Source organism: Pelophylax lessonae (assembly GCF_965119305.1).
Source record: "Pelophylax lessonae genome assembly, chromosome: 3".
NCBI classification, from domain to species: Eukaryota; Metazoa; Chordata; class Amphibia; order Anura; family Ranidae; genus Pelophylax; species Pelophylax lessonae.
Genome location: NC_138770.1, coordinates 179,200,170 through 179,344,348, shown reverse-complemented (window position 1 = coordinate 179,344,348; position 144,179 = coordinate 179,200,170).

The following is a 144,179-nucleotide window of genomic DNA, read 5'->3' as shown; positions in this document are numbered from 1 at the left end:
GCAGGCCCAGAGTCCATAAATCCAAACCCACAGGGTTCAAATGCACCCCATCCTCAGCAAGATACAATCCCGGTTCCTGCTCTAGCTCCAAATGACGAACCACCAGTCTCCCGTTTCGCACAACAAATTTTGGCACCACCCTGTTAACCTTGATCCTGGCCTTATTAAGCCGAACCACAGACCGAGCCATACGCCAGCTAGACCTGGACACAATGTTCGACCAGACTATCACCATGGCAGGGAAAAACAACCAAAGTCGTAAAAAATCAAATTTAATGTCCCTAACCAATTCCCTGCCCGAACGAAGACCCAAATCATTCCCCCCAGCATGTAACAGAAGTACGTCAGGGGGCCTGTCAAGCCTGACATACTGGTGGACCTCAGGAAGTACCCCAGACCAGAGCATACCAGGGACACCTAGCCAGTGCACCCTGGCCTCCTGACACGGCAAGCCCAACTGCATGCCTTCAGGCCTCACCGCCGCCCTCCTAGCACCCCGAGCCACATAAGAATGGCCAAGGATCCAGACCAAGCAGCCTTGGGAGCCTGAAACGACAATAAACAAACGTGCAACCAAATGTATTCGCCCCAACGTGCAACACCCACAGACATGGAACAAACACAAAATGACAGGAAAACCCCCACCCAGCCCTGAACACTCCTCACCAGCAGAAGACGGCCAGGCTCACCCCTTATAACAAATGAGGACGAACATAAAGACGAAAACGTTGAGACTCCCAACGCCCAATCCTCTGCAAAGCCCGCTCACCCAGGCCCCACCGTGCCGCCTCAGTAGCTGCACCAATCCTAAAGGAATAAGATGAGTAGTCCCATTCCCCCAGACCGGCCAACCACAGGCATCTGCAAAAAAATTGCTGTAAACTGATACCTAGACAAAGCCAATCCATCGCCATGGATCAAAGAAGGTCCAGCCCGGGGCGGTCGTACCGTCAACCACACACGCACCGAAGCCACCGGGCAGGTCGATGCCTGGGGCACCGTACCTAGGACAACCCGGGAACTGCACCCCAACTGGTCGGTCTTAGACCTCCTAACCCAGACATGGAGTAAATAAATAAGAGGATCAATGCGCTACCCAGAGGGGTTTGATAGGAGTAAATCAATTCCAAAATATCAAATAAATAAAGAAAAAAAAAAAAAAAATGTAGAAAAAGCTGCCAATCTAAATCGGTGTCCCCAGACATGAACTTGATCGTCCTGGACACTCACATCCCCAAACGCCAAACCCCCCTCACCACGCCTGGACTTACTTACCATTGTGGAGGGCGCCAAAGAAAGCCAGGACAAACGCCGTTCTAAAAAGCACCACTTCGAAAGCAGACGAGCGCACGCTCGGCAAAAGACCCACAATGCGCGCCAGAAAAGCAAACGAGACCGGACGCCTGGAATCCGGCACCCGGCCACCCTTCCCATAACCCCGCAGAGCCCGTCAGACCAAGAAGTGTTTGGTCACATCAGGGACTCCTGACAACTGAAACAAGAAGGCCAAGTCCGACATCTGCCGGTGCAATGCGGAAACAGAAAACCCCCTCCTCAAATTTGAGGCCTATGAAGTACAGCAACAGATGTAGCCGATCGTTCCCACCCAAACAGCCCCCGACCTCACTCACCAACTGCTGCCAGTCCCGCCAAACCTTCTCGTATGCTGTCCAGGTAAAGGATCAAATCAAACCAGACACTAAGGCAAAGAGATGCTCCATAAGTTCTCTGGGCAGGGGATGCAGTGCTGCGGCGCCTCCGGTGCCAATCGACGAAACCTGTCCCACTGAAAGCGAGAAAGAGCATCAGCCACTTCGTTGTTAACCCCCAGAACATGAACCGCATAGAAAAAATAATTCAACTGTAAACATCGTAACACCAAATGTCTAAGCAATCTAACAACCGGAGGTGAAGATGTGTTATTGATAGCCTGAACAACCCCCAAATTGTCGCAGTTAAACCTGACCCTCTTATATGGAAACTCTCGACCCCACAGCTCAACTGCCAAAACTATTGGGAACAATTCCAACAATGGAGGTGAAGATGTGGTAATGTTATTGATAGCCTGAACAACCCCCGAATTGTCACAGTTAAACCTGACCCTCCTATTCCGAAACTCCCGACCCCACAGCTCAATAGTGATGTCGTGAACCTAAAATTTGCCGTTCGCGAACGGCAAACATCGGCGAATGTTTGTGAACCGGCGAACCGGGCGAACTGCCATAGAGTTCAATAGGCAGCCGAATTTTAAAACCCACAGGGACTCTTTCTGGCCACAATAGTGATGGAAAAGTTGTTTCAAGGGGACTAACACCTGGACTGTGGCATGCCGGAGGGGGATCCATGGCAAAACTCCCATGGAAAATTACGTAGTTGACGCAGAGTCGTGTTTTAATCCATAAAGAGCATAAATCACCTAACATTCCTAAATTGTTTGGAATAACGTGCTTTAAAACATCCAGTGTGTGAATACGATCAGGTAGGATGTTGTATCAATCAAGTAGTGTAAGGGTTACGCCTGCTTCAGTGACAGACCAAACTCTGACAGACCAAAATCCCCGTTTAACAGTCAGTCAGTCAGTCCGTCCATTTGCACAACCGCAAACTCCCCATTTGCACAAGGTTGGATACCAAGCTAGCCATGTCCCGTTCCTTGTCCTCACTGACATCATTGAAGGTCTCTTCCTCCACCCAGCCAGCCACGTACAACACCAAGGGTCCCCGAAAGGTGACAACAAGCCCCCTGGTACGCCTGCTGTGGTTGGTCTTCCACCTCCTCAAAGCCACCTTCCTCCTCTGACTTCTCTTCTTCAGACTTCTCTCTCTGTGTTGCCACAGGTCCAGCAATCGACAACGACAAGGCTGCTTCTGGTGGTGATGGGGACCACAACTCTTCCTCTTAATGCTCATCTACGGCCTGATCCAATACTCTTCGCAGGGCACGCTCCAGAAAAAATGCATATGGGATGAGGTCGATGATGTTGCCTTGGGTTTGACTGACCAGGTTTGTCACATCCGCAAAAGGACGCATGAGCCTACAGCCATTGTGCATGAGCATTCAGTGGCCAAAAAATACCCAGCTCCGCAGAGGCTGTCCTCTTTTTTTTAAATTAAAGAAAATTAATGTTTTTTCTATGAAAAATTATCCCGCGGATCGCTTTTGGTCTGTTCACAATGAAGCAACGACCTTATCATCTGGGGTGTGCCAACACACTCCTAGAGGTTATCGCTTCATTGTGATACACAAGCCCCTTCACCACAACAAAGTAACGATCACGAAGGGGAATTGACACGCGTATGTGCCTTTTTTTTGTTTTTTTGCAGCCACAGTGTAGCACCAGAGGCCAGAAAAATTAGGCATGTACACATGCATGAAAAAGCAGGTACTGTTGCAGCCGCTGCTGTAGCAGCGGCCGGAAAAATTTAGGTTTTCAAGGCAGAAAGTGCACTAAAACATTGCGGCTTGACCCGTAGTTGGTGGCGGAGACGTCACGTAAGTCATCCGGCATGCAGAGATTAAATACAGCAGCGTGTGGACCATTTTTAGCCCAAGGCATCTCATCAGGCCTTTTTTAGTCAAATGCATCCCCCACTGTCAGTCCCTTCGGGATCCATGCCTCATTCATCTTAATAAAGGTGAGGTAATCAAGACTTTTTTGACCTAGGCGACTTCTCTTCTCAGTGATAATACCTCCTACTGCGCTGAAGGTCCTTTCTGACAGGACACTTGAAGCGGGGCAGGCCAGAAGTTCAATGGAAAATTGGGATAGCTCAGGCCACAGGTCAAGCCTGCACACCCAGTAGTCAAGGGGTTCATCGCTCCTCAGAGTGTCGATATCTGCAGTTAAGGCAAGGTAGTCTGCTACCTGTCGGTCGAGTCGTTCTCTGAGGGTGGACCCCGAAGGGCTGTGGCGATGCGTAGGACTAAAAAAGCTCTGCATGTCCTCCATCAACAAGACGTCTGTAAAGCATCCTGTCCTTACCGGCGTGGTTGTGGTAGGAGGAGGATTACTTTCACCTCTTCCCCTGTTGGATTCCCGTTGTGCTGTGACATCACCTTTATATGCTGTGTAAAGCATACTTTTCAACTTATTTTGTAGCTGCTGCATCCTTTGCGACTGCCGGTAATTCGGTAACATATCAGAGACTTTCTGCTTATACCGGGGGTCTAGTAGCGTGGCCACCCAGTACAGTACAGCCTTTTTATACGAGGGTCCCTCAACAGGCATGACAACATGAAAGACCCCATTTGCACAAGGTTGGATGCCGAGCTACTCATGTCCAATTCCTCGTCCTCACTGATGTCATTGAAGGTGTGTTCTTCCCCCCAGCCACGTACAACACCACGGGTACCAGATAGGTGACAACGAGCACCCTGGGATGCCTGCTGTGGTTGGTGTTCCTCCTCCTCAAAGCTACATTCCTCCTCTGACTCCTCTTCCTCAGACTCCTCTTCCAGTGTTGCCGCAGGTCCAGCAAGCGATGGTAAGGCTCTTTCTGGTGGTGATGGTGACCACAACTCTTCCTCTTCCTCTTCACGCTCATCTACGGCCTGATCCAGCACTCTTCCCAGGGCACGCTCCAGGAAGAAAACATATGGGATGATGTCGCTGATGGTGCCTTCGGTGCGACTAACTAGGTCTGTCACCTCCTCAAAAGGATGCATGAGCCTACAGGCATTGCGCATGAGCGTCCAGTAACGTGGCAAAAAAATACCCAGCTCCGCAGAGGCTGTCCTAGCACCCCGGTCATACAAATACTCGTTGACCGCTTTTTCTTGTTTTCTTTTTCTTGCAGGCGGTCGAACATTAGCAGTGTTGAATTCCAACGTGTCGGGCTGTCGCAAATCAAGCGCCTCACTGGCATGTTGTTTCGCCGTTGAATATCTGAAAAGTGCGCCATGGCCGTGTAGGAACGCCTGAAATGGCCACACACCTTCCTGGCCTGCTTGAGGACGTCCTGTAAGCCTGGGTACTTCTGCACAAAGCGTTGTACAATCAGATTCAACACATGTGCCATGCACGGCACATGTGTCAACTTGCCCAAATTCAATGCCGCCAACAAATTGCTTCCGTTGTCACACACCACTTTGCCGATCTCCAGTTGGTGCGGGGTCAGCCACTGATCCACCTGTGCGTTCAGGGCGGACAGTAGTGCTGGTCCAGTGTGACTCTCTGCTTTCAGGCAAGTCAACCCCAAGACAGCGTGACACTGTTGTATCCGGCATGTGGAATAGCCCCTGGGGAGCTGGGGGGGTGCAGTTGGTGTGGAGCAAGACGCAACAGCAGAAGAGGACTCAGCTGAGGAGGATAGCAAAGAGGATGGAGTAGGAGGAGTAGAGGAGGTGGCAGCAGGCCTGCCTGAAAGTCGTGGCGGTGTCACCAACTCCTCTGCAGCAGAGCCACGCATTCCATGCTTGGCACCCGCCAGCAGGTTTACCCAATGCGCAGTGTAAGTGATATACCTGCCCTGACCGTGCTTTGCAGACCAGCTATCAGTGGTCAGATGGACCCTTGCCCCAACACTGTGTGCCAGACATGACATGACTTCCTTTTCCACAATAGAGTACAGGTTGGGGATTGCCTTTTGTGAAAAATAATTTCGGCCGGGTACCTTCCACTGCGGTGTCCCAATAGCGACAAATTTTTTGAAGGCCTCAGACTCCACCAGCTTGTATGGTAAAAGCTGGCGGGCTAAGAGTTCCGACAAGCCAGCTGTCAGACACCGGGCAAGGGGGTGACTCTGTGACATTGGCTTCTTACGCTCAAACATTTCCTTGACAGACACCTGACTGTGGGCAGATGAGCAGGAACTGCTGAAGGTGAGAGGCGGAGGGGCGGGTTGTTGATAGGGGGCAAGGAGGACAGCAGTGGTTGACGTGGCTGAAGATGCTGGACCAGGAGGAGGATGGTGGCTTTCAGTTTGTGTGCTGCTTTTACTCATGTGTTGATCCCATAGGCATTTGTGATGTGAGATCATGTGCCTTCGCAAAGCAGTTGTACCTAGGTCGGTGTTGGACTTCCCACGACTCAGTTTCTTTTGGCACAGGTTACAAATGGCATCGCTGATATCAGAGGCAGACACACAAAAAAAATGCCACACTGCTGAGCTTTGCAATGACGGCATTCTGGTGGTGGCAACAGCTTGCGTTGATTGGCGTGCTATCTGGCTGACCCCGGGTGCCGAATCTACATGCTGTCTGACTGTGCCACTAGCTTCTTGCGATGACCTCCCCCTGCTTCCAACTCGTCTCCTCCTCCTCTCTGTCTCCCCATCTGAACTTTCCCCCTCTTCTTCTGCTCTTCGAGCAGGCACCCAGGTGACATCCACGGACACATCGTCATCATCAGCCGCTTCACTTGACAACTCAGCAAAGGCAGCAGCAGCAGGTACAACATCATCATCATCATCATCACAATGTACGTCCATGTGTATAATGCTGCCTGACTGAGACATATCCCCGTTATCTACATCCTCTGGCACTAATGGTTGCGCATCGTCACTTATTTCTTCCAACTGATGTGTAAATAACTCCTCTGACAGATCAAGTGAAGCGGCTGTGGTGCTAGTGTTGGTGGTGGTGCCGGTGGGCGAGTGGTAAATTGAGAGGTGCCCGAAGCTGAGCTGGAGGAGGATGGTGCATTAAGGTTCCGAGCGGTAGCTGTAGACGATTGGGTGTCCTGTGTAAGCCAGTCAACTATGTCCTCAGAATTTTTTTGAGTTCAGGGTCTGTGGCTTCTGAACACTGGGCATTATTCTAGGGCCAAAGGAAATCACAGCACCACGACCACGACGGCCCTTGCGAGGTGGCCTGCCTCTGCCTGTCATTTTTTTTTAGATTTGTGGTACTATGAGTGCAAGGTGCTGTGCCACCCTATAGGAGTGTTGGGCAGTGGGTACAGTACACTCTGTGGACCTGACAGTCACTGGCAGCCCAGGCAACGGTAATTATAAAAAAATATATATATATTTTTAATTTGCAAGCTGCTGTGCCACCGTATATATCAGTGGTGGGTGGGCAGTGGCACTGCAGTGGGCACAGTACACTCTCTGTGGACCTGACAGTCACTGGCAGCCCAGGCAATGGCAATTATAAAAAAATATATATATTTTTAATTTGCAAGCTGCTGTGCCACCGTATATATCAGTGGTGGGTGGGCAGTGGCACTGCCGTGGGCACAGTACACTCTCTGTGGACCTGACAGTCACTGACAGCCCAGGCAAAGGCAATTATAAAAAAATATATATATTTTTAATTTGCAAGCTGCTGTGCCACCGTATATATCAGTGGTGGGTGGGCAGTGGCACTGCAGTGGGCACAGTACACTCTCTGTGGACCTGACAGTCACTGGCAGCCCAGGCAACGGCAATTATAAAAAAATATATATATTTTTAATTTGCAAGCTGCTGTGCCACCGTATATATCAGTGGTGGGTGGGCAGTGGCACTGCAGTGGGCACAGTACACTCTCTGTGGACCTGACAGTCACTGGCAGCCCAGGCAACGGCAATTATAAAAAAATATATATATTTTTAATTTGCAAGCTGCTGTGCCACCGTATATATCAGTGGTGGGTGGGCAGTGGCACTGCAGTGGGCACAGTACACTCTCTGTGGACCTGACAGTCACTGGCAGCCCAGGCAACGGCAATTATAAAAAATACTTTTTTTTTCAATTTGCAACAAGATGCTGTGCCACCGTATATATATCAGTGGTGGGCACTGCAGTGGGTACAGTACACTCTGTGGATCTGACACTCACTGCAATTATGACAGAGGAAAAAAAAATATTTTTTAAAATGCAAGGTACTGTGCCTGTGCCACCCGGAATGAGTGTGGTGTGCACACAGTACAGTCTGTGGTGGGCCTCTCACACACAGCGGGCAGGCAACTGCAATGCACAATAGATATATATATATATATATATATATATATATACTGTATATATATATATATATATATATAAAATACTCAAATACCAGCCCTAAAAAGGGCTTTGGGGACAATATATATATATATATATATATAAAAGAACAAAAAAGATTACACAAATATCAGCCCTAAAAAGGGCTTTTTGGGGACAATAGATATATATATATATCCAAAAAAAAAAACTCAAATACCAGCCCTAAGAAGGGCTTTTTGGGGTGCTGTCCTTACAGCAGGAGTGTACCAAGAACATTGACTAACAAGATCGGGAACACTGACTAACAACTGTCCCTAGCTATTAACAGCAGCAGCAGCAGCACTTTCCCTGCTCTCACTAACACACTGCTTCATAAATGATCTAAGATGGATGCTGCCCTTGCTTATTTATAGGAGGTGGGAGGGTGTGGGAGGGAGGTGTGCTGATTGGTTGGAATGTGTCTGCTGACTGTGAGGTTCAGGGTCAAAGTTTGCCTCAATGATGTATTATAGGGGGCGGACCGAACATCGCATATGTTCGCCCGCAGCGGCGGACGCGAACAAGCGATGTTCGCCGGGAACTGTCCGCCGGCGAACAGTTCGGTACATCTCTACAGCTCAACTGCCAAAACTATGGGGAACAATTCCAACAATGCCAGATTCCGAATAAAACAAAAGTCCCTCCAAGAGTCCGGCCATACCCCCGCACTCCAACGACCCTTAAAATAGGCCGCAAAGCCCGCCGACCCAGCCACATCTGTGAACAGCTTCAGATCACGGTTGGACACCGGCGGCTCTAACCACAGAAAACGCCCGTTAAACTCCCGCAAGAACATCTCCCAGACCCTCAAATCATCCCGATGAGCTGCGACTAAATGCACATAGTGATGCGGGGACTTCACGCCCGCCATTGTCGCAGCCAATCGGCGACAGAAAACCCGACCCATGGGCATAATGCGACAGGCAAAATTCAATTTGCCCAGCAATGACTGCAGAACCCGCAGCTGCATTTTCTTACAACCTACAGCCCTGGCAACCTCCCCTCGCAAATCCGACAACTTGTCATCCGGCAAGCAGCATTCCATGGCCATCGTATCAATGATGATGCCCAAGAAACGCAGCTCCGTACAAGGCCCCTCGGTCTTGTCCTGCGCCAACGGCACCCCAAAGCCGTATCCACAGGCTGATGTCATTGTGATCCCAGCGCAAAGCCGGCCTCACCGCCTTGTGTTGACGAAATTGCTTGTCATACCGCAACCACGCCAGTCCCCCATAAACCCGATGCGCCTCCCCAATAGAGTCAAGGTAGCAAAAGAGCACTGAGCACTGCTCCGGCTACTTCTCCCCTATCACACTGGCCAAAATACTGAACGCCTGCAACCAGTTCACAAAAGTCCGCGGGATCTACCGATAACACCACTAGGGATGATCGAACGGTTCGGGTCGACCATCGGTTCGGCCCGAACATTGGATGTTCGAGGTTCGGCCGAATTTAGAACTTTTTGCCCAAAAAGTTCGGAATTCGGCAACCAGAACCGCCCAAAATGCAATGCTTCAGGAAATGGGCTTTAAAAGCCCGTGATTGGACCAGAACCATTAGCAAAAGCCAAAGGAGGGGGCAGGAGAATGCTAGGAATGTGATTGGAGTGACTAGGGGGTCCCTAGACCAATCATTAGTGAATACGCCCCCCAGTATATAAGATCGCCCCCGCCATATTCCTAGCATTGTTATACTGGACACGGAAGAGAGTGGAAGCAGTTCTATTAATTTTACTTTAAAAGTGTCATTTAGCATTTATTAGTGTGATGAAAAGGGATATCTAGTGTAGTTAGAGTGCTCCTTTACACTTAAGTTAGCTTCAAAAATTCAGTTTCTGTAGGGAAAGTATGAAGTGTCAGGGTGACCGTAATGTAGTGTAGGGTTAACTGACAGTGACTGCTATGGAAGGGTGACAAAACCCTTCCATAGCAGGGTGACCGCTATAGAGAAATGATCATTTCTCTGAATTGCTTCGGCACAGGTATATGGCTTCTCACCGGCCAAGCATTTTTTATGCTGCAGGGGCTGCCACTGTCAGTGCTTTTTTGAGGACATGTTTGATGTCAGACATGACATCTGAACATGTGTATAGGGGGTATATATACACATATATGTCTGTATATACACCCCCTAGACATATATAGGTGTGATAGTAGCAGAAATATATGCTTGCGTTAATATAATCATTTACAGGAATATATTTCTGCTACTATCACACCTATATATGGCTAGGTGTGTATATAAATATATGTATGTGTGTATATATACCACTATACACAAGTTCAGATGTTTTGCCTGCCTCAAAAGAACCCAAAAAAATGCCCAAAAAACGCTAGCGTCATAAAAAAAAATGTCCTGGTGTGTTTTTGCTGGCATTTTTTGGGGGGTTTTGGAGGCAGGCAAAACATCTGAACTTGTGTATAGTGGTGTATATACACACATACATATATTTATATACACACCTAGACATATATAGGTGTGATAGTAGCAGAAATATATGCTTGCGCTAATGAAATCATTTACACAGATATATTTCTGCTACTATCACACCTATATATGTCTAGGTGTGTATATAAATATATGTATGTGTGTATATATACCACTATACACAAGTTCAGATGTTTTGCCTGCCTCAAAAGAACCCCAAAAAATGCCAAAAAAATCTCTTTTTTTTTTTTAATTTTTTCAATAATTGGCTTTTTTATCAAAAATGACAATTTTTAAGAACTTTTTTTGTGTGATTTTGTGTCTGGGGGGTCTAAAAGGTGTACCTGTGAAGTTTCAGCTCTGTAGCATGTCCAGAACCAGAAAAAAAAGATCATATAGGTGTAAAAGGAGGGTCCCACATCCCTGTTCTACTGAAAAATTATCTTTTTTTTTTCATGGTTCTGGACATGCTACAGAGCTGAAACTTCACATGCACACCTTTTAGACCCCCCAGATACTAAATCCAAAGTCAAAATCAAAAAATCTCTCTTTTTTTTTTTAAATGTTTTCAATAATTGGCTTTTTTTTTTATCAAAAATGACAATTTTTAAGAACTTTTTTTGTGTGATTAATAGTTAATGGGGCATGACCCAGAACCCTAGGCACTTTTTAGGGGCATTTATTGGGTTTTAGGGCTTAAAAATGGTGTTGTTTGATTCCAGAAGTTCGGGTCCCATTGATTTCAATGGGGTTCTGGAATCCGAACCGAACTTTCCTGAAATTCGGGTGTTCTGGTCGAACCGAACTTTTCAAAAGTTCGATCATCCTTAAACACCACTTCTCTTCCTCTTCCTTCTTGGACTCATCCGGCTTAACCTGATCCAAGTTGAACTTTTCCAAAGGCAACAACGAGAAGATCTCCACATACTCACCTTTCCAAATCTTCTCCCGAACCTCCACCTTGAGATGAGCCCCCAAAGGACCCTCGAAAGAAACGTATACCTCGCATTTGGCCGCATCAGCCAAATGCACCACGTCCTTGTCCACTTCTGCCTGTTTCTTGCCTGGCCCCGATGTGGACACCTCCTCCACAGCAACCTGCAAGCGCCACCGCCGCAGCAGCGGCCGTACTTACCTTCCCCCGCACCGGCGGACTCTGCCGCTACCAGCTGTGAGCCAACCCACACCCACCCCTGGTACCAACTGGGCAGGGACCACTGTGGGCCGAGAAACCTCACCAGCATGCTCCGGTGCAATCCAGGCGGACATCGGAGACCCCCCAGGTGCAGCCGTCAAGCCGGGCTCACACCGCGACAACACTTCCCTGAAACCAGCCAGCAACGTCTGCAATACAGCAGACATGGCCCCCCTGGGCCTACACTCCCACCCAGGGGTGCACCCCAGCCCCCGAACTACCCCACCCCCGGACAACCCAGGGGAACATAGGGGGAATGCAGGGACAGACACACCAGACACAGACTGCAGCACAGGCACATGGACAAAGAAAACCCCAGGGACAGACAGGTACTCACCAGGCTGCCTCAAGGGGACCCTCCGATCAGCCGTACGTCCGGATCCTGCCAGCATGGAAGGGGTTAACTCCGGCATCTCTTCCTCCTCAGACTGCAGCTCGCCCTCTGATCACTCTCGGCCGTCCTCCCCAGCTTCGACCTGTATTGGCACTGGAGAGCAGCCATACTGCCGGTGCCCGCCGATGACGTCATCCACCAGAGCCGCCCTGTCTGCGAAGGCGCCTGCTCTGCTCCGTCCCCGCCGATTACACCACTGCAGACCACCACCAGCAGTACCCGCATCCTGGTCCCGAGATGGCGCAGGAACAGCGATGGGGGTCCAGTCACCTCGTCTTCTCCCTCCGGAAGTCTCGGCCGCCCCAGGGACACAGCCTGCACTTGCAGGTAGGTCATCACTCCCCCACAGAGCCGCACTCACACCGGGCAGAGAACCCGGGGAGCCAGCCACATGGTCCAGATGATCCGTAGGCTGGGCACAGGAGTGGGTACAGACAGAAGAGCTCCGGCCTGGGTCCCGCCTCAGACGGGGATTCCTCACAGCCCCCGCAGCACGTGAGGAAGTCTTCCTCTTGGTCGCTGGAGCCGAAGGGTCCCTTACTGGGCTCCCAGAACGGCAGCTGACCCTAGGGTTCACATCAGGGCTTAAGCGCTCAGGAGGCCGTGGCCTCCTAGCTTGTGGTCTGGAGCACACCTGTCAGCTGTGCCTGGAGCCACTGGGGGCCATTGGCCACAGCTGCTGCCCAGAGTTACGCAAGCATACCGTCCAGGGCCTCCATAACGTACACCAGCAAAAGTTATTTCTCCGCCATCCTGCTCAGAATGACTCCCTGGACCCCCCAGCACCACCCTTTCTCCCCCAAGGGCTCCACCCTGCCCCACCCTACCCATCTCCAATCAAAACTGACCTTGTGTCCCATACAAAATTTTGTTTATTTAACCCCATACAGTACCCCAGCCTACTGCTAACCTAGTCATGCCCAGCCTTCTGCTTACTGTTCCATTCAACTCCAGGCCCTTCCTGGAGAGAGGAGCAGAACAATCAGTGCTGACTTAGGCCCCTTTCTTTTTTAACAAATACATTTTTATAAATTTTTCACAAATAAACATGTCAAAATGTACAAACAATAGTACAAACATACATACAAGCATGGGTATATCATCCGATATGTAACAAAATCGTAATGAACCAAACAAAGCTGTTGTACGAGGGTGCAAAAGGGAAACAGAGGAGCCCCTCTGTATGACCTTAGAAACGTAAGTTACATATCAAACAGAGAACAGTATACAATTTTAAAGACAAAGCAACAGTGCACTCTAGTGGACAATGCAGGGAGGACAGGGATTATGTATCATTTAAATAATCATGCCATGGTTTCCAAAATTGGTGTATCCTAAGTGAAGAACCTTCCTTCAAGGCCATGGTTTGCTCATATATGTGAACTTCCTTGAGGAGCCTAATCACTTCATGATCATCACTTAATTCAGGGACCTCAGTCGACTTCCAGTGTCTCATTAACACAGCCCTGGCTGCAAACAAAATTTGCATGGTAATGGGTCTAATAAAGCTATGTACCATTTCACTACCTATGCTCAATAATGCAAGTGCCGGATTTTTTTTAAGCAGGTTACCTGTAACACTTGCAATCAATCGGAATACTGCCGACCAGAAACTTTTAACATGCAGGCACCATCATGCCATGTGGAGGAGCGTGCCTACTTGGGCACCACAGCGCCAGCAGTGGGCTGTATTATGGCTGGAGAATTTTGCAATCAGATGTGGGGTAAGGTACCACCTCTGGTGGAATTTTTGAGCAGATTCCCAATAGTTTGCACACCTGGTGTATTTTAGATTGTTACGGATGGTCTTGCTCCATTGCTCTTCAGTGAATGTTGAGTTTAAGTCCCTTTCCCATTTAATCATCTGTGGGGTTTTTACAAAAATCGTTTTCAATTGCAGTAAATTGTAGAAGATCGATATACCCCTTACTTTGGGATGTGTGTTATTCCAAAAGTCCCACGCTACAGTAGGCACTTGAGTGTGAGTACTTGGAATTGAGTTTGAAATGTGACGAAGTCTCATATATGTAAATAATTCTGACTGGGGCAAACTGAATCGGGATGTAAGGGAATGGAATGGGGTGAAAGTGTCCTGTGTAGTTATGTCTTCTATTAAGGAGATACCTTTGTGAGTCCATGTGTTAAGATTAACATCTTGTGTCAGGAATTGTAACGACTCTAAAGGGATCGGTAACTGTGTACATTCCTGAGGGCTTGTGGGTTGCGTAAGTAAGGTTTTCCATGCCTCCAGAGAGGGATGGATGAGTGGGTGTGGTGCAATATGTAGGGTACCTAAGTTGGCACTAATCAGGAGTACGTTTCTTCGATTATTTGGGGAAACATGGGCGGATTCTAGGTTGGCCCAATGTTTAGTAATTGGAGATAGGAACTAGTGTTGAGCGAACACGGACTGTATTATTCGTGTTCGTACCGAATAATTGGATTTTTGTTACCCGAACACGAACACGGACACTTTACTGTATATTCGGGTAAAAATCCGTGTTCGGTCATTTTATTTCCGGGTTTTGCATGCTTTGGCGCTCTTTTCATGGCGGGCTTTCAACAGCCAATCAACAATCGTTTAACTGGTGTGCCTTAAGCCATCCCAGCCATGCCTGCAAATGTCTCAGTAGCTGTGATTGGCCGTCTGAAGCATGTGACCAAGTCTTTATAAGTTCGAGGCAGCCGCAGCGGCGTCATTATGCTGCTTAGATCAGGGACAGAGCACACATCAACGTGCTGGCTGCTGATTAGGGAAAGATAGGCAGGAAAAAAACATTTGTGTCCGGATAGAATTGAGGGACAGGTCGGATTGTTTAGGCAGGGCGAGTTGTAGGCATTTTAGGGATAGAGTCTGCTGAATTATAGGGTCAGTGTGTTCTACAAACTACAATCGATATTGCTGTGTGGGGTGGGGTCTGCACTTAGTTCTCCTGATCTACGATCTCTTCTCAATCCTGTTAGGGACAGAGTCTGCTGAATTTTAGGGAAAGTGTGTTCTACAAACTACAATCGATATTGCTGTGTGGTGTGGGATAGGAGATAGGCAGGTGTCAGTGATCCACATCCATTTTTCTGTGTGTGGGCTGCAGTGAACACAATCTTTTTGGGGTGCAGTGAACACAATCCTTTTGGAGTGCAGTGAACAAAATCTTTGTGGGGTGCAGTGAACAAAACCTTTGTGGGGGTACAGTGAACACAATCTTTGTGGGGTGCAGTGAAGACAATCCTTGTGGGGTGCAGTGAAGACAATCCTTGTGGGGTGCAGTGAAGACAATCCTTGTGGGGTGCAGTGAACAAAATCTTTGGGGGGTACAGTGAACACAATCTTTGTGGGGTGCAGAGAAGACAATCCTTGTGGGGTGCAGTGAACAAAATCTTTGGGGGGGTACAGTGAACACAATCTTTGTGGGGTGCAGTGAACAAAACCTTTGTGGGGTGCAGTGAACACAATCTTTGTGGGGTGCAGTGAAGACAATCCTTGTGGGGTGCAGTGAAGACAATCCTTGTGGGGTGCAGTGAAGACAATCCTTGTGGGGTACAGTGAACAAAATCTTTGGGGGGTACAGTGAACAAAATCTTTGTGGGGTGCAGTGAACAAAACCTTTGTGGGGTACAGTGAACACAATCTTTGTGGGGTGCAGTGAACAAAACCTTTGTGGGGTACAGTGAACACAATCTTTGTGGGGTGCAGTGAAGACAATCCTTTTGGAGTGCAGTGAACACAATCTTTGTGGGGTACAGTGAACACAATCTTTGTGGGGTGCAGTGAACAAAACCTTTGTGGGGTACAGTTGGAACAAGGGGGGGAGGAAGGCGGGACTTTAAATGAGACGCATGGTGGGACTGGCCATGCGACTCCATCCCTAAATTCATATAGAAAAATATGGAGGGGTTGGGACTTTAATTGAGAGACATGACCATGACAGGGTTGATGGAGTAAAATATACATTTATTGCATACATAATAATATACAAATAGCATGAAAATGCTGTACAAAGTAAGACATATGGTATAAACACAGCTGGAGTAGTATAAAAGAGTACATAATCCCCAGAACAGCCTCAAAGGAACCAACATAACAATTGACAACCCTAGGAGTATTTGAGTAAAGTCATAACATCCATAAACTGACGCGTTTCGTGGCCTAATGCCGCCACTTCTTCAGAGTAGATGTATGATCCATATCTAAAAGTAAAAAGTATACATGTAAAGTGTTGCAAAAAATGATGGTAAATGGAAGCTGAAAGGGGGAAGAGAAGGGAGGAATAGCCCCTATAATCCCAGCTTACATGATAGCCATGGCGTCGACTGGTAATGGAGGCGGAGAGGACCCAGGTGTCTCCCCCGGGAGCTGAGGACGCTATAGGTCCGCGGCAAGAGCAGAAGTAGACACACACAGGAAAATTTGTGAAGTAGAGGGGACTGGAAAATTCTTGATGGTATCATGTATCTGTATCGAGTAAATAGAGATGAGTAGTAAAAAAGTATATATTATATGTAGAATCGTAATATAATTTACATGTAAATGTTAATTTTACATCAATTTTAACCATCTTCCCTGTCCCTGCTGAAGAAAAGCAGGCCAAAACCATGATGCTGCCACCACCATGTTTGACAGTGGGGATGATGTGTTCAGGGTGATGAGCTGTGTTGCTTTTACGCAAAACATAACGTTTTGCATTGTTGCCAAAAAGTTTGATTTTGGTTTCATCTGACCAGAGCACCTTCTTCCACATGTTTGGTGTGTCTCCCAGGTGGCTTGTGGCAAACTTTAAACTACACTTTTATGGATATCTTTAAGAAATGGCTTTCTTCTTGCCACTCTTCTATAAAGGCCAGATTTGTGCAGTATACGATTGTTGTCCTATGGACAGAGTCTCCCACCTCAGCTGTAGATCTCTGCAGTTTATCCAGAGTGATCATGGGCCTATTGGCTGCATCTCTGATCAGTCTTCTCCTTGTATGAGCTGAAAGTTTAGAGGGACGGCCAGGTCTTCGTAGATTTGCAGTGGTCTAATACTCCTTCCATTTCAATATTATCACTTGCATAGTGCTCCTTGGGATGTTTAAAGCTTGGGAAACCTTTTTGTATCCAAATCCGGCTTTAAACTTCTCCACAACAGTATCTCGGACCTGCCTGGTGTGTTCCTTGTTCTTCATGATGCTCTCTGCGCTTTAAACGGACCTCTGAGACTATCACAGTACAGGTGCATTTATACGGAGACTCGATTACACACAGGTGGATTCTATTTATCATCATTAGTCATTTAGGTCAACAGTGGATCATTCAGAGATCCTCACTGAACTTCTGGAGAGAGTTTGCTGAACTGAAAGTAAAGGGGCTGAATAATTTTGCACGCCCAATTTTTCAGTTTTTTATTTGTTAACAGAGTTTGAAATATCCAATAAATTTCGTTCCACTTAATGATTGTGTCCCACTTGTTGTTGATTCTTCATAAAAAATTACAGTTTTATATCTTTATGTTTGAAGCCTGAAATGTGGAAAAAGGTCGCAAAGCTCAAGGGGGCCGAATATTTTCGCAAGGCACTGTAAATGTTAGTACCTGACCACCGGGAGAACTGCGGTATATGCGCAAAAACTAGGCAAGTAAGGCAGTGATAACGTGGAGTCAAGATGAATACTCAGGCAATGACCTTTCGCAGGAACGATATGTAGAGGATCCGGTGCACTGTAAGAAAGAATAAAAAAAGAACAACAACAAAATAATAACACAACTTGTCTCAATATTTCTGTAATAGAGAGACAGAGAATAAAAAGAGGCGATTCCTAGGAATCTGGGCGGATCTAAGCCGCTGAAGTATGGGGGTTATAGGAACAACGGCATGGAGCCAGAGGCTCACCGGAGAGATATGATTCTCCATAGATTTGGGGGACACAGGATCAACCAGAGTCAGAGTCACATCCTCAATCCCCTGACGGTCTCACAGGGGAGGGTCGAGAGGGGGGGTCTGGATCCAAAATTTTCCATTCACGTAGGTATCGAAGACCTTCTCGCAGGGAAGAGATGACAAAGGTGGAGTTATCCCTTGTAACCAGCAGCCTCGCGGGGTAGAGCCATCGGTATGTGATATGGTGGTTATAAAACGGTTTTGTGATGGAGGCCAGTTGACGCCTTTGATTCATCGTAAAGGCAGATAGGTCTGCAAAGAATGACAGTTCCATCATACATTCCGGGAGCAAATCCTTGTTTCTAGCAATGGCCAACAACTTCTCCTTGATATGGAAGTAGTGAATCCTGGCGATAGTATCTCTGGGAGCGGTTTCAGGAACATGTTGTGGCTTGGGCAGCCTATGAATTCTGTCGATTGTAAGCTCTTCAAGCGGAGCATCAGGTAAAGCTTCCTTGAGAATATTCACCAAGTATGGTTTCAGGTCATGAGCTTTAATGGACTCAGGAATTCCTCTGATCTTCACATTATTTCTGCGGGACCTGTCCTCGAGGTCCGCCAACTTGGATTTAATCCAATTTATCTCGTCATCTCTTTTATTATGAGAGTCCACCATTTCATTGAATGTTGATGCGAATTCTTCCATTTTGTCCTCAATATGTGTGACCCTTTGAGAAACCGCATTTACTTCTGAGCGAAAATTGCTGGCCAGGGAGAGGATGTCAGCATGCATGGTGGTTCGTAGGGACACGAGCATGTCCTTTAAAGTAGTATCCATTACCGGTTGATTGAGCGTGGGGAATTCTGTTATGGAATCCTGTAAGTCCCTGGTCAGTTCAAGTGTAGAAGCAGTATTCTCTCCGTTCCTCTCAGTACCATCGTGTTGTAGCTTTGGTTTTGATTTAGCCGGGCTGGAAGATACTGAAGAGGCACCGGATTTAGGGCCCGATAAAGTTGAGTGGAGTTGAGGATTTTGAGGGGGATTGGTGGTGGGAGATGACCATGTTTGTGGCGAGTTGTTGGGGGTAGAGGAGGAATCTCCATGTTTTTGGAAGTTGAAGTGGCGCGGGGTGTGGAAGAAGTCCTTCACTTTCCCACGGCTACGGGATCCTTTCCGTTTTGTGGAGGCCATGGGTGAGGAAATCCAGAAGGAGGGTGTAGTTAGTAGGGATGATCGAACGGTTTGGGTCGACCATCGGTTCGGCCCGAACATTGGGTGTTCGAGGTTCGGCCGAATTTAAAACTTTTTGCCCAAAAAGTTCGGAATTCGGCAACCAGAACCGCCCAAAATGCAATGCTTCAGGAAATGGGCTTTAAAAGCCCGTGATTGGACCAGAACCATTAGAAAAAGCCAATTGAGGGGGCAGGAGAATGCTAGGAATGTGATTGGAGTGACTAGGGGGTCCCTAGACCAATCATTAGTGAATACGCCCCCCAGTATATAAGATCGCCCCCGCCATATTCCTAGCATTCTTATACTGGACATGGAAGAGAGTGGAAGCAGTTCTGTTAATTATACTTTAAAAGTGTCATTTAGCATTTATTAGTGTGAGGAAAGGGATATCTAGTGTAGTTAGAGTGCTCCTTTTACACTTTAGTTAGCTTCAAAAATTTAGTTTCTGTAGGGAGAGTATGAAGTGTCAGGGGACCGTAGTGTAGTGTAGGGTTAACTGACAGTGACTGCTATGGAAGGGTGACAAAACCCCTCCATAGCAGGGTGACCGCTATAGAGAAATGATCATTTCTCTGAATTGCTTCGGCACAGGCATATGGCTTCTCACCAGCCAAGCATTTTTTATGCTGCAGGGGCTGCCACTGCCAGTGCTTTTTTGAGGACATGTTTGATGTCAGACATGACATCTGAACATGTGTATAGGGGGTATATATACACATGTATATATACCCCTAGACATATATAGGTGTGATAGTAGCAGAAATATATGCTTGCGCTAATTAAATCATTTACACTGATATATTTCTGCTACTATCACACCTATATATGGCTAGGTGTCTATATACATATAATTATGTGTGTATATATACCACTATACACATGTTCAGATGTTTTGCCTGCCTCAAAAGAACCCAAAAAAATGCCAAAAAAAACGCTAGCATCAAAAAAAAAAAAAATGCCCAGGTGTGTTTTTGCTGGCATTTTTTGGGGGTTTTTGGAGGCAGGCAAAACATCTGAACTTGTGTATAGTGGTGTATATACACACATACATATATTTATATACACACCTAGACATATATAGGTGTGATAGTAGCAGAAATATATGCTTGCGCTAATGAAATCATTTACACTAATATATTTCTGCTACTATCACACCTATATATGTCTAGGTGTGTATAAACATATAAGTATGTGTGTATATATACCACTATAGACAAGTTCAGATATTTTGCCTGCCTCAAAAGAACCCAAAAAAATGCTAAAAAAAACGCTAGCGTCAAAAAAAAAATGCCCAGGTGTGTTTTTGCTGGCATTTTTTGGGGTTTTTTGGAGGCAGGCAAAACATCTGAACTTGTGCACAGTACCACTATACACAAGTTCAGATGTTTTTCCTGACTGCAAAGAACCCAAAAAAATGCCAAAAAAAACGCTAGCGTAAAAAAAAAATGCCCAGGTGTGTTTGTGCTGGCATTTTTTGGGGGTTTTTGGAGGCAGGCAAAACATCAGAACTTGTGCACAGTACCACTATACACAAGTTCAGATGTTTTTCCTGACTGCAAAGAACCCCAAAAAAATGCCTGCTTTTAAACCGGCAAGGTGTTACAGCAGCGAAGCCATTCTCCTGTGTTGAAAGTGTTCTAATACAAACGATCTTTTTTATGGTTCTGGACATGCTACAGAGCTGAAACTTCACATGTACACTTTTTAGACCCCCCAGATACGAAATCCAAAGTAAAAATCTCTTTTTTAAAAAATTTTTTTTTCAATAATTGGCTTTTTTTATCAAAAATGACAATTTTTAAGAACTTTTTTTGTGTGATTTTGTGTCTGGGGGGTCTAAAAGGTGTACCTGTGAAGTTTCAGCTCTGTAGCATGTCCAGAACCATAAAAAAAAAGGATTGTTTGTATTAGAACACTTTCAGCACAGGAGGTTGGCTTCGCTGCTGTAACACCTTGCCGGTTTAATAGCAGGCATTTTTTGGGGTTCTTTGCAGTCAGGAAAAACATCTGAACTTGTGTATAGTGGTACTGTGCACAAGTTCTGATGTTTTGCCTGCCTCCAAAAACCCCCAAAAAATGCCAGCAAAAACACACCTGGGCATTTTTTTTTTGACGCTAGCGTTTTTTTTGGCATTTTTTTGGGTTCTTTGCAGTCAGGAAAAACATCTGAACTTGTGTATCCAAATCTCTTTTTTTTTTTTTTAATTTTTTCAATAATTGGCTTTTTTATCAAAAATGACAATTTCTAAGAACTTTTTTGTGTGATTTTGTGTCTGGGGGGTCTAAAAGGTGTACCTGTGAAGTTTCAGCTCTGTAGCATGTCCAGAACCAGAAAAAAAAGATCATATAGGTGTAAAAGGAGGGTCCCACATCCCTGTTCTACTGAAAAATTATCTTTTTTTTTTTCATGGTTCTGAACATGCTACAGAGCTGAAACTTCACATGCACACCCTTTAGACCCCCCAGATACTAAATCCAAAGTCAAAATCAAAAAATCTCTCTCTTTTTTTTTTTTACTTTTTTCAATAATTGGCTTTTTTATCAAAAATGAAAATTTTTAAGAACTTTTTTTTGTGTGATTAATAGTTAATGGGGCATGACCCAGAACCCTGGGCACTTTTTAGGGGCGTTTATTGGGTTTTAGGGCTTAAAAATGGTGTTTTTTGATTACCGAAGTTCGGGTCCCATTGATTTCAAAGGGGTTCTGAAATCCGGGCCGAACTTTCGGGAAGTTCGGATGTTCTGGCCGAACCGAACTTTTCAAAAGTTCGATCATCCCTAGTACTAGTTAGAAAACGTTGTAAAGAATATTTATGTTATGCTGTATAAAATCCGGTGAGCCTATCTATGAGGTTATCACATCATTTGTTAGAACTCACTCGACAATAATGTAAAAAGAGGCAGTATAGAAAGTAAGGCACGTGTTGTAATTAACTGTCCATCCAGCAGGGGGCAACTGCAGCCTGAAAATGGGTGAACGATTAGCTCTCACAGCAAACTGTAAGAATAAAGTGAGGTGCAACGTTCTGTAGGTATTGCAATGTAGATATCAATATTCAGCAAAAACTTGCAGAAGTGAGACGAGGCACTATACGGTGAATAAAACGTCTTTATCACAAGTTACAGCTGTGTGTGCTGTGTCACGGTCTCAGGCTGGGAGGCAGGCAGGAAGGAATACTCTGCACTGCAGCTGCTTGCAAGGTGGGAGAGATCTGCCCTAGGTCAGAGGCTTGGGGCACTACAAGTCCAGCAGTGACCACAGGTGGGCAGTGAGTGAGGAGTTCGGCCGTAGGATGGCGCCGGGCCTGTGGCAAGATGGCGGCCGTGACAGGGAGGGAGATGCCAGATAACAGCTTGCGGGGCCCCAGGAAAGGAAGGGATCTGTAGCGGCGATGCCTGGCTGCTGTCAGGGGTATTCCAGGATGGGACGATTGCCGAAGCCTACCTCATCCGTGATGTTAGTCCCGGGATGGAAGTCGCTGAGCTCCGGCGGGCGGCGGGGCTGCGAGTAGGCCTCAGATGGATTGAGTGGCGAATCCGTTCCCTGTGTCCGCCACGAAAGGTATGTGGCGACTCCACTAGAGGAGGGCAACTTTGTGGTGGTATTGTGGGTGAAATTTCTTCAATAGGGAGAAGGATGTCGAAGGATGGTAGTCTTCTTAGTAGGAGCTCCTTCAGTAAGCGTCCGGCGCGGCTGACGTCCGGACACGCCCCGACTTAGGCCCCCTTTCACACTGGCTTTCCGCCCTTCGGACTCAGTTTTGCTCAGCGGGGATCGATCCACTGATCCCCGCTGAGCAGGCAAATGACAGCTGCGTCTTTGCTTACTTTGCAGAGACGGAGCTGTCAGAGCCCTGCTCTCCTCTATGGGAGATTGGATGAAAACGGACCGCCTGTCCGTTTTCATCTGATCTTATCAGATCCTCCAGACAGATGGAAAATAGGGTTTCCATCCGTCCGGATTTCACGGACAGGATCGGATCGGATAGCAGCGGGTGTCAGCGGAGATGTCTGCCCCATAGGGCTGCATGGAGCCTCCAATCAGGTCCGCCTGAAAAATTGACAGGGGGACCTGTACGGAAAGCCTGTGTGAAAGGGGCCTTAAGATTGTGCAGGCAAGGAAAAGAGAAGTGCTGGAAGTGAGATAAGCTGGAGAAAGTGAAAGTGACCAACAAGAAAGACTGAAATTACCTGGCAAAGAAGGAGAACAAGCCAACAGGGGGAGGGGAGCTTGGAAGGAGAGGAGTGATTAACCACTTGCCGACCAGCCGCCATTGATATACGTCGGCAGGTTGGCAGGTTCCTGCAAATCGCTGTACCTGTGCGGCGGTTCGCTGGAGCGATCCTCGGGGGGGCGCCCACTCGCCAGCGGGGAAGCTGATCCATGGGGCCGGCAGCTGCGATTGCCGCCAGCCACTCACAATCGCTCCCTGTGAAGAGAGAACAGCGGTCTGCTGTTGCAAACACAGTTAACCGTTGTTCTCTCAGCTATCAACACAGAACTCCTGTGTTCCTCCTATTTAGGAACACAGGTCTCTGTGATGATTTCACAAGCCCACCCCGCCCCCCCCTGCACACAGTTAGAAAACACTCCCCTAGGCTCAAATTTAACCCTTTGATCACCCCTGGGTTAACCCCTTCCCTGCCAGTGCAATTAATACAGTAACAGTGCATATTTTTAGCACTAGATAAATAATATAAAGAGCCTGCCTATTGCACACTCCCACCAGCGCTTGCTACACAATTGCAATGTTAATAATATTAACTGTAATCAAATATGATTCCTACAATTCCTATCCAATACATTCCTAAAATACATATCCAATAAATAATTGTCATCTACTCAGTGATTATATACATTTAAAAAGGTGCATCATAAATAGTACATGTGTGCCAATCCAAAATGTCCATAGAAAAGTGATCTATATAGTTCAGAAAAGGTGAGAAATGGGTAGACCATCCGCCAGAACTCCTTCCCTGTAGATGTTGTAAAGTATAAAATAAAGCACCCCGTGCTATCAGAAGAATGAATACATTGCCAACTCAACAGATACAGTTGATCCTACTTGTTATATAGCAATAAGATCAAATCAAGCTTGTGTGGTTGCTATATAGCAAGTAAGATCAACTTTATCTGGTGAGTTGGCAATTTATTCATTCTTCTGATAGTATGGGGTGCTTTATTTTATACTTCACAACATCTACAGGGAAGGAGTTCTGGCGGATGGTCTACCCACTTCTCACCTTTTCTGAACTATATTGATCACTTTTCTATGGACATTTTGGATTGGCACATGTACTATTTATGATGCACCTTTTGAAATGTATATAATCACTGGGTAGATGATAATTATTTATTGGATATGTATTTTAGAAATCACATTTGATCATGGTTATTATTATTAACATTGCAAAATAAGTAGCAAGCGCTGGTGGGAGCGTGCAATAGGCAGGCTCTTTGAATTATTCATCTAGTCTTTTGTCCACAGCAGCTGCTTTTTAAGACATGTAAACACTTCATCACTATTGTTATTAATTATTATTCATTGTTTATTCTGGTTAATTTATTTAATTACAATTGTGTAGCAAGCGCTGGTGGGAGCGTGCAATAGGCAGGCTCTTTTTAATATTTTTAGCACTGATTACTGTAGCAATGTCACTGGTCCCCCCCAAAAGTTTCAAAAATGTCAGTTAGTGGTCCGATCTGTCCGCCGCAATGTCGCAGTCCCACTAAAAATTGCTGATCGCCGCCATTACTAGTAAAAAAAATAAAATAAAAAAATAAAAATGACATAAATCTTTCCTCTAGTTTGTAGACATGATAACTTTTGGGCAAACCAATCAAAATACGCTTATTGGGATTTTTTTTTACCAAAGATATGTGGCAGAATACAAATTGGCCTAAACTGATGAAAAAAATTAGATTTATAATTTTTTTTTTTTTTTGGGAATGTTACATAGCAGAAAGTGGAAAATATTTTTTTTTTTTTTCAGAATTGTTGTTCTTTTTTTGTTTATAGCGCAAAAAAAAAATAAAAACCGCAAAGGTGATTAAATACCACCAAAAGAAATCTCTATTTGTGGGAAAAAAGGACAATCATTTTTTTGGGGTACAGCATTGCACGATCATGCAATTGTCTGCTAAAGTAACATAGCGTCGAATTGCAAAAAATGGCCTGGTCATTAAGGGGGAAACTCTTCCAGTCCAGAAGTGGTTAATGGCTGCAGGAGAGATAAGGCAGAGTTGAAGTCTGGGAATCATACTGTATCAGTTGTGGATATTTTTTAACTGAATCATGACAATTGTCCCCATACATGTGTAATACTATCTCTCACCCACAGGTGGGTTAGTGAGTCTCTTATGTCGTGTATATAAAATGGCTCCCGCATATATGTGGATGTGGGGGGGGGGTGTGCAGCCATGTGTTGATGACCTCACTCACAAAATTACCTGAGTGGTCAAGTGGAATGGTTACATCCTGTGGGTGTTTTTTGTATACAGGACTATAAAAAGAGTAATTAGCATGAGAAAAGGCCTCCTGGGTTTGAGCTGTGGAGAAGCCATCATGTGCCTTGCTTCTCCAGATATCCATATGAAGCTGTTGAATTTCAACTACCAGAGCTAAGTATTTATTTGATATTTTTGGGAAAAGGATTGTATGTTTAAGACGTGGTATTTTGTGTATTTGTTTATGGTAACTTTTATGTGTAAGGAATAGTGTTGAGCGAACACGGACTGTATTATTCGTGTTCGTACCGAATAATTGGATTTTTTGTACCCGAACACGGACACGGACACTTTACTGTATGTTCGGGTAAAAATCCGTGTTCGGTCGTTTTATTTCCGGGTTTTGCATGCTTTGGCGCTCTTTTCATGGCGGGCTTTCAACAGCCAATCAACAATCGTTTAACTGGTGTGCCTTAAGCCATCCCAGCCATGCCTGCAAATGTCTCAGTAGCTGTGATTGGCCGTCTGAAGCATGTGACCAAGTCTTTATAAGTTCCAGGCAGCCGCAGCGGCGTCATTATGCTGCTTAGATCAGGGACAGAGCACACATCAATGTGCTGGCTGCTGATTAGGGAAAGACAGGCAGGAAAAAAAACATTTGTGTCCGGATAGAATTGAGGGACAGGTCGGAGTGTTTAGGCAGGGCGAGTTGTAGGCATTTTAGGGATAGAGTCTGCTGAATTATAGGGTCAGTGTCTTCTACAAAGTACAATCGATATTGCTGTGTGGGGGGTGGGGTGACTCTGCACTCAATCCTGATCTTCGATCTCTTCTCAATCCTGTTAGGGAGAGGCTGCTGCTGCTGAATTTTAGGGAAAGTGTGTTCTACAAACTACAATCGATATTGCTGTGTGGTGTGGGATAGGAGATAGGCAGGTGTCAGTGATCCACATCCATTTTTCTGTGTGTGAGCTGCAGTGAACACAATCTTTTTGGGCTGCAGTGAACACAATCTTTTTGGGCTGCAGTGAACACAATCTTTTTGGGGTGCAGTGAACAACGTCCTTTTTGGGGTGCAGTGAACAAAATCCTTTTTGGGGTGCAGTGAACAAAATCCTTTTTGGGGTGCAGTGAACAACATTCTTTTTGGGGTGCAGTGAACACAATCTTTTTGGGGTGCAGTGAACAAAATCCTTTGTGGGGTGCCGTGAACACAATCTTTGTGGAGTGCAGTGAACACAATCTTTTTGGGGTGCAGTGAACAACATCCTTTTTGGGGTGCAGTGAACACAATCTTTTTGGGGTGCAGTGAACAAAATACTTTGTGGGGTGCAGTGAACACAATCTTTGTGGGGTGCAGTGAACACAATCTTTTTGGGGTGCAGTGAACATCCTTTTTGGGGTGCAGTGAACAAAATCCTTTTTGGGGTGCAGTGAACACAATCTTTTTGGGGTGCAGTGAACAAAATCCTTTGTGGGGTGCAGTGAACACAATCTTTTTGGGGTGCAGTGAACAAAATCCTTTTTGGGGTGCAGTGAACAACATCCTTTTTGGGGTGCAGTGAACAAAATCCTTTTAGGGTGCAGTGAACACAATCTTTGGGGGGTACAGTGAACACAATCTTTTTGGGGTGCAGTGAACAAAATCCTTTGTGGGGTGCAGTGAACACAATCTTTGTGGGGTGCAGTGAACACAATCTTTTTGGGGTGGAGTGAACAAAATCCTTTTTGGGGTGCAGTGAACAACATCCTTTTTGGGATGCAGTGAACAAAATCCTTTTTGGGGTGCAGTGAACACAATCTTTTTGGGGTGCAGTGAACAAAATCCTTTGTGGGGTGCAGTGAACACAATCTTTGTGGGGTGCAGTGAACACAATCTTTTTGGGGTGCAGTGAACAAAATCCTTTTTGGGGTGCAGTGAACACAATCTTTTTGGGGTGCAGTGAACAAAATCCTTTGTGGGGTGCAGTGAACACAATCTTTGTGGGGTACAGGGAACAGAATCTTTGTGGGGTGCAGTGAACACAATCTTTGGGGGGTACAGTGAACACAATCTTTTTGGGGTGCAGTGAACAAAATCCTTTGTGGGGTGCAGTGAACACAATCTTTGTGGGGTGCAGTGAACACAATCTTTTTGGGGTGGAGTGAACAAAATCCTTTTTGGGGTGCAGTGAACAACATCCTTTTTGGGGTGCAGTGAACAAAATCCTTTGTGGGGTGCAGTGAACACAATCTTTGTGGGGTACAGTGAACAGAATCTTTGTGGGGTGCAGTGAACACAATCTTTTTGGGGTGCAGTGAACAACATCCTTTTTGGGGTGCAGTGAACAAAATCTTTTTGGGGTGCAGTGAACAAAATCCTTTTTGGGGTGCAGTGAACAACATCCTTTTTGGGGTGCAGTGAACAAAATCCTTTTTGGGGTGCAGTGAACAACATCCTTTTTGGGGTGCAGTGAACAAAATCCTTTTAGGGTGCAGTGAACACAATCTTTGGGGGGTACAGTGAACACAATCTTTTTGGGGTGCAGTGAACCAAATCCTTTGTGGGGTGCAGTGAACACAATCTTTGTGGGGTGCAGTGAACACAATCTTTTTGGGGTGGAGTGAACAAAATCCTTTTTGGGGTGCAGTGAACAACATCATTTTTGGGGTGCAGTGAACACAATCTTTTTGGGGTGCAGTGAACAAAATCCTTTGTGGGGTGCAGTGAACACAATCTTTGTGGGGTACAGGGAACAGAATCTTTGTGGGGTGCAGTGAACACAATCTTTGGGGGGTACAGTGAACACAATCTTTTTGGGGTGCAGTGAACAAAATCCTTTGTGGGGTGCAGTGAACACAATCTTTGTGGGGTGCAGTGAACACAATCTTTTTGGGGTGGAGTGAACAAAATCCTTTTTGGGGTGCAGTGAACAAAATCCTTTTTGGGGTGCAGTGAACAACATCCTTTTTGGGGTGCAGTGAACACAATCTTTTTGGGGTGCAGTGAACAAAATCCTTTGTGGGGTGCCGTGAACACAATCTTTGTGGGGTGCAGTGAACACAATCTTTTTGGGGTGGAGTGAACAAAATCCTTTTTGGGGTGCAGTGAACAACATCATTTTTGGGGTGCAGTGAACACAATCTTTTTGGGGTGCAGTGAACAAAATCCTTTGTGGGGTGCAGTGAACACAATCTTTGTGGGGTACAGGGAACAGAATCTTTGTGGGGTGCAGTGAACACAATCTTTGGGGGGTACAGTGAACACAATCTTTTTGGGGTGCAGTGAACAACATCCTTTGTGGGGTGCAGTGAACACAATCTTTGTGGGGTGCAGTGAACACAATCTTTTTGGGGTGGAGTGAACAAAATCCTTTTTGGGATGCAGTGAACAACATCCTTTTTGGGGTGCAGTGAACAAAATCCTTTGTGGGGTGCAGTGAACACAATCTTTGTGGGGTGGAGTGAACAAAATCTTTTTGGGGTGCAGTGAACAAAATCCTTTTTGGGGTGCAGTGAACAACATCCTTTTTGGGGTGCAGTGAACACAATCTTTTTGGGGTGCAGTGAACAAAGTCCTTTGTGGGGTGCCGTGAACACAATCTTTGTGGGGTGCAGTGAACACAATCTTTTTGGGGTGCAGTGAACAACATCCTTTTTGGGGTGCAGTGAACACAATCTTTTTGGGGTGCAGTGAACAAAATACTTTGTGGGGTGCAGTGAACACAATCTTTGTGGGGTGCAGTGAACACAATCTTTTTGGGGTGCAGTGAACAACATCCTTTTTGGGGTGCAGTGAACAAAATCCTTTTTGGGGTGCAGTGAACACAATCTTTTTGGGGTGCAGTGAACAAAATCCTTTGTGGGGTGCAGTGAACACAATCTTTGTGGGGTGCAGTGAACACAATCTTTTTGGGGTGCAGTGAACAACATCCTTTTTGGGGTGCAGTGAACAAAATCCTTTTAGGGTGCAGTGAACACAATCTTTGGGGGGTACAGTGAACACAATCTTTTTGGGGTGCAGTGAACAAAATCCTTTGTGGGGTGCAGTGAACACAATCTTTGTGGGGTGCAGTGAACACAATCTTTTTGGGGTGGAGTGAACAAAATCCTTTTTGGGGTGCAGTGAACAACATCCTTTTTGGGATGCAGTGAACAAAATCCTTTTTGGGGTGCAGTGAACACAATCTTTTTGGGGTGCAGTGAACAAAATCCTTTGTGGGGTGCAGTGAACACAATCTTTGTGGGGTGCAGTGAACACAATCTTTTTGGGGTGCAGTGAACAAAATCCTTTTTGGGGTACAGTGAACACAATCTTTTTGGGGTGCAGTGAACAAAATCCTTTGTGGGGTGCAGTGAACACAATCTTTGGGGGGTACAGTGAACACAATCTTTTTGGGGTGCAGTGAACAAAATCCTTTGTGGGGTGCAGTGAACACAATCTTTGTGGGGTACAGTGAACAGAATCTTTGTGGGGTGCAGTGAACACAATCATTGGGGGGTGGAGTGAACAAAATATTTTTGGGGTGCAGTGAACAAAATCCTTTTTGGGGTGCAGTGAACAACATCCTTTTTGGGGTGCAGTGAACACAATCTTTTTGGGGTGCAGTGAACAAAATCCTTTGTGGGGTGCCGTGAACACAATCTTTGTGGGGTGCAGTGAACACAATCTTTTTGGGGTGGAGTGAACAAAATCCTTTTTGGGGTGCAGTGAACAACATCATTTTTGGGGTGCAGTGAACACAATCTTTTTGGGGTGCAGTGAACAAAATCCTTTGTGGGGTGCAGTGAACACAATCTTTGTGGGGTACAGGGAACAGAATCTTTGTGGGGTGCAGTGAACACAATCTTTGGGGGGTACAGTGAACACAATCTTTTTGGGGTGCAGTGAACAAAATCCTTTGTGGGGTGCAGTGAACACAATCTTTGTGGGGTGCAGTGAACACAATCTTTTTGGGGTGGAGTGAACAAAATCCTTTTTGGGATGCAGTGAACAACATCCTTTTTGGGGTGCAGTGAACAAAATCCTTTGTGGGGTGCAGTGAACACAATCTTTGTGGGGTACAGTGAACAGAATCTTTGTGGGGTGCAGTGAACACAATCTTTTTGGGGTGCAGTGAACAACATCCTTTTTGGGGTGCAGTGAACAAAATCCTTTTTGGGGTGCAGTGAACACAATCTTTTTGGGGTGCAGTGAACAAAATCCTTTGTGGGGTGCAGTGAACACAATCTTTGTGGGGTACAGTGAACAGAATCTTTGTGGGGTGCAGTGAACACAATCTTTGGGGGGTGGAGTGAACAAAATCTTTTTGGGGTGCAGTGAACAAAATCCTTTTTGGGGTGCAGTGAACAACATCCTTTTTGGGGTGCAGTGAACACAATCTTTTTGGGGTGCAGTGAACAAAGTCCTTTGTGGGGTGCCGTGAACACAATCTTTGTGGGGTGCAGTGAACACAATCTTTTTGGGGTGCAGTGAACAACATCCTTTTTGGGGTGCAGTGAACACAATCTTTTTGGGGTGCAGTGAACAAAATACTTTGTGGGGTGCAGTGAACACAATCTTTGTGGGGTGCAGTGAACACAATCTTTTTGGGGTGCAGTGAACATCCTTTTTGGGGTGCAGTGAACAAAATCCTTTTTGGGGTGCAGTGAACACAATCTTTTTGGGGTGCAGTGAACAAAATCCTTTGTGGGGTGCAGTGAACACAATCTTTGTGGGGTGCAGTGAACACAATCTTTTTGGGGTGCAGTGAACAACATCCTTTTTGGGGTGCAGTGAACAAAATCCTTTTAGGGTGCAGTGAACACAATCTTTGGGGGGTACAGTGAACACAATCTTTTTGGGGTGCAGTGAACAAAATCCTTTGTGGGGTGCAGTGAACACAATCTTTGTGGGGTGCAGTGAACACAATCTTTTTGGGGTGGAGTGAACAAAATCCTTTTTGGGGTGCAGTGAACAACATCCTTTTTGGGATGCAGTGAACAAAATCCTTTTTGGGGTGCAGTGAACACAATCTTTTTGGGGTGCAGTGAACAAAATCCTTTGTGGGGTGCAGTGAACACAATCTTTGTGGGGTGCAGTGAACACAATCTTTTTGGGGTGCAGTGAACAAAATCCTTTTTGGGGTACAGTGAACACAATCTTTTTGGGGTGCAGTGAACAAAATCCTTTGTGGGGTGCAGTGAACACAATCTTTGGGGGGTACAGTGAACACAATCTTTTTGGGGTGCAGTGAACAAAATCCTTTGTGGGGTGCAGTGAACACAATCTTTGTGGGGTACAGTGAACAGAATCTTTGTGGGGTGCAGTGAACACAATCTTTGGGGGGTGGAGTGAACAAAATATTTTTGGGGTGCAGTGAACAAAATCCTTTTTGGGGTGCAGTGAACAACATCCTTTTTGGGGTGCAGTGAACACAATCTTTTTGGGGTGCAGTGAACAAAATCCTTTGTGGGGTGCCGTGAACACAATCTTTGTGGGGTGCAGTGAACACAATCTTTTTGGGGTGGAGTGAACAAAATCCTTTTTGGGGTGCAGTGAACAACATCATTTTTGGGGTGCAGTGAACACAATCTTTTTGGGGTGCAGTGAACAAAATCCTTTGTGGGGTGCAGTGAACACAATCTTTGTGGGGTACAGGGAACAGAATCTTTGTGGGGTGCAGTGAACACAATCTTTGGGGGGTACAGTGAACACAATCTTTTTGGGGTGCAGTGAACAAAATCCTTTGTGGGGTGCAGTGAACACAATCTTTGTGGGGTGCAGTGAACACAATCTTTTTGGGTGGAGTGAACAAAATCCTTTTTGGGATGCAGTGAACAACATCCTTTTTGGGGTGCAGTGAACAAAATCCTTTGTGGGGTGCAGTGAACACAATCTTTGTGGGGTACAGTGAACAGAATCTTTGTGGGGTGCAGTGAACACAATCTTTTTGGGGTGCAGTGAACATCCTTTTTGGGGTGCAGTGAACAAAATCCTTTTTGGGGTGCAGTGAACACAATCTTTTTGGGGTGCAGTGAACAAAATCCTTTGTGGGGTGCAGTGAACACAATCTTTGTGGGGTACAGTGAACAGAATCTTTGTGGGGTGCAGTGAACACAATCTTTGGGGGGTGGAGTGAACAAAATCTTTTTGGGGTGCAGTGAACAAAATCCTTTTTGGGGTGCAGTGAACAACATCCTTTTTGGGGTGCAGTGAACACAATCTTTTTGGGGTGCAGTGAACAAAGTCCTTTGTGGGGTGCCGTGAACACAATCTTTGTGGGGTGCAGTGAACACAATCTTTTTGGGGTGCAGTGAACAACATCCTTTTTGGGGTGCAGTGAACACAATCTTTTTGGGGTGCAGTGAACAAAATACTTTGTGGGGTGCAGTGAACACAATCTTTGTGGGGTGCAGTGAACACAATCTTTTTGGGGTGCAGTGAACAACATCCTTTTTGGGGTGCAGTGAACAAAATCCTTTTTGGGGTGCAGTGAACACAATCTTTTTGGGGTGCAGTGAACAAAATCCTTTGTGGGGTGCAGTGAACACAATCTTTGTGGGGTGCAGTGAACACAATCTTTTTGGGGTGCAGTGAACAACATCCTTTTTGGGGTGCAGTGAACTAAATCCTTTTAGGGTGCAGTGAACACAATCTTTGGGGGGTACAGTGAACACAATCTTTTTGGGGTGCAGTGAACAAAATCCTTTGTGGGGTGCAGTGAACACAATCTTTGTGGGGTGCAGTGAACACAATCTTTTTGGGGTGGAGTGAACAAAATCTTTTTTGGGGTGCAGTGAACAACATCCTTTTTGGGATGCAGTGAACAAAATCCTTTTTGGGGTGCAGTGAACACAATCTTTTTGGGGTGCAGTGAACAAAATCCTTTGTGGGGTGCAGTGAACACAATCTTTGTGGGGTGCAGTGAACACAATCTTTTTGGGGTGCAGTGAACAAAATCCTTTTTGGGGTACAGTGAACACAATCTTTTTGGGGTGCAGTGAACAAAATCCTTTGTGGGGTGCAGTGAACACAATCTTTGGGGGGTACAGTAAACACAATCTTTTTGGGGTGCAGTGAACAAAATCCTTTGTGGGGTGCAGTGAACACAATCTTTGTGGGGTGCAGTGAACACAATCTTTTTGGGGTGCAGTGAACAAAATCCTTTTTGGGGTGCAGTGAACAACATCATTTTTGGGGTGCAGTGAACACAATCTTTTTGGGGTGCAGTGAACAAAATCCTTTGTGGGGTGCAGTGAACACAATCTTTGTGGGGTACAGGGAACAGAATCTTTGTGGGGTGCAGTGAACAAAATCCTTTTAGGGTGCAGTGAACACAATCTTTGGGGGGTACAGTGAACACAATCTTTTTGGGGTGCAGTGAACAAAATCCTTTGTGGGGTGCAGTGAACACAATCTTTGTGGGGTGCAGTGAACACAATCTTTTTGGGGTGGAGTGAACAAAATCCTTTTTGGGGTGCAGTGAACAACATCCTTTTTGGGATGCAGTGAACAAAATCCTTTTTGGGGTGCAGTGAACACAATCTTTTTGGGGTGCAGTGAACAAAATCCTTTGTGGGGTGCAGTGAACACAATCTTTGTGGGGTGCAGTGAACACAATCTTTTTGGGGTGCAGTGAACAAAATCCTTTTTGGGGTACAGTGAACACAATCTTTTTGGGGTGCAGTGAACAAAATCCTTTGTGGGGTGCAGTGAACACAATCTTTGGGGGGTACAGTGAACACAATCTTTTTGGGGTGCAGTGAACAAAATCCTTTGTGGGGTGCAGTGAACACAATCTTTGTGGGGTACAGTGAACAGAATCTTTGTGGGGTGCAGTGAACACAATCTTTGGGGGGTGGAGTGAACAAAATCTTTTTGGGGTGCAGTGAACAAAATCCTTTTTATGGTGCAGTGAACAACATCCTTTTTGGGGTGCAGTGAACACAATCTTTTTGGGGTGCAGTGAACAAAATCCTTTGTGGGGTGCCGTGAACACAATCTTTGTGGGGTGCAGTGAACACAATCTTTTTGGGGTGGAGTGAACAAAATCCTTTTTGGGGTGCAGTGAACAACATCATTTTTGGGGTGCAGTGAACACAATCTTTTTGGGGTGCAGTGAACAAAATCCTTTGTGGGGTGCAGTGAACACAATCTTTGTGGGGTACAGGGAACAGAATCTTTGTGGGGTGCAGTGAACACAATCTTTGGGGGGTACAGTGAACACAATCTTTTTGGGGTGCAGTGAACAAAATCCTTTGTGGGGTGCAGTGAACACAATCTTTGTGGGGTGCAGTGAACACAATCTTTTTGGGGTGGAGTGAACAAAATCCTTTTTGGGATGCAGTGAACAACATCCTTTTTGGGGTGCAGTGAACAAAATCCTTTGTGGGGTGCAGTGAACACAATCTTTGTGGGGTACAGTGAACAGAATCTTTGTGGGGTGCAGTGAACACAATCTTTTTGGGGTGCAGTGAACAACATCCTTTTTGGGGTGCAGTGAACAAAATCCTTTTTGGGGTGCAGTGAACACAATCTTTTTGGGGTGCAGTGAACACAATCCTTTGTGGGGTGCAGTGAACACAATCTTTGTGGGGTACAGTGAACACAATCTTTGGGGGGTGGAGTGAACAAAATCTTTTTGGGGTGCAGTGAACAAAATCCTTTTTGGGGTGCAGTGAACAACATCCTTTTTGGGGTGCAGTGAACACAATCTTTTTGGGGTGCAGTGAACAAAATCCTTTGTGGGGTGCCGTGAACACAATCTTTGTGGGGTGCAGTGAACACAATCTTTTTGGGGTGCAGTGAACAACATCCTTTTTGGGGTGCAGTGAACACAATCTTTTTGGGGTGCAGTGAACAAAATACTTTGTGGGGTGCAGTGAACACAATCTTTGTGGGGTGCAGTGAACACAATCTTTTTGGGGTGCAGTGAACAACATCCTTTTTGGGGTGCAGTGAACAAAATCCTTTTTGGGGTGCAGTGAACACAATCTTTTTGGGGTGCAGTGAACAAAATCCTTTGTGGGGTGCAGTGAACACAATCTTTGTGGGGTGCAGTGAACACAATCTTTTTGGGGTGCAGTGAACAACATCCTTTTTGGGGTGCAGTGAACAAAATCCTTTTAGGGTGCAGTGAACACAATCTTTGGGGGGGTACAGTGAACACAATCTTTTTGGGGTGCAGTGAACAAAATCCTTTGTGGGGTGCAGTGAACACAATCTTTGTGGGGTGCAGTGAACACAATCTTTTTGGGGTGGAGTGAACAAAATCCTTTTTGGGGTGCAGTGAACAACATCCTTTTTGGGATGCAGTGAACAAAATCCTTTTTGGGGTGCAGTGAACACAATCTTTTTGGGGTGCAGTGAACAAAATCCTTTGTGGGGTGCAGTGAACACAATCTTTGTGGGGTGCAGTGAACACAATCTTTTTGGGGTGCAGTGAACAAAATCCTTTTTGGGGTACAGTGAACACAATCTTTTTGGGGTGCAGTGAACAAAATCCTTTGTGGGGTGCAGTGAACACAATCTTTGGGGGGTACAGTAAACACAATCTTTTTGGGGTGCAGTGAACAAAATCCTTTGTGGGGTGCAGTGAACACAATCTTTGTGGGGTGCAGTGGACACAATCTTTTTGGGGTGCAGTGAACAAAATCCTTTTTGGGGTGCAGTGAACAACATCATTTTTGGGGTGCAGTGAACACAATCTTTTTGGGGTGCAGTGAACAAAATCGTTTGTGGGGTGCAGTGAACACAATCTTTGTGGGGTACAGGGAACAGAATCTTTGTGGGGTGCAGTGAACAAAATCCTTTTAGGGTGCAGTGAACACAATCTTTGGGGGGTACAGTGAACACAATCTTTTTGGGGTGCAGTGAACAAAATCCTTTGTGGGGTGCAGTGAACACAATCTTTGTGGGGTGCAGTGAACACAATCTTTTTGGGGTGGAGTGAACAAAATCCTTTTTGGGGTGCAGTGAACAGCATCCTTTTTGGGATGCAGTGAACAAAATCCTTTTTGGGGTGCAGTGAACACAATCTTTTTGGGGTGCAGTGAACAAAATCCTTTGTGGGGTGCAGTGAACACAATCTTTGTGGGGTGCAGTGAACACAATCTTTTTGGGGTGCAGTGAACAAAATCCTTTTTGGGGTACAGTGAACACAATCTTTTTGGGGTGCAGTGAACAAAATCCTTTGTGGGGTGCAGTGAACACAATCTTTGGGGGGTACAGTAAACACAATCTTTTTGGGGTGCAGTGAACAAAATCCTTTGTGGGGTGCAGTGAACACAATCTTTGTGGGGTGCAGTGAACAAAATCCTTTTTGGGGTGCAGTGAACAACATTTTTGGGGTGCAGTGAACACAATCTTTTTGGGGTGCAGTGAACAAAATCCTTTGTGGGGTGCAGTGAACACAATCTTTGTGGGGTACAGGGAACAGAATCTTTGTGGGGTGCAGTGAACACAATCTTTGGGGGGTACAGTGAACACAATCTTTTTGGGGTGCAGTGAACAAAATCCTTTGTGGGGTGCAGTGAACACAATCTTTGTGGGGTGCAGTGAACACAATCTTTTTGGGGTGCAGTGAACAAAATCCTTTTTGGGGTACAGTGAACACAATCTTTTTGGGGTGCAGTGAACAAAATCCTTTGTGGGGTGCAGTGAACACAATCTTTGGGGGGTACAGTAAACACAATCTTTTTGGGGTGCAGTGAACAAAATCCTTTGTGGGGTGCAGTGAACACAATCTTTGTGGGGTGCAGTGAACACAATCTTTTTGGGGTGCAGTGAACAAAATCCTTTTTGGGGTGCAGTGAACAACATCATTTTTGGGGTGCAGTGAACACAATCTTTTTGGGGTGCAGTGAACAAAATCCTTTGTGGGGTGCAGTGAACACAATCTTTGTGGGGTACAGGGAACAGAATCTTTGTGGGGTGCAGTGAACACAATCTTTGGGGGGTACAGTGAACACAATCTTTTTGGGGTGCAGTGAACAAAATCCTTTGTGGGGTGCAGTGAACACAATCTTTGTGGGGTGCAGTGAACACAATCTTTTTGGGGTGGAGTGAACAAAATCCTTTTTGGGGTGCAGTGAACAACATCCTTTTTGGGGTGCAGTAACAAAATCCTTTGTGGGGTGCAGTGAACACAATCTTTGTGGGGTACAGTGAACAGAATCTTTGTGGGGTGCAGTGAACACAATCTTTTTGGGGTGCAGTGAACAACATCCTTTTTGGGGTGCAGTGAACAAAATCCTTTTTGGGGTGCAGTGAACACAATCTTTTTGGGGTGCAGTGAACAAAATCCTTTGTGGGGTGCAGTGAACACAATCTTTGTGGGGTACAGTGAACAGAATCTTTGTGGGGTGCAGTGAACACAATCTTTGGGGGGTACAGTGAACACAATCTTTTTGGGGTGCAGTGAACAAAATCCTTTGTGGGGTGCAGTGAACAAAATCTTTGGGGGGTACAGTGAACACAATCTTTTTGGGGTGCAGTGAACAAAATCCTTTGTGGGGTGCAGTGAACACAATCTTTGTGGGGTGCAGTGAACACAATCTTTTTGGGGTGCAGTGAACAAAATCCTTTTTGGGGTGCAGTGAACAACATCCTTTTTGGGGTGCAGTGAACACAATCTTTTTGGGGTGCAGTGAACAAAATCCTTTGTGGGGTGCAGTGAACACAATCTTTGTGGGGTACAGGGAACAGAATCTTTGTGGGGTGCAGTGAACACAATCTTTGGGGGGTACAGTGAACACAATCTTTTTGGGGTGCAGTGAACAAAATCCTTTTAGGGTGCAGTGAACACAATCTTTGTGGGGTGCAGTGAACAAAATCCTTTTTGAGGTGCAGTGAACACAATCTTTGTGGGGTGCAGTGAACACAATCTTTGTGGGGTACAGTGAACACAATCTCATACTTCTGAAGATTTGAGGGTGCTGCCTGTTCCATACTCCTCCTCCTACTGCTCAACCATCCTTTTAGGGGTACAAACAATAGTAATTGGGGCCTAGTGTGGTGGTGTACGTGTGAGATACATACACTTTCTTTTTGATCATATTTTCTATTCCGCTATTCAATAAAATCCTTTGGGGATCAATTAAATTGCGTGATACTCTGTGTCGGTACGTGTGAGATCCACCTTTCCAAGTTTTTGGGGTTCATCTCATACTTCTGAAGATTTGAGGGTGCTGCCTGTTCCATACTCCTGCTCCTACTGCTCAACCATCCTTTTAGGGGTACAAACAATAGTAATTGGGGCCTAGTGTGGTGGTGTACGTGTGAGATACATACACTTTCTTTTTGATCATATTTTCTATTCCGCTATTCAATTAAATCCTTTGGGGATCAATTAAATTGCGTGATAGTCTGTGTCGGTACGTGTGAGATCCACCTTTCCAAGTTTTTGGGGTTCATCTCATACTTCTGAAGATTTGAGGGCGCTGCCTGTTCCATACTCCTCCTCCTACTGCTCAACCATCCTTTTAGGGGTACAAATAATAGTAATTGGGGCCTAGTGTGGTGGTGTACGTGTGAGATACATACACTTTCTTTTTGATCATATTTTCTATTCCGCTATTCAATTAAAACCTTTGGGGATCAATTAAATTGCGTGATAGTCTGTGTCGGTACGTGTGAGATCCACCTTTCCAAGTTTTTGGGGTTCATCTCATACTTCTGAAGATTTGAGGGTGCTGCCTGTTCCATACTCCTCCTCCTACTGCTCAACCATCCTTTTAGGGGTACAAACAATAGTAATTGGGGCCTAGTGTGGTGGTGTACGTGTGAGATACATACACTTTCTTTTTGATCATATTTTCTATTCCGCTATTCAATTAAATCCTTTGGCGATCAATTAAATTGCGTGATAGTCTGTGTCGGTACGTGTGAGATCCACCTTTCCAAGTTTTTGGGGTTCATCTCATACTTCTGAAGATTTGAGGGTGCTGCCTGTTCCATACTCCTTCTCCTACTGCTCAACCATCCTTTTAGGGGTACAAACAATAGTAATTGGGGCCTAGTGTGGTGGTGTACGTGTGAGATACATACACTTTCTTTTTGATCATATTTTCTATTCCGCTATTCAATTAAATCCTTTGGGGATCAATTAAATTGCGTGATAGTCTGTGTCGGTACGTGTGAGATCCACCTTTCCAAGTTTTTGGGGTTCATCTCATACTTCTGAAGATTTGAGGGTGCTGCCTGTTCCATACTCCTCCTCCTACTGCTCAACCATCCTTTTAGGGGTACAAACAATAGTAATTGGGGCCTAGTGTGGTGGTGTACGTGTGAGATACATACACTTTCTTTTTGATCATATTTTCTATTCCGCTATTCAATTAAAACCTTTGGGGATCAATTAAATTGCGTGATAATCTGTGTCGGTACGTGTGAGATCCACCTTTCCAAGTTTTTGGGGTTCATCTCATACTTCTGAAGATTTGAGGGTGCTGCCTGTTCCATACTCCTCCTCCTACTGCTCAACCATCCTTTTAGGGGTACAAACAATAGTAATTGGGGCCTAGTGTGGTGGTGTACGTGTGAGATACATACACTTTCTTTTTGATCATATTTTCTATTCCGCTATTCAATTAAATACTTTGGGGATCAATTAAATTGCGTGATAGTCTGTGTCGGTACGTGTGAGATCCACCTTTCCAAGTTTTTGGGGTTCATCTCATACTTCTGAAGATTTGAGGGTGCTGCCTGTTCCATACTCCTCCTCCTACTCCTCAACCATCCTTTTAGGGGTACAAACAATAGTAATTGGGGCCTAGTGTGGTGGTGTACGTGTGAGATACATACACTTTCTTTTTGATCATATTTTCTATTCCGCTATTCAATTAAATCCTTTGGGGATCAATTAAATTGCGTGATAGTCTGTGTCGGTACGTGTGAGATCCACCTTTCCAAGTTTTTGGGGTTCATGTCATACTTCTGAAGATTTGAGGGTGCTGCCTGTTCCATACTCCTCCTCCTACTCCTCAACCATCCTTTTAGGGGTACAAACAATAGTAATTGGGGCCTAGTGTGGTGGTGTACGTGTGAGATACATACACTTTCTTTTTGATCATATTTTCTATTCCGCTATTCAATTAAAACCTTTGGGGATCAATTAAATTGCGTGATAGTCTGTGTCGGTACGTGTGAGATCCACCTTTCCAAGTTTTTGGGGTTCATCTCATACTTCTGAAGATTTGAGGGTGCTGCCTGTTCCATACTCCTCCTCCTACTGCTCAACCATCCTTTTAGGGGTACAAACAATAGTAATTGGGGCCTAGTGTGGTGGTGTACGTGTGAGATACATACACTTTCTTTTTGATCATATTTTCTATTCCGCTATTCAATTAAAACCTTTGGGGATCAATTAAATTGCGTGATAGTCTGTGTCGGTACGTGTGAGATCCACCTTTCCAAGTTTTTGGGGTTCATGTCATACTTCTGAAGATTTGAGGGTGCTGCCTGTTCCATACTCCTGCTCCTACTGCTCAACCATCCTTTTAGGGGTACAAACAATAGTAATTGGGGCCTAGTGTGGTGGTGTACGTGTGAGATACATACACTTTCTTTTTGATCATATTTTCTATTCCGCTATTCAATTAAATCCTTTGGGGATCAATTAAATTGCGTGATAGTCTGTGTCGGTTCGTGTGAGATCCACCTTTCCAAGTTTTTGGGGTTCATCTCATACTTCTGAAGATTTGAGGGTGCTGCCTGTTCCATACTCCTCCTCCTACTGCTCAACCATCCTTTTAGGGGTACAAACAATAGTAATTGGGGCCTAGTGTGGTGGTGTACGTGTGAGATACATACACTTTCTTTTTGATCATATTTTCTATTCCGCTATTCAATTAAATCCTTTGGGGATCAATTAAATTGCGTGATAGTCTGTGTCGGTACGTGTGAGATCCACCTTTCCAAGTTTTTGGGGTTCATGTCATACTTCTGAAGATTTGAGGGTGCTGCCTGTTCCATACTCCTCCTCCTACTCCTCAACCATCCTTTTAGGGGTACAAACAATAGTAATTGGGGCCTAGTGTGGTGGTGTACGTGTGAGATACATACACTTTCTTTTTGATCATATTTTCTATTCCGCTATTCAATTAAATCCTTTGGGGATCAATTAAATTGCGTGATAGTCTGTGTCGGTACGTGTGAGATCCACCTTTCCAAGTTTTTGGGGTTCATCTCATACTTCTGAAGATTTGAGGGTGCTGCCTGTTCCATACTCCTGCTCCTACTGCTCAACCATCCTTTTAGGGGTACAAACAATAGTAATTGGGGCCTAGTGTGGTGGTGTACGTGTGAGATACATACACTTTCTTTTTGATCATATTTTCTATTCCGCTATTCAATTAAATCCTTTGGGGATCAATTAAATTGCGTGATAGTCTGTGTCGGTTCGTGTGAGATCCACATTTCCAAGTTTTTGGGGTTCATCTCATACTTCTGAAGATTTGAGGGTGCTGCCTGTTCCATACTCCTCCTCCTACTCCTCAACCATCCTTTTAGGGGTACAAACAATAGTAATTGGGGCCTAGTGTGGTGGTGTACGTGTGAGATACATACACTTTCTTTTTGATTATATTTTCTATTCCGCTATTCAATTAAATCCTTTGGGGATCAATTAAATTGCGTGATAGTCTGTGTCGGTTCGTGTGAGATCCACCTTTCCAAGTTTTTGGGGTTCATCTCATACTTCTGAAGATTTGAGGGTGCTGTCTGTTCCATACTCCTCCTACTCCTCATCCATCCTTTTAGGGGTAGAAACAATAGTAATTGGGGCCTAGTGTGGTTTTGTACGTGCGAGATACATACACTTTTTTGGATCATATTTCCTATTCCGCTATTCAATAAAAACCTTTCTAGGGCTAGATCTTAAATTACAGAAATATGAGGAGACCGTCAAATAAGGGCCGTGGCCTGGGTCATGGTGCTGCTGGTAGAGCTCCTGTTGCAAGGAGAGGACGTGGTCGATCTGTGCCAGCTACACGCACAAGTGAAACACCTTCCTCAAGTGTGAGTAGGCGACAGAACCTGCATCAGTATTTGGTAGGGCATCATACGCCCCTAGAAGTGATGAGGCCAGAACAAGTGGAGGCGATAGTAGATTGGTTTGCTGCTGACAGTGCCTCCAGTTCCTTCACATTGTCTCCCACCCAGTCTACTGCAGAAAGGTCACAGTTGGCACCTGCAGCCGATGTCCAACCGTCTTTCACCTCACCCCCTTGCAAATCAGGTATCAGTCTGAGCCCCAAGCCATGCAGCAGTCTCTTCTTCTTTTTGATGACTCTGTCAGCAGGGTTTCCCAGGGCCATCCACCTAGCCCTGCCCCAGAAGTGGAAGAGATTGAGTGCAGCGATGCCCAACCACTTATTTCTCAAGATGAGTACATGCAAGGATCATCGCAGCACGTCTCCGATGATGACGAAACGCAGGTGCCAACTGCTGCGGCGTTCAGCATTGTGGAGACCGACAAGGAGGGCAGGGGTGAAGACTGGGTGGAAGATGATGTGGAGGACGATGAGGTCCTCGACCCCACATGGAATGAATGTCATGCAGGTGACCTGAGTAGTTTGGAGGAAGAGGCGGTGGTCGCACAGAGCCACCAGCACAGCAGAAGAGGGAGCAGGGTGCAGAAGCGGAGCGGCCGTGCCCTAGACACTACGCCCGCTACTGCCCAACGCAGCAAGGGAACGAGCGCACCAAAGTCAGCTCAAAGGAGTTCTCTAGCGTGGAAGTTCTTTAGAAAATGTGCTGATGACAGGACACGAGTGGTTTGCACCCTGTGCAATCAGAGCTTGAAGCGAGGCATAAACCTTCTCAACCTGAGCACAACCTGCATGATCAGGCATCTAAGTGCAAAGCACGAGCTGCAGTGGAGTAGACACCTTCAAAACCAAGAAACGTCTCTGGCTCATCCTGCTTCCTCTTCTGCTGCAGTCTCGGCCGCTCCAGCCACATCTGTAGTGATACCGGCACCTGCCACCCCGCAAACAGACGATCTGTCAGCAACACCACCACCTGGGTCACCAACAACCATCTCCACAATGTCCCGTGGAAGCGTTCAGCTTTCCATCTCCCAAACACTTGAGAGGAAGAGGAAGTACCCCCCTACCCACGCGCGATCCCTGGCCCTGAATGCCAGCATTTCAAAATTATTGGCCTTTGAAATGCTGTCATTCCGTCTGGTGGAGATGCACAGTTTTAAAAACCTTATGTCGGTGGCTGTCCCACAGTACGTCGTGCCCAGCCGCCACTACTTTTCCAGGCAAGCCATCCCTTCCCTGCACAACCAAGTGGGGGAAAAAATCAGGTGTGCACTGCGCAACGCCATCTGTGCCAAGGTCCACCTAACTACCGATACGTGGACCAGTAAGCACGGTCAGGGGCGTTATATCTCCCTAACGGCACACTGGGTAAATGCAGTGGCCGATGGGCCTGAGGCGGATAGCAATTTGGCGCATGTCCTTCCACCACCGAGGATTGCAGGGCGCTTCAGTTTGCCTCCTGTTCCTAACTCCTCCTACTCCGCTTCCTCATCCTCTACCGCCTCCTCATCCGGACAGCGTAACACCTTCACCACCAACTTCAGCACGGCCAGGGGTAAACGACAGCAGGCAGTTTTTCAACTTGCCTGTTTGGGGGACAAACCACACACCGCGCAGGAGTTGTGGAGGAGCATGGAACAGCAGACAAATGAGTGGTTGCTGCCAGCGAGCCTCAAGCCCGGCCTGGTGGTGTGCGATAACGGGCGAAATCTCATAGCAGCTCTGGGCCTAGCCGGTTTGACGTATATCCCTTTCCTGGCGCATGTGCTGAATTTGGTGGTGCAGAGGTTCCTTAAAAACTACCCCGATATGTCAGAGCTGCTGCAGAAAGTGCGGGCCGTTTGTGCGCACTTTCGGCATTCTCACCCTGCTGCTGCTCGCCTGGCAGCGCTGCAGCGTAACTTCGGCCTTCCGCCTCATATGTGACGTGCCCACAAGGTGGAACTCCACCTTGCACATGCTGGAAAGACTGTGCGAGCAGCAGCAGGCCATAGTGGAGTTTCAGCTGCAGCACGCACGCGTGAGTCGCTCTGCGGAACAGCACCACTTCACCACCAATAACTGGGCCTCCATGCGAGACCTGTGTGCCTTGTTGCGCTGTTTTGAGTACTCCACCAACATGGCCAGTGGCAATGACGCCGTTCTCAGCTTAACTATCCCACTTCTATGCCTCCTTGAAAAAGCAATTCAGGCGATGATGGAAGAGGATGTGGCACAGGATGAGGAGGAGGAGGAGGATGAAGAGGTAACATTTCCAAGGCTTTCAGGGCAGTCATTCGCAAGGGGCTCCGAGGGTGGGTTCCTGCACACACAAACGCCAGGGACACAATTGTCCAGCAGGGGCACAGTTCTGGAGGATGAGGAGGATGAGGAGGAGGAGGAGCTGGAGGAGGAGATGGAACCATGTTCACAGCAGGGTAGCACCCAGGCCAGCTCATGGCCATCACTGGTGCGTGGCTGGGGGGATACAGAGGACACGGACGATACACCTCCCACAGAGGACAGCCTTTCGTTGCCTCTGGGCAGCCTGGCACACATGAGCGATTACATGCTGCAGTGTCTCCACAACGACCGCCGAGTTGCCCACATTCTAACTTGTGCTGATTACTGGGTGGCCACGCTGCTGGATCCCCGTTACAAGGACAACGTACCGTCCTTAATTCACTCACTGGAGCGCGATCGCAAGATGCGCGAGTACAAGCGCACGCTGGTAGACGCCATGCTGCTGGCATTCCCATCTGACAGCGGGGCCGCAGTGGAAGCACAAGGCAGAGGAGGAGGAGGAGGAGGTCGCCAACGCAACCAGGGCACCGCCAGCACCTCAGAAGGCAGGGTTAGCATGGCCGAAATGTGGAAAAGCTTTGTCAGCACGCCACAACAAACAACAGCACCAGCAGCTCAGATGGAACGTCTTAGCAGGAGGCAGCATTTTACCAACATGGTGGAGCAGTATGTGTGCACACGCCTACATGTAGTGAATGAGGGGTCTGCCCCCTTCAACTTCTGGGTCTCCAAATTGGGCACATGGCCTGAGCTTGCCCTTTACGCCTTGGAGGTGCTGGCGTGCCCTGCAGCCAGTGTATTATCTGAACGGGTATTTAGCATGGCTGGGGGCGTTATAACAGACAAGCGCAGCCGCCTGTCCAGAGACAATGTGGACAAGCTCACGTTCATTAAAATGAACCAGGCATGGATCCCACGGGACTTTTCCGTACCTTATGCAGAATAGCAATGGATACCGACCTTACCCACCCATTGTTCCATTTTTGCTCTTTCTCACTCTTTTGGGGTGTACCCTCATTTAAAATTTGTGAAAAGAAGCAGTGTTGGCTACCTCGTCCTCCTCCTCAGGGCCAGATTAACGTAGGGGCTATTGGAGCTGCAGCTCCAGGCCCCTACCTTTTATATAGGCCCCGGGTTGGCCATATTCACTGTTACCGCTCTTCTGTCACTTGTAAACACAGAAGTCTGGCTTCTATGCTCGCTTCCCCAGGCAGCACCCTCAGAACCTCCCCACACAGCGCGAAGGCCGGACAAGGAGGGACAGTTGCCGATGCATGGATGTGTTTATGGGCTTCAGAGACAGCATCCCATGTTGAATTAGGCATGCATGGCTGCACCCTTCCTCCTCTGGGTGCATGCCAAGGCACGGCCCTTAAGGCCCTTAAAAATCCTCAGCACCAAGCCCATGATGCTCTTAATCCGGCCCTGGTCCTCCTCCACCGCCGCTTCCACCTACACCGCCCATAGGTGTGCGCAGCCTATTGCATTAAGGTGTGCACCCCAAAGTTGAAATACACATGCACGTGTTTGCCAGCAGGGAGAGTAATGTATCGGGGCCATGTACCTGTAGGCAAAGAGAAATAGAGCAGAGCAGGTCCGAGGGAGATCTTTCCCATCTCCTCACTGGCAATGCTATGTGCCCTAGGTGATTAGGGTGTGCCCAGGCACACCCGGCACACCCTGTGCGCATGCCTATGTCACCGCCTCATCCACCACCACCTCAACCTCCCTCCTACTCCATATGGGCCTCGTCCTTCAGAGATGAAGAAGAACATTGTTTTATTTTTCTGTTTTTTTTTTGTTGTTTTAAGTTATTTCCCTATCCACATTTGTTTGCAGAGCACTTGCCATGCTCTTAATTACGTTTTGCTGCCATTTGCAGCACTCTAGCCCTTTCCTTTGGTGTTTTAGAGCCATTTTAGTGCCTTAAAGTTCGGGTCCCCATTGACTTCAATGGGGTTCGGTGTCCGGGAAAAGTTCGGTAAAAGTCCGGGACACGGACCCGGACTTTTTTTTAAAGTTCGGCCGAACCCGTCGAACACGGACATCTAGGTGTCCGCTCAACCCTAATGCTGAGCGCAAACACTGTTTGTGTCAGAATATATAAAATCAATGTCATGGTAGCCGACGAGTACCTGCAAGAGAAACAGGTCACAAAAGAATGAAAAAACAAACAAAGTACATTAAAAGTACATAGGAAGTGTAGAAGAACATAAAAAATGACTGAGACGACAACTATTTTTGGCTTTTATGTATTTTTTTTTTTCTTCAAACGTCGAGTTCCAGGTTCCAGGTTTGGGTCTCTCAAAATGACGATAGCCATCGAACATCTTTTGAGACCCTGTGTAAATGTGTCCTAAACTGTGCCGTGCTGTACCCTACGCTAATAATCCACTAGTGTGTGGTAGCGACGGAAACACCTTGGCAAAGACCAGGTCGGTCAGGACAGTCGGGACAATAATTCCAGGTGTCACGCTTAAATCCGCGCTTGCTGCAGACACGGCATCTTTTTTGGGGGTATCGTTGGGTAGGGGTACTCGGCAGGTATTGCGGAAAATGCCTCTCATACAGCCGGCTCACTGCATCTGGTTGGGGAATTGGGGCAGGAGCACCACCTGGATACTGGAGGGCTCTGATTATCTCTTCTTGGAATTGAAAGAAGGATAATGTTCCGGCAGACGCTTTGTATAAGACAAAAGCGTTGTAAATAGCCAATTGAAATAGGTATACAGACACTTTTTTGTACCAGCGTCTGGCCTTACGGGCAATTAAGTACGGTCCCATCATCTGGTCATTGAAGTCCACCCCTCCCATTTTACGGTTATAGTCGTGGACACAGAGGGGCTTCTCAACAACAACACCGGTGACCATAGTAATTTGGACTGCCGTGTCTGGGTGAATGGAGGACAGCACGTAAACGTTTCGTTTGTCCCTCCACTTCACTGCAAGCAATTCCTCGCACCTCAAGCAGGCTCTCTCCCCCGAGCTCAGTGGGGCATTTACTAGCCGTTGGGGGAAGCCCCGGCGATTAGATCGCATGGTGCCACAAGCGCAAATTTGCAATTGAAAGAGGTGTCTTAAAAGTGGCACGCTTGAATAGAAATTGTCCACGTACAAGTGGTACCCCTTTCAGAATAAGGGTGACACCAAGTCCCAAACTATCTTGCCGCTGCTCCCTATGTAGTCTGGGCAATCGGGGGCTCCACAGTCCATCTTTTCCCTCATAGACACGGAAATTAACTGTATAGCCTGTGGCCCTGTCACACAGCTTATACAACTTGACCCCGTATCTGGCATGCTTGCTGGGGAGGTACTGTTTGATAGCAAGGCGACCAGTAAACTTAATCAGGGACTCGTCAACGCAGACATCTTGTTGGGGGGTAAACAAGGCTGCAAACCGCTGATTGAAGTGGTCTATGAGGGGCCAAATTTTGTGGAGCCGATCATATTCAGGGTCTCCCCGAGGACGACAGAGTTCATTGTCGTTGAAATGCATGAACCGAAATATTTGTTCGTATCGAATCCTGGACATAACAGCAGAGAACACGTGCATTTGATGAATTGGGTCAGTGGACCAATATAACCGCATTTCATTCTTTCTTGTAATGCCCGTGTTGAAGGAAAGGCCCAGAAACTTTTTAAAATCGGGAATCGTAATAGGATTCCAGGCGAATGGTCTGGCAAGGGGTGAATTTGGGTTGGCGGCGATGAATTGTTGAGCATATAAATTTGATAGGTCCACAATAGATCTGAAAAGATCTTCCGTGAAGAACAGCTCAAAAAAGTTAATGGGATTAAAACCAGCTGTCTCCACATGGATTCCAGGTTGGGCTGTGAATGGGGGAAGTACTGGCGCTGTGGAATCTGTGGGCTGCCAATTAGGAAATGCCAGCGCTTCAGGGAGGGCACTATGGGCTCTACGGGCCTGTCTTCGGATACGCGGTGGCTGCAGGCCACTACTCGTGCTAGCCACCGCACCAGCTTCAACTGCCCTTAGGTGACTCGCCACGTCACCAGGTGATACTGCAGTGCTGGTTGAAGGTCCAGGATGTACTAGGCCGCTCGTGCTTGCCAGATCACGAGAAGCGTGAGCGGCACTAGTACTGGCACTCTGCTGCATACGAGAAACTCCCAGTTCTTGCAAATCAGCAACTCCAGAATGGGGTCGGGTACGCCTGACCTTAGCAGGGACCCCTCTGTCGGAGCTATCTGTCAGGGAGCAGCTGCTGTCATCTGGTTCGTATATTGACCCCGATTCTGACAGTGAGGCTTCCCCATCGCTCTCACGTGCTGTGGTCAGTATATCGTAGACCTCTTCACCACTGTACCAACGTTTGGTCATTTTAGTACCTAAATTTACCGGTACAGTAGTGTGACTACTAGGTAATAAAAGCACCTGGTTGTCAAGGACTATTTGGTCGCAACAAAAAAAAAACTGCTAGTGCTAACAGAGATCAGGCCTGACTGCTAACGCAGCGGTTTTGTGTGATTTGTGTTTTTTGGAAGTGTCAGTAATCTATTGATTACTACACTTGCCTGGGTAAGGTGGTCTGGGCAAGGGGGCTAAACGCAGGTGCTAGCAGGAATCAGTGCTGATTGTGCAAACATTGCGTTTTGGGAACACTAAATTATAAGGACGCTAGTATAGTTCTGATCAGATCAGATATTGATCTGTTCAAACACTATACTAGTAATGGAGGTGTGTGTGTATGTGTGTTAGTGTACTTGACTCTAACTGACGCTAAGTAACGGTGGTGTAGTGGGACCCTGACACTAACTAGCTAGCCTAAGTTGTGTCACCCGTGACGCTAATACAGTGATCGGTAATCACTGTATATAGTGAACACTGTGACAGGGCAGTGAAGGGGTTAACTGGGAAAGATCAAGGGGTTGAACCTTTATAGGGGATAGATGGCGGGTGGCCTAAACCTATTTGGGCTTAGCGCAAGCGCAAATTAGGGTCACAAGTGACACTAAATACAGTGATCAGTAGTTATCTGATATACTGTATATATTAGTGCACTGTGTGATAGGTAGTGAAGGAGTTAACGGGGGAGATCAAGGGGTTAAACCTTTATAAGGGATAGATGGCGGGTGGCCTAAACCTATTTGGGCTTAGCGCAAGCGCAAATTAGGGTCACTAGTGACACTAAATACAGTGATCAGTATTTACCTATATACTGTATTTAGTGCACAGAGTAATAGGGTGTAAAGGGGTTAACTGGGGCTGATCAAGGGGTTAAAACTTTATTAGGGGATAGGTGGCGGGTGCCCTAACCCTATTTGGGCCTAACGCAGGCGCAAACTAGGCTCACAAATGACACTTATACAGTGATCAGTAAAATATCTGTATACCACTGTATATAGTGTTCACTGTGAGGGGTTTGGGGGTGATCAGGGGGTGATCAGAGGTGATCAAGGGGTTAAATGTGCCTATGTGAGGTGTGTCAGTGTAGTGTTGGTGGAACTCACATTTTTGATGTCTCTCTGTCTTCTCCTGGAACCGAAAGGACTCCAGGAGGGACATTGACATCACTTCCCCTGCCTGTGTTTACATTACACAGACAGGGGACAGATTTCTATTGGCTGGGAACGATCGCCAGACACTGACCAAAAATCATTGGTCAGTATCTGGTGACTGATCGGTTCCCTACCGAATCCGATCGGAATAGGGACCCGCGGCGCGCGGGAGCGCGCTCTGAAAGCCGGGATCGCGCCCGACGTAGGTCTACGTGGTCAGACCTACAAGAGCCACTTTGCCGCAGTAGTATCAATGTGAGCAGCGGTAAAGTGGTTAAAGACACGAGGCATTCAACCAAAAGCCTCTACATGGAGACTTAATGCATATCTTTTAGTAAACCCTGAAATACAACTTCACATTCAAAACTCGCTGACAGAATATTTTACCATTAACGATGATGCAGATCTGTCACCTATGATGATATGGAACGCCCATAAATGTGTGATAAGGGGGGAATTGATAAAACTCAGAGCTCATAAAAAGAAAGAAAGGGAGAAACACATCCATGATCTAACCGATAAAATTGCACGACTAGAACTATCACACAAACAATCTATGGCCACACACATAGACCCCGAATTACAAAAAAACTCAACAAGAGTTACGAGACTTATTGGATAACAAAATGAAAGTAAACCTTTTTTTCAAAAAAATGTATATACAGTATTTCGAACATGGAGACAAAAGCGGCAAACTTTTATCAAAAGCCCTTAAAGAAACAACATTAGCTGGAAACATCTATGGTTTACGCAAACCTGATGGCACCATGGAACATGATTCTACTAAAATTGCAGATATGTTTCATAAATACTACACTAAGGCCCCATGCACACGGGGCGTTTTTACAGCCGCTGTAAGCAGCGTCAGGCGTTTTTTTTTTTTTGCAGCTTAAAAACGCCCCTCCATGTTATTCTATGGATAACATAGCTGTTTTTTCGGCGTGGGGCTACCCTCAAATTCCATACCAGACCCAAAGGGCCTGGTTTGGAACCTGGGGGGACCCCCACGCCGTTTTTTCCCATTTTGGCGTGGAGTTCCCCCTCAAGATTCTCACAGCGCAAGTCTCGCCGCAAGTCGGATCATCCTGAACTGACTTGGGGCGCGCCTTCCATTCAAATCAATAGGCTCCCATAGGGAACCATTGATTTTGAATGGAGGCAGAAAAAAATGCTGCTAAAAGCGACGTGGCAAAACGTGCAATAACGCAAATGGTAAAAGCTACTGAAAGCACGTTTTTACAGCTGCTTTTTCCCGGCGTCAGAACTAGCTTTGCAGGGCGTTTTTTCAAACGCCCCATGTGCATGAGGCCTAAGTTGTATAATATTCCGCAAACAAACAAAACCTCCTGATATTCAAACAGACAGATATAGCTCTATCTTGGAGTATTTGCAGCGTAGTCAATTGCCCACATTGCAACAAACAGACATACGTAATCTAGAAGCTGGAATATCTGAAGCCGAAATCAAACAAGCCATTAAAGATCTGAAACCGGGCAAAAGCCCAGGACCCGACGGATTCTCCTCCTAATATTACAAGATGTTTGAAACAACACTAAACCCCCCACTCACACGCGCCTTGAACCATATCACTAAAAATCCAGACATACCCAAAGACTTTCTGATGGCGACATATAACTGTCATACCCAAACATGACAAGGACTATACCGTTTGCTCCAATTATAGACCGATCTCCCTATTTAATGTAGATTTAAAATTGTTAGCTAAGGTGATAGCCAATAGGCTCAGGCCACTTCTCTACAAAATTATAGGACAAGAACAAGTTGGATTTATGCATGGAAGAGAGGCAAGAGACAACATTATCAAAACCCTGAACCTCATTCATATGGCGAATCAAAATTCGGTTGAAGGCCTCCTGCCATCTACAGGCACAGAAAAGACCTTTAACAGGGTGGCCTGGGACTATTGGTTTGCTACATGTAGATATGTAGGTTTGGGAGATAAATTGATGGCCTGGATTTCCTCACTGTACTCAAAGTCTGGAACACAAATTAAAATCAACAGCCTTTTGTCTGATGTTGTCAACATACAAAATGGTATGAGACAGGGGTGCCCACTGCCTCCCCCCCCCCCCCTGCTCTTTATCATTTCCCTGGAACCCTTGATCATAACAATTAACTTAGATAATGATATAATGGGCTTCTCTGCTTATGGTGATCAATTCAAAGTGGCGGCATATGCTGATGACCTATTATTTTATATCTCCCAACCACACATCACGATTCCCATCCTTAACAAAAAATTTCAGGTATTTAGATACATATCAAATTTTAAAGTAAACCATAGCAAGTCTGAATCTTTAAACTTAACCATCCCCAAAGAGTTAGAAGAATTAGCAATCACCAACTGCCCTTATAAGTGGGAAAAAAACTTGCTAAAATATTTAGGTATACACTTGACAGCTAATCTAAAGGACCTATTTGACACAAATTTCACCCGAGTCCTCAAAAAAATCAGATCTGATTTGACGCAATGGAACTCCAAACAATTTTCCTGGTTTGGAAGAGCGACCATATTAAAAATGACAATACTCCCCAGACTTTTGTATCTTTTTTTGGCTCTCCCTATAGAAATTGCGAGAAGTTTTTTTACTACAATAATATCATTACAAAGAGACTTCCTGTGGGCTACCAGAAAACCTAGAATCAAGTTGTCTTATTTACAATTACCCAAAAATAAGGGGGGGGATGGGTCTGCCAGACTATAAGAAATACTATGTCGCGACTCACATTACCAGAATCTTGGACTGGCACTGTCGCTCAGAATCCAAAGACTGGGTCAACTTGGAAAGACGATTGTACCATGATCACACCCATTTTCTGCTCTGGACCAATCAAAATAACCACCCACTTATTAGTACTACAATAAAACTCTTTCACTCTGTGGCCAGTTTTCATGGTCTTTCTTCCAACCCTAGCCCGTTAACATCTTTGTCCAACAACCCGGACTTCCCACCTGGTTTAAAAAACTTGCTCTTTCAACTGAAAGATGATGATAACCACAAGCCACTCCTGGTCACTCACTGTGTGGATGGACCAAAAATTAAATCTTTATCAGCCATCTCTGCAGAATTCCCTACTATACGACTATCGGCTTGGTCTTACCTTCAACGACACGATTTTATAACGAAACATAAACACAAACACTCTATCCTCAGACCTCCCACTGAATTTGAAAGACTGCGCCTTAAACGAGAACCATCAGAGGGGGAACTTCCTTGGCTTATAACATTCTTGCACAACCAACAACAGATGCTGTAGATAAGTACAAATTGATTTGGGAATCTGCACAGGGAAAGCCAATCCAGGAGCATGAATGGGAAAAGGCATGTGTTCTTTCCCACAAATGTTCCATTAGCACCACACTTCCAGAAACTTCCTACAATGTTAGGACTGAGTGGTATATCACCCCTGTGAAACGTAAGACCTGGTCAGACCTGAATTCTGATGTTTGCTGGAGGTGCAATAAAAGCAAGGGTACATTCTTGCATGTTTGGTGGGAATGTGAGGACTTCAAAAAATTTTGGTCAGCAATCACTGATCTAATCATGCAAATCACTGATACCAAACTTAAATTAGAACATCTAAATGACTTTCCATACAAGACATACAAAAATTCACCAGACATATGCTGAAAGCAGCTAAGGTTTTGATAGCAAGTAACTGGCACACCACACATGTCCCTTCTATTCAAAACTGGCTCCTGAAAGTCAAATCTATATATGACATGGAAGAGACTCTAGCCATTAAGAAAGAAAATGAATCCATCATTCATGCGATCTGGAATCCGTGGACAGTATTTACTCTATCAACTAAATACAATTCACTAATAAACACCTAATAAGCTTTACACAACCATGTCAAAATAACTGCATCTGACATACAGTAACAATAGTCTATTTTCAGCCTACATTAACCCCTCACCTCTTTTTTTTCCATTTCTTTCCCCACCCCCTTTCCCTACCACTCTCTTTACTCCTATTGCTTCACACTTTCTGATATTTCTTTCTCATGCTCCGAAAATTACTATGTTATACATTCTCTTCTGCCTTCACAACTACTTAATTGACTCTTTATTGACATTCTACCCGACCATTACGCAAATTTACAGTTTATGACTATCCGAGTCTTCAGGATAGATTATACATCACTGCAACTCATACTTTATGTACAAGATTTGACATTCTTGCAATTATTTTTTCTCACACGCATGGGATGTCTTCATGATTTACTCGCTTAATAACACTAATTATGAGTAGCAAGAATTTTGAACTTCGGTTTATACTTGTTGTACATGTTGGATATTCACCTAATTCAAATGTGAATTTTTACCTGTTTACCACTTCAATGTACATTTTCATTAATGTGTATTTAAGTTCATGTATTTTTTTGTTCATCAATAAACTCTTTATTGAGGAAAAAAAAAAGAAAGAAAGCTCTAGTTGTGAGAACAAAATGGTAAAAATTGAATTTGGGTACAGTGTTGCATGACGGTGCAATTGTCATTCAAAGTGCAACAGCACTGAAAGCTGAAATTGGCCTGGGCAGGGAGAGGGTAAAAGTGCACAGTAGTGGTTAGGCCATAAAGCTGAGCTTTCATTTACAAATGTAAAGTGTGTGTAATAATTAAAATAAAAACGTGGACTTGCTTAGATCTTAGATTTTAACAATGAGGTGTGCAGGGCCGGATTAAGAGCATCCTGGGCCTGGTGCTGAAGATTTTGGTGGGCCTTTTTATGGAAATAAATAAAATAAAAAAGCAAACAATTTTTTGCTAAGGAAGTGAGAGTGGGTACCTGTCAAATCTAGGTACCCGTTTCCTCCAAAAAAAGGACATGCCAAATGTGGCATATCAGGGGGTCAGGAGGCCTTAAAGCAGAAGTTCCACTTTTGGGTGGAACTCCACTTTAAACAGAATCTTAGGCTCGCCATACACGATACAATTTTCTGTCCAATTTTCTTGAAATTTACCTTCAAGTATGTAGTACAAAGGCCTACCTAATTAGATACAGGTGAAAGTGTTGTTTAGCTTTGACCTCACATTATGTGGTTTGTGGTAAATCTAACAGAAAATTGTACAACAAAAGTTGAACATGTATGGCCAGCCCAAGTCACTATATACACTGGACACTCATGCCAAAGTCGTTGTACCCACATAATACTCATTATTATTGTGCCATAAGGGAGAAGATGGGAGAGAGACAGGGAGGAGGAAGGGAGGGGGGAGGGGAGATGTAAACCCTAATAAAAAGGACATTTTAAATCCTGTGTATCAAACAATAATGCAATATAGTGTGGCACCTAAAAGAAAATATTACTCCACCCAAAACTGAAGTTCTGTATACCTGATATTATGTGCAATACTAGTCCTACTAATATTAAAAGGCCACCAGTCTCTGGGCTTAAAGTGTAACAAAAGAGAAAGCTTTTATTTATTTTTATTTTTTTTGGATAGAGTAAGGAGAGGTTAGCCTGGGTTCACACTACTGTGATACGGGAGCCACCGCCATTCCTGTGCAGGTTCCCGCATCACATCTCCCCGCAGGCAGTTCACACCCCACTCTGCGAACAGCTGCCGGTTTTAAAACAAAGGTAATGACACCCCCAGATTGGTTTGCAGATCGCAGTGCAAACTGTGAATTCGGACAGGAATTAGATCGCATGGGATCCGATTTCAGTGCGGGGAAAAAAAAGGTTCCTGCAGCATTTTCTTGGGAATGCAATGGGAGTTTAGCCATACAAAATGTATGGCTGAATTCGCATTGCACAGACATCCCATGTAATCTGTATAGCAATGAGGTGCAAATCGCATGCGATGTCTGTGTTTGCAATAGTCTGAAACAAGGCTCATACCCCTGTCAGCTTTTTTTTCCAATCAGTGTCCCATTGAGGAGATTTCTCTTCACTTCCTGTCCCATAGCCAAACAGGAAGTGAGAGAAAATCCCTCCAAAGTAAGGGAATCCCTGGTTGTCACCATAACTAGTGTCACCTTTGGATGATTTCCCCTCTATTCCTGCTCTGGGGACACCCAAAAATTAGGGCTTTCATTTACTTCCACATTTGATGATAACAGTAAACAGGACAAATAGAGACAAACAGAGAGGGTAAATCTCCCTAACAGGGACATAGGCAGTGATGGAAACCTGACAGAGGATCTAATCCCTCTCCACTCTATCAACAAACTAGAAGTGATGGAAACCTGACAGAGGATCTAATCCCTCTCCACTCTATCAACAAACTAGAAAAAAAATTGCATTTAGTTATACTTTAACAATGTCTTAAGCGGAGCACTTCACAGAACATTTTAAGTGTAGAAATTCACTTTGCACCTTATTTCAATTTCTTTTTTTTTTTAAGGTATTGCATGTATAGAAAATAAGATGAGAGCAGATTGAATACCTAAAGAGAGCGACAGAAATAAGGTGGAGTTCAAAGTGAACCATTCTATTACCTGCATGAATTTGGGGGGTAAAAACATGCAGTGAAGAGGTATGATATCACCTCCTCACTGCCTGTCACTTTTCAGTTTAGTGACAGTGCCTGCTGCAAGTGTGTACAAGCCTTTGGGTTCACACTAGTGTGCTGCAGTTTGGCCGCATTGATTGTGTATCCGTAGTTTCCTGCGTTTTACCTGCAGTTTTAGCTGCAATCCTATTGATTTCTATTAGGTTGCACGTTATTGCTGCATTTTCTGAAAGTGTACCAAAGATGCAGCATGCAGGAATTTTGTTGTGCTTTCAGAAAATACAGAAAAAACATGCAACCTAATAGGAATCAATAAGACTGTGGCTTAAACACAGGAAAACTGCGGATACACACGCAATGGGGCAAACAGTGTGAACCCACTTATAAGCACAAATGACCAAGTACTACCATAGGCTGATGACACATGTCTAAACACTTTGGCTGCAGTTTTAACATCTAAAGCTGGAGAAAAAAGTTAAAAAAGAGGGGGAGGAAGAGAAGAAAGGAGGCAGGAGGAAGAGTCCAGTCACTGAGCTCACATATGGATGGTTCCTGGAGGCTTATCACTCACACATATCATGCTCATGTTGTATCTGTCGGCTGCTCTGTGTATAAATTCCCGCCCACAAAGCTCCTTCACTTCACCTGGTGTGGGCTGGCACAGAGGGAGAGAGGGGGGAGAAGGCAGAGCCAATCCAGCCTCTCTCCTCTTCCATTTGTGCAGGGGGGAACTGTGCTCTGTTACACTGTAATATTCACACTGAGCCAACACAGGTGCAGCCAGCCACCCCTACATTTACAAACAGCTTCTCCTGTCCCATAGACGTTTATGTTGCAGGAGAAATCAGGCTCGTGCTGCTGGCTGGGTGGGCCTATCTCAAGGGAGGGGGCCTGGTGCTGCAGCTCCAATAGCCCCTATGTTAATCCGGCCCTGGAGGTGTGGGCTCCCAGGCCCTCTGGCATCATCTACTCTGTACAATACATCTGGCATAATCAAACTCTGCTCCTGAGCTTCTCTTTAGGCCTCTTGCCACTGTACCTTGAAAAGGCTCAGTACAGATTTTTTTACTGAGCTAAAATACAGCCCATTAATTGTAATGTGCCTATGCACACAGGTGTGTAAACAAGTCAGTGTTGGGGTAGTTACTCAAAAAATGTAACTAGTTACTAGTTACTAGTTACTTCTGTAAATTGTAATGAGATTACTTTACTAGTTACTGCATTTGAAAAGTAACTTCACTACTTATTACTTTACTTTCCTCTTTCTTAACTGACCGTGTAGAAGAAGATACATGACACTCTTTCTGCATAGAGTTTATTGTATAAACACAGACTTTGGGAAACATGAGAACAAAAGCTGAAAAAACAGAATAAAACATAAAGTGCAACAAAAAGTCATAAACTTCATCCCTCTCTATTCTTCGAAATAACGATTGTATCGCACGGCTTGGGTAACGCAGGAAAGCGCGTTCCTATAGCCTAGTAAAGTAGTGTAGTTACCTCCTATAGCCTAGTAAAGTAGTGTAGTTACCAATATTAGTATTGTAACTAGTTACTTTACTTAGTTACCAAAAAAAGTAATGTAGTTACTGTAATCAGTTACTTTGTAACTAGTTACCCCCAACACTGAAACAAGTGCTGTGCATTCTTCAGTAAAAAAAAAAATGCATGAATGCGTGCAAAAATGTACGTACGCATATACGCGAAAATGAACGTAAATATGCACAAACACATACAAAAAAACACGCCTGAACTTACGTCTGAAAAAGAAGATGCTCAAACAAGAGTTTCATATTCAAGAAGCCCTATTGTTTTACCCAAATCACCTATTTTGTACCTTGTGAAAAAAGGGTCATGTTGGTAAATGCTTCCTCTGGGTGACTTTGAGGTAAAAACATTTAGAATTCCTGTTCTAGTGTGCAATAAAGATTCTAGTAAAGTCAGTAGGGTGCAAACAATGTTAACCTATGCAGCAATTTGCAGTAGTTTTATTTGGTCTGCTACCTGTTTTTGTGGTGTATTTATTTAGTTTGGTCAGTAAATGGAGGATCATTTTACAAAAAGATTAAAAAGGAATGACTGATAAATATTAGGCTAAAGCAAAGGTCACATTTAAGCATGTTGAAGTCTAGGTCAGTGGCTTCTTTCCCACACACCTGCACACACATTTCCATTTGACATCCTGTCACAGAGATCCCTGCCAGGTGATGCTTGTTTGAGTAGCAGCAATACAAACAAATGATCAAAGGTCATTACAGATTTCTGATCTACTTAACTATTCATTTTACTATAGCATAGACAGCTTTTTCATTGTGTATAATATTATTATTTAGTCTGTGCATTGCAAGCTTACAACATCTTATAGGGACTATATATCTGACATTGTGGTGAGATATTTTTTAAATATGTTTCAATTTAGACAGATCAATTCTGCACACTTGATTCTCAAATTTGCGTATTGTGTATACATATTTGCGTATTCTGTATTATAAATATGTAAGACTTTTTTCTATGGAGCAAACAGCCAATGCCTCGGTACTTGCCCAAGAGTGTCTTTGTCAATCTGCTGCACCCTACATACACTCACAGACTTATTCAATGAGGCAAAGTGTATGTTAACCCTAACAAAGTATTTGTCTTTAGTCAATTTTCGGTCTGTCAACTATACTGTTGAAAGCATTTTGTTATAGTTATTTGATAAGTCAAAACAATACCAGATTATCTTGACAGAAATCTTGTGAGCAGATAGAAACATAAACATAGAAACATAGAAAAGTTACGACAAAAAAAAAAAAAAACGAGTAGTCCATTGAGTACTCCATTGGTCCCTTTTTTTTTTTCCTTTTTATTGTTTTTTTTCCTGTTAACTTTGTTTGCTAACTATAGATCTGTTTGTCCCAAACATGTTTGAAGCCATTTACTGATGACTTGCTCACTACCTCTGCTGGAAGTTTATTCCAAGCATCAACTACCCTTTGAGTAAAATAATACTTTCTAAGATTAGTTTTGAACTTCATTCCAGTCAGTTTGAGGTCATGTCCTCGTGTTTTTGATTTTGGTTTCATATGGAAAAAACTGCCTTCCTGAACCTTATTCACCCCCTTGATGTATTTAAAGGTTTCAATCATGTCTCCCCTTTCCCTGCTTTCCTCGAGACTGTACATATTAAGTTCCTGAAGTCGCTCTCGATATGTTTTATCCCCCAAACCTTTCACCATTTTTGTTACCCATCTCTGGACTCGTTCTATCTTATCAATATCTTTATGTAAGTGAGGTCTCCAGAAATGGAACAGTATTCTAAAGGAGGTCTCACTAAAGATCTATATAGAGGATTTTTATCAGTTATATTTGAGTACTACAGAAACACATTCCTTTATGCAGTTGCATATCTTCCATGTATGCAGGAAGGATGGGGTCCACTGTGCACTGACTCTCTGCATTTCATCCTGACGTATTTCTGAGCTGTAGTCGCACATGATTTAAAAGGATATCTTGAATGGTCGGGAGCCGTTCAGCCCAGTCATAGTAGCTGCCAAACTGAATCCCCCTCCTCTTTACAGCTCGAAAGTGTAGGGATCTGCTTCTCTTCCTGGAAACCTCCCCACTTTGGATTGGACCACCCAGGCCACATTCTGCCCCTCCAGACAGACACTGTCAGCTCGGCTGAGACCTGCTCTGCTATAAGCTGTTGTCATCCATGAGTTTTCATGGTTGGGCTTCCTTCCACCAGGCTTGATATGAACCGTTTTTCCTTGACTTCAATACAAGTTCTTTCAATTGCATCTGGACATTCTCTCCTATTTTTGTTATTATTAGTCAGGGGTATGGGCCAAATATCACGGTAATTTGCTATCTGCATCTGGACTGAGTGTGTGTTATTGCCGCCACACCACACTCTACCAGCTCACAAAGTGTCCTTCTCTTTATTGCCTGTCCTCACCATCAACTGCTACACTTTGTACTACTTGCCCACACCTTCTACTGCCTCCTTTGTACAGCCTGTTCTCCTCATCAACTGCTCCCCTCAGTATTGCCTCTCCCTACCATTACCATCCCCATTTGTGCTGCATGTCCCATCATCAACTTCTCCCTTCTGAAATGCTAAAACATAATTGCTAAAGAGAAAGCAACATCAAAATAGTATAAAAACAGGTGAAACAGTAAGAGAGTCTGCCTGGGATCAAATAGGTTGACATTTTTAGATTCTGTCCCTTACAAAGTATTGCTCATCTGATATGAGCCCTATGCAGATCAACCAGTTGCTTTGACACAGTACTGTACAGCTTCTCTCACTAGGTGTCTCAAATAGAGTTGAGCGGACACCTGGATGTCCGTGTTCGGCGGGTTCGGCTGAACTTGAAAAAAGAAGTCCGGGTCCGTGTCCCGGACTTTTGCCGAACTTTTCCCGGACACCGAACCCCATTGAAGTCAATGTGGACCCGAACTTTCAGGCACTAAAATGGCTTTAAATCACCAATGGAAAGGGCAAGAGTGCTGCAAATGGTAGCAAACGTAGTTAAGAGCATGGCAAGTGCTCTGCAAACAAATGTGGATAGGGAAATAACTTAAAACAACAAAAAAAAAAACAGAAAAATAAAACAATGTTCTTCATCTGTGAAGGACGAGGCCCATATGGAGTAGGAGGGAGGTTGAGGTGGTGGTGGATGTGGCGGTGTCATAGGCGTGCGCACAGGGTGTGCCGGGTGTACCTGGGCACACCCTAATCACCTAGGGCACATTAGCATTATCGCTCTGTTTGCCAGTGAGGAGATGGGAAAGATCTCCCTCGGACCTGCTCTGCTCTATTTCACTTTGCCAGCAAGGAGAGTAATGTATCGGGGCCATGTACACGTAGGCAAACACATGCATGTGTATTTAAACTTTGGGGTGCACACCCTAATGCAATAGGCTGCGCACACCTATGGGCAATGTAGGTGGAAGCGGCGGTGGAGGAGGACCAGGGCCGGATAAAGAGCATCATGGGCTTGGTGCTGAGGATTTTGAAGGGCCTTAAGGGCCGTGCCTTGGCATGCACCCAGAGGAGGAAGGGTGCAGCCATGCATGCCTAATTCAACATGGGATGCGGTCTCTGAAGCCCATAAACACATCCATGCATCGGCAACTGTCCCTCCTTGTCCAGCCTTCGTGCTGTGTGGGGAGGTTCTGAGGGAGCTGCCTTGGGAAGCGAGCATAGAAGCCAGACTTCTGTGTTTACAAGTGACAGAAGAGCGGTAACAGTGAATATGGCCAACCCGGGGCCTATATTAAGGTAGGGGCCTGGAGCTGCAGCTCCAATAGCCCCTACGTTAATCTGGCCCTGAGGAGGATGAGGTAGCCAACACTGCTTTTTTTCACAAATTTTAAATGAGGGTACACCCCAAAAGAGTGAGAAAGAGCAAAAATAGAACAATGGCTGGGTAAGGTCGGTATCCATCGCTATTCTGCACAAGGTACGGAAAAGTCCCGTGGGATCCATGCCTGGTTCATTTTAATGAACGTGAGCTTGTCCACATTGTCTCTGGACAGGCGGCTGCGCTTGTCTGTGATAACGCCCCCAGCCGTGCTAAATACCCGTTCAGATAATACACTGGCTGCAGGGCACGCCAGCACCTCCAAGGCGTAAAGGGCAAGCTCAGGCCATGTGCCCAATTTGGAGACCCAGAAGTTGAAGGGGGCAGACCCGTCATTCACTACATGTAGGCGTGTGCACACCTACTGCTCCACCATGTTGGTGAAATGCTGCCTCCTGCTAAGACGTTCCATATGAGCTGCTGGTGCTGCTGTTTGTTGTGGCGTGCTGACAAAGCTTTTCCACATTTCGGCCATGCTAACCCTGCCTTCTGAGGTGCTGGCGGTGCCCTGGTTGCGTTGGCGACCTCTTCCTCCCCCTCCTCTGCCTTGTGCTTCCACTGTGGCCCCGCTTTCAGGTGGGAATGCCAGCAGCATCGCGTCTACCAGCGTGCGCTTGTACTCGCGCATCTTGCGGTCGTTGTGGAGACACTGCAGCATGTAATTGCTCATGTGTGCCAGGCTGCCCAGAGGCAACGAAAGGCTGTCCTCTGTGGGAGGTGTATCGTCTGTGTCCTCTGTATCCCCCCAGCCACGCACCAGTGATGGCCATGAGCTGGCCTGGGTGCCACCCTGCTGTGAACATGGTTCCATCTCCTCCTCCAGAACTGTGCCCCTGCTGGACAATTGTGTCCCTAGCGTTTGTGTGTGCAGGAAACCACCCTCGGAGCCCCTTGCGAATTACTGCCCTGAAAGCCTTGGAAATGTTACCTTTTCATCCTCCTCCTCCTCATCCTGTGCCACATCCTCTTCCATCATTGCCCGAATTGTTTTTTCAAGGAGGCATAGAAGTGGGATAGTTAAGCTGATAACGGCGTCATCTGCACTGGCCATGTTGGTGGAGTACTCAAAACAGCGCAACAAGGCACACAGGTCTCGCATGGAGGCCCAGTTATTGGTGATGAAGTGGTGCTGTTCCGCAGAGCAACTCACACGTGCGTGTTGCAGCTGAAACTCCACTATGGCCTGCTGCTGCTCGCACAGTCTTTCCAGCATGTGCAAGGTGGAGTTCCACCTTGTGGGCACGTCACATATGAGGCGGTGAGCGGGAAGGCCGAAGTTACGCTGCAGCGCTGACAGGCGAGCAGCAGCAGGGTGAGAACGCCGAAAGTGCGCACAGACGGCAAGGACTTTCTGCAGCAGCTCTGACATATCGGGATAATTTTTAAGGAACCTCTGCACCACCAAATTCAGCACCTGCACCAGGCAAGGGATGTGCGTCAAACCGGCTAGGCCCAGAGCTGCTATGAGATTTCGCCCGTTATAGCACACCACCAGGCCGGGCTTGAGGCTCGCTGGCAGCAACCACTCATTTGTCTGCTGTTCCATGCTCCTCCACAACTCCTGCGTGGTGTGTGGTTTTTCCCCCAAACAGGCAAGTTTTAAAACTGCCTGCTGTCGTTTACCCCTGGCCGTGCTGAAGTTGGTGGTGAAGGTGTTACGCTGACCGGATGAGGAGGCGCTAGAGGATGAGGAAGTGGAGTAGGAGGAGTTAGGAACAGGAGGCAAACTGAAGCGCCCTGCAATCCTCAGTGGTGGAAGGACATGCGCCAAATTGCTATCCGCCTCAGGCCCATCCGCCACTGCATTTACCCAGTGTGCCGAGATATAACGCCCCTGACTGTGCTTACTGGTCCACGTATCGGTAGTTAGGTGGACCTTGCCACAGATGGCGTTGCGCAGTGCACACCTGATTTTTTCCCCCACTTGGTTGTGCAGGGAAGGGATGGCTTGCCTGGAAAAGTAGTGGCGGCTTGGCACGACGTACTGTGGGACAGCCACCGACATAAGGTTTTTAAAACTGTGCGTCTCCACCAGACGGAATGACAGCACTTCAAAGGCCAAGAATTTTGGAATGCTGGCATTCAGGGCCAGGGATCGCGGGTGGGTAGGGAGATGGAAAGCTGAACGCTTCCACGGGACATTGTGGAGATGGATGGTGACCCAGGTGGTGGTGTTGCTGACAGATCGTCTGTTTGCGGGGTGGCAGGTGCCGGTATCACTACAGATGTGGATGGAGCGGCCGAGACTGCAGCAGAAGAGGAAGCAGGATGAGCCAGAGACGTTTCTTGGTTTTGAAGGTGTCTACTCCACTGCAGCTCGTGCTTTGCACTTAGATGCCTGATCATGCAGGTTGTGCTCAGGTTGAGAAGGTTTATGCCTCGCTTCAGGCTATGATTGCACAGGGTGCAAACCACTAGTGTCCTGTCATCAGCACATTTTCTAAAGAACTTCCACGCTAGAGAACTCCTTTGAGCTGGCTTTGCTGCGCTCGTTCCCTTGCTGCGTTGGGCAGTAGCAGGCGTAGTGTCTAGGGCACGGCCGCTCCACTTCTGCACCCTGCTCCCTCTTCTGCTGTGCTGGTGGCTCTGTGCGACCACCGCCTCTTCCTCCAAACTACTCAGGTCACCTGCATGACCTTCATTCCATGTGGGGTCGAGGACCTCATCGTCCTCCACATCATCTTCCACCCAGTCTTCACCCCTGCCCTCCTTATCGGTCTCCACAATTCTGAACGCCGCAGCAGTTGGCACCTGCGTTTCGTCATCATCGGAGACGTGCTGCGATGGTCCTTGCATGTACTCATCTTGAGAAATAAGTGGTTGGGCATCGCTGCACTCAATCTCTTCCACTTCTGGGGCAGGGCTAGGTGGATGGCCCTGGGAAACCCTGCTGACAGAGTCCTCAAAAAGAAGAAGAGACTGCTGCATGACTTGGGGCTCAGACTGCTTGCCTGATTTGCAAGGGGGTGAGGTGAAAGACGTTTGGACATTGGCTGCAGGTGCCAACTCTGACCTTTCTGCAGTAGACTGGGTGGGAGACAATGTGAAGGAACTGGAGGCACTGTCAGCAGCAAACCAATCTACTATCGCCTCTACTTCTTCTGGCCTCATCACTTCTAGAGGCGTATGATGCCCTACCAAATACTGCTGCAGGTTCTGTCGCCTACTCACACTTGAGGAAGGTGTTTCACTTGTGCCTGTAGCTGGCACAGATCGACCACGTCCTCTCCTTGCAACAGGAGCTCTACCAACAGCACCATGACCCAGGCCACGGCCCCTATTTGACGGTCTCCTCATATTTCTGTAATTTATGATCTTGCCCTAGAAAGTAGGGATGATCGAACTTTTGAAAAGTTCGGTTCGGCCAGAACATCCGAACTTACCGAAAGTTCGGCCCGGATTTCAGAACCCCATTGAAATCAATGGGACCTGAACTCCGGTAATCAAAAAACACAATTTTTAAGCCCTAAAACCCAATAAATGCCCCTAAAAAGTGCCTAGGGTTCTGGGACATGCCCCATTAACTATTAATCACACAAAAAAACATTTTTGATAAAAAAGCCAATTATTGAAAAAATAAAAAAAAAAAAAAGAGATTTTTTGATTTTGACTTTGGATTTAGTATCTGGGGGGTCTAAAAGATGTGCATGTGAAGTTTCAGCTCTGTAGCATGTCCAGAACCATGAAAAAAAAAAAGAGAATTTTTCAGTAGAACAGGGATGTGGGACCCTCCTTTTACACCTATATGATCTTTTTTTTCTGGTTCTGGACATGCTATAGAGCTGAAACTTCACAGGTACACCTTTTAGACCCCCCAGACACAAAATCACACAAAAAAAAGTTCTTAAAAATTGTAATTTTTGATAAAAAAGCCAATTATTGAAAAAAAAAAGAGATTTTTTGATTTTTACTTTGGATTTCGTATCTGGGGGGTCTAAAAAGTGTACATGTGAAGTTTCAGCTCTGTAGCATGTCCAGAACCATAAAAAGAAGATTGTTTGTATTAGAACACTTTCAGCACAGGATGTTGGCTTCGCTGCTGTAAGTAACACCTTGCCGGTTTAAAAGCAGGCATTTTTTTGGGTTCTTTGCAGTCAGGAAAAACATCTGAACTTGTGTATAGTGGTACTGTGCACAAGTTCAGATGTTTTGCCTGCCTCCAAAAACCCCCAAAAAATGGCAGCAAAAACACACCTGGGCATTTTTTTTTTTGACGCTAGCATTTTTTTGATCAGATCGCCGCCATTACTAGTAAAAAAATAAATAAACAATAAAAATGACAAATCTTTCCCGTAGTTAGTAAATGTGATAACTTTTGCGCAAACCAATCAAAATACGCTTATTGTGATTTTTTTTACCCAAAAATATGTAGCAGAAAACAAATTGGCCTAAAATGTTAAAACAAATTTGATTTGTAATTTTTTTGGGGGGAATGTTATATATCAGAATATGAAAAACAGGTAATTTTTCAACTTCGCTGATGTGCACTGATGAGGCAACACTGATAAGCACTGATAGGTTGCACTGATGGGCACTGATGAAGAGGCACTGATGAGGCTGCACTGATGGGCACTAATAGGTGGCACCGATGGACAGCACTGATGGGCATTGATAGGTGGCACAGATGGGCACTGGTAGCTGGCACTGATGGGCACTGATAGGTGACACTGATGGGCATTGATTGGCATTGTTGGGACTGCACTGATAATTAGGACACTAATAATCAGTGTAGATGTCCATTTAACACAAGCTGGTTATTGCCTCTCCTCGCCTCATGCTGTCAGCGTGACGAAAGGAATGCAGATCACCTGGCATTCACATTGTGATAAGCTGTCATTGGACACAGCGTGATCACGTGGTAAAGGGCCACTGTGATTGTGACTTGGTAAAGGGCCACTGTGACTTTAGATCAGCTGTGTACTAAGGACACAGCAATCACAGAGCACACTGCCCGTGCGACACAGGGGTCTTTCGGCTATAGCGCGGATGGGAACTGGTTAATACCGCTTTCAAGGCACATTAACTGCTTTGTAAATCTCTAGGAGATAGGTATAGGTTACAGTAAGCACTTTGATATTATGACACATTGGAGTTGATTTACTAAAAGTGGAGAGTGCAAAATCTGGTACAGCTGTGCATAGTATCCAATCAGCTTCTAACCAGCATGCTCATTTAAACTTTGACGATAAAACATGGAAGCCGATTGCTTTTTATGAATAGCTGCACCAGATTTTTCACTCTCCCATTATGTCATTGTTAGGGAAGCAATTAGGCCAGTACTGAGGGACCATTATTGGACAATATCCAAATATTAACCCCTTCCATACCGCGCCATAGTAAAATGACGGCAGCAGGAATCCCCTCTCCATCCGGGCGGACGTCATATGACGGCGCCCGGATCTCCCCGCTACTGCGCGCCCCCGGGGGCGCGCAGCGCGGCAATCGGGGGTGAGGCTTGTCCCTTGGACTGAGCCCAACCCCGATCACGGTAAACAGCCAATGAAATTGGCTGTTTACCACGTGATCGGCTGTGTCAATCACAGCCGATCCCATGAGCGGCTCCAGCGCGAGCCACTCGTTCCCTCCTCAATGCGCGCTCCCCCGGGGGCACGCAGCGTGCCGATCGGGGACAAGGCTCGTCCCTCGGACAGAGCCCATCCCCGATCTAGGTAAAGAGCCAATGAAATTGGCTTTTTACCACGTGACCGGCTGTGTCCAATCACAGCCGGTCACAAATGTCAAATGAGAACACGGTAACTAGCTGTCACCGTGTTCTCCTCCTCACACACTGATCCTGTGTGAGGAGAAGATTGTGGTAACAGCTAGTTACCAAGTACAGTGCACCCCAACCACACTGATTGCCCCCCCCCAATAAAAAGCACCTGTCACTAGCCCATCAAAATACCCGAGTACCTGTCACCAGCCCATCAGGTACTCTGATGACAGGTACTCGGGTACTCTGATGGGCTGACAACAGGTACTCAGGTACTCTGATGGGCTGGTGACAGGTACTCGGGTACTCTGATGGGCTGGTGACGGGTACTCGGGTACTCTGATGACAGGTACTCGGGTACTCTGATGACAGGTACTCTGATGACAGGTACTCTGATGACAGGTACTCGGGTACTCTGATGATAGGTACTCTGATGACAGGTACTCGGGTACTCTGATGACAGGTACTCTGATGACAGGTACTCGGGTACTCTGATGACAGGTACTCTGGTACTTTGAGTACCCGTCACCGGAGTACCCGAGTACCCGTCATCGGAGTACCCGAGTACCTGTCATCTACCCATCAGAGTACCCGAGTAACTGTCACCTACCCATCAGAGTACCCGAGTACCTTCCACCTGCTCATCAGAGTACCTGACACCTGAAGTACCCGAGTACTTGCCACCTGCTCATCAGTACCCATCACTACTCATCAGTACTCATCAGTACCTATCACCTATCAGTATCAGTACTGATCATCCGTACCCATCAGTACAGTATCAGTATCACCTATCAGTATCAGTACTACTCATCAGTACCTATCACCTGCCTGTCACCTGCCCATAAGAGTAACCGAGTACCTGTCACCTGCCTATCAGAGTACTCGAGTACCTGCCACTTGCTCATCAGTACCAGAGTACCTGTCACCTGCCCAGCAAAGTACCCGAGTACCTGTCACCCTTCATACAACCACCATGTCTAAGTCCAGAAAGGTTTATATACATCCTCCGTTTAAACCTAAATACCGGTGTTATGGCAGCAGATAGCCGCCATAACCCTAGTATTTTTTTAAACGGTGGACGGTTGGCTTTCCGATAAGGGTGGTCCCAGCGGCCGATTCGCCGCGGGATCACCCTTCCGGGGTGGCGGAAGAGGTGCCCCCCCCTCCCGCCGCATTCTGGTCCTTTTCCCCGCTTCCCGGACCCGCCGGCAGCGGGGAAAATGATCCGGTCCCGGATCCTCACAGACAGTATGACTCTATGGTCTTGGAGGACCGGAGCTACGGCAAATGTCGTTGCCTAGCAACCAGTTTAAAAGGTTCCTTTTTTTTTTTTTCATTTTATTTAATTTTTTTTTAATTTTTTTTATCTTTTTTCTATCTTTTAGTGTACTTGTGAGATCTGAGGACTTTTTGACCCCAGATCTCACAAAAAAGAGGTCCTGTCGTGCCTTTTTCTATTACAAGTAATGTTTACATTTCTTGTAATAGAAATAAAAATGATCAATTTTTTTTTTTATAAAAAAACAGTGTAAAAATAAAAAATAATAAATAAAATAAATAGTAAAAAAAAAAAAATTAAAGCGCCCTGTCCCCGTGAGCTCGCGCGCAGAAGCGAACGCATACGGAAACCCCGCCCACATATGTAAACAGTGTTCAAACTACACATGTGAGGTATTGCCGCGACCGTTAGAGCAAGAGCAATAATTTGACCTCCTCTGTAACTCTAAGATAGCAACCTGTAGAAATTTTTAAAGTGTCGCCTATGGGGATTTTTAAGTACCAAAGTTTGTCACCATTCTGTGAGCGTGCGCAATTTTGAAGCATGACATGTTTGGAAGACCGCTGCACAAATACGGTGTGATAAAAAATATTGCAATAATCTCCATTTTATTCTCTAGGGTCTCTGCTAAAAAAAATATATAATATTTTGGGGTTCTAAGTAGTTTTCTAGCAATAACAACTGATTTTAGCTTGTAAACACCAAATGTCAAAAATAGGCCTAGGCAAGTGGCTAGGATGCATGATGGTGCTCCTTGGATGTTGGGCCCCTCTATATGGCTAGGCTGTGAAAAAGTCTCACACATGTGGTATTGCCATACTCAGGAGGAGTGGCAGAATATATTTTGGGGTGTCATTTTTGCTATGTACATGCTATGTGTTAGGAATATCCTATAAATTGACAACTTTGTGTAAAAAAAAAAAACGTTTTTATTTTTTTCCCCACATTTTCCAAAAACTTGTGGAAAAAAATGACATGTTCAAAGGACCCATAATGCCTCATAGAATATACGTTGGGGTGTTTGCTTTCCAAAATGGGGTCATTTTGTGGACTTTTCCATTGTATTGGTGCTCTAGGGCCTTGAAAAGTGTGATAGGTAGTAAGAAAGTAGCCTTATGGTGCTACTTGGACGTGGAGTCTCTTTTTGTGGCCAGGCTGTGTAAAAGTCTCACACATGTGGTATCGCCATACTCAGAAGGAGTAGCAAAATGAATTTTGGGGTGTCATTTTTGCTGTGTACATGCTATGTGTTAGAAATAGCTTATAAATTGACAACGTTTTGGGAAAAAAAAGAAAAAAAAAATTTTTTTCTTCATTTTCCCAAGAATTGTGGGAAAAAATTATAACTTCAAAAAACAGTAAAATCAGTCTGTATATGCAGTAAAGCATGCTGGTTATATACACTGTGGAACCTAGGGGGTTAATCCTCCGCATTGTGTAAAAAGTCTATTTGATCCTGTCTTCTCTAACCCTCCCCTTTTTATTTACTGTCCCCATTCCATCTCCTGATAAGACAGAGCCTTGGGGGCACACTGCACATGCTTAGTTTGGTGTGCATTACTAGAGAGTTTTTGTTTCTTTTCTTGGGAGAGTGCATGTGATTAGCACAGGGCCAACCAGCACTGTCCAGACAGTCAGAGTAGAATGAAATCTCCTCCTACAAGCTTTAACCAGGCACTGATAGAAGTCACACGACTGCTATATACTGCTGATGAGGAAAGGTATTTAGCAGTTTATATTTACTAAAATAATTGCATTTCCATGATCTGTGTACTGTGGGTCCTGGGTTTAGAAACACTGTAATATGACTTGATTTTTTATCATCAGTGAAAGTCTTTGAACTTTTTAAAAAAAGTATAGGCTTTGGCCAGGAGCCCTGAAAGTAAGAAAATGGGAGAACAGATGAGAAAAATAAACTATAGGTACATACAAAGCAGGACAATTAAAGCTGGATTCAATGCAAACAATATATCAAGATTCCACTGCCAGATAACTTGGGCAGGTCCTTGACCTCCGCTGCAACAGTAGAGCTTGTTCAAGAACACACCCCAGCCTGTTTATTGAACAGTGATGGAGGAGCAGAATACTGATAAGGTCATCCCATTCATCACCCTGAATTTTACATCAGTCAGGATGTTCCCTGTCCCACATGGGAATCTCCTAATTCTGGTCTTTGTCTCCTGTCTGAGTTTCCTTTACCAAGAGATTATGTGAGACTAAGAGGCATTTCATGTAATTGCATAAAATATCCTTTATATTAGTCCAATGTTCAGCTTTAATCAGATTGTTTGGGCAGAGTCTTGGTAGAGACTGTGGGATAATTAATGGGGATTACTAACAAAAATGAAACAATAGTAAAGAAAATAATATTAAACAAACCCAGGAACCGGAGTCTTCACTGTGCCAACTACTAGTCAGTGGCTTCCAAGCACTGGGCACTATGGAAACCTTTCATTAAAACTTGGCACATGACATATATAAGTAGAGGATTGTCTTACAGCAAGATCAGACAGGCTAAAAGAACAAACAGAATATTGTATATCTTATTTTCATTTCTTTCTGTACTATTATTTAAGTATATTATTTGGTATATTCAATTTCATTAACAATAAATTGTGCTAATAAAGTGAGATTCATCATTGTAATGCCACATTTTATAGAAGATCATGTTTTACGCTAAGTGGCTTATTCGATAGGACAGTGCCAGGAGTAATGATGAAGTGGAAAAACCCCAACAAACTATCATGTTTCACATTAAAACTTAATTCTAGTCAAAATATTGTTTATATGTTTTATATAGAGTGTGACAGACCCAGCCAGGACAGGGGCTTTTGGAGGGAATTGTAGGAAGGCCTCTTGCCTACTGACTATGGTCCCTGGCTTTTAAGGGAACACTACTCTTTGGCCTGGGGGACCCTTTGAGTGGTCTTGCTTCGGATTCAAGTCCATGTTTCCAGTGCCGGTGTTCCGTGAAAAAACCATACCCGTGAGAAAACCATACCCTCGTCACTTCCGGAGGGTATGGATTTCTCACGGTACTTTAACTTGCGGCGGTTACATTATAACAGCTCCTCTGCATCATGGCTCATCTCCGCTCCTTCCCCTGTCACTTCCCTGATCTCCGTTAATAAATATAAAAGCGGATCACGGAGCACAGATACACCCGCCGCCGCTTTCATATTTATTAGGGGAGATCAGGGAAGTGACAGGGAGAGGAGAGGAGATGATTGATGTTGCAGCAGAACTCTTTTAATGTTACCGCCGCAAGTATTCGTGCCGTTAACATATCATACCCTCCGAGCATGCGCTCTTTCTTGTTCAATCACGTCTCCGGGGCTCTGAGCATGCGCTCTGCTGCGCTGCTCTGCTGTTTCAGACCGGAAGTGACGAGGGGTATGGTTTCTTCACGGGGTATGGTTTTTTAACGTTACACCGGGACAAGAACATCCAGTGCCCAGGGCAAAAATGGGAAGCTGCCCATAATTTGTGGTACACTGCAGCAAACTGAAAGGTCTAACATTGGTGCTCAAATACAGGACTTATTGTCAGAATACAATGACACTGGAGGATGGAGGATTGAACTGGAGGATTCCCCTATCCACATCAAATGTGTGGATGGGTTAATTGGATTATTTTTTATGTTCAACCCGCTGGTTGAACAAAAAAACAGACACCTCTATGGCCAGCCTAACCACTTGCCGACCGCATACTGTATATATATATGGCGGCAGAGTGGCTCTTCCAGGCAAAACCACGTAGGGTAACGTCATTTGCCTGGGAGGAGCTAAGGGGCGAGTGTGCGCGGCCGGCGGCGCGCACCCGCCCCTGATTGTCAGCGGGTAAGCCGACTCGTGTGCCAGGCAGCTCCAATTGCCGCCTGACACCCTCGATCTATCCCCGCTGAGAGAGAAGGATGGTTGGCTGATGTAAACACAGCCGACAGTCCTTCTCCCTGCAAAGATCACAGAGACCATGTGATCCTGCTATATAGGATCGCATGTCTCTGTGATCATTTCACAAGCCCAACCCCCCCACAGCTAGAATCACTCCCTTAGGCTTACATTTAACCCATTGATCACCCATAGTATTAACCCCTTCCCTGCCAATGGCATTATTACAGTAACAGTGCATATTTTTAGCACTGATTACTGTAGTAATGTCACTGGTACCCCCAAAAGTGTAAAAAATGTCAGTTAGGGGTCCAATCTGTCTGCAGCGATGTCGCAGTCCGACAAAAAAAATGGCAGATCGCCGCCATTACTAGTAAAATAAAAACAAAAAACAATAAAAATGACAAATCTTTCCCATAGTTAGTAGACGCGATAACTTTTTTTTACCAAAAATATGTAGCAGAAAACAAATTGGCCTAAAATGTTAAAAAATTTGGGAATGTTATATAGCAAAAAGTGAAAAATAGTTTTTTTTTTTTCAAAATTGTTGCTATTTTTTGTTTAAAGCGCAAAAAATAAAAATCACACAGGTGATCAAATACCACCAAAATAAAGCTCTATTTGTGGGGAAAAAAAGGATGTCAATTTTCGTGACAAATCGCATGACCACGCAATTGTCCGTTATATTGTCATTGGTTATTAAGGGGGAAAATCTTCCGGTCCAGAACTGGTTACAGTTCCTTTCAGAAGGGCATTCCCATAAGGTCTGCCTGTCAAATTGAATACCTATGGACAGGCTGATGTAACTGGACTTTTCAAGGTCTGGAAAAAAAATGGAAAAAGACTGCATCCTCTTCCACTTTTCTGGACCTCAATGTGACACATCGGAGGTAGCCTGATGTAAACAGACACTGGAGTCTTTTTACATCTGGCTGCCCATAGTACTCTCATGGGGGCACTTGTGTCTGCTGCACAAACTGAATGGCACAGATGTAAAAAAAACTGGCATCCGTCCTGTTCAGCTTTGATTCAGCAAGGGCTGTGCTCATGCATTCCCCTTCTGATTGAACTGGGCCCCATTCCATGTGAAAGGATCATTAGGACTCACTCGGGGCTGGGGGCAGTAAAGTCAAGTAGTTGAGTCATGGTTTTACCCCCCACCACCACCAACTGCCTTCCTGAACACTAAAAATACAGCTTTCAGCGCTGTCACACTTTGAATGACAATTGCGCGGTCATGCAACACTGTGCCCATATGACATTTCATTATTATGAATCATTTTCACAGAGAAAGAGCTTTCTTTTGGTGGTATTTAATCACCACTGGGTTTTTTTTTATTCTTTGCTAAAAAAAAAAAACAAACAAAAAAAAAAAAAAGACCAAAAAAAAAGTATTTTTTCTCTTTCACTGATGTGCACTGAGGAGGCTGCACTGATGGGCACTAATAGGTGGCACTGGGCAATGATAGGTGGCACTGATAAGCACTGATAGATGGCACTGATGGGCACTAAAAGGCAGCACTAAAGGGCACTGATAGGCAGCACTGATGGGCACTAAAGGGCACTGATAGGCCACACTGATGGGCACTGATGGGCACTGATAGTGATCGGTGCCCTGATTATCACTGTAGATGTCCCTTGTCACACTTCCCGGCTCTCCTCTCCTCACGCTGTGACAGCATGTGAGGAAAGGAATGACGATAACCAGTAAGTATGTTGGACACAGTTGATGATGTAGTAAAGGGCTGCTGTTATTGGCCCTTTACCCTGATCTGTGATCAGCTGTGTCCAAAGGACACAATGATCAAAGAGTGGGACCGATGCGCTCTGCTGCTTCTGCAGTTCTGGGAGTATGTCAATAGATGTCCTCCCACAACTGGATGACCGTGCTGTAGTCATCATCTGCTATTGGGCAGTCAAGAAATGGCCAAAAAGAATAATGTAGTTCAATGGGGCCACTGTTTGAAATTATTGGGTTAAATCAGGTGGTGAGGAGGCAACATATTGCATCCTCACCATCTGTCAAACAGCTCTGAAAAACAATTAAAGCATGGATATTTTCAGAGGAGCCACAGTCACTTTCACACCCATGAAGGAGCAATAAGAGTTGCCAAGCAAAAACATGCAGGGAAGTAAAGTGTCAAATCTCTTCACATGATAACATAAGGTGTACTGTATACCCAGGTTCAGCCTTATGTCTTAGGGGATGACAGTGTAAGCTGATATACAGTCTATGCTGACAGATTCCATAGACCGGCAACTGGAAACACATTCCTCAAGCAGTCCAATGAAAACAGAAACTAACAGCGATCAGGGCAGCCTGTGACAGCAGGAATGGAGATCCTGACAGTAAATAAGGCTGAACTCCAGTGTGAAGTGAGCGTTCTCTTATCATGTTTGAGCACATTACTTCTCTGTATTTGTCTTTGAGTTCTGTAGAAAAATAGGGAGAAGGGAGCTGCTGGAGCTCCAAGTGCGCCCCCTGCCTCTACACAGAGAAGCTCCGCCCTGGGAAGGTGTCCCTTCTGCCCATGCCTTGTACCTGCCCTGCATGTGTCCCAAGAACACACAGACTCTAGGAACTGGAGGTTCCATACCTATATTTGGGGTCTCTATGCCTCAAACCAGCAATGACTTCTTCAGACTGTGAGACTTGGAGCAGATGTTAATATAATCAACTCAAGCAACCTAATGCTGGTGGTCTCCTGATATAATCTGTTTAAGGCATTATGTTTTAGGGTTTACATAATGGGTGAAATCTCCCTTAACAGCTGTAAATAATATTGTAATTAGAAATATATTTCAGTTAGAAGGAAATATATTTAAAGTATTGACTGTTGTGTTGGTGTTACTGTAATTAGTTCCACTTCAAGAGTTGGCCTTTTGTTTTCCCTAAACATATTTTACATGTGTAGTAAACAGCAGTCTTCTTTGACTCATCCAATCAGGCTGTGCCCATGTGCTGTGTACATTTGGTAGGTACAGTGACCAATTAGGGAGAATTATATTAGCCATAGTACAGAAAGGAGGGGGGGGGGGGATATAATGCTTTGTCACCAAGCTTTGATCCTCTTTTGTGTGGGGACACACGGCAGGCACCATGCCCCTACCTGAAGTGTAAAGGTTAACTAACTCCATACTTGTACATTGTATTGTAAATATGGTTGTTGTAGGTAATTTGCAAATATCATATAGGCCAGGGGACGTCTACTGTTAATGTGTTGTAAAAACTGTTTAGTGTGTAATTTGTATATATTATGTAACCCTTTCAATAAATGTGTATTGCGGATAGAACTACCATTTTTGTGTAAGATCTCTCAGATCTAGATGTGTATATCTACATACTACTACAATGATTGAGGTGTGCACATTAACACATAACCTAGGCATTATAAGCATCTTTCTCCCATTGTCTCCACTCTACCTTGTTATGGAACCATTGTGGGATGTTATGTGTTTATGTTGATTAGCTCACGGGTTAATTAGATCACTGTCAACTATTAGTTGCTAAATGCGGATTAGCATTATGTGTATGTTGGCTGTTTCTTAGCTATGGTAATTATATTCCTGTTTACAGTTTGTATTGTTAGGGTAATCAGACCATAAATAAAGTTGTGTAGTACATAAATTCTGTTCCAGTTTGTATCTAAGCTATAGTCGGCTAGTCTTGGATGGTCAACTTTAATATCTGATTTCTGATTCCAGACTTTAGGAAGCTATATCTTGACAGAAGCACCCAAGCTGGGTTCTGGACAGTTTTGTCACATAGAGCATGAAAGAGTTACAACTGCTGTCAGGTTGTTGTTTCTGCCTTTGTATTCATTGAGGAGATATTCCCATACTTTCTGTGTTGTCAATGAAACAGTGGGGCTGATTCCCTTAGCTTAGTGAATGTGGTGAAGATTCACTTTTCAAAGAATATCCAATCACGTGCAAGGAAAGTAAAACATGTATTTTTGGTTGCACATGATTGGATGATGGAAGTCAGCAGAGCTTCATCCCATTCACTAAGCTCTTGGGAAAATTCCCTTTCAAAGTAAACAGCCTAATTGTCTTTAGTTTATCAGCCCCAGTAAGTAAGAAAAATCACCAACAGAAGCGCAGACAGCAAAAACACACACCTGGTATGGACACACAAAACTCTGTCCATACCAGGACAGGACATGTCCAGAACAAAGTGTGTGTGTGTGTGCAAAAGACACAGTCCTGGCAAGCCCTCGGCTGCATGAACCATTAAGATTTTTTGTGCAAAAATTATTTATATCAGCAAATTATTTCTCCACTTTAGATTAGTATTACACTTAGGCTGGCCATACACTATACAATTTTCTTGTTCAACTTTCCTTTAGATTTACTAAAACCATATAATATAAGTTCAAACCTGAACACTTTCAATTTGTATGCAATCAGGCAGGCCCTTGCACTACATAGTTGAAGGTAAATCTAAAGGAAATTGAATAAGAAAATTGTATGGTGTTGTCAGGGTTCTAGTCGTACCCTCCAGACAGCTAGGCGTGGCCACCCCACTGGTGCCTTTCAGAGGTATTGAATCTGTGTCCTTCTGGCTTCCCAGTCTGCAAACTAGCCTCTGAGCCACTTCAGGACTTTGGAGAACTCCTGTTTATTCCTGTATTGCCTGCAGCACTAGGGGGCTGGATTTCACCAGAGGCTCAGACCTGTCAGTAACTCTCCAGCTGTATTTGATACCTAATTAACAAGGTATAAGACACTGCCCCTCCCTAAGGGCAGTGTCAGTTCATTGATTCTGGTTTCCTGGTTTGGTTCCTGTTGTTTGAGTTCCTGCATTCCTGTTTGTTTCCGGCATCTGACCCCTGGCTTCACCTGACGGTTCTCCTGCTCTAGTCCTTGCCTGTATTTGGACCTGGTTATCCTGCACAGCCCCCGTGCACAAACTCACAGGCCAGGTGGCTTCTTACCTGGTCACCCTGGTCTGTGTTTGTTTGCAAGGGTGAGCATAAATCTCTGCCTGAATGACTCCCAACAAAGGTAAGCCCGGACAGAATGAACTGACCAAACATGGAGTCAGCAGAGATGTGCAAGATGCTAACCCTGCAAGTGTCCAGCCTGGCCCAGACTGTTTCAGAGCTGCAGCGTGGAATTCTGTTACTTAAAGGCACAGTACGCCCAGTCTCGGAACCTGCATATTCAGAGCCGTTTGTTGTCATGCCTGAGAGATTCAATGGTAGTCGTGCTTCTTTCCAGTGCTTTAAGGTGGACTGCGAAATTTTATTTGCCTTAAAGCCTCGGACATATGCCAGTGACTTTATCAAGGTCCGTGCGGCTATCAATCTGCTGTCTGGATGGATCAAGACATGGGTACACCAGATGTTGCTTGCTCAGAATCCTGTCCTTGACAGCTGGGTGTCCTTCTTGACTGCATTGGACTTGCAGTGTAAGACCTCTAGAAAACCGTCTACTCCAAGGTCAGGTTTCAGAGAATCCAAGATACCCAGAGACAGGGAATACCAACACCACACGTCAATGTTGCCATCTTGTGAACCTGGTCATAGAGAAACTCCAGAGGTTTCCCATGTTCCTGCCGACTCTGAAGAACCCATGGAGATAGGTCTCATAAAGATAAAGACCAAATTGACACCTGATGAAAGAGACCGGAGGAGAGGCCGTGGTCTCTGCTTTTACTGTGGAGAAAGAGGGCACTTTATCTCTCTGTGTCCTACGCGCCCTCCTAGACCTCGGGCTCTCCATTTGGGTGCTGTTCAGTTATACCCAGTCAGCAATACACCTCTGTCTGTGAATTGCCAACATTGTTGTCACACAAGTTCATGTTCGTCTATGGCCAAAGGTACTCAGACCACTGTGATTGAAACCACCAATGTCCTTCAGGTACCTGATAACGGGACCTCTGTGACACTTCTGTCTAAAGCCCCAGAAGAGGCAACGCTGTCTCCTAAAGATGCAGTTCTTATTAGTACCAACACTACTTCAAGCCTGCTCGAAGAAGATATACCACCAGACTGTACCTATGCTTCTGATGGTACTGTAGTCTGAAAAAAAGACTTGCATTTATTTGAGGAGGCATTGCATGCCAGACGCTCCACTCCTGCTGAGGAAAATGTTCACGCCCGGCGGGCGTCCCTAAAGGGGGGGTACTGTCAGGGTTCTAGTCGTACCCTCCAGACAGCTAGGCGTGGCCACCCCACTGGTGCCTTTCAGAGGTATTGAACCTGTGTCCTTCTGGCTTCCCAGTCTGCAAACTAGCCTCTGAGCCACTTCAGGACTTTGGAGAACTCCTGTTTATTCCTGTATTGCCTGCAGCACTGGGGGGCTGGATTTCACCAGAGGCTCAGACCTGTCAGTAACTCTCCAGCTGTATTTGATACCTAATTAACAAGGTATAAGACACTGCCCCTCCCTATGGGCAGTGTCAGTTCATTGATTCTGGTTTCCTGGTTTGGTTCCTGTTGTTTGAGTTCCTGCATTCCTGTTTGTTTCCGGCATCTGACCCCTGGCTTCACCTGACGGTTCTCCTGCTCTAGTCCTTGCCTGTATTTGGACCTGGTTATCCTGCACAGCCCCCGTGCACAAACTCACAGGCCAGGTGGCTTCTTACCTGGTCACCCTGGTCTGTGTTTGTTTGCAAGGGTGAGCATAAATCTCTGCCTGAATGACTCCCAACAAAGGTAAGCCCTGACAGGTGTATGGCCAGCTATATGGTAGGTAAATAGTACAATTTTTAGTGGGTCATAGATCAGATCAAAAAAAGGGAAAACATAGAAGGAAAGACACTAAGATTTGGCTCCAAAACTGGGACTCCTCAGATTAGCTCTGTCAGATATTTTACTGGAGAGTACTGGGGAGATGTTATTGCTTCCTGTTTGGTTACAAAAACAGAAAATTCAAGAAAACCTTTCTAAAAGTGACAAAAAAGGCACTAAATCCTATAAAGGTTACAGCCTGGTTCCTCACTAACCAAAACTAAAAGATGGATTTTAGGTAAAGCAGCCAGCTCAAGTCAGGACCGACATCCCTACTAAAAAAGCTGGCCATACACTGATCAAAATTTGTCCAATCTTGTGGGCATTCACAGTCAGTGGCGTAGCGTGGGTTGTCAGCGCCCGGGGCAAGGCAAGCAATTTGCGCCCCCTAACCTGCGGACTTTTAGCACTCCCTGAGTCTCTTCCTACAATAGTACTGACCAGCCTGATTCCTACACTGACCACTACACTAACCTACCTGATTCCTACACTGACCACTACACTAACCTACCTGATTCCTACATTGACCTACCTGTCCACTTCACTAACCTACCGGATTCCTATACTGGCAACTGGACTGACCTCTACACTGACTGACCTACCTGATTTCTACACTGTCCACTACACTGACCACTGCACTGACCTACCTGATTCCTAAACTGACCACAACAGGAACCTACCTGATACCTAAACTGACCACTAAACTGACCTACCTGTCCACTACACTGTCCAGGCTGGTCAGTGTAGTGCAGTGGTCAGTGTAGTGCAGTGGTCAGTGTAGTGTAGTGGTCAGTGTAGTGTAGTGGTCAGTGTAGTGTAGTGCAGTGGTTAGTGTAGTGGACAGTGTAGTGGTCAGTGAAGTGTAGTGGTCAGTGTAGTAGTACACTACACTGAGCACTACACTGTCCACTACACTACACTATATTGCCCACTACACTACACTGCCCACTACACTGACCACTACACTACACTGTCCACTACACTACACTGTCCACTACACTATACTGTCCACTACACTATACTGTCCACTACACTACACTGACCACTACACTATACTGTCCACTACACTAAACTGACCACTACACTACACTACCCACTACACTATACTGTCAACTACACTATACTGTCCACTGCACTACACTGTCCACTACACTACACTACCCACTACACTACACTGTCCACTACACTACCCACTGCACTATACTGTCCACTACACTACACTACACTACACTGTCCACTACACTACCCACTGCACTATACTGTCAACTTCTCTACCCTACCCACTACACTGTCCACTACACTACACTGTCCACTACACTACACTGTCCACTACACTACTCTACCCACTACACTACACTGTCCACTACACTACCCACTGCACTATACTGTCCACTACACTACACTACACTACCCACTGCACTATACTGTCCATTACACTACACTACCCACTACACTATACTGTCCACTGCACTACACTACCCACTGCACTATACTGTCCACTACACTGACCACTACACTACCCACTACACTATACTGTCCACTACACTACACACTACACTACACTGTCCACTACACTATACTGTCCACTACACTACACTACCCACTAAACTACACTGTCCACTACACTACACTATCCTGTCCACTACACTACCCACTGCACTATACTGTCCTCTACACTACACTACCCACTACACTACACTGTCCACTACACTACCCACTGCACTATACTGTCCACTACACTACACTACCCACTACACTACCCACTGCACTATACTGTCCACTACACTACACTACACTGTCCACTGCACTACACTACCCTACCCACTACACTACACTACCCACTACACTACCCACTGCACTATACTGTCCACTACACTACACTACCCACTACACTACACTACCCACTACACTACACTGTCCACTACACTACACTGTCCACTACACTACACTGTCCACTACACTATACTGTCCACTACACTACACTACCCACTACACTACACTACCCTGCCCACTACACTATACTGTCCTCTACACTACACTACCCACTACACTACCCTGTCCACTACACTACCCACTGCACTATACTGTCCTCTACACTACACTACACTGACCACTACATTATACTACCCACTACACTACCCAATACACTATACTACACTGTCCAGTACACTGACAACTACACTACACTGTCCTACCTACAGTATTCCTATACTGATCACTACACAGCGTGACCCTAACTGCTCTGTCCTAACTCACCTTAACTCTGACCCTAACTCACTCTGTCTATCTTTCTGGCTGCTGCCTCTGGCTCTGACACACTGCTAGACTGTAAAATGACGTACCTGAGATCCAGCAGAGGAGGAGGAGAAGATTGTGTGGTGGAAGTTCACAGTCCGGAGGCGGGACTCCCATGCGCGCCACATGATGTGCCACCCAGAGGAGAGGAGAGGAGAGGAGAAGGAGAAGATGCTGGAGGTGCCGAGGCGGGACTCCCGTGCGCATCTGCCACCTGATCAGACAGGCCAGCCCCCCCCCCCCCACTGCACGTGACCCTATTCGCCCAATAACAGGGCGCAGCGGAACATGGCTGTCTGGGGACACTGTAATAAAATTAAGAGAACAGGCAGGAGTGACACACGGGCGTGGGATTGCGCCCCCCTAAATATTGCGCCCGGTGCGGCCGGCCCCCCCTGCACCCCCCACGCTACGCCACTGTTCACAGTCAACAGAATTTGATCATTTGACAGTCTTCTGTCGAAGGGACATGTTGGAAAATGTTTCTTGATGAGAGGCTCCAACCACTGAGCAGTGTATTCTGCTGTTGGTGCCACCGTCAGAATACAATATCCCATGGGAGGGATTCCTTCATCCACCTTGTTTGCATGAATGAATTAATCTGTCACTTTTTTTCTTTCAGCTTGCTAGCTTAAAAAAAAAAAAAAAAAAAAAAAACGATTTTAACAGATAAGGGTGAGCCAGTAAGACAGCACAACATCTCATATAGCTCAATATTGGATAGAATTACCTTAAACGATAGTGTAGACTTTTTAGGTGCTCAAGGATTTCAGACTAAGTAGATAAAATATATGCATTTTTTTTATTAACAGGCAATGTATTAAGAACTTATTTGAGACAAAGCCTGTAAAAGGAATGTCACAATATTTTTACAATTCCCTCTTCATATCGGGATCCCCATGTCAAAATTACACTGTTAGTGTTGCACCACACTAGACCATTTCCTTCATCTACTCATCATTTCAGATGTATAAACAAGGTCCTAGAGGACCTAGGAGAATACAATATCTGTTTAGTCATATAAAACATACATTTTATACGTATAATATATAATGCATGCAATCTTTGTAAATGAATCATTCTAGTATTATATATATTACATAATAATAGAATGGCCTGTGTGATCTACAGCTAACAGTGTAATACTGACGTGGAGATCCTCATATAAGGAGGGAATTTTTAAAATATTGCAATAATCTTTTTTTGTGTCATATATGTAAACATGGCTTGTTAATAAAAACTTGCATATATTTTTAACTACTTAGTCTGTAATCATTGTGCACCTAAAAAGTCCACACTAACTTTTAAGGCCCCTTTCACACATACGGTCCGTTCAGATCATCAGTTCAGTCACGTCAAAATGTATTAGTTTTTCATCCGTTTTTTCCTCTGTTTTTTTTTTTTTTTTTTACATCCACTACCAATGAAAAATGGATGAAAAACTGACCATTTGTCCGTTTACATCCGTTTTTCGCCCGATCAGTTTTTTTTGACGGATAAAAAATAGGGCATTCATCCGTTCCAAAAAAGGGACATTGACGGAAGCGGATGAAAACGGATGTTAATGGGTGATCATCCGTTGTCATCTGATATTACATAGAGATGCATTGATGTCCGTTTTTCATCCGTCAACGGATGGATGAAAAACGGACAAATGTATGTGTGAAAGGGGCCTAAGGTATTTTTATCCATTATCAAAAAAATAACCGTTTACGGCCAGCTTGTATAGTCAAACCTCCTGACTTGCATTCTGTATATGTATCACTCACATAAAAAGTAGTGAAGCCAATAGATAACTATGACAGTTTTTTTTCAAAGGTCAATATTACAGTAATGGCAATACATGTATTTCCTTAATAAAAAGCTTTGATTGATTAATTGCTTTGACTTTTTGCCATTTGCACACACTCATTGTTCTCCTGTTTTACAGAATAAATCTTAATTGAGTTATTTATGTAAATTAATTCAGTTATGCAAGAGCTTTGTGCATTACATATTTAATAGCATAATTACTTTGTGTGTCTGAAAGATTAAAAAGCTTTTTCCTTGTAATATTTCTATAGTCCCTGACATAACGTAAGCCTGGGAGTAAACAATTTGCAGGATCAGTTTATCCCTAGTTAGACTAATATAAGAAAAGGGATTGGTTTATCCACATGCTTATATAAAATGAAAAAGAGAGAGATCAGGCGCCCAGGAAAACAATGGTTGAATAGCCAAGAGAGACCGGTGAAAGAGAGAAAACTGCTGCTAATCTATTGCAGGTGTCCCACATAAAGATAGAAAAATAAAATGATCAGCGCACGTTTCTTTCTATCTCTAATTGACTAAATCCAATGTTCTGTGTGAAAACAAAATATATAAACACTATATTCCCATGAACATAATAATCAGGACCGTGTAACAAATATATAAAAAATGAGAAATCCTGCACAAAAGTGCTGAGTGCCACAAAGTGCTGTGCAAAAAAATAAATAAATGCTAATGCAAAAATATATCCAAATACCTGTGTATCACAAAAAATACAATATCTGAAAATAATAAAATATAAAAATTGGAAACTCCTGTCCAAAGGTGCTGAGTGCAAAGTGTACTGTGCTGAAAAAGTGCTAATGCAAAAAAACACAAAAAAAAACAACACTTGTTGTTTAAATTGTCAACTTATTATAAAATAAATATAAAATTCATATGAACAACCATCTCATAAATTCATATACTGATATGAAAAATTGTCTTAAAAAGTCAGTGTATAATGTCCCAAGTGATAAAAGTGCCAAAATATAAGCTAATTGGTTCAATCAATACAATATCTTCCGTAACCACTAGAGCAAAAACACCCAATGTGCTCCTTCCATCATATCCCCAAAACTAACTCCGCAGATGAGAAGCTGGTAAAATTATAAAACCAGCAATTGTGCTTAAATATTGAATAAAATTTCCAGCAGGTCGCTCTTAAAATTTCAGAAGTGGATCTTCCCACACTCTCCATAGATGTTATATTTCCAGGGTAATATAAGGTAAGGCTGAAGAAAAGAGAAGGAGAAAATTCCAATAGTGTGATTCCGTAAAAACTCCAATAGTTTCTTTGAAGAAATAAAACTTCTGGGATTCATCTTTGTGAAGAGGTCCGGTCCAATTCGTCACCGAGTGTGTTGCAGTTCTATGATAGTTCAAGGCCCAATGCATATAACTATCTGCTAAGCGTGTTTTGAACACTCCTTTTGGTGGTGGATTCCTTTCACTTTACTGCAAATTGGTGCCGTGCAATATCACTGGTGGAAATGGACTTTATTTATGGACTTTGTTCATAATATTTTAGCGCTACATATTTTATTTCTTTTTTGTTATATACATATGCTCAGTGTATGATTTGAGTGTAGCTGCTTTGTTAATTATTTTATTGTGCGTTCAATCGCTTACCTTTTAAGTTTTTTAGCGCAACTATACCCATATTTTATAATAGTTTCTTTGAACATAAATGTAATACGAAGGTAAGTATCCCCTTTTTAAAAAAAAAAAAAAAAAAGATCACCGGATGTGACGAAACGCCTCAGGACGTGGACCGCACAGCGTAGCACACGTGACGTACGATTGAAGTGCATGCCGGAAGCAACACCGCTCGCCACTCTGCACAATCGTTTGCATGTCACAGTTACTGGCACGAGATATCCTCGCTGGAACTCGCTGTTTTTAGCTACCTATGCTTTGACTTTGTGGAATAAATATTATTTACGGTAATACACTATCTGGAGCCTATTTTTTCTATTTACCATGATTTGAGCCACTCTATGGATTCGTGAGGAGGATAACCATCAGCGGCTGAGGAGAAGCCTTAAAGGGAACTTACCTTAAGCTTGGTTGGTCTCAATATTATATGATATATGAGTCCCACTTCATTTGGTAAGTTACCCACCTTATACCTTACTGCACGGGAAGAAGGTTTCAAGCACCTTTTGCACACGTTTTATCAGTCACCAAATTGATTTTGAAAGAGCACTGGCACAGGTTCAAGGAAAAGTGTCTTTTTGAATAAGTTTCTCATAAATTTGTTTAGATTGCATATTCATTTGCAATTTTTGGACATTTTTTTTGCACAAAAGAAAACATTGATTCACGCATAAACTTATAATATTGAGTTATTGTTTTGCACATTCACTTTGCACTTTAAAGACTTTATTTGCACACCAGAGAAAAAGTTTTATTAATTTTATATATGAACTTGTATTATTCATTTATTGGCACATTGATATATTTTTGGTATATGGTATATTTATATTCACAGATTAATATATAGAAGTTTTTAGCAAGCGCTGTAGATAGGTCTATTTTTAGGACTATTCTTTTCAATAAATGTAATACACTCACATTTCTGTGTGTCAACTAGTGATGAACGAACATCGGCCGGGGTGGTTCGGGAACGTCAGCCGCAAATTTTCTCAAAAGTCAGCAAACCGCGAGTTCGCTGCGGGCCCCATTGACTTTAACGGGAGGTGAACTTTAACCTTCCTAGCGGTATTCCCGAGTGTGGCTCGGGGTTAAATTTCAGTGCCAAAATCGGTAACCCCGAGCCACACTCGGGGTACCGCCAGAAGCATCGCTGGATCGTGGTAGAGGGGTTACTTACCTTGTCACTGGGATCCAGCGATGTATGTGGGCGGTGTGCGGCGGTGGATCTTCCTCCCGATGCTCTGTGTGCCCCGACTTCCGTCTACTGCAACGTGACGCTCGCAGGGGGGTGGAACCAGCGGCAAATTCAAAAGTAAAACACACCAAACACACTGATACATTGCAAAATAAAATTCAATTCACATCAGATAGAGATATATATATATATATATATATATATATATATATATATATATATATATATATATATATATATATATATATATATGATAACAAGGGTGAAAATTGCGCTTAGCAGTCGCTATAAAGTGCTTTGGTGCATATGTGATTGATCACAAACTTGCAATGTAAAGCAAACCTATTCAATAGTGTTAAAACCAAAACCAATAAATAAATAAATGAATCAAAGGTGGTTCATGTGAAACAAATAAAGTCCTTAAAGTGCTTGGTGCAGACTGTGTCTTCAGCAGCAAACTTGGACTAGATGGGAAACCTTCACCAGACACCTCCACCCAGTGGTAAGACAATATACCTCTTACCAGATAAAGATGACCCCTTAATTACAGGGGGTCAAAACCGGCATTACTCTCCACACAGGCTCAAGACTGTCCTCAGCGCTGTCTCCACACAGAATTGTTGACATTGTTGCAGATTTATTAAAAAAGAAAAACTGAAATATCACATGGTCCTAAGTATTCAGACCCTTTGCTCAGTATTTAGTAGAAGCCCCCTTTTGATCTAATACAGCCAGGAGTCTTTTTGGGAAAGATGCAACAAGTCTTTCACACCAGGATTTGGGGATCCTCTGCCATTCCTCCTTGCAGATCCTCTCCAGTTCTGTCAGGTTGGATAGTAAACGTTGGTGGACAGCCATTTTTAGGTCTCTCCAGAGATGCTCAATTGGGTTTAAGTCAGGGCTCTGGCTGGGCCATTCAAGAACAGTCACGGAGTTGTTGTGAAGCCACTCCTTTGTTATTTTAGCTGTGTGCTTAGGGTCATTGTCTTGTTGGAAGGTAAACCTTCGGCCCAGTCTGAGGTCCAGAGCACTCTGGAGAAGGTTTTTGTCCAGGATATCCCTGTACTTGGCCGCATTCATCTTTCCTTCGATTGCAACCAGTCGTCCTGTCCCTGCAGCTGAAAAACACCCCCACAGCATGATGCTGCCACCACCATGCTTCACTGTTGGGACTGTATTGGACAGGTGATGAGCAGTGCCTGGTTTTCTCCACACATACCGCTTAGAATTAAGGCCAAAAAGTTCTATTTTGGTCTCATCAGACCAGAGAATCTTATTTCTCACCATCTTGGAGTCCTTCAGGTGTTTTTTTAGCAAACTCCATGCGGGCTTTCATGTGTCTTACACTGAGGAGAGGCTTCCGTCGGGCCACTCTGCCATAAAGCCCCGACTGGTGGAGGGCTGCAGTGATGGTTGACTTTCTACAACTTTCTCCCATCTCCTGACTGCATCTCTGGAGCTCAGCCACAGTGATCTTTGGGTTCTTCTTTACCTCTCTCACCAAGGCTCTTCTCCCCCGATAGCTCAGTTTGGCCGGACGGCCAGCTCTAGGAAGGGTTCTGGTCGTCCCAAACGTCTTCCATTTGAGGATTATGGAGGCCACTGTGCTCTTAGGAACCTTAAGTGCAGCAGAAATCTTTTTGTAACCTTGGCCAGATCTGTGCCTTGCCACAATTCTGTCTCTGAGCTCTTCAGGCAGTTCCTTTGACCTCATGATTCTCATTTGCTCTGACATGCATTTTGATCTGGAAGGTCTTATATAGACAGGTGTGTGGCTTTCCTAATCAAGTCCAATCAGTATAATCAAACACAGCTGGACTCAAATGAAGGTGTAGAACCATCTCAAGGATGATCAGAAGAAATGGAAAGCACCTGAGTTAAATATATGAGTGTCACAGCAAAGGGTCTGAATACTTAGGACCATGTGATATTTCAGTTTTTCTTTTTTAATAAATCTGCAACAATGTCAACAATTCTGTGTTTTTCTGTCAGTATGGGGAGCTGTGTGTACATTCATGAGGAAGAAGAATGAACCTAAATGATTTTAGCAAATGGCTGCAATATAACAAAGAGTGAAAAATTTAAGGGGGTCTGAATATATATATATATATATATATATATATATATATATATATATATATATATAGAAGTATATATATGTTGTTAAACATAAATTGTGTCCATGCTGTTAGTTTAAATATGCTATAGATAATCCAAAGCATCCTGCATGTTGGCCATGTTTCCTTAGATGTTTTAATGTCATTTAGATATGTGTGCAGACAACTGTAATCCACCTTGTAACTTCACATTTGTAATTTAACCTTGTAACCCCCTTTTTGGTGATCACTGTAAACAAATGTATTGTATGTCGTTTACAGTTTTCACGGTGCTTATGGTATTCATGGTTTACGGTGCTCAAGGTGTTAAAGAGAATAACGTTCAACCCTCCTGCACGCCTTTGATGCAAAGGAATAAAAGTATTGCACCAGTCCGAAGCTCTCCTCTCGTTATTCACTCGATGCCAAAGGGGCCGCTACAGTGAAAACTCGACGCTGTAGTAACAACTCGTCACTGCCAGTGAAAACTCGTCGCTGCGGTGGAGATTCGACATCACCGGCTACGTCGCTGTCTTCATCAAACTGTGAGTAAAGACTTCCCAACGCCTCACAGGACACGTGCGGACGCCATCTTGGCAACAGAGACTTGGCTGAAAAGTAAACGTGTCACGTGGACTTTTAAATATAGCAGGCTTTTTATATGTGGTCCGGAAGCCGCCCTTAATTAGTATGCGGGCCAAATAGTTAATATTTTGCTAAAGCAGTGATTAAGTTATTATATTTGTGTTTAGAGGCCTAGTGTCAGATTTAAAGCAACGCTATCTTCAAAGTTCCTAATCCACTAAACTGCAGCTAGTTACGTAAAGGGTTAATTGTCTGGTTAGAAAGTGTCAGCAGTATATTAGTTTTAAAACATTTTGTCGTACTGTATGCATTGTTTGCTAATCTTTAGTTACAAGTGTAAATGCCTGTTTTCTGTCGTAGCCCTTAGTAGCAAGTTTGAGCCAACACTCATTCAAGTTAGGTTTCAGGCACACACACACTTGAAAGGCAAAGGCACACTAGAACAAAATGTTGTCACCTGCTGAAGAAACAGACAAACCCACAGAGTCACAACAGGTGCGATCCAGCTCCAGAGAGCGAAGCCTAACAGAAAAAGGCAAGGAAATCCATGAAGAAACAGTTAAGAAAAATGCATTCAACAAGGTGTACAGCTCTTGGAAGGAGCTAGCAAAAGAAATGAGGACAAAGTTAGTTAAAGGATTTCTGCTCAACTGAAGACCTTAATACAAGATTGAAAGAGATTAAAGCCAAAGAAGCGTTAGTACACCAACAGTATGAGTCCATGTGCCGAAATAATTCCACTACCCCTTACGTTGTTAAGAGAATGGATGCATGCACCGCGTTAACGGCTGAAATCTGCAACCTCATCAGCAAGCGACTAGAGAAGGTAGATGAAATGTTTAACGATCAACTTGAGAAGGAAAAAGTGAGGATGGTGCTTAATAAAGAAGAGCATGAGTCAGTCTTTGGAAACTCAGAAACAGAAACTGTCCTCTCAGAGTCATTACCAGACTCCAACGCAAGCTCGAGAGCCACTTCCAGATCTAGCAAACGCGCAGGCGCAGAAGCAGATCTTGCAGCCAAGATAGAACAGGCAAAGCTGAGCAAACTGGAGGCAGAAATTAAACTTAAGTTAGAGGAGGAAAAGACAAGACTGCAACAGCTACAAGCAGAAAATGAAGTCAAAGTAGCTGCAGCAAGGGTGAAAGCCTTCCATGCCTATAATAGTTTTGAAAACTGTAAACAGGAGACTGACCACAAGGTGCAATATCTCTGCAAAAATAATAAACCTCAAACCTCTTTGAATCCAAAAGCTGTGCCATTTCAACCTTCAAATTCACCACTTGAGGTGTCAAGACCTCAAGAAGAAGTTAGTCTAACCCCAGGACTTGCAAGTCTGCTTATCTCCAACCGTCTCCCTTTACCTGAACCAACTGTATTTACAGGTGATCCTTTGAAGTTCATAGATTGGAAGATATCCTTTATGGCGCTGATTGATCAGAAACCACTCCCTGTGTGCGAAAAAATGCTGTACTTGAAGAGGTATCTCGGTGGTGAAGCTCATAAGGCAGTGGAAGGGTTCTTCTACCGAAATTCAGAAGATGCCTATCTAGGTGCTTGGGGAATCCTACAGGACAGGTATGGAGGTCCATTCATAGTGCAAAGAGCTTTCAGAGAAAGGTTGGCTAAATGGCCAAAGATATCAGCAAACGACCCTGTAGCATTAAGAGAGTTTGCGGACTTCCTTCAAGGTTGTGTGGAGGCCATTCCTCATGTTAAAGGCCTAGCTATTCTAAATGATTGTGAAGAAAACCACAAGCTTCTCAAGAAACTGCCTGAATGGATCGTACGCAGATGGAGTCGCATCGTTGTGGACGAGCTTGACAAGACTCAAGAATACCCAACATTTGCTCGTTTCACAGAATTCCTGCAAAGGGAAGCCAAGATTGCATGCAACCCCATTGCCTCTCCCTTCCTCAGTACCAAGACTACAGATGAGAGAGTTCCTAAGAGAGCCAAGGCACTGAACACAAGCACTCAAATGAAGCCCTCTACCTTCAACGTTCCAAAAATCTCAGCTTCAAGACCAAAACCACCTTGCCTAGTCTGCAAAGACGAAACACACGGTGTCGCTAAATGTCCGACTTTTGCAGCAAAGACCATCGATGAAAAGAAGGCCTTTATTCACAAAAAGCATCTCTGTTTTGGTTGCTTAAGAAAGGGCCACACTACAAAAGACTGCAAAGGAAGACACACGTGTAGCACATGCAGTCGACGTCATCCAACCTGTTTGCACATACAGAGAAACACTGAGCCTGCCAAAACATCAAATGATGATTCAGTAGCCATGGAAAATAAGGTAAACGAGGACGTTCCCAAAGTTATGTCCCATACATTGACAAGACATACTTCTGCCAAATCCTGCATTGTTCCAGTTCTGTTGTCAGCTGCGGCGGAGCCTCAGAGGGAAATCCTCACTTATGCCTTACTTGACACGCAGAGTGATTCAACCTTTATTCTGGCAGACCTGGTATCGAAGTTAAGTGAGCACCAAGCCGTTACAGCTAAAGCTCAGCACAATGACAGCTGTTGACACAGTTATATCAAGCCAAATTGCTCATGGTCTGCAAGTGCGTGGCTTCAACTCTGAAGCTCAAGTCCAACTCCCTCAAGCCTATACGAGAGATTTCATTCCAGTAGATATGTCTCACATCCCCACTAAGGAGACTGCACTCCAGTGGTCACACCTCAAACACTTGGCATACAAGTTACAGCCACTTCAAGACTGCGAAGAAGGACTGCTGATCGGTTATGACTGCCCATCAGCACTGGCTCCCTTGAAGGTTGTCATCGGCTCCAAAAATGAACCCTTCGCTCAAAAAACTATGCTTGGCTGGAGCATTATAGGATCAGCAAATCAACATCTTGATAGACAGGGTAGCCAGAGCTTTGTACACCGAGTCGCAGTAAAAGAAATGCCAATGCCCCCAGTCACTGATGTGTTAAAGGCTTTAGAAATGGACTTCATTGAAAGAAATTACGAAGATAAGTATGTGTCTCAAGATGACGTTCGTTTTGTGCAGTTTCTCTCTGAAACCATAATGAAAAGGAAAGATGGACACTACGAGATGCCATTACCCTTCAAAGACAACAGTCAACTGGCACTACCAAACAATAAGAGGCTGGCCCTTATTCAACTTCATCATCTAAAGAAAAGATTAAAGGCAAATAAACAGTTCCATGAACACTACACTGCATTCATGGAAGAAACAATCAGGAAAGGTGATGCAGAACCAGCCCCTTCATTATCAGAGGAAGAGACAGTGTGGTACATCCCACATCACAGGGTTTATCACCCCAAGAAGCCAGACAAGTTAAGAGTTGTCTTTGATTGTTCAGCAAAGTTCAAAGGCATCTCCCTAAACGATACCTTGCTGACAGGTCCCAACCTGATAAATTCTCTAGTGGGAGTCCTCTGTCGCTTCAGGAAGGAAGCAGTTGCTGTGATATGCGACATTGAAAAGATGTTCCATCAGTTCTACGTCCCCCCAGAAATGCGCAATTACTTAAGGTTCCTTTGGTGGGAGAACGGTCAGTTGGAAACTGAACCGAAAGAATACAGAATGGCAGTTCACCTTTTCGGTGCCGGTTCCTCTCCAGGATGTGCCAACTTCGGCCTTAAGTATCTTGCACGACAATACAAGTCAGAATATCCCTCAGCATCAGCCTTCATCGAGAAGAACTTTTATGTCGACGGCGGCCTAACCAGTGTTCCAACAGTCAGTGAAGCTTCAAATCTAATCCTCGAAACTCAAGGATTATGTAAAAATGCTGACCTACGACTGCATAAGTTCAACTCTAATAAAAGGGACGTCCTGTCCTGTATAGCTCCATCAGAAAGAGCAACAACTAGTGTACCTGTCAAACTTAACCCAGACTCAACAACAGAAGGACAAGTACTTGGCATTCAGTGGTCAATTGAAAACGACACTTTCAGTTTCAGTGTTGACATAAAGGATCAACCCTCAACTCCTCGTGGTATCCTGTCAGTTGTAGCCTCTCTTTATGATCCTCTAGGCTTCATAGCCCCCTTCATACTGAGTGGCAAGTGCATTCTTCAAGAGCTTTGCCGCAGGGGCATCGGTTGGGATGAAGCACTTCCTGAGAGCTTGTGTCCACGGTGGGAGGCTTGGAAGAGTAGTCTGCAAGCTTTAAAGGAAATCAAGATACCCAGACGTTACCATCCCCCAGACATCGGTAACAGAGTGAAAGTGGAACTACACCACTTTTCCGATGCCAGCAACGTAGGATATGGTGCCTGTTCGTACCTTAGGTACAAGAATGACCGAGATCAAGTCTATTGCAGCTTCGTAATGCCTAAAGCAAGAGTCGCGCCAATGATGATTGTGAGCATCCCAAGGCTTGAACTCTCAGCTCCAGTCACCGCAGCAAGGTTTAGTGTCATGTTGAAAGCACTAGAAATGTTCCTAGCTGATAAACAGTGTGAGGTTATCTTCAATGCTCCTTCCGCAAGTCATGCAGGTGGAGTCTGGGAACATCAAATTAGAACCATTCGTAATGTGCTAAATGCTACAACAGTCCAATGTTCAAGTAGACTAGACAATGCTTCTCTCAGAACACTATTTTATGAAGCCATGGCCATTGTTTACTGCCGTCCTTTAACTGTCGATGGAATCAATGACCCCAAGGCACCAGAACCTCTGACTCCAAACCACCTCATCCTGATGAAATCCAAGGTTGCATTACCTCCACCTGGGAAATTTTGTAAAGGAAGATGTATATGCAGCTAAACGGTGGCGTAGAGTACAGTATTTAGCAGAACAATTCTGGAGTCGTTGGAAAAGAGAATACCTCATAAGTGTTTCCACAAGACAGAAATGGCACACACCTCGACGTAACCTCAAAGTAAATGACATTGTCATAATCAAAGAATATATGTCTCCCAGATGCCAGTGGCAACTAGGACGTGTAATTGAAAGTACAATAGAAAAGGATGGTCTAGTTCGTCGAGTCAAGGTGTTAGTAGGTGACAGAAGATTGCAAGATAAGAAGGACTATGTATCAAAACCTTCAATTATTTAACGTCCTATTCAAAAGCTAGTAGTCCTCATAGAAAGCAAATAAGTTCAGTTTTAGTGATACACTAGCATACCACCACACAAGACAGTAGCCAGTTACAGAGGTACCATAAGCTAAATTGTGTACGATGTACCATGTTTTATAGCGGCCATGGTTATGTTCTGTAAATTATGTATGACTCTCTAAGTTATATATTAATCATTACATAATTTGGTGGGAGTGTAACTGTGTAACGCTCCTGCGTTTTATGTATAATGTGGATTTACAGCTGCAGAAATATTTCTCTTCAGTAGTCATGTAGAGAAACGCTGAGACACCAATCCCAACTCCCAAGACTCATCATTTGTGGATAGTCTCAATTCAGCAAGTAGATACACACACTCAATAAGATGTTCCTAGAGTGACTTATATGTATAGTAATATAGTGATGATAGGCTGAAGAGACAGGTTGGGTAGAGATGGTAGATGACAGACACTTGAAAGGAATGTTCTTGAAAGTAAGATAGTAGCAGATGGGATGCAGATAGGTTTAGCAATCATGTATGGTAGCAGATGATAGAGTAGCAGGTGAACATACAGGATAGACCAACCCAGTGCAAGAGCAGATGGTATTAGGCTCAAGAGCTAGCAATCTTAGTTAATGCAGATGTAGTAATAGTCCTTAGTATGCAGAGCTAGATAGTGTAAGCTTTAGTATGAAGGTTATAGAGGTTTCCCCTGTGGGGTACTTATCACTAGTAGCAATGTAGTAGAGGAGAGTTTCGGCAAGAGCGGATGATCCGGTAGCGGGATACAGGGATCAGCAGCGTGGTTCCGATAGCGAGGTATGCTTGCAAGCATGAGAGCTTCAAGGCAGATTATGCGGCGTTGAACGAACATGTGAGTGAGACCGCCGGAGGTTGAAATAGCCGCTCCAGCGGCGCTCAGTGATGACAGCATCGGTCTTAAAGGTGTATGCGCACCTTACCAAAAGAGAATGGTGGGGCGCATACACTTAGGAAAAGTGGAATTAGGGTACCAAAGGTACCAGAACATTACAAACTGTCCGCTTATCACTGTAAATCTTTGTTCAGCACTTACTGCTAGGTGGAACCTTTCTGCCTTCCTTTTGGTTCCCTGAGGAATGTTTAATCAGCAGAACCACTAGACCACTCCTCCTACTCCCTCTGAGGTAAAAGTTTTCTATGACTCAGATTTTATATACAGAGCAGGAAGATGACTGCTGAGAGAATTCCTAAGGCTTAAAAGTTTTAGCACCCCTTGGCAAGCGGAGCGAGGTATACAGTGAAAGTGCATATTATATATATATATATATATATATATATATATAGAAGTATATATGTTGTTAAACATAAATTGTGTCCATGCTGTTAGTTTAAATATGCTATAGATAATCCAAAGCATCCTGCATGTTGGCCATGTTTCCTTAGATGTTTTAATGTCATTTAGATATGTGTGCAGACAACTGTAATCCACCTTGTAACTTCACATTTGTAATTTAACCTTGTAACCCCCTTTTTGGTGATCACTGTAAACAAATGTATTGTATGTCGTTTACAGTTTTCACGGTGCTTATGGTTAAAAATGGTTTACGGTGCTCAAGGTGTTAAAGAGAATAACGTTCAACCCTCCTGCACACCTTTGATGCAAAGGAATAAAAGTACTGCACCCGTCAGAAGCTCTCCTCTCGTTATTCACTCGATGCCAAAGGGGCCGCTACATCTGAAGTGACCAAGACATCTTTAAAAACCACCCTCTTCTTGCAGGCGCTGTTGTATTGCTACCCGCAACTGTCTCTCTGTGACTGGAAATTCCTCTGCCAGCGCACGCAAAAGCAGAATGCAACATTTCCCGCAGCAAAGCCTGGAAGTGCTGCATTCTGACCGCCCTCTGTGATTGTGGTAACATTTCCAACATTTTTTGTTTTTACCGGGGGTCTGAGTATGTTGCCATCCAGTACTGGTCCTTGGCCTTTATGCTTTTTATACGGGGGTCCCCCTTAAAACACTGGAGCATGAAGGCCCCTATTCGCACTAAACTGGAAGCGGTGTAGTGGCCTGCTTCCAGCTCATCATCCAGGATAATGTCGTTTTCGTTCTCCTCCCCCCATCCACGGATAACACCAGGGATCCCAGAAAGGTTTAAAGCATGCTCTTCTTGCTCCTCCTCATCCCCCCCCGGCACCATCCTCCTCTGACTCCTCTTCAGACTCCTGCTGTTGACTTGTCTCAGATGGAGTAGCACCCACTGGGAATTCATCCATAATTGCGACTTCCTCATCTTCCTGCTCCTGCTCCTCGAAGGCTTGATCAATGACACGACGCAATGCACGCTCCAGAAAGAAGGCGCAAGGTACGATGTCACTGATGGCGCCCTGGCTGTGACTGACCAGTTTCGTGATCTCATCGAATGGCTGCAGAAGTCTGCATGCGTTGCGCATGAGCAGCCACTGGGGAGGTGAGAAAAACCCAAGCTCCCCAGAACTAGGGATGATCGAACTTTTGAAAAGTTCGGTTCGACCAGAACACCCGAATTTCCCAAAAGTTCGGTTCGGATTTCAGAACCCCATTGAAATCAATGGGACCCGAACTTCGGTAATCAGAAAACACCATTTTTAAGCCCTAAAACCCAATAAATGCTCCTAAAAAGTGCCTAGGGTTCTGGGTCATGCCCCATTAACTATTAATCACACAAAAAAAGTTCTTAAAATTTGTCATTTTTGATAAAAAAGCCAATTATTGAAAAATTAAAAAAAAAAAAAAGATTTTTTGATTTTTACTTTGGATTTAGTATCTGGGGGGTCTAAAAAGTGTACATGTGAAGTTTCAGCTCTGTAGCATGTCCAGAACCATGAAAAAAAAAAAAAAAAAGATAATTTTTCAGTAGAACAGGGATGTGGGAGCCTCCTTTAACACCTATATGATCTTTTTTTTCTGGTTCTGGACATGCTACAGAGCTGAAACTTCACAGGTACACCTTTTAGACCCCCCAGACACAAAATCACACAAAAAAAGTTCTTAAAAATTGTAATTTTTGATAAAAAAGCCAATTATTGAAAAATTAAAAAAAAAAGATTTTTTGATTTTTACTTTGGATTTAGTATCTGGGGGGTCTAAAAAGTGTACATGTAAAGTTTCAGCTCTGTAGCATGTCCAGAACCATTAAAAAAAAAAAAAAGATTGTTTGTATTAGAAAACTTTCAGGACAGGTAGTTGGCTTCGCTGCTGTAACACCTTGCCGGTTTAAAAGCAGGCATTTTTTTGGGTTCTTTGCAGTCAGGAAAAACATCTGAACTTGTGTATAGTGGTACTGTGCACAAGTTCTAATGTTTTTCCTGCCTCCAAAAACCCCCAAAAAATGCCAGCAAAAACACACCTGGGCATTTTTTTTTTTTTGACGCTAGCGTTTTTTTGGCATTTTTTTGTGTTCTTTTGAGGCAGGCAAAACATCAGAACTTGTGCACAGTACCACTATACACAAGTTCAGATGTTTTTCCTGACTGCAAAGAACCCAAAAAAATGCCTGCTTTTAAACCGGCAAGGTGTTACAGCAGCGAAGCCAACTACCTGTCCTGAAAGTGTTCTAATACAAACAATCTTTTTTTATGGTTCTGGACATGCTACAGAGCTGAAACTTCACATGTACACTTTTTAGACCCCCCAGATACGAAATCCAAAGTAAAAATAAAAAAATCTCTTTTTTTTTTTAATTTTTTCAATAATTGGCTTTTTTATCAAAAATGACAATTTTTAAGAACTTTTTTTGTGTGATTTTGTGTCTGGGGGGTCTAAAAAGGTGCACCTGTGAAGTTTCAGCTCTGTAGAATGTCCAGAACCAGAAAAAAAAAGGATTGTTTGTATTAGAAAACTTTCAGGACAGGAGTATGGCTTCGCTGCTGTAACACCTTGCCGGTTTAATAGCAGGCATTTTTTGGGGTTCTTTGCAGTCAGGAAAAACATCTGAACTTGTGTATAGTGGTACTGTGCACAAGTTCAGATGTTTTGCCTGCCTCCAAAACCCCCCAAAAAATGCCAGCAAAAACACACCTGGACATTTTTTTTGACGCTAGCGTTTTTTTTGGCATTTTTTGGGGTTCTTTTGAGGCAGGCAAAACATCTGAACTTGTGTATAGTGGTATATATACACACATAATTATATGTATATAGACACCTAGCCATATATAGGTGTGATAGTAGCAGAAATATATCTGTGTAAATGATTTAATTAGCGTAAGCATATATTTCTGCTACTATCACACCTATATATGTCTAGGTGTGTATAAACATACAAGTATGTGTGTGTATATATACCACTATAGACAAGTTCAGATGTTTTTCCTGACTGCAAGGAACCCAAAAAAATGCCAAAAAAAACGCTAGCGTCAAAAAAAAAAAAAAAATGCCCAGGTGTGTTTTTGCTGGCATTTTTTGGGGGGTTTTGGAGGCAGGCAAAACATCTGAACTTGTGCACAGTACCACTATACACAAGTTGAGATGTTTTTCCTGACTGCAAAGAACCCAAAAAAATGCCTGCTATTAAATTAAAAATAAAAATAACACACGTGCCATGCATGGCACACGTCCTGAACTTGGTCGTGCAGTGATTCATTGCCAAATACCCTGGGGTCCAGGACATCTTGCGGCAGGCCAGGAAAATCTCGGGCCATTTCAGAAGATCTTACACAGCCATGGCTCGCCTTGCTTACATTCAGTGGCGACACAACCTGCCCGTCAGGCGTCTTATTTGTGACTGCCCGACGCGATGGAACTCAACGTTGCATATGCTCGATAGGCTACTCCAGCAGAAACGTGCAGTTAATGACTACCTGTACGAACTCTGCGGCAGGACAGGTTCTGGGTAGGGATGATCGAACGGTTCGGGTCCACCATCGGTTCGGCCCGAACATTGGGTGTTCGAGGTTCGGCCAAATTTAGAACTTTTTGCCCAAAAAGTTCGGAATTCGGCACCCAGAACCGCCCAAAATGCAATGCTTCAGGAAATGGGCTTTAAAAGCCTGTGATTGGACCAGAACCATTAGCAAAAGCCAATTGAGGGGGCAGGAGAATGCTAGGAATGTGATTGGAGTGACTAGGGGGTCCCTAGACCAATCATTAGTGAATACGCCCCCCAGTATATAAGATCGCCCCCGCCATATTCCTAGCATTGTTATACTGGACATGGAAGAGAGTGGAAGCAGTTCTGTTAATTTTACTTTAAAAGTGTCATTTAGCTATTTTTAGTGTGAGGAAAGGGATATCTAGTGTAGTTAGAGTGCTCCTTTACACTTAAGTTAGCTTCAAAAATTTAGTTTCTGTAGGGAAAGTATGAAGTGTCAGGGTGACCGTAATGTAGTTTAGGGTTAACTGACAGTGACTGCTATGGCAGGGTGACCAAACCCTTCCATAGCAGGGTGACCGCTATAGAGAAATGATCATTTCTCTGAATAGCTTAGGCACACCCATATGGCTTCTCACCAGCCAAGCATTTTTTATGCTGCAGGGGCTGCCACTGTCAGTGCTTTTTTGAGGACATGTTTGATGTCAGACATGAAATCTGAACATGTGTATAGGGGGTATATATACACATATATGTCTGTATATACACCCCTAGCCATATATAGGTGTGATAGTAGCAGAAATATATGCTTGCGCTAATGAAATCATTTACAGGAATATATTTCTGCTACTATCACACCTATATATGGCTAGGTGTGTATATAAATATAAGTATGTGTGTATATATACCACTATACACAAGTTCAGATGTTTTGCCTGCCTCAAAAGAACCCCAAAAAATGCCAAAAAAAACGCTAGCGTCAAAAAAAATGCCCAGGTGTGTTTTTGCTGGCATTTTTTGGGGTTCTTTTGAGGCAGGCAAAACATCTGAACTTGTGTATAGTGGTATATATACACACATACTTATATTTATATACACACCTAGCCATATATAGGTGTGATAGTAGCAGAAATATATTCCTGTAAATGATTTCATTAGCGCAAGCATATATTTCTGCTACTATCACACCTATATATGGCTAGGGGTGTATATACAGACATATATGTGTATATATACCCCCTATACACATGTTCAGATGTCATGTCTGACATCAAACATGTCCTCAAAAAAGCACTGACAGTGGCAGCCCCTGCAGCATAAAAAATGCTTGGCTGGTGAGAAGCCATATGGGTGTGCCGAAGCTATTCAGAGAAATGATCATTTCTCTATAGCGGTCACCCTGCTATGGAAGGGTTTGGTCACCCTGCCATAGCAGTCACTGTCAGTTAACCCTACACTACATTACGGTCACCCTGACACTTCATACTTTCCCTACAGAAACTAAATTTTTGAAGCTAACTTAAGTGTAAAGGAGCACTCTAACTACACTAGATATCCCTTTCCTCACACTAAAAATAGCTAAATGACACTTTTAAAGTAAAATTAACAGAACTGCTTCCACTCTCTTCCATGTCCAGTATAACAATGCTAGGAATATGGCGGGGGCGATCTTATATACTGGGGGGCGTATTCCCTAATGATTGGTCTAGGGACCCCCTAGTCACTCCAATCACATTCCTAGCATTCTCCTGCCCCCTCAATTGGCTTTTGCTAATGGTTCTGGTCCAATCACAGGCTTTTAAAGCCCATTTCCTGAAGCATTGCATTTTGGGCGGTTCTGGTTGCCGAATTCCAAACTTTTTGGGCAAAAAGTTCTAAATTCGGCCGAACCTCGAACACCCAATGTTCGGGCCGAACCGATGGTGGACCAGAACAGTTCGATCATCCCTACCCAGAACCTGTCCTGCCGCAGAGTTCGTACAGGTAGTCATTAACTGCACGTTTCTGCTGGAGTAGCCTATCAAGCATATGCAACGTTGAGTTCCATCGCGTCGGGCAGTAACAAATAAGACGCCTGACGGGCAGGTTGTGTCGCCACTGAATGTAAGCAAGGCGAGCCATGGCTGTGTAAGATCTTCTGAAATGGCCCGAGATTTTCCTGGCCTGCCGCAAGACGTCCTGGACCCCAGGGTATTTGGCAATGAATCACTGCACGACCAAGTTCAGGACGTGTGCCATGCATGGCACGTGTGTTATTTTGCCCTGTTTCAGCGCACTCAGCAGATTGGCACCGTTGTCGCACACCACTTTACCAACTGTCAAATTGAGCTGTGTCAGCCACTGATCTGCCTGTGAACACAAAGCTGCAAAGAGTGCAGGACCAGTGTGGCTCTTGGCTTCCAGGCACAATAGACACAGCACAGCATGGCAACGTCTCACCTGGCATGTGGAATAGGTTCTGGGGATCTTGGGCGGCGCAGCGGAAGAGACGGTAGCAGCGGAAAAGGATTAGTCAGCCGAGGAGGAGAGGGAGGATGGAGGAGGAGGAGAAGAAGAGGCGGGCCTGCATGCAATCCGTGGCGGTACAACCAAATCTACATGGGTGCCACGGGTTACATGCTTGACGGCCGTCAGAAGGTTCACCCAGTGGGCAGTAAAAGTGATATATCTTCCCTGCCCGTGTTTGCTAGACCATGTGTCTGTGGTCAGATGTATCTTGGCACCAACACTGTGTGCCAGAGTTATATTCACTTGCCGCTGAACATGGCCATACAGCTCTGGAATGCCCTTCTGCGAGAAATATTTCTTGCCTAGGACCTTCCATTGTGGTGTTCCAATGGCCACAAATTTACGAAAGGCCTCCGAGTCCACCAGTTGATATGGCAGTAGTTGGCGGGCTATCAGTTCCGACAAGCCAGCAGTCAATCGTTGGGCAAGAGGGTTATCCGGCATCCTCATTTTTTTCCACTCCAACATTTGGGCCACAGAAGTCTGCCTTTTTCCAGAACAACCTGATGACGGCATGATGGAAGGTGGAGTGGAGGACAATTGTGAGAAGGAGAAGGGGCTGGACGGTGAGAGCCTGGAGTGTGGCTTTGTGGGTTCTGACGGTGTTGCTCCCACTGAGCTTGGTGATGGGAGTTCAGGTGCCTTCTTAAGGCGGTCGTCCCTAGGTGAGTGCTGGGCTTTCCACGGCTTATGCGTTGACTGCAAAGGCTGCAGATGGCAACACTGTTGTCAGCAATGGACACATTAAAAAAAGCCCAAATTGCGGAGCCATGTTCTGGCTTCCTGGGAGCGCCAGATGTGACTGTACATGGTTGATGGCTCGCTCCTGAAACATTTGCAGTCTGCTTTGTACCTCTTGTGCAATGCAAGTTCTGCCTGCCTCTCCTCCCTATCTGCCGGTCCGGCTCTCCCTCTGAACTCCCCTCCTCTTCCTCTCTTGTGACCACCCACGTGACGTGCATAGACCCATCATCATCCACGTCACCTTCCCCACCAATAACATTCGAGATCTCAGAGTAGGCAGCAACAGCGGGGACCATCCTCCTTGGGCTGATCTGGGAACTGTCGTCAGACTGCTCAGTGGCGACTGTTGCTACCTCCTCTTCCTGATCCGATGCCAACAATGGCTGCGCATCACAAATGTCTTGTGATGGATTGGAAAATAATTCCAGTGACTCAAGCGGAGGGTATGTGGTGCTGGTGGTGGTGTTTGTGGTGGTGTCTTTGGGGGTGCACACAGCAGAAAGTGAAGAGGGTGCAGATAGAGAGGATGAGGAGGGTGCAGGAGAGGAAGGCTGAGTGAGCCACTCAACCAAGTCTGGTGCATCCTTTGACGTAATCGAACGCACCTTCTGAAACTTCACACTTTGGCTCTGGCCTACTGCTCCTGCCCTACCCCTACCACCCCTGCGTAAGTGTCTGCCTCTTCCTCTGCCTGCCATATTTTTTAATTACCCTGTGACATAAGTCTCTAGAGAATTGCAGTATATCTGGAAAAAGGTATACAACACCCGCTTCAATCTGTGGTATTGGGGGGCCACAGGTTTATCACACCAGTTCTACAAATAATTGGCCAGTAACTATTGTTACTGTGTGTAACACAGTTAACGCAGCAAAAAAGGCCAAATTTTTGCAGGACTAAAATACACTCTTAGAAAAGTATACTGTTAAATAACACCCCACTTCAATATGTGGTATTGGGGGCCACTGGTCTATTACATCAGTTGTTCAAAAAATTGGCCAGGGAGTTTGGCACTGTGTGTAGCAGAGTTAAGGCAGCAAAAGAGGCAATATTGTTGCAGGACACAAATACACTTGTAAAAGTATACTCAGATAACACCCCACTTCAATATGTGGTATTGGGGGGGCACTGGTCTATCACACCAGTAATTCAAAAAATTGGCTAGGAGTTTGGCACTATGTGTATCAGAGTTAAGGCAGCAAAAGAGGCAATATTGTTGCAGGACACAAATACACTTAGGAAAGTATACTCAGATAACACGCCACTTCAATATGTGGTATTGGGGAGCCACTGGTCTATCACACCAGTTGTTCAAAAAATTGACAAGTGAGTTTGGCACTGTGTGTATCAGAGTTAATGCAGCAAAAGAGGCAATATTGTTGCAGGACACAAATACACTTGTAAAAGTATACTCAGATAACACCCCACTTCAATATGTGGTATTGGGGAGCCACTGGTCTATCACGCCAGTTGTTCAAAAAATTGGCCAGGGAGTTTGGCACTGTGTGTAGCAGAGTTAACACAGCAAAAGAGGCAATATTGTTGCAGGACACAAATACACTTGTAAAAGTATACTCAGATAACACCCCACTTCAACATGTGGTATTGGGGGGCCATTGGTCTATCACACCAGTCATAATACATTAAAAGTGCTTTTGTCACTGTTTGTAGTATTGCTGCAGCAACGCTCAGCCACCACACCAGTCACAATGCTGCACAGTGCACAATAAAAATCCACTATAATATGTTTTCTATATTACAAAGTATATTATACCGTGGGTTATAACCCTATATAGTGCACTGCACACCTATACCAAATAAATAGCAGCCCTTGAAATGACTTTTGTGAATATTAACAGAGCGATTTGTGTCACTGCTGATCTCTGTCCCTGGAGCACACTGGATACCTGTCCCTAAACTGAAAAACTGTACACCTATACCAAATAAATTGCAGCCCTTTAAATTACTTTTGTGGACATTAACAGAGCGATTTGTGTAACTGCTGATCTGTCCCTAGAGCACACTGGATACCTGTCCCTAAACTGAACGGAAACTGTTAACCTATACCAAATAAATTGCAGCCCTTTAAATTACTTTTGTGGACATTAACAGAGCGATTTGTGTCACTGCCGATCTCTATCTGTCCCTGGAGCACAGACTGGATACCTGTCCCTAAATTGAAAAGAGACTGTAGTAGATCTATACCAGCCCTGAAAAGGACTTTTGTGGATCTTAACAGAGCTATTTGTTTCTGGCAATCTCTCCCTGATGAACACAGCAGACCTCTCCCTACGCTGACAAAAAGCAGAATGTGAAATGGGCGCCTGCTCTGGTCTATTTATAAGGGAGGGGGCATGTCCATGTGCTGAAATGTTTTAATAGGCTGTCCCGTTCCACCTGACGGCTGTGTCATGGGTCAAAGTTCTCCCCAATGTAAACTAATATGGCCGCCGCGGACAACGGCATGTGTTCGCAAAATTGGTGGGTAGCGAACAAGCAAAATTTGCCGCGAACCGCAAGGCCATCCCTAGTGTCAACCTAACACAAGGGTTATTTGCATGTATCTCCTTCACTCCGGCTATGCAGCTTACATAAGCAGATAAACAGTAAACTAGATGGCTTAGTTGTGTTTTTCTACTTGGAGAAGGGTAGGATCCTGTTCAACAATCCTTTACATAATATGAGGGAATACTACACAATTCTGAGAAACGTTGGTTTTAACCACTTACCCACTGGGCACTTAAACCCCATTCCTAACCGGAACCAATGTTCTCCCATCTTGAATGACAATTATGCTGGCCATACACTAGCCAAAATATCGGGCAAACTCATTTTCGAAAAATGAAAAATCGCCCGTGAGAGCAGACGATTGTGCCATCATGTAATGACTGAATTTCGAACGATAAAAATTGTTCAATGGACATAAATGAATCAGTTTTTCGTTCACTTTGTCACATATGCCTAATGCAAACAGGATGGCCGAAAAACACATTAACCTTTCAATTTATCATTCGTTTATTGTTCGGCCGGTGGATTTTCAAGATTGTTCCTTCGATTTTTCAGCTCTGAAAAGTTAACAATTTCCTATTTGTGCCCATTAACTGGAAGAAAAACGAACCATCTGACCAAATGATTTTCAAACGATCTTTCGGCTAGTGTATGGCCAGCATAACTCATGCAACACTGTACCCATATGAATTTTTTTTCCTTTTTTCACACAAATAGAGCTTTCTTTTGGTGGTATTTAATCACCACTGGGGTTTTTATTTTTTGCTATATAAATGCAAAAATAGCGAAAATTGTGTAAAAAAATTCATTTTTCTTCGTTATAAAATTTTGCAAATTAGTAATTTTTCTTCATAAATTTTGGCCAAATGTTATACTGCTACATATCTTTGGTAAAAATAACCCAAATAGGCATATATTATTTGGCCTTTGTGAAGGTTATAGGAGTCTAGAAGCTATGGTAGCAATCAATGAAATGTGATCACACCTGATCACACCTGATGTACTGAAGGCCTATCTCATTTCTACAAAAACTTTCATAATAACAAATTATTTCTCTCACATGGTATTTGCATACCACAAATTACACCCCAAAATACATTCTGCTATGCCTCCTGAGTATGGCAATACCACATGTGTGAGACTTTTACACAGCCTGGCCACATACAGAGGCCCAACACGCAAGGAGCACCTCCAAGCGTTCTAGGAGCATAAATTACACATATAATTGCCTGACAACCTATCACACTTTTAAAGGCCCTGGAGCACCAGGACAATGGAAACGCCCATAAAATGACCCCATTTTGGAAAGCTAACACCCCAATGTATATTCTATGAGGCATTATGAGTCTTTTTTTTTTTTTTTTTAACTCAACATTTTATTGTTTTTCAAATACATTACATACTTATCTACAATACATCGACAACATTTACATCACCACTTGGCCCAGCCTCCCCCCATCCCAGCAAGAAATAAACAAAACACACATAAAAAAAAAAAAAAAAAAAAAAAACCCTTCCTTTAGAGGATGCACACCATGTGATTCCTTTAGTGCACTCTGGCCTTCTGCCCAAAAAAAAAAAAAAAGAAGGGATCAAAAATACCTTCTTCAATTTCCATTAGTGCACTTTGACCTTCGGCCCGACAGGCAGAAGGAGGTTTGTACTCTCCCAACAGTGAATAGGAACATAATGTAACACAAAAACAACAAAAACATAAGAGGAGGGGAGGTGGAACCCTTCCCTACTCCCCCCCATGTCATATACCGTGAACATTTCACTCAGTTCGTGGGACCCCACACCAAAACACATTAATTGACCCCCCATGTCACCAGACCGCACAAATCCAAACTCATCCGTGAACTACTACCAAAAAAAAAAAAGAAAAAAAAAAACCACAAGCGCCGACAAAGAAATCGTTCCTCCTCGGCACATGGAAGAAAGTCCTCCCCCTTCCTCTCCCCCCGTCCTTGACGGAGGGAGAGAGGAAGAGAGGAGAAGAAAAAAAAAAAAGGGGATGGGGGGAGAAAAATCCCTATCCCAGAGAAGACATACACAACATATATTCCGGATAACCCGCCTAATTGTCAAACCTCCCAGAGCTACCTCCTCCACTGTCACACCAGGTGTAGAGAGAGCAAGACAGAAGATCGCGGGAGAAAGGAGGAAAGAAGAGAAAAAAAAAAAAAATTAAGAAAGTTAAAATTAAAATAAAAATGACCTCTCACCCGCCCTCTCCAGCCCACCTCCCCCTCCCCCCCCGCGCCCGCCCCCCTAACCTACTGCCTGTAAGTATTCCTCTGAGCATGTGAACAGCGTCCAGGGTTGCCATCGTACCCTATGTCGCTCTTCCATACTTAACCGTGCTGCAGTTAATGATTCCATCCTCTGAATCTCCCTTATTTTGGAGAGCCACAAGCGTACTGTTGGGCTCTGTGTCTGTCCCCACATAGCTGGTATACAAGCCTTCGCTGCGTTCAATAAATGTATCAAAATAGAATTTCTATATCTTTTAATAGAGTTACTCGTACAATGTAGTAGGCACAATGCCGGATCTTCTCTTACCTTAATTATTGTTAATTTCTCAATTATTCGGGCCACCTCGTTCCAAAACTCCCCAATTGCTGAGCATGACCAAAATATGTGTAACAAAGTCCCCCCCACTTCTCCGCATCGCCAACATTTGTCCGAGTGTTTTCGATCCATTTTGTGCAGGATCCTCGGCACCCTATACCATCTGGTTAATACTTTATAACTAATCTCCTGATATCTGCTGGCAATTGATGCTTTATGAGCGAGTCTCAGGATTTTGTTTACTTGTTGTTGATTGAGAGAGACAGCAAGATCTTTCTCCCATTTCTGCACAAAACTCGGGCGGTGTAAGTCCTGTGTACCCCCTAAAAGCGAGTACATGTAAGATAGTACATGTGGAATTTGCTCCCCACCCTCACATAAAGACTCAAATGGTGTTAATGACCTTGGGATATACCCCCTATTTTGTAACTGTTTACAATAGTGTCTGATTTGGAATGCACTAAAAATGTCCAACTTCCCTTCGGGCCATGTCATTATCTCTTCAGTAGTTGGTGGATCATTTTGAGTCCATACGTCCCTCAGACGTGCTCTACCTGCCTTGGCTAGCTCTATGATTTTCCCATTGGTATTCCCAGGGATAAAAGGGGAATTTCCTACCAACGGCGTCAAGGGTGAGATCGAAGGTGCTACTGCTTGATGGTTTTGTAGTTTTGTTGCTATATGTAGCGTTGCCCCTATTGTCGGGTGGGAAAGTATTTTATCTGTTTTCAGAATGGGAGTCCATGGGGCCAATGGTGTAGGAGAATTCATAATCTCTCTTTCCATGTGTGCCCACTGTTTGTGTGATTGGTTACAGTGCCAATCATACACCCTCATAAGATGGGCTGCCCTATAGTACCGTAACAGGTCAGGCAATCCCACCCCTCCCTTTGCCTTCAGGAGGGTTAAGATCTGCATCCCTATACGGGGAGATTTTTTAGCCCAGATAAAATTTCGAAATAATCTTTTAACCTGATCAAAGAAAGCCATTGGTATTGTAATTGGCACAGCTTGTATAACGTACAACAGTCGGGGCAACACATTCATTTTTAAAGCACTACATCGGCCGAACCATGACAATACCAATGTCTGCCATTTCTGTACATCAGTCCTCAGAGTCTTCAGAAGTGGGGAGAAATTTACCTCAAACAAATCCGAAGGATTTGAAGTAATATGTATTCCTAAGTATTCTATTGATTGATTATTCCACTGGAAAGGGAAACATTGCCGCAAGTTCTTATATTTTCCTGCAGGTATGGAGACGTTTAATGCCGATGATTTAGATATGCTTATTTTAAAAAAGGATACCTCTCCATATTTACTGATAGCGTCTAGTATTTGTGGGAGTGTTTTTTCGGGCTCTGTCACAAAAAATAGCAGATCGTCTGCATACGCTGCCACCTTGTGTTGTCCCTTTGCCACATTAGGTCCCGCTATTTCCGCATTTTGACGTATATTCAATAAAAGGGGCTCTAGCGCAAGAATAAAAATCAATGGGGACAGAGGGCATCCCTAGCGAGTGCCGTTTTTAATCTGAAAGAAGTCAGAATTCCACCCATTTACCCTAACCGCCGCCGAGGGCCTAGAATACAATGCTATGATGTAAGTCAACATTCTTTCTCCTAGGCCAATATGAGTCAGGGTGGCCCTGATAAAATTCCAGGCCACCCTGTCAAAAGCCTTCTCGGCGTCTACGGCCAACAGCATCATTGGCACTTTCCGTCGTTGCGCATTGTATATTAGGTCCACTGCTCGGGTGGTGTTGTCCCTCGCCTCCCTTGTAGGGACAAACCCCACCTGATCATAATGGATTAGGCTCGGTATGTATGGAAGAAGCCGGTTCGCAATCATCCTTGCGAATAACTTGGTATCCAAATTCAGCAAGGAGATTGAACGGTAGCTTCCACATATCGTTGCATCCTTCCCTTCTTTGTGGATAAGGGTGATGTACGCCCGTAGTGAATCTATTGGCATACTTCCTCCCTCCCCAATATAATTCAAATGCGCTAATAGAGGAGCTTTTAGGATCTCAAAAAATTGCTTATAATATAGAAAAGAAAAACCGTCTGGGCCGGGGGCTTTGTGTGGTTTTGTTTGCGAAAAGGCCAACTTAAGCTCTTCCTCTGAAATCCTCTCCTCCATCACGCTCGCCTGGTCCGGGTCCAATGCCCGCATGTCCGAATTTTTGATATATTTGATCGCCTCATCGAAGCCAGCCCCCCCCCCCCTCTGGCTGGCTCCGAGGAGGCGATGTCATATAGTCCTTGATAAAATCTGCTGAATTCCTCTGCAATTTCTGCTATTCCAGATATTTTTTGTCCCCCTTTTACACGTATATGGTTGATTACCGTTCGTTTCTGCGGTCCCCTTAAGGCTCGGGCCAACATTGCCCCCGGTTTGTCTGAATATTCATAGAAATGTCTTTTTTGTGCCACTAAAGATCTCATAACTTTCTCATATAGCAATTCATTGAGTTTTTCCCTGGCCTTCGTTAGGGGCGACAGTTGTATCTTCGCTACTGTTTTTTTATGCACTAAACTCAAAATCTCTATCTGAGCCAACAACTCAGCAATCTCTCTCTCTTTTTCACATTTGCGTTTGGTACCCAACCGTATCATCACTCCTCTGATGACACACTTGTGTGCCTCCCATATGCTCGATGGCGTCGCTTGCTCACTCGTGTTTTCCTGGAAATACCTTTCTAATTCTGTCTGAATCTCCGTTTTTGTGTCCACTGATTGTACTAAGAGTTCATTCAATCTCCATGTCGGTGGCCTTTTTGGGCCTGCTTCAAAATTTATTGTGATATGAATAGGCGAGTGATCCGACATGGAGAAAGATCCAATCTGAGACGACACTACTCTGGATAGCTCTGTCTGTGAAATCAAAATCCGATCAATCCTAGAATATCTATTATGTATTGGGGAGAAATACGTATAGTCTTTCTCCTCTGGATGCATAATTCTCCAGGGGTCAATTAAATTAAGCAGGGACAACTCCCTGCTGAGTTTTTTCAACCGAGCGAATGGTAAATGTGACGTTCCCATTGACGTATCCAACATAGGCTCGGCCGCGTAATTGAAATCCCCACCCATAATTAGCGAACCCTCTTGGAATTCAAGGATTATTGGTGTCAGAAGTAGTAAAAATGCCAGCTGGCTACTGTTAGGGAAGTATGTATTTACCAAAGTGATCATTTTATTCCCAATCTTGCCTTTTAACATTAAATATCTTCCCTGTGGATCTGAGCGCGTGTCGATATGGGTCCAAGCAACCTCTTTTGCTATAATAATGCTAACTCCCTTTGACTTTGCTATTGGGGATGGGGCATGGTATGCCCACGGGAAGTTCTTATTGTGTAACCTCGGAATTTTTTCATATTTAAAGTATGTTTCTTGAATAAATGCAATCTGTGTTCGACTGCGTCTCATATCCAGCAGCAATCGTGATCTTTTTTCGGGGGTCGAAAGCCCCCTGACATTTAGGGACGTAATTTTAGTACCTTGCATTCCTCCACCTACTTACCTGGTCCTTCCCTGTCTTATTTATGTTCTTGTCTTACTAAACCGGCAGGAATCTCACGACTCCCTTCCCACTAAAACTCCACTATATAGTACAGAGGGGACTAGGGCGGGAGAGGGGAGAAGGAGAGAGAGAGGGAAGGGACAAGAGAAGAGAAAACCGGGAGAAAGCAAAAGGAAGAAAAAAAAAAAAAGGGGGGGGTGACCCCCCCCCCCTATCCCCTTCCCCGCTCCCCTCCGCCTTCCGCTCCCCCCACTACCGGTGTGTCAGTGTGTTTGACTAACTTTGGTCTACTCTTGACCTTGCGTACCAAGACGCGTCCTATTTGGGCGGGCAATCAAGATGCGCGCCGTGAGGAGGACTTCTTTCTACCCTTACAAACAACACAACATCCACACAAAAAAAAAAAAAAGGGACAAAAATCATAACAACGGACCTCCGAGGGTCCGTGCGTCCCTGGGCGTCCGCCCTTCTCACACAACTGTATCGGGTGGGTTTGGATTTGGGGGGTTCTGGATGGGTATCATGCTGCGCTAATGATAAATTATATCTCAACTCACCACATTGTCATATATCACAACACCCAATAATTTATAAATTCCAAACCCATCTTATGACACCCCCCCTCCAACCCTTATCCCCAACCCCTTGTATGTATGACCCAGCAAAACCCCTTCCCCGTAATTACGGCCATTACAATTAACAGATAGCTGACACCTGTCTACCCATCAACTTGAATTAACATGACCCGCTATTATTCAACACATCCCAGTTTCGGCCCATCTGCATATCCACCCTCTCCCTCATGCTACTTAATTCCTCGAGAGCTATTCTACGCTGTTAGTACATCTAGCCAATCTGCTACCTCAATTGGCTGTATTTTTAAGAAAGAAAAAAGTCCTTGCAACTGATCAGGCCATCTCAAAATAAACATAGAGTCCCCCTTCTTTATCCTTATGTGGAATGGGTGTCCCCAATGGTAAATTGCCCCTGCTTTCCGAATTTCTTCAAGCAAAGGCTTGACCGCTGCACGCATTCTCAGTGTCTTCTTAGAAAGGTCTGGCAGGATCCTGATCTTTGACCCTTCGTAATCAAAGGGGCCCCTATCCCACGCTTTCAACATAATTTGTTCTTTTTGAGCAAAAAAATGAATCCTTGCTAATACGTCCCGGGGGAAATCCGCCCCCACACTACGGGGAGCTCTCACTCTATGGACTCTGTCTATTTCAATGGCCTCTGTAAGGGGTCGTTCCAGTAGGCCATTGAATATTTCACCGAGCTTGCCCCTTAATTCCATACTTGGGATGTCTTCAGAGAGACCCCTGAGACGTATATTGTTCCGCCGTTGTCTGTTCTCCCCGTCATCCTGTTGTAATTGTAGCATGATAAATTTATTAGCCATTGATTTCTGAACAGCCTCAATATGTTCCACTCTCTTCTCTAGCTGACTTTGTCCATTCTCCACCACCACAATCCTGCCATCCAATTTATTAATCTGTCCCTTTAAAGAGGTTATTTCAGTAGTTAAAGAACTTACTATATTTGCAGCTATTTCCGTCAAGTCCTTCTTAGTAGGCATCATGGCTAGGATCTCCTTCCAGCTCTCTGGTTGCGTTTGCAGGGCTTGAGGTGATGGAGACTGTGCTGTTGGCCACTCATCACATACTGTGGATATCTCATCCCTTTTACCGCCTATAGGTTGTTCTTGGATTTCCTTGCTGTTACCTGTGCATTTAGCGTCCTTTTTTGCCGCCACCTCGGTGTTTGCAGCCGGTCGCTTTGGCGCCATACTAGTGCGTTCTTCCACCCCTCCACTCCGAGACCCCCGGAGGAAATATGTGGAGATATCCACGCTCCGGACCGACAGGCCTTGGCTCCTCGCACCGGGCACTTCTCCAGCTTGCATGAGCTGGTCACGAGCACTGTTCAGGTATCCTCCTCTACTTACGCCTCTGAGGGAAATCCACCACCATTCATTCCTCTACAGCTAGAGGCTCCTTCGGCATGCTGGAGGTTAGGAGACTCTCAATCCTCTGTGAGGCTCCCACCACCTCCGCTCGCCGCTCTAGTCCCGGAGTCAAGATCCGATCCAGCGCGGGGGTACCCTCGTGGCTTCAATAGTGTATCTCCGCCGCCACTCGTACCCCCGCTTGCGGAGCTGCACGCCGTCCGGCTTCGGATGTCCCCGCGCTAAGAGGCGGTGTGTGAGCTCCGAGGTGAGCCGCTGGTCTCGCGAGGTTTCCGGGGAGGGATATGCCGGACAACCGCTAATTACGGGCGGACGCCGTTGCAGAGAGCACGGAGCTCCTCAGCGAGCCTCCTCACGGCACCATATTCCTGCCACGCCCTCCATTATGAGTCTTTTGAACATGTCATTTTTTTTCACAAGTTTTTGGAAAATGTGGAAAGAAAATAAAAATGCATTTTTTTTTTTTTTTTTACACAAAGTTGTCCATTTATCAGATTTTTTAAAGACACAGCATGTGCATACCACAAATTACACCCCAAAACACATTCTGATACTCCTCCTGAGTATATGATACCGCATGTGTGAGACTTTTACACAGCCTGGCAACATACAGAGGCCCAACACGCAAGTAGCACCTCCAGGTGTTCTAGCAGCATAAATTACACATAATTTCCTTACAACCTATCTCACTTTTGAGGGCCCTTCATATTTCTAACACATAGCATGTACATACAAAGAATTACACTCCAAAATACATTCTGCTGAACAAAGGGTAAACAAAAGCTTACCTGTGGTTTTAGTAGCGCAGTTGTCCACCGGAGAGCATTGTTCCAGACAGCAGGCAGGGACATGGTCAGCCACAGCAAACGGAATTGTCCAGGCAGCAATATTGTCCATAGTCAGTACAGGCAGGGATACTGCCCATATACAGTCCAGGATCAATGCAGGTAGAGATATTGCCAGCAGAGCCGAAATATTGGTCCTAGTAGTAGGCAGAAGCATGGTCCATAGTACAGGTAGGTGGCCAGGAAAGAATAGGGACAGGGGTAGAGGCTTCTCCCACCCCAATCACTTTGAAGCCTCTGGTCTCCAGACCCTAATCCAGAATGAGAAAACCAAAAAATTAGTTTTCTTCATCCAGAAAAAATATTCTGAAGCCCCTTACATATATGAGACCCCTGTGTTATGAATCCCACTACTCCAGTAGCAGAGTAAAAGATCAGTCCAAGAGGCAGGCAAAAAGTGTGGTCAATAAACAATCCAGGAGCAGTTCCAGAGCGGGCAAAGGTATGTACAGTTTAGCGTTAGGCAGAAATGTGGTCGTATAACAGGCCAGGGTCAGTTCCAGAGTGAGCTGAGGTATTCACAGTTTAGCGATATGCAGAAACGTGGTCAAATAACAAGCCAGGGTCAGTTCCGGAGAAGGCAGAGGTATGTACAATTTAGTGCAGTTGCATAAGAGGTGCAGAGGTAAATGACAGGATTTCAGGATTTGAGAATTACGTTTACCTTACTTTACTAATAATGTAGAGCAGTATGGTAACGGCGAAACAGTTATACAGAGGCCTAGTTAGGCACTGGGGGCAATAATAGGCGGTGTCTCTTCTAACTCCTCCTCTGGAACACACCCGGAATTTCTTTTGATGTCTTTGGCTTGTTTCACGGGGGGGGTGTTTCTCAGGAAAATGGCGTTCATAGAGTCTGCTCACTGAATCTGAACGAATGCTTTCTGGTGGGCCTTCAGGGGTACAAAAGACCGGTCAGTGATATTTTCTTCTTGGTAATAATGAAGATAGGATACGGGGATCTTGGTAGATTTACGATAAAGAATATAGGTATTATACATGGACAAACTGAAAAAATAAATAGAGGCTCTTTTATACCAATGGTGGGTTTTTCATGTGGGAAGGTAGGGTTCTATCATTTGGTCATTGAAGGCGACTCCCCCCCATGAACAAGATATAGTCGTGGACACATGATGGTTTCTTGATTGGGCCGTTCCTTCTGGGGATTTTCACATAGGTGTCATTATGAATGGATGAGAGCATTTAGAATCTCCGTCTGTCCCTCCACCTGATAGCCAATATCTCATCATTCCTCAAACTCTCCGTCTCCCCTCGTCGTAGTCTTTCATTAGCAAGCCTTTGTGGGAAGCCCTTCCTATTGGCTCTCATTGTCTCACACGCTGGAGTCTTCTTCCAGTAAAGATTGCGGAAAAGGGGCAAGCTTGTGTAGTAGTTATCCACATATAGATGGTAACCCTTTTCCAGGAGTGGATATACAAGCTCCCAAGCAACTTTTTCGCTGGCTCCAATGTACTTCAGTGGGATGCATCTGGGTGTCCTTCCCTTCGTACACCAGGAAGGCGTAGATGTACCCCGTGGCTCTGTTACATAACTTGTAGAGCTTAATCCCATATCGGGCGCTTTTGCTGGGGATAAACTGCTTGAAGCCGAGCCGTCCAGTGAAATGGACAAGTGATTCATCCACGGGGATATTTTAGTCAGGGGTAAATAACTAGGTGAATTTCTCAGAGAAAAAATTTAGAAGTGGCCGAATTTGAAATAATTTGTCGTATGTTGGGTCATTTCGGGGAGGGCACTGGGTGTTGTCATTGTAATGAAGGAACCACATAATCATTAGGTATCTTGATCTTGGCATAATGGAGAAGAAGATTGGCATGTGGTGGATAGGGTGGGTTGACAAATAGGAGTACAATTAGTTTTTTTTTTTTTGTGAGCCCCATATTGAAAGTGAGGACCAAAAATATTTTAAATTCCTCCACGGTTAGTTCTCTCCACTCAAAGGGACAGGCATAACTTGAATCTGGGTTTCTTGAGATCAATTGTTGTGCATAGAGGTTGCACTGGGCCATGATGGAAGATAGAAGGTCTTGGGTAAAAATTAAATAAAAAAAATCAATAGGGGCAAAGTCCTCTGTACTAACTTGGACACCTGGCTGGGCAGTAAAAGGGGGGATGTTTGCTGCTCCTGAATTAGGAGGAAACAACAGAGGGTTTTGAAGGGCATAGGGAAGGCTGGCTTGGGTCCTAACCCTTTGGGGCTGAGATGACACCCCACTAGTGCTTGGTCTTTCTTGCAGCAGTGCTCCATTTCTTGTGGATGACACTGCGCTACTAGTGGATGCCACTGCACTACTGGTGGATGGCATGGAGCTGCTGGTTGATGCCACTGCACTATTTGTGGTAGCCTGCTCCTCGCCAGAATGCTTTCGTTTCATGGGCACACTTTCTTCCTCTGATTATGTAGCAGACCCACTGCTTAAAACAAGTTCAAATGCTGAATCAGAATTGTACTCAGGCGCCGAGAGTTTCCCGCTGCTCTTGTCGCTCAAGCTTAGAAGCTGGTATGCCTCCTCACTGGAAAAAAAAAAATTGTCGCCATATTGGTGACTGTGGGTTGTGGTGTAATAAGGACTCTAGGACAAATGTGGCGGTGCTGATGAGGCTGGTCTATTGAGACTGCACTGCTGGGTGCTTCAGAGGCTGCACTGCTGGGTTCTGATGAGGGTGCACTAATGGGTGCTAATGAGGGTGCACTAATGCACTGAACTGAGGCTGCACTGATTAGCTGGCACTTATGTGCACTGATGGGGTGGCACTGATTTTCACTGATGAGGTGGCACTGATGGACACTGATGAGGATCCACTAATAGGGTGGCACTGATGGGCACTCACTTATGGGTACTGATGTGCACTATTAGACACTGTAGCGGCACAGATGAGCACTGTAGTGGTACTGATGTGGCACTGATGGGCACTGTAGTGGCACTGTAGAGACGCAGATTAGCACTGATGCCACTGTAGTGGCACTGTAGAGCACTCACTTGTGGGCACTGATGTGCACTATTGGTCACTGTAGTAGCACTGATGTGGCACTGTAGAACACTGTAGTGGCAAAGATTAGTACTGTAGTGGCAATGTAGGCACTGTAGGGCACAGATGAGCACTGTAGTGGCACAGGTGGCACCAATGAGTTCTGTAGTGACACTGATGTGGCACAGATGAGCACTGTAGTGGCAGTGATGTGGCACTGGTGGGCACTGTAGTGGCACAGATGGCACTGATGGGCACTGTAGTGGCACAGGTGGTACCAATGAGCTCTGTAGTGACACTCATGTGGCACTAATGGGGCACAGATGAGCACTGTAGTGGCAGTGATGTGGCACTGGTGGGCACTGTAGTGACACTGATGGCACAGGTGAGCCTTGTAATGGCACTGATGTAGCACTGATGGGCACTGTAGTGGCACAGGTGACACTGTAGCAGCACTGATGTGGCACTGTAGTGGCTCTGATGGCACTTATGTGGCAGAGATGAGCACTTTGGTGGCACTGCTAAGCTGGAATTACTTACAGATTTGGGTAAATCTTTCTCCTCTCAACACACTGTATCGGTGTGAGGAGAGAGCTTGAACCCTGGATGACCTCTTGTGTTTACATTGTGATTGCTCCATCATTGGACAGAGCAATCACATGGTAAAGGGCCACTGCCATTTGCCCTTTACCACGATCTGTGATGTGCCGGGTCCCAGGGACCCGGCGAGCACGGGCACTTCCATGTGCGTGCCCCAGGGGGTGCGCGGGGACTGCGATTCAGAGATTACGTCATTGTACGCCCTCCCAGAATAAGTCGACCGCGCTGTAGCCATCATTCGGCTTTGGCCCGGTCGGCAAGTGGTTAAATTACAGCAATAAAATATCTTAAGGCCTGTTGGATTTTACCCTGATTCCTTTAGCAGTCATTAAAGGGATTTTAAAATCTCGTATAACATAAAAACATTGGGTGCGACTGGAGAGGGGGCAGACCACTGCCTCCCTGGATGGGATGCTGTGGGTTGTTGGGAATCTTCCTCACCATCTTCGGGCACACCCCACAATCGGGGTGACGATCACAGTCGTCCGTCGACTTCTGTCCCATCCCTCCATCTCCACGCAGACATATCCCTTGTACCCAATTCTGGGAAACCCGGAATTCACTCCTGGCATGGAAGATCTGGAGTTCCGAGGGCTGGCGGCCAGGGGAGTTTCCCAGGCGGTTCACTTTCTCTGGGGGTCTCGATGGCTGACAATGGCGGAACTGGCGGCGGGGGATGGCCCTTTTCAATTGGGTTTCTGACGTGCAGCCCAAGTACATAATTTTATCCACTCCCTGCCGGTGCCTTCTTTGTTTGTTCGGGGTCTTACTCCATTTGAGGAGTATTGTGTGGGGAGTGGGCGACTACCGGGCACCTTGTCTAAATCCTATGGCTTACTGATCGCTCCGGCAGAGGACTTCGTGTTACCTCGCCTGGGGAAGTGGGAACGAGCCTACGGTTGAATCTCACCCCGGCGCAGCGTTTGAAAGTCTGTACCTTGGCACTGAAGATGCCGACTTGCCCGAAACTGCAGGAACTGAATTACAGGATCCTCACTCGATGGTATAGGGTTCCCTCATTTTTGCATAAACTTTTCTCAGACACGACGGACATCTGCTGGAGATGTCAAGGGCAGGAGGGCACAATGCTCCACATTTTCTGGTCCTGCCCCGCCTTCGGACCTTTTGGAAGGATGTCAGGACTCTATTGGGGGAACTTTCGGACCGGGATATTCCGGACACTCCGGAATTCTTCCTTCTCCAAGTGTCTACTATGCCGATTTCTAAAAGCAAGAAATCGATTATTCCCCACGTGCTGTGCGCAGCAAAAGCTTGCATCCCGATGCTATGGAAGTCTACTAAGGCACCAACGATTAAAGACTGCATGCACAGGGTGGAAGACATTAACTGCATGGAGGATCTTACCCTTAAGAGGCAGCACCCCAGGGAACACTATGAAATGATCTGGGGTTACTGGAATGTCTTTGTACTTTCTGACAAGGGTAGATCACTGATGTGTGACTAATTCTTGGCCTGAGGCAACCAGTGGGGTAGTCCATGCAGGGGGTTTCCCCTCCTCTCCTTTTTTCCCTCCCCCCCCTTCCCCCCCCCTCCCCCTTCTCACCCGTCATTATCATTTTCCATCTCTCTCTCCTTACTCTCTTTTTCTACTCTTTCTAGTTCTGTTCTGCTCCCTACCTTCTCTTTTTGCTTTCCTTTACACACCTCTTGTTAAAATCAGGGAGTGACGGTTGGGAAGGATCACTTCCCCGGCTGAAGGTTGTCAATATGTTTCATGCAGTGTCTAGCAATTTGGGGTTCTAAATGGATAAGGTTGACCTTCCCCTGATATCCGGGGTGGGCATTATGGTCACATTAAGCACTGAACTGTAAGCTGACCCAATGATTTATTTTGATGTTCGGTTCATGTCTCTGTACTCTTTGTTGTTGTACTTTATTGACATGTGTGCACTATGGTTGTCTTGCCTACTGTTTCTCCTTCTAAATAAAATATTTGAAAAAAAAAAAAAGATAACAAACATGTTATACTTACCTCCTCGGTGCAGTTGGATTTGTTGAGTGCCCCCACAGCAAGCAGCTTGCTATGGGCAGGGCCGGATTAAGAGCATCCTGGGCCTGGTGCTGAAGATTTTGGTGGGCCTTTTTATGGAAATAAATAAAATAAAAAAGCAAACAATTTTTTGCTAAGGAAGTGAGAGTGGGTACCTGTCAAATCTAGGTACCCGTTTCCTCCAAAAAAAGGACATGCCAAATGTGGCATATCAGGGGGTCAGGAGGCCTTAAAGCAGAAGTTCCACTTTTGGGTGGAACTCCACTTTAAACAGAATCTTAGGCTCGCCATACACGATACAATTTTCTGTCCAATTTTCTTGAAATTTACCTTCAAGTATGTAGTACAAAGGCCTACCTAATTAGATACAGGTGAAAGTGTTGTTTAGCTTTGACCTCACATTATGTGGTTTGTGGTAAATCTAACAGAAAATTGTACAACAAAAGTTGAACATGTATGGCCAGCCCAAGTCACTATATACACTGGACACTCATGCCAAAGTCGTTGTACCCACATAATACTCATTATTATTGTGCCATAAGGGAGAAGATGGGAGAGAGACAGGGAGGAGGAAGGGAGGGGGGAGGGGAGATGTAAACCCTAATAAAAAGGACATTTTAAATCCTGTGTATCAAACAATAATGCAATATAGTGTGGCACCTAAAAGAAAATATTACTCCACCCAAAACTGAAGTTCTGTATACCTGATATTATGTGCAATACTAGTCCTACTAATATTAAAAGGCCACCAGTCTCTGGGCTTAAAGTGTAACAAAAGAGAAAGCTTTTATTTATTTTTATTTTTTTTGGATAGAGTAAGGAGAGGTTAGCCTGGGTTCACACTACTGTGATACGGGAGCCACCGCCATTCCTGTGCAGGTTCCCGCATCACATCTCCCCGCAGGCAGTTCACACCCCACTCTGCGAACAGCTGCCGGTGTTAAAACAAAGGTAATGACACCCCCAGATTGGTTTGCAGATCGCAGTGCAAACTGTGAATTCGGACAGGAATTAGATCGCATGGGATCCGATTTCAGTGCGGGGAAAAAAAAAGGTTCCTGCAGCATTTTCTTGGGAATGCAATGGGAGTTTAGCCATACAAAATGTATGGCTGAATTCGCATTGCACAGACATCCCATGTAATCTGTATAGCAATGAGGTGCAAATCGCATGCGATGTCTGTGTTTGCAATAGTCTGAAACAAGGCTCATACCCCTGTCAGCTTTTTTTTCCAATCAGTGTCCCATTGAGGAGATTTCTCTTCACTTCCTGTCCCATAGCCAAACAGGAAGTGAGAGAAAATCCCTCCAAAGTAAGGGAATCCCTGGTTGTCACCATAACTAGTGTCACCTTTGGATGATTTCCCCTCTATTCCTGCTCTGGGGACACCCAAAAATTAGGGCTTTCATTTACTTCCACATTTGATGATAACAGTAAACAGGACAAATAGAGACAAACAGAGAGGGTAAATCTCCCTAACAGGGACATAGGCAGTGATGGAAACCTGACAGAGGATCTAATCCCTCTCCACTCTATCAACAAACTAGAAGTGATGGAAACCTGACAGAGGATCTAATCCCTCTCCACTCTATCAACAAACTAGAAAAAAAATTGCATTTAGTTATACTTTAACAATGTCTTAAGCGGAGCACTTCACAGAACATTTTAAGTGTAGAAATTCACTTTGCACCTTATTTCAATTTCTTTTTTTTTTTAAGGTATTGCATGTATAGAAAATAAGATGAGAGCAGATTGAATACCTAAAGAGAGCGACAGAAATAAGGTGGAGTTCAAAGTGAACCATTCTATTACCTGCATGAATTTGGGGGGTAAAAACATGCAGTGAAGAGGTATGATATCACCTCCTCACTGCCTGTCACTTTTCAGTTTAGTGACAGTGCCTGCTGCAAGTGTGTACAAGCCTTTGGGTTCACACTAGTGTGCTGCAGTTTGGCCGCATTGATTGTGTATCCGTAGTTTCCTGCGTTTTACCTGCAGTTTTAGCTGCAATCCTATTGATTTCTATTAGGTTGCACGTTATTGCTGCATTTTCTGAAAGTGTACCAAAGATGCAGCATGCAGGAATTTTGTTGTGCTTTCAGAAAATACAGAAAAAACATGCAACCTAATAGGAATCAATAAGACTGTGGCTTAAACACAGGAAAACTGCGGATACACACGCAATGGGGCAAACAGTGTGAACCCACTTATAAGCACAAATGACCAAGTACTACCATAGGCTGATGACACATGTCTAAACACTTTGGCTGCAGTTTTAACATCTAAAGCTGGAGAAAAAAGTTAAAAAAGAGGGGGAGGAAGAGAAGAAAGGAGGCAGGAGGAAGAGTCCAGTCACTGAGCTCACATATGGATGGTTCCTGGAGGCTTATCACTCACACATATCATGCTCATGTTGTATCTGTCGGCTGCTCTGTGTATAAATTCCCGCCCACAAAGCTCCTTCACTTCACCTGGTGTGGGCTGGCACAGAGGGAGAGAGGGGGGAGAAGGCAGAGCCAATCCAGCCTCTCTCCTCTTCCATTTGTGCAGGGGGGAACTGTGCTCTGTTACACTGTAATATTCACACTGAGCCAACACAGGTGCAGCCAGCCACCCCTACATTTACAAACAGCTTCTCCTGTCCCATAGACGTTTATGTTGCAGGAGAAATCAGGCTCGTGCTGCTGGCTGGGTGGGCCTATCTCAAGGGAGGGGGCCTGGTGCTGCAGCTCCAATAGCCCCTATGTTAATCCGGCCCTGGCTATGGGGGCACCTGAGCCAAATCACAGCTCCCTGTGTCCATTCAGACACGGAGATGTGACCCAGCCCCACCCCCTCTCACTTCTGATTGACTAAATTATTTTGATTAACAGCAGATGGAGCCAATCACGCTGCGCTGCTGTCTCAGCCAATGAGGAGGGGACTCCCAGGCAGCTTAGACACTCCTGCAACATCATTGGATAAGGAGAGGCTCAGGGAAGTATTAGGGGGGCTGAGGGGGGCTGCTGCACACAGAAGGTTTTTTTTTTTTATCTTAATGCATAGAATGCATTAAGATAAAAAAAAAAAAAAAACCTTCTGTCTTTACAATCCCTTTAACCGCTTGCCGACTGCTCACAGTATATTTACTCGCCGAATCAATGCATCGCGATGCGACCCTTCGCGATTCTGCATCGATTCGGGGTGGCTGCAAAATCGATTTCTAATGACGTCAGTTCCGGGGGTGGGGCTTGATGAGTGCGGCGGTGGCGGCAGCGGCGGCCGGCTTGTGGAACACGGAGCTCCTCGCGGGAGAGAAGGAGAGCAGAGCTATCAGCACTCTGACCCCCGGGAGGGTTCGGGGCGGCCGCGGCCTTCCCAGCCGGGGATGGGACAGTGGAGGATGAGGAGGCCTCGTCTGAGTCGGAGGAGAAGCGGCAGAGCCAGGTGAGGGGGCGGACAGGGGGAGCCAGACTATCCGGCATGGTCACAGCCAGTGGCGGCTGGTGCTCAGAATTTTTGGGGGGGCGCAAAAAGAAAAATGTAATAGGTATTGCTTCGCGGCAAAAAACGCGGTAAAAAAATTGCATGACTTTGAGGTCATGGTACAGGCATGGCACAGGTGATGGTATAGGCATGGCACAGGTGATGGTATAGGCATGGTACAGGTGATGGCATAGGCATGGCACAGGTGATGGCATAGGCATGGCACAGGTGATGGCACATGTGATGGCATAGGCATGGCACAGGTGATGGTATAGGCATGGCACAGGTGATGGCACAGGTGAGGGCACAGGCATGGCACAGGTGATGGCACAGGTGATGGCACAGGTGATGGCATAGGCATGGCACAGTTGAGGGCACAGGTGATGGCATAGGCATGGCACAGGTGATGGTATAGGCATGGCACAGGTGATGGCATAGGCATGGCACAGGTGATGGCACAGGTGATGGCATAGGCATGGCACAGGTGATGGTACAAGCATGGCACAGGTGAGGGCACAGGCATGGCACAGGTGATGGCACAGGTGATGGCATAGGCATGGCACCGGTGATGGCACAGGTGATGGCATAGGCATGGCACAGGTGATGGCATAGGCATGGCACAGGTGATGGTATAGGCATGGCACAGGTAATGGCATAGGCATGGCACAGGTGATGGTACAGGCATGGCACAGGTGAGGGCACAGGTGATGGCATAGGCATGGCACAGGTGATGGCATAGGCATGGCACAGGTGATGGCATAGGCATGACACAGGTGATGGCACAGGTGATGGCATAGGCATGGCACAGGTGATGGTACATGCATGGCACAGGTGAGGGCACAGGCATGGCACAGGTGATGGCATAGGCATGGCACAGGTGATGGCACAGGTGATGGCATAGGCATGGCACAGGTGATGGTATAGGCATGGCACAGGTGATGGCATAGGCATGGCACAGGTGATGGTACAGGCATGGCACAGGTGAGGGCACAGGTGAGGGCACAGGTCGGCTTCAATCACTTACCTTCTGACGGCGGCGGGATGGCGGGATTCCGGGAACTGAGACGAGCAGCGCCGTGGACGTCCTCCTCTTCAGTCTTCTGTCTTCCGGTCCGGGCGGCGGAAAGGAGATCGGGCGGTGACGGTGCGTGACTGACTGACGCACGCACTGGCACCGCCCCCATTGCGAGTCAGCGATGTCCTGGATGATGATTGGTCCAGGCTGGAGACTGGACCAATCACAGCCAGGATATCACGAAGATGGGGGTGGCTCAGCGCTTTTTCCAGCGACCAGGTTACGCCCCCAGAAGGCAGCCAATCGGCGCCTCTTCTGGGTCGTAAACCCCACCCCCCCCCCCCCCCCCCCCCATAGCCACCAGGCCCAGCGCATAGGCCTGCGAACACTATTTTTTTTTTTCAAAACTTTATTTGTTCTTTTTGTAATTTTTTTTTTTTCTATTTTTTTTTCTTTTTTTTTAGGGGGTAGGGGGGGCGGCGCTCTGGCGCCCCCTATGCACGGGCCGCCACTGGTCACAGCACAATGTCACTGTATTCCGATTTTGTGTTCTGTGTATTTATTGCTGCTACACCCATATTGATAAAACAAATAGAAATGTCAGTGAAAATCACTCCTACCCTTACAGCAAACTTGTACTACTGTACACTGAAAGGAAAGCTGCTCACCTGCTAGTCTAAACTGTCACCAGAGCCCTGCAAAATGCCTTCTACTTACTGGGGGCACATGGAACACTGCTCCTGCTTCCCTGGCTGGTTCCTGGTCTGCCAGCCGATAGGCCCAATTGCTGTCACACAGCAGCCCAATGTAAGTTTGCACTTTCAGGAAGTCAAAAAGCAGGGGAGCGTGGGCAAAGTAAATATAGACTGCCTTTTAGAAAGCAAACCTACAATATGCCAAGTATAGACAAGGTACAGGCTTGATTTAACATTGAACTATTGTGCAAATATTAAAGTGGTATTTATTATATATTATAAATCCAAAAGCAAACTTTTATTAAATTGCATCTTACCAATTTCTTAGATGAAGTGGCTGCATTATTATTCTTTGATTTTTACGGCTTTCAGTTTTCACCTGGTGATCCTGCCAGTAAGTGGTTTTTTTTTTTCCCCCAACTGAACAAGCTGCCCTGCAGATGTAGCAGTAAGGGGTTTGGGCAGACTGTTTACCACTGACAGGTGTGCTTACAATGGTCAGCTTTAATTTATTGATGTAAAACTTTTATCGCAAAAGTAACAAAACTATTGCTGTAACTGCTTATATAGTGTTAGGTAGAGTTTTGGCTTCAGTTTGTTAGTGTATTTAAATCTGCATCTTAACATCCCCCCTCTTCAGATCCGATCCAATCCATCAAAACCGGACAGATGGAAACCCTATTCGTCCCATCCCATTCCCCGATAGAGAAGAATTGGGACCTGTTAGCTGTGTCTCCACACACATGGCGGTATATGGAGGAGACCTCCATATACCGCCATGTATTTATCACATCCCTGAGGAGACCTCCTATATGTTTGCAGTGCACTATGCAGGGCTTGCAGGCCATGCCAGGGTCCAGGGAAGTGTCCTTTAAAAGCAAATGAAAATAAAAATGATTCTTTAATTTGTGACTGCTTGATTGTTTGTTTTTTTTTATAAAGTTTTGAAAACCATTGGGCAGTGGGCTGGGCATGGGCATTGGGCAGTAATCGTGATGCATCGTGATGTATCGCGGAATCGAATTGTGACCCTAATAATCGTAATCGAATTGAATCGTGAGGTAGGTGAATATGCGCAGCCCTAGTAGATATACATGAACACACCAAAGGAGAAAAAAAAAAAACGAGTAGATTGACTATCAACAAAAACTAGGTGACAGAGGTTCAAGGTTCGGAAGAGGGGGTCTCAAATCTCAAATCTCCCAACATTTGTTAAATTGGGGAAGAGTGTCAGAGGCAGTGGCCATAAAGAATTACATTCTCCTGATTTCGGTAATAATACGAAATGGTTGAGATTTGGAAGGTGGGATGGTGGGCAGCCAACAAAGAGGAATTGCTCTTTGGGCCGCTAATATATAGGCGTTTTGCCGAATTTGCAACACCGGAGAAGGGAAGACCCAATAAGTAGCGGATAGGATCCAATGGAAAGGATAGATTAAACAGCTGTTTAAGTAATAACATAATATCAGTCCAAAAAGGTTTTAAATGTGCACATTACCATAAAATATGGAAATCTGAACCTGGCTCAAGACCACATCGCCAGCACGAGGCTGAGAGCGATTTAACACTTCCGGGGTTTTATACCACAACATGAGTACCTTTAAAGCAGTCTCTCTCTGCACCACACATCTGGATGATTTAAAAGCAGATGTATAAATCTTATCTCAAGCATGTAGTGGGATAGGCTTCTGGACAATATGTGCCCATTGTCTCATGTAGAGGTGGATATGCTCCGTGAGAGGGCTAGCCTCCTGAAGAATTTTGTATATAGAGGAAATCAGATGAGGTTGGTATGGGACTTGAGCGCATATATATTCAAAGGTGGAGGGCCTATCTAGTGTAAGAGATGGGGATGATGATTGGAAAAAATGTTTGGCTTGCAAATGAAAAAAAAATGTAGCTTTAGGTATATTGTATTTTTCAGTACAGGTCCGCAAAGTAAAAAAAGCCTGCGTGACACAGGGTGAACCAAATTCCGAAGGTGAAAAAGAGGGGGTTGTAGCCAGGATGATATGCGTCCATAAGAGAAACTGTCAGGCATAATTGGATTAAATAATATGTTGGACAGAGGGGTACAAGGTGAGGAGAGAGAGCACCTTTGATAACATTTCTTCCAAATGTTTAAAGTGAACAGCATAGGAGCAAGACACATGCGTTTCAGTATAGCATCAGCATGGAGAGATGGAGATCAAACCAGAGAACATGGAGGTACGAGATACAAGGAACCTCTCTCAATTTCCCACCAACAGTTAGGAGCATGTAAACTGGACCAGGACTCATAGGTGGGTATAATAATAGTATTTGATAATATCAGGAGTAGAGATGGCCTTGCGGTTCGCCCGGCGGTCGGTTTGCGGCGAACTTTGCTTTTTCGCAAATTCTCAAAAAGTCGGACTTTTGCCGATGTTCGCGAATATGTCCGCCGCCAATTTCTTTTTAATTCAGAAGAACTTTGACCCATGACACAGCTGTCAGGTGGAACGGGACAGCCAATTGAAGCATTCCAGCACATGGACAGTTCCCCTACCCTATAAATAGACCCGATCTGGCGGCCATTTCACATTCCGCTTTCTGCCAGTGTAGGGAGAGGTCTGCTGTGCTCATGAGGGAGAGTTTGCTAGACACATATAGTGCTGTGAAGATCCACAAAAGTCCTTTCCAGGGCTGGTATTTCGGTATAGGCCTTCTACAGTCTCTTTTCAGGTTAGGGAGAGGTATCCAGTGGTTGCTTTAGGGGCAGTTAGAGATCAGCTGCAGTCACAAATCGCTCTGTCAATGTCCACAAAAGTCCTTTCCAGGGCTGGTATTTTCGGTATAGGTCTAGTATCTTTTGAGCTTAGGGACAGGTATCCTGTGGTTGCTTTAGGGGCAGTTAGAGATCGGCTGCAGTCACACACAAATCGCTAATTTTGATCTCACACAAATCGCTATGTCAATGTCCACAAAAGTCATTTAAGGTGCTCCAATGTCGTTTTAGGGTCTATTACAGTGTCTTTACTATAGGGGCCAGGAATCCTGTGGTTGCTTTATGGGCAGTTAGAGATCGGCTGCAGTCACACACAAATCGCTAATTTTGATCTCACACAAATCGCTATGTCAATGTCCACAAAAGTCATTTAAGGTGCTCCAATGTCGTTTTAGGGTCTATTACAGTGTCTTTACTATAGGGGCCAGGAATCCTGTGGTTGCTTTATGGGCAGTTAGAGATCGGCTGCAGTCACACACAAATCGCTAATTTTGATCTCACACAAATCGCTATGTCAATGTCCACAAAAGTCATTTAAGGTGCTCCAATGTCGTTTTAGGGTCTATTACAGTCTCTTTACTATAGGGGCCAGGTATCCTGTGGTTGTCACAGATGTGTGAATGGACCCAATATGTATTAGACAATGTATTTACCGGCTGCTGTCAGTTCTGGCTGATTTATGAAAAAAAATATATATATTTTTTGCTGTAAAAAAAAAAAATTTAGGGCAACATTTTCAATTGCAATACTTCTGTTATGACATTGTCCATGTGCTGGGACTATTTGTGCACAGCTAGTACTTCTTTTGTGGCTGCAAATATGACCTAAAGGTTTTCAAAGTTCACCTCCCATTAAAGTCAATGGGGTCCGCCGTGAACTCGCGGTTCGCGGACTTTTGAGAAAATTCACGGCTGGCTTTCGCGAACCGCCCCGGCCGATGTTCGTCCATCACTAATCAGGAGCCCCTAAGTCACTACAGATTTTCAAGAAAATTAATAGAGAATTAGCTATACAATGGGTCTTTTTGCTCCATATAAATAACCTAGTAAAAATACTTTCAATTGCATCAAAGGCACAGGCACCGGTAAGGTTTCGAAAAAATAAAGAAGTCTGAGTAGGATTGACATCTTCAGGACATTTACTCTGCCCAGTAGAGAAATGTGGTATTTGGCCCATTAATGCAGAGAGCGTGTGCTCTCCTGGAACAGTGAAATGTAGTTGGGTTAGGTAGGGCTTCTGTCTTAGTGGTATTGACCTTATATCCGGAGAGGGCGCCAAAAGATGTCAATAGGGCATGTAGTGAGGGAAGAGAAATCAGAGGGTTGGTTAACCACTTCTGGACCGGAAGGATTTACCCCCTTAATGACCAGGCCTTTTATGGTACGGCACTATTATGTTATTATATGTTTTTTTACCGGCAATTGTGCAGTCCTGCGAAGATGTGGCCTAATAAAATTGATGTACTTTTTTCCACAAATAGAGCTTTCTTTTGGTGGTATTTGATCACCTGTGCGATTTTTATTTTTTGCGCTATAAACAAAAAAAGAGTTACAACTCTGAAAAAAAACTATATTTTTTACTTTCTGCTATATAACAGTCCCAATAAAAAAATAAAAAATCAAATTTTTTCATCATTTTAGGCCAACTTGTATTCTGCTACATATTTTTAGTAAAAAAAAAAATCCCAATAAGTATATATTGATTGGTTTGCACAAAAGTTTTTGTGTCTACAAACTAGGTAAAAGATTTATGTCATTTTTATTTATTTATTTTTTTTTACTAGTAATAGTGGCGATCAGCGATTTTTAGCGGGACTGCTTTCTTTGACACTTTTGGGGGGACAAATTACATTACTTCAGTAATCAGTGCTAAAATTCTGCGCTCTTACTGTACTAATGACACTGGCAGGGAAGGGGTTAACACCAGGGGCGATCAAGGGTTAAATGTGTCCCTAGGGGGTGCTTTCTAACAGTGTGGGGGAAGGGTTTTGCTGCATGAACACAGAGACCTGTGTTCCTAAATAAGAGGAAAACAGGATCCCTGTGTTCATAACTGGCAGATCAGCTTCCCCCCGCCAGCAGTCCCACGAAGCTATGTATAGGTGCGTAGTTTCGTGGGACAAAGCCGACCTGCCACAGTAAAACTACGGCGGCTGGTCGGCAAGCCGTTAAGGTTAGTAGGATGTCATCTGCAAAAAAGAGAGAGTTTATATACTCGTTGTCACATGAGGACCCCTTGAATATCTAAAAATTGGACCGAATGGCCTCAAATAGGGGCCCCAGACAAAGGATGAAGAGCAGAGGGGATAGAGGACACCCCTGTCTGGTGCCGTTGGCTATGGGGAACTCAGGCGACAAGAAGGAGGCTAGTTGGACCTGGGCTGTGGGTTGAGAGTATAAGGCTTGTAATGCATTGAAGAAAGAGTCTTTAAAGCCATAATGGGAAAGTGTAGCAAACATATAGGGCCAGTTAAATGCCTTCTGGGCATCACGGCTTAAATTTAAGGTGGTGTGAGGGAACTTGTTAATAAGGTCTATAAGGTCTTTTGTATGCCTAGTATTATCTCCAGCATGATGAGCTGGTATAAACCCCACTTGATCTTTATTAATTAATTAATGGCAGTACACACACGTCACGGGAGGAGCCAGCGAAGGGACGCGGTGGCCATTTTGTTGGTTATCCAACCTACTGTTATTTACTGTCACGGTTTGAAACGTCTGCTATCTTACCTAACTATGTAAGTTGCCTACTTCTCTTGATTAAATGCATATCCAAACATACTGCAGTATTAGGAGTGTCTTTTTATGCATGCATTGAGGCTACCATCATCCAGTATCCAGAGAAGTGGTCGCAGGTCAGCTGTGGAGGATCTCATGCATACTGTGTGTCATCTGTTTATGGGATTTCCTGCATGTATTGATCCTTGTGATGGGGGTCAATTGGGTCTGGTAAGAGGCTTTGCTTGTTTTGGTGCTGGTGGTTGTCCCTTCATCCTCTGAAGTGAACGTAAATAACTGGACACTCTCTGCTTGAATATTGTCTTTCCTTGTAGGATATGGACATTAGTTACAACTCTATATACATTTAGCGCTACACCTATTCCCACTACTTTATGTGATCCGATATTCAAAGATCTTGTGTCGGCTGCTTGTGTGTGTATCATTTAACTGTGTGTATCATTTAACTGAGGTTGGCGCAGTATATTATTAATTTGTCAAAGATTCAGATATGCCACATATGCACAGATTTTGGTGTCTTTCTCTGTTCTCAAGGTCTTCCTGTTGGAGCTGCAATTGAGAGACATTGTGCTTTAAAGTAGAATTTTCCTCCTCTAAGGCTTGGACATATTGCACCAGATTGTATAATTTTGTTTCTAGAACACCTATGTGTTCGCCAATCTGTTCGATCTCCCCATGGAGTTCTTGTGAAAGCTTCCCTACTTCCAGGGCTATATTGCGGGTCAGATGATATAGGAGATGCTGCAGTTTCTCATCCAGCAGCTCTGGGGTGAGGAGCGCCTTGGGGGGTGGCATGGAGGGTGACTGTGTGGCTTGCACAGCCATCCCAGCACCAGAGAGGGGGTCCGTGGGCAAGTGCGGACCTGATTGAGAAATTGAGGCTGAGGATTGTGGCCTAGACAGGAAGCAATCCATGCCCGTCTGATTCCGCTGCTCTGGAGGAGGAAGGGGAACATTTTTCGGCGACCCAATCTTGACCATGGAATTCTCAAGAGAGTCCTGGGGGGATTAAGCTTACCCCCGATGCTGTAGGAGCAGTAGGAAGCTGTACTGGGGTTACGGAAAGCTGGTGGGGTCCAGAGCTTCGGGTCTAGGCGTCCACTATTATCGAGAGCTGCACATGCTCCCCTTTCCTTACCTACATTGTAATGGACACCTAAGTATGGACTCCCTAGATATCCGAAAACTTGCTACATTAGATTGCCTTGCAGTCACATATTTATGGCTGTCAAATGCATTGTTCAACATCTTGTTGCCTGAGGGAAGGGACTGCTGCCTGTTAATTACTTCCCAAATCTCCACGTTTCCTCAGATACCCAAACTAACCCCAGACAATACTTTTCCTTCTCTGCTTACTACTCTAATGTACTGTATATATATTTGACTATTCTTCCAGAAGCCCATTTGTGAGGTCAGGTACTGATGTTGGAGAGAAGGATGTTGGAGAGAAGGCCTGGCTCACAGTCTCAGCTCTAAATCATCCCAAAGTTGTTATATCGGGTTGAGGTCAGAACTCTGTGCAGGCCAGTCAAGTTCCTCCACTCCAAACTCGCTCATCCATGTCTTTATGGACCTTGCTTTGTGCACTGGTGTGCAGTCATGTTGGAACAGGAAGGGGCCATCCCCAAACTGTTCCCAAAAAGTTGGGAGTATGAAATTGTCAAAAATGTCTTGGTAAACTGACGCCTTAAGAGTTTCCTTCATTGGAACTAAGGGGCCAAGCCCAACCCCTGAAAAGCAACCCTACACCATAATCCCCCCTCCACTGAATGGGCAGCACAGTGGTGTAGTGGTTAGCACTTTCACCTAGCAGCAAGAGGGTCGCTGGTTCGGATCCCAACCACAACACTACCTGCCTGGAGTTTGCATGTTCTCCCTGTGCCTGCGTGGGTTTCCTCACTCTAAAGACATTCTGGTAGGTTAATTGGATCCTGTATAAAAAGAAAAAAAAAATTGGCCCTACTGTGTATGTATGTGAGTTAGGGACCTTAGATTGTAAGCTCCTTGAGGGCAGGGACTGATGTGAATGTACAATGTATATGTAAAGCGCTGTGTAAATTGACAGCGCTATATAAGTACCTGAAATAATAATAATAATTTGAACCAGTGCACAAAGCAAGGTAGGTGTCCCAATACTTTTGACAATATGGTGCATATATGACCTGGTAGTGCTGCATAAAGGTTTTTTTCCTAGCTGATATTTTTGCTGTAGCACAAATCTACAAGACATGGTCATTCTGATTTTATTTTTTATTAATAAATGATGTTATAAATACTATACTTTAGGCTCCATTCACACCTGGGCGTTTTTGAGCGTTTTTCAGCTCCAAAAACGCTCAAAAAAAACGTTCCAAAACGCCCAACAAGTAAAACCCCATTCATTTAAATGGCCCCTGTTCACATCTGAGCATTTTAACGCCTGAAGCAAAGCGCCTGTAGCTGAAAAAAGTACAGGAGCTTCTTTTTGGGCTGATTACCAGCATTTTTGTTAGATTTCAATGCCTGCCTCCAAAAACGCCTGAAAAAAACGCTTGAAAAACGCTGTAAAAATCGCGGTAAAATACGCTCAAGTGTGAATGCAGCCTTAAGGAGCTTTTGTTCTGTTTTGTTTGTGTTTCCCTACATACATACACTATATTGTCAAAAGTATTGACACCTGCCTTTACACGCACATGAAATTTAATGGCATCCCTGTCTTAGTTCATAGGGTTCAGTATTGTGTTGGCCTACCCTTTGCAGCTATAACAGCTTCAACTCTTCTGGGAAGGCTGTCCACAAGGTTTAGGAGGGTGTTTATGAGAACGTTTGACCATTCTTCCAGAAGCTTGTTTGTGAGGTCAGGCACTGATGTTGAATGAGAAGCCTGGCTCACAGTCTCTGCTCTAATTCATCCCAAAGATGTTCTTTAGGACCTTTCTTTTTGCACTGGTTAGAAGTCACGTTGGAACAGGAAGGGGCCATCTCCAAAGTTTTCCTCCAAAGTTTGGAGCATAAAAGTGTCCAAATAGGCTTAGTATGTTAACGCCTTAAGAGTTTCCTTCACTGGAACTAAGGGGCCAAGTCTAACCCCTGAAAAACAACCCCACACCATAATCCCCCCTCCATCAAATGGTTTGGACCAGTGCACAAAGCAAGGTCTATAAAGACATGGATGAGCGAGTTTGGGGTGGAGGAACTTGACTGGCTTGCACAGAGTCCTGACTTCAACCCGATAGAACACATTTTTCGATGTATTAGAGCAGAGACTGTGAGCCAGGCCTTCTCATCCAACATCAGTGCCTGTCCTCACAAATGCGCTTCTTGAAGAATGGTCAAACATTCTCATAGACACACTCCTAAACCTTGTGGACCGCCTTCCCAGAAGAGTTGAAGCTGTTATAGCTGCAAAGGGTAGGCCAACACAATATTGAACCCTACAGACTAAAGGCCCGTACACAGGATAAGAAAATCTGAAGGGAAATTTCGTCCGACGACGTATCTGCCGATTTTCGGATTGTTAGTATGGTGCTTTCGACAGCCGAATCAGACTTTTCGGCCGACAGAATCCTGATGTGCAGGCTATATAATTTTTGTCGTCCTTCAAAACAACGTCCAATTTTCGTCTCATTAGTACAGATTTCGACAGAAAAAAAGGGTCCGATCTGTCCGCCCCAATGTCGCAGTCCCGCAAAAAATCGCAGATCGCCGCCATTACGCGTTAAAAAAAAACCCAACAAAAATGACAAAAATCTTTCCCTTTGTTAGTAAACACAATAACTTTTGCGCAAACCAATCAAAATACGCTTTTTGCCATTTTTTTTTTACCAAACATATGGTAAAAAAAAAAATTGGCCTAAAATGTTAAAAAATTTAGATTTTTACATTTTTTTGGGGGAATTTCATATAAAAAATGTGAAAAATACTGTTATTTTTGCAAAATTTACGCTCTTTTTTTGTTTATAGCGCATGATCAAAAAATCGCACAGGTGATCAAATACCACCAAAAGAAAGCTCTGTTTGTGAGAAAAAAAGGACATCAAATTCGTTTAGGTACAGCGTCGCACGACCGCGCAATTGTCCGTTAAATTCACACAGTGCCGAATCGCAAAATAGGCCCTGGTCAGAAAGGGGGTAAAATCTTCCGGTGCTTAAGTGGTTAAGCTAGAACCAGCAGTCTGTACTTTGTAACATGAGCTGTCTCCTGTAGCAACAGTATTCAATGGAAGTTGCAGGTACTCTCTGGATGATTCCATCTTGATGCTTTCCCAGCCATCTCAGGTCTCCATCCTTTCCCTTATGATTCCAGGTAATGTGCAAGCTCTCCCATACATGGCAGATTTCAGGCCTACCCAGCAGCAGCTGTTCTTCACACACCCACCCAGACAGGAGTCTGGGTGGAAAGGGCAAGGATCACCTGACTTCCTCAAAATAAATACCTTCTCCCAGCATGCTCAGCGACCAGTATGATTAAAAGTATACAGATTCATGACCTAGACTCACTGTAATTCATCACACTAATGCCAAAAGTAACAGTGCTGCCTATTGACAAAAGGGAGAAACCACAGCTAAACCAGGCCTTGGAGGAAAATCCAATGATCACAGAGAATACAAATTAGCCAGGCTAGCTACCACCTAGCACAGCTAAACTTATTAGCAACCCTATTTAGGACATGGGAGCTACACCTAAAATCGAATATATTGCATCTTACCAATCATTAGATGCGGTGGCTGCATTGTTTTTTTTTTAGGCTTTTCTCCATCTGTTTTCACCTGGTGATCAGGTCAGTAACACACTTCCTGTATTAGAGTACACTCACTCTGGATGAAGGAGCAACAGAGACTTCTTTGGACAGCAGCATTGTCAGTCTGGGGGAGGGGAGTGTTAGATGTATTAGTAGATTTAAATACGCTAAACAAATTGAAGCCAAACTCCAGATGACACTTTACAAGCAGTTACAACAGTTCTGTTTCATTTGGGATAAAGGTTTACACAAATAAATAAAGGCTAATCGTTCTAAGCACCCTTGTCGGTGGTAATTAGTTTGTCTCAATCCTCCAGTTGTTACATCTACAATGCAGCGTGTTCTGTGTAACAAACAGACTTAGTGCCGGTTCACACTGCAGCGGCACGACTTCGGGGGCGACCTGTGAAGTCGCGTATACCGCGACTTCGGCGCGACTTACACTGACTTCATAAAATGAATGTCTATGCAAGTCGCTCCAGGTCGCCCCGAAGTAGTACAGGACCCTTTTTCTAAGTCGGAGCGACTTGTGTCGCTTCTATTAGAACGGTTCCTGTACCGAACAATGGGAGCGCAACGGACCGCGACTTGTCAGGCTGACAAGTCGTGGTCCAAGTCGGATCAGTGTGAACCGGCACTTACTGGCTGGATAACAGGTGCAAAAAGGAAAGAAAGCCTAACAAAAAGAGAACAATGCACCTATTACAATCACATGTAAGAACTGCAATAGAATAAATGTTTGCTTTTGGGTTTAATATCACTTTCAGTTCAGGATGGATTTTTTTTTATGAGTATTCAGCATGTCTAACTAACCTGGAGTTCTGGTTTTAGAATTTCATGCTTGGCTTACAAGGGAAAAACCCAGGGCAATGAAGTTCACGGACATTAATAAAACAAAGGTGTTTATAGGAATGGACAGAATGTCTCCTGTCCCGCTGTCTCCTCCTGACCACTGAACAGCTGACCTGGCTCGGGATTTTCCCCTCACACAGATGCTGGGAAAGGAGAGAATTTCATAAGAGGCTCATTGTATTAACATTTTTTTTCTTCTCTAGACCAACAAGTAACTATAGTAACTGGCTGAGCAGATAAAATATTAAAACCTTATAAAATACTCTAATATTCAACAGATACAGATCTTTTTATTTTTTAACAAGGGAAGGACTGGAAAATAAAAGTCATTGGGATTTGGAAAGCTAGATAACTATACAGTCTCTAAAAGTATGCTTAAAAGGATATAAAAGTCCCTGTTTTTTTTTTTTTTTTTTTTAAATAACAAACATGTCCTACTTACCTCCTGTGTAATGATTTTGCACAGAGCAGCCCAGATCCTCCTCTTCTCGGGTCCCTCTTCTGTGCTCCTGGCCCCTCCCTGCTGTTGAGTGCCCCCACAGCAAGCAGCTTGCTATAGGGGCACCCGAGCCGAGTCGCAGCTCCCTGCGTCCATTCAGACACGGGGCAGTGGCCCCATCCCCTCTCTCTCCTCATTGACTCACTGACTTTGAGTGACAGCAGTGGGAGCTAATGGCGCCACCCTGCTGTCTCAGCCAATAAGGAGGGTAGTCCTGGACAGCTGAAAAAATTCTACGACATTGCTGGATTGAGATGGGGTTCAGGTAAATATTAGGAGGGCTAAGGGGGGATGCTGCACACAAAAGGCTTTTTATCTTAATGCATAGAATGCTTTAAGATAAAAAAAAAACCTTCTGACTTTACAATCCTAAAGTTTACCTAAAATAATATAATACAAAAATACACAGTAAGCACAAGGACATTACTTATCTTCAGCACTCTCCTCCCCTCAGACTGAAAATGCTGCTGTCCAAAGGGGTCTCTGTTGCACCTTCATTTACTCTAATACAGAAAGGTTACTGGCCTGATCACTAGGTGAAAAAAGACCATAAAAGAAAACGAATGCAGCCACCACACCAATAAGCAGCAATATACTTCAGTTTTGGTTTTGGATTTAGGATTGGGATTTAGGATCACTTTAAATTTCATTTATATGTGGAGTTCAGCTTCAGAGCCCATTCATGCTGTTTTGCCATGTTAGTGCACAATGTTGACATACATTAATACATGTCAAAACACTTTACTTGGAGTGAAGCATGCAGCACCTCTAATCACGTTTACGGATTTTAGTTACAATTTTGACACTATTTTCACTGTGAATTGGGACTATTAATATTAATATTGATTTCATAATCACGGTTCACCATTTTATTTATCACTTGGTATCACAGTTTATGGATTGATTTAGCCCCCGTTCACATAGGGGCGACGCTACTTCGCTCCCAACAGTGAAGCATGGTGGTGGCAGCATCATGCTGTGGGGGTGTTTTTCAACTGCAGGGACAGGACGACTGGTTGCAATCGAGGGAAAGATGAATGCGGCCAAGTACAGGGATATCCCGGACAAAAACCTTCTCCAGAGTGCTCTGGACCTCAGACTGGGCCGAAGGTTTACCTTCCAACAAGACAATGACCCTAAGCACACAGCTAAAATAACGAAGGAGTGGCTTCACAACAACTCCGTGACTGTTCTTGAATGGCCCAGCCAGAGCCCTGACTTAAACCCAATTGAGCATCTCTGGAGAGACCTAAAAATGGCTGTCCACCAACGTTTACCATCCAACCTGACAGAACTGGAGAGGATCTGCAAGGGGGAATGGCAGAGGATCCCCAAATCCAGGTGTGAAAGACTTGTTGCATCTTTCCCAAAAAGACTCCTGGCTGTATTAGATCAAAAGGGGGCTTCTACTAAATACTGAGCAAAGGGTCTGAATACTTAGGACCATGTGATATTTCAGTTTTTCTTTTTTAATAAATCTGCATCAATGTCAACAATTCTGTGTTTTTCTGTCAGTATGGGGTGCTATGTGTACATTCATGAGGAAGAAGAATGAACTTAAATGATTTTAGCAAATGGCTGCAATATAACAAAGAGTGAAAAATTTAAGGGGGTCTGAATACTTTCCGTATCCACTGTATATATATATTTTTTTTTTTCACTTTTCTGCTATATAACATTCGCAAAAAAAAAAAACAATTAAAAATCAAAACTTTTCATCCTTTTACGCCAATTTGTATTCTGCTACATATTTTTGGTAAAAAAAAAAAAAAAAATTGCAATAAGCGTATTTTGATTAGTTTGCACAAAAGTTATCACGTCTACAGGGGAAAGATTTATGTCATTTTTATGTATTTATTTATTTTTTACTAGTAATGGTGGCGATCGGCGATTTTTAGCGGGACTGCCACATTGCGGTGGACAGATCGGACCCCTAGCTGACATTTTTGACACTTTTGGGGGGACCAGTGACATTACTACAGTAATCAGTGCTAAAAATATGCACTGTTACTGTAATAATGACATTGGCAGGGAAGGGCTTAACCTAGGGGTGATCAAAGGGTTAAGTGTGAGACTAGGGGAGTGTTTTTTAACTGTATGGGAGAGGGACTTGTGAAATGACCACAGAGACCTGTGATCCTATATAGGAGGATCACAGGCGCTCTGTGATTGTTTCAGAGAGAAGAACAGCTGACCGTCAATCTCTCTCAGCGGGGAGCGATCGCGGGTGCCCAGTGGCAATCACGGCCGCTGGCTCCCCGCATTGGCATCCCCCCCGTGTAGCGCAGACAGCGACATGCACTGGCCCCCAGCACCATGCGTGACCGACGTAGAGCTACATTGTTTCGTGCAGCCGAGCCAGCCTGCTGAAGTAAGATTGCGGTGGGCGGTCGGGAAGTGGTTAAGGTAGCCCAGTTAAAATGCACCAAAAAAGGTACATGTAATACTTTTTCAATCGCAGCCTACTACAACGAATGGTAGTTTGTTACAGTTGGCAAAGTGCACGTGGGTACCATTCAGAATGAATAGTATCACATTGAATCAACACGTAGAACGCACACGTTATCTCATTGCTGTGAATGGGTCCCTAACCCTAAATGTGTTCAACGTTTTCAAACTGAACAAAAATTGTTCATATATTCTGGCTCCAGTGTTAGCTCTGTGGAGAATGTGGGCCAAGTACATAAAGTTCAATGAATTATGCAATGTTACAAATGCAGAAATATTTGAAGCTAAATAGCCCGCAGACTCACAGGATAATCCACATATTCTCTCAGATATATTAGTTCTTCCAGCATACATAACACTTGCCAGATTGGACATGGGTCCGGCCCTTGCCCTCCAATGTTAGTATGTATCTCCACTATTTACCCCTCTACACCAGTTGGGGGGTGTACAGAAGAGATGACACAATGTTCTAGTTTTTGCCAATGGAAGGCTGCCAGTTCTCGCAGACTTCCCGTACATGTGACTCTATTAGGCAATGCAAACTGGAAACCAAGTGACATGAAGTTCATTCATCCAACTTTCTAAAATTAAAACAGATAATATTTATTTACACACATTTTAAGCTGTCAATTTATAAATGGGCACACTGTGATTTTATTAACTAGTACATTTATTTGCACACTCTGTACAGCCAACATAATGGGCGGTTTGGTTGTTTTATTCACCATTTGTATCCAAATATTTTTATTTTTTTTTTAAAGCTGATCTCCAACCTTATCTTTAATCTTGCATAGTTTTACGGGCTCCTCTCCTGTACTTAAATTTCTTAAGCCGGGTACACACTTTTAGTTTTTTTTTCATGCAACCCGGGGGTTGCACGGAAAAAAACTGTCCGCTCTGGTCAGGGCTGCTGTGATAACTAGGGATGATCGAACGGTTCGGGTCGACCATCGGTTCAACCCGAACATTGGCTGTTCGAGGTTCGGCTGAATTTATAACTTTTCCTGAAAAAGTTCGGAATTCGCCAACCAGAACCAACCAAAATGCAATGGTTCAGGAAATGGGCTTTAAAAGCCCGTGATTGTACCAGAACCATCAGTAAAAGCCAATTGAGGGGGCAGGAGAATGCTAGGAATGTGATTTGAGTGACTAGGGGGTCCATAGGCCAATCATTAGTGAATACGCCCCCCAGTATATAAGATAGCCCCCGCCAAATTCCTAGCATTCTTATACAGGGACATGGAGGAGAGTGGAAGCAGTTCTGTGACTTCTGTTACAAAGTGTCATTTAGCAATTTTTAGTGTGAGGAAAGGGATATCTAGTGTAGTTAGGGTGCTATTTTCCACTATAGTTAGCTTTAATTATTCAGTTTCTGTAGGGAAAGTGTTAAGTTTAAGGGGACCGTAGTGTAGTGTAGGGTTAACTGACTCTGACTGCTATGGAAGGGTGACAAAACCCTTCCAAGGCAGGGTGACCGCTATAGAGAAAAGATCATTTCTCTTGTGTCACTTCAGAGCAGGGATATGGCTCCGCTCCCGTCAGCATTCTTTATGCTGCAGGGGTTGCTAGTGCTTTTTTGAGGACATGTTTGGAGTCAGGCTTGACATCTGAACATGTGTATAGGGGTATATATACACACACATGTCTGTATATATACACCTGCACATATATAGGTGTTAAAGGAGCAGAACACCATACTTTTGCTAATGAAATAATTTGCACTAATATGGCTACGTTACCAACACACCTATATATGTGTAAGTGTAATATACATATCAGTTTGTGTGCATATATATACCCCTATACAGAAGTTCAGATGTTTTGCCTGCCTCCAAAGAACCCAAAAAAAATGCCCAAAAAAATGCCTGCAAGAACAAACCTGGGCATTTTTTTTTTGGGCGCTGGCATTTTTTGGGCATTTTTTTGGGTTCTTTGGAGGCAGGCAAAACATCTGAACTTCTGTTCAGATGTCATGTCCTCAAAAAAGCACTATCAACGCCTGCAGCAAAAAAAAAAAATGCTGACAGGAGCGGAGCCATATTAGTGACAAAATATACAATTTTTAAGAACTTTAAGAAATTTTTTTTTGTGTTATTAATAGTCCCTGGGGCATGACCCAGAACCCTAGGCACTTTTTAGGGGCATTTATTGGGTTTTAGGGCTTTAAAATGGTGTTCTGAAATCCGGGTCGAACTTTCGGGTAGTTCGGATGTTCTGGCCGAACCGAACTTTTCAAAAGTTCGATCATCCCTACTGCTGAGCTGTATTGCTCAGATAGGGGGACAGCCCCCCCACCAGAACACTCTGATCAGTGTTCTTTGCCATTGGCTGAGAGCGCTGATCGGGAGTCGGTCGGATGCTGGTTTTCCAGCATGCACATCCGACAGAAGTCGGCCATTGCACAGACTGACATACACACGGGCCGAATGTCGGACGTTTTTTTTTATTTTGAACCGGCCGTTGTCTCCCGACATTCCGCCTGTGTGTATCAGACTTTACTTTGATTGCACAGTGCACACTGTGAGCTTCTCACAGTGAGCATTAGAAGTTGCAGCAAGTCAGAAAGAGTCTGCTTCATTTCCTGGCTAGAAGATGTCCAGCATCATCTAGCCTGCCCCATAAGCCTGCCAACTGCTTACATCAGTGCTGTGCTGTTTTTAGGAAGTTATGCACACTTCCAGTCACTCTCACCAGACATTATCTGCTTGACATGGCTCCCCAAATCATTACTGACTGTGGAAAAGTTTGCATTTCATTTGGAAATCAAGGCCCCAGAGTCTGGGGGAAGAGTGGAGAGGCACAGAATCCAAGTTGCATAAGGTCCAGTGTGAAGTTTCCACAGTCAGTGATGAAGTCCTGCCAATGCTCCTGGCTCCTCCCCCTTGACAAGTGCCACCAATAGCAAGCAAGCCATTTGCTATGGGGGCACTGGTGCATGCTCACTCCCATCCTGCTAGCTTTTTGCAGAGATGCAGAGAGGTGGATGTGATCAGCACATCAATGACAGGCTGGCGGTGAGCTGTTGTTGTCTTTAGCTGTTTGCATGTAATTGCACATTTATCAACTTCATGACGTTTATGACCTTGGGGAGCTCATTTATACCTAACCATATACAGTATAAGAGGGATCCGGCACTAGTAGCAGCCACAACAGCCTCTGCAAGTGGCGGACCTGTGCAGCCTTGGCTTACAAAGCCCCTACACCCACTAACGTCCCTTGATGTACAATGTTAGTGGGGCATAATAAATGCCCGACTCCATGGGAATGTGGCTGCTAAGGCATTAAAACATTTAGTGAGGGTTCCTGTCATATTAATTAACTAGCCACTGATTTCTTTAAGCGGCGGCACTTTTGAAGGGGTTTTTCAGGTGGGAAATGTAGGTAGCATCCTGATTGGTTGGTTTTCATTCAGGTTTAGGTGGGAAAGTCACGCGGCGACGGGCGGGAAACACGAGCCACGTGCGGCTACGTCACGGGCTTAGCCCTATATAAAGAGCTGCGGGGCTTCATTCTTCTCAGTGTCTCGGAGTGGCTTGGCGAGCTCAGAGCTTTAATACTAAGAGCTATAATACAGAGCTCGCCAGCCGCGGAAGAGACATGAAGACCCTCGTGAGAAGACTGCTGGAGAAGGCAGCAGCCAAAGGCGGAGAAGAGTGGCTGAAGAGGTGCCTCCAGATGTAGAACGAAGAAGAACAAGAGCCAACGCCGGAGGTCCAGCCACCGCCGAAGGTCCAACCACTGCCAGAGGTCCTGCCGCGCCGCAGGTCCAGCCGCCGCTGAGGATCCAGCCGCCGCCAAAGAGGGTCCAGCTGCCGCTGAGGGGCCAGCCGCCGAAGAGGGTCCAGCCGCCGGCGAGGGTCCTGCCGCCGCCGAGGGTCCTACTGCCGCCGAGGGTCAAGTCACCGCTGGAGGTCCGGTCGTCGCGTCAAGCAATCGCCGGTCGGGTCCAGTCACCGCCGGAGGTCCGGTTGCCACGTCAAGCCAGCGCCGGTCGGATGGAAGAGGATATCGCAGGTGCGCGGCCAGCACACGGAGCTGCCACGCGGAGGGCCCAACGGAGTCGGCTGATGGAGTGCGGCTTGAGGATGGCGGTGAGGCCTGAAGCAGAGGGTGGAAGCGGACCGTCGTCTCCCGGAGGAGGAAGATCAAGAAAAAAAACACCTAATCAGAGATATTCTATATAATACCAATAATACATGTACAGTATGTCGCTTGTGGGGACCTTGCAGAGCCCCAACAGTTTTTTTTTTTTTTTAACATATTTTTAGGAAGAACCTAAAACAAAAAAAAAAAAACAAACAAAAACCCCAGGGAAAGAAAAAAAAGACCAAAAACCGAAAAAGAAAATAAACAATAAAAGTAACAAATGATAAAGAAAGAAAAAAACAGAGAAATAAAAATGGAGAGAGGAAAAAAATGCTATGTGCCACTGAGTATTGCTTATGCGACTAAAGGCTCATCAAGGAGTTCTTGATATCTCTGTAATACAGTAAAACAGGTCCATTGACACCACATTGTATTTAAATGATCTTCCTGTCTATTTACTGATGCTGTGAGTTCCTCCATACGCATTATATCATTTACCGCTCTGATCCAATGTCCTACAGTAGGAAAGGAGGAGGGTTTCCACTGCGCTGGTATACAAGAGCTTGCTCCATTGAGAAGATGTCTCACTACTAAATGGTGATATCTGTTCCTAGAAAGAGGACTTATGCCTCGTACACACGCAACGATTATCGGCTGACCGATCGTCCGACTTTTGTCCAGAGTGGTGTTTTGTTGGTTGGAATGTGCCTAGACTGCACACAAATTTTCTCGGCCAACAAAAATCTACTTCAGAAGTGATTTCATGTGCTGGTTTACTTTCCGACGGCCAACAAAAATTTTATAGCCTGCACACCAGATTTTTTTCGGCCGAAAAGTCGGAGTCAGTTGTCGGAAGCATCATACTAACAAGCCGAAAATCGGCCGATCGTAAATTGGCCGAAAATTCATGGCCAATTATCGACGCGTGTGTACGGGGCTTAAGGTGCAACAAGCAAGCTGCTGGGCCTTGGGCAAGAGCAAGGTCGGACACAGCTTTAATTATGGTGCAGACGTCCTTCCAATACGAGCAAATTTGTGGGCTCCAAAAAATATGGAAAAAATAGCGAAAAGTGTTCCCTTATCCTCCCCACAGTGCCAACAAGTGGCATCAACATCTGGGAACATACAATGCACTTTTTCCAGGGTCCTGTACCATCTAGTCAATAGTCAATAGCTTATATCCTGATTCCTGCAATCTCGATGATATAGAAGATTTATGTATGAAATGATATACAAAGCCTCTTTGATCTACGGATAGTGTGATATTCAGATCTTTTTCCCAAGCAGCAATGAAGGAGGGAGTATAGGAATCTGGAGGGCTAATTAATACAGACCTCTTTGTCTGGATTGACCAGCTATGCATAGTCGCCCAAATGTAATAGGCGTATCCA